This window comes from Myotis daubentonii, chromosome 3 (assembly GCF_963259705.1).
Source record: "Myotis daubentonii chromosome 3, mMyoDau2.1, whole genome shotgun sequence".
Taxonomy (NCBI): domain Eukaryota; kingdom Metazoa; phylum Chordata; class Mammalia; order Chiroptera; family Vespertilionidae; genus Myotis; species Myotis daubentonii.
The window spans coordinates 55619775-55741670 of record NC_081842.1 but is presented as its reverse complement, the minus strand read 5'-3'; the positions used below and the strand labels follow the sequence as shown (position 1 = coordinate 55741670).

At 42.4% G+C, this 121896-nt stretch overlaps 1 protein-coding gene, 1 non-coding gene and 2 pseudogenes across 4 annotated transcripts; 2 read left to right on the top strand and 2 right to left on the bottom strand.

Moving 5' to 3' along the window:
• Positions 1-8846: 8846 nt before the first annotated feature.
• LOC132232101 (U6 spliceosomal RNA) lies at positions 8847-8949 on the top strand. The gene has a single exon (XR_009452258.1). It is a non-coding gene; the product is annotated as a U6 spliceosomal RNA (small nuclear RNA).
• A 404-nt stretch (positions 8950-9353) lies between these two features.
• On the bottom strand, positions 9354-10573 carry LOC132230315 (serpin B6-like; annotated as a pseudogene).
• A 3466-nt stretch (positions 10574-14039) lies between these two features.
• Positions 14040-105152, bottom strand: SNX4 (sorting nexin 4). Of its 3 annotated transcripts, XM_059687588.1 has the most exons (14): positions 104963-105151; positions 98475-98596; positions 78486-78621; positions 78255-78404; positions 77414-77461; positions 68468-68523; positions 58158-58230; positions 39646-39707; positions 38260-38325; positions 30377-30466; positions 28027-28126; positions 24566-24711; positions 21399-21513; positions 14040-15206 (listed from the first exon to the last, which is right to left on the bottom strand). In XM_059687588.1, exons 1-14 carry the CDS (start codon positions 105104-105106, stop codon positions 15159-15161), a joined length of 1356 nt encoding a protein of 451 aa, XP_059543571.1. In that variant the 5' UTR covers positions 105107-105151; the 3' UTR covers positions 14040-15158. The 3 variants fall into 3 exon arrangements, with proteins under 3 accessions (XP_059543571.1, XP_059543573.1, XP_059543572.1); XM_059687590.1 differs by lacking the exon at positions 21399-21513 and having other exon boundaries at positions 104963-105152; XM_059687589.1 differs by lacking the exon at positions 30377-30466.
• LOC132231843 (dynactin subunit 6-like) lies at positions 59996-61769 on the top strand (annotated as a pseudogene).
• Positions 105153-121896: the final 16744 nt, after the last annotated feature.

Genomic DNA, 121896 nt, shown 5'->3' with positions numbered 1-121896 from the left:
GAAAATCAAGTGAATAATCTGATGAACAGAATGAACTGGTGATTATAGTAGAATCAGGGGCATAGAAAGGGAATGGACTGGCTATTCTTGGGGGGGGGAAGAGGTGGGGGGATCAGGGGATGGGGGAAGAGACTGGACAAAAATCGTGCACCTATGGATGAGGACAGTGGATGGGGAGTGAGGGAGGAGGGTGGGGTGGGAACTGGATGGAGGGAAGTTTTGGGGGAAAAAAAGAGGAACAAATGTAATAATCTGAACAATAAAGATTTAATTAATTAAAAAAAGAGGCTGCTATTCCAACCAACTGCCTATCTATACCTTAATCATTTCCCAAGCATAGACACACAGACATATGAAAACATAAATCCTCTTTTTTTAAATTAATATATTTTTTATTGATTAAGATATTACATATGTGTCCTTGTCCCCACATTACCCTCTACCCCCCTCCCCCCGCTCATGCCCTCACCCCCCCCCCCCGTTGTCCATGTCCATTGGTTAGGCCTATATGCCTGCATGTAAGTCCTTTGGTTGATCTTTCCCCCTTACCCCCACCCTCCCCTACCCTCCCTCCAAAGCCCGACAGTCCAATCAATGCCTCTCCGTCTCTGGATCAGTCCTTGTTCATCAGTTTATGTTGTTCATTATATTCCACAAATGAGTGAGATCATGTGGTATTTATCCGCTCTCCAGTTCCATCCATGCTGTGGCAAATGGTAAGAGTTCCTTTTTCTTCTTCCTCTTCTTAAAGAATACCTTTCAGCATTTCATATAATGCTGGTTTGATGGTGATGAACTCCTTTAGCTTTTTCTTATCCGTGAAGCTCTTTATCTGACCTTCTATTCTGAATGATAGCTTTGCTGGATAAAGTAATCTTGGTTGCAGGTTCTTGCTATTCATCACTTTGAATATTTCTTGCCACTCTCTTCTGGCCTGCATGGTTTCTGTTGAGAAATCAGCTGACAGTCGTATGGGTACTCCCTTGTAGGTAACTGACTGTCTTTCTCTTGCTGCTTTCAAGATTCTCTCTTTGTCCTTTGCTCTTGGCATTTTAATTATGATGTGTCTTGGTGTGGTCCTCTTTGGATTCCTTTTGTTTGGGGTTCTCTGTGCTTCCTGGACTTGTAAGTCCATTTCTTTCACCAGGTAGGGGAAGTGTTCTGTCATTATTTCTTCAAATAGGTTTTCAATATCTTGCCCTCTCTCTTCTTCTGGTACCCCTATAATTCTGATGTTGGTACGCTTGAAGTTGTCCCACAGGCTCCTTACACTATCTTCATATTTTTGGAATCTCTTTTCTTTTTTCTTTTTCGGTTGGGTATTTTTTGTTTCTTTGTATTTCAAATCTTTGACTTGATTCTTGGGATCCTCTTGTCTGCTGTTGGATCTCTGTAAATTATTCTTTATTTCAGTCAGTGTATGCTTAATTTCTAGTTGGTCCTTTTTCATGTCCTCCATGGTCTCACTATACTTATTGAGGGACTCATTAAATTTATTGGCGGTTTCCATAAAATTCTTGAAAAACCTTATAAACGTGGCCTTGAACTCTATATCCAGTCGTTTGCTTTCCTCCGTTTCTGCCATTTGTGATCTGTTTCTTTGTCTCCGCATTTTGGCTGCTTCCCTGTGTTGATAGAGTGGCTTTGTGTGCTAGGTGTCCTGTAGGGCCCAGTGGCTCAGCCTCCCCAGTTACCTGACGTGGACACTCTTGGTGCACCCCCTTGTGGGCTTTGTGCACAGTCATGTTGTAGCTATGCCTTGGTTGTTGTAGGATCACTGGGAGGAATTGACCTCCAGGCCAATTGGCAGTGAGAATCAGCTGTGTCTGCAGTGGGAGAACTTCTGTGCTGGAGACACCCTTCTGGGGCAAGACTTGCTTCATTGGGGCTTTGGTGCTCACTGAGACTGCACCCTGAGTGTGTCCCTTATGGATCTGAGGAGTTGTGATCTGGATCATCCCCCTCTGACCACTGGGTACAGTGGCTCTTGGATCTAAGGAGGTGCTAATTTAGCCTCTGCCTGAGGTTACACAGCAGGAACTACGAAGAGAACTGCAGATTCCCCTTCCTTTTTTTTTGGACTTTGGAAGTGCCCTGATGCTGCTCAGCTGTGTAGCAATGCAAGCCGCTGTGGGGCCTTGGACCTTCTCTTGGAAGCTCTGGGTCTATCTGGCCCTGCTGCAGTTAGGTAATTACAGGTTGCAAATGGCCGGGGCATTCATATGCAAAAGCCTCTGCAGCAGCCTGGGCAGGGCAGGGTCTCAAGGAATCAAAGGGCGGAGCAAGCAGCTATGGCGGAGCCTCAGCCCCGCTCTAGGAGTCGCAAGTCCCAGTGTCCCAGCAATGGCTGCAAGCACCTCTGAGGGAAAGCCGCCCTCAAGCTCGCCCGCTGCCAGACAGACCAGTTTCTCCCCGTATGAGTCCTGGGTCCCCAGAGACTTCCCGGAACCGGATTTCAGAGCCGTCGGGAGCTTGTGTCTCCCTCGGGATTCAAAAAGACAGCCGCGTCCTCAGGTGCCAGACCCTTTCCGCGCGCGCGAGCCCCCGTACCTCTGCACTCCACCTGGGCAGCTCCTCTGGCTCTCAGTGTGCTTTTCTTTCCTTCTAGTTGTAGAATTTACACTCAGCCAGCCTTCCTGAAGTTCTGGATTATGTCCGTTTTGTGTTTTTGATGTAATTTTCAATTGTTGTGGGAGGCAGCAATTTCCCGGTGTTTATCTATGCCGCCATCTTAGTTTCCTCCATAAGTCCTCTTTATGTAAAAAATGAAACTGGCTCATGATAGACATACTGTTCTATTTGTATTATTTGCTTTCTCTACAGGGGACATGTTTTAAAGTCGATTACTTTTAGCCCGTCCAGTGGTGCTCAGTGGTTGAGCATCAACCCAGGAACCAAGAGGTCACCAGTTCTATTCCTGGCCAGGGCCCATGCCCGGGTTGCTGGCTTGATCCACAGTCAGGGGCGTGCAGGAGGCAGCCAATCCATGTCTCTCTCTCTCATCGATGTTTCTATCTCTCCCTTCCTCTCTCTCTAAAATCAATAAAAACAAAACAAAACATCTCTCTAAAATCAATAAAAACAAAACATAAAATCAGCTACTAAAACTTTAAAATTAAATTACTTTTAAATTATTTTTTACTTTTTATCAGTTGTCTATAATTTAAAATTAAATAGTACTTAAAGATTTAATATAAATAGCAGCTCTTGATCCACTTCTACCTATTCCACATTCTTCAGTCCCTTTGTCCTTTTTGCTGTTTCTTTTGACATTTACCTTTCTAAGCAATGTTTCTAGTACGTTGTCTTGATTTATCAGGACATACAAGATGAGTATTTGGCTCTCTTAACCTCCCTCCCAAACCAACCAACCACTAGAGTTGTTAGCACCATGTTTGGATAAGCACCATGACTGTCATGTTTCCATTATTATAATTATGTAAATATTCTTTAAAATTTAGAGAGAGAGAGAGAGAGAGAGAGAGAGAGAGAGAGAGAGAGATTTGTTTCACTTATTTATGCATTCATTGATGGATTTTTGTATGTGCCCTGACTGGGGATCAAACCCAGAACCTTGGTGTATCAGGATGATGCTCTAACCAACTCAGCTACCTGGTCAAGGCAATTCTGTAAACATTTTTAACTGCAAAGCCATGTATTATGCTCTGATTATGATTCTCTTCTTGAAAAGCATTTCCTTTTCTCCTGAATATTATAATAATCTTGAGTTTTTATTGCTTATGATAGTGTGATGATAGTTTTCTTTCTATCATCGGCTAAACAACCCACTCCAATGGCCTCCAAATATATCATTCCACATTTGACAAACTTATACATAAGCCCACAATTCTAACTTTTCCCCACGGAATCTTGCTCCTGGAGCCCTCCATCTGTGGCTCTACTCTGGAAAGAGTCTTCCTGGGACTCCTCTCCTTATCTTGGGCATACCTTTCATCTCTCTCCTATGTTGGATCTATTTTCTGTATCCCATGACTTCCTAATTTTGTATCTATGCTCCCATACTTCCTTTATTCTGTTAATATGGTGGACTGTAGTAATTAACTTTTAATGTTAAACCCACCTGCATTCTGAGATAAACTCTACATGGTCATATTATTTTTACGCTCTTTATATATGCTGGATTCAATTAGCTAATAGGTTAATAATTTTTGCATCTATGTTCATAATGTATATTGATATCTTACTTTCTTTTCTTAGAATGTCTTTGGCCCATTTTGGTATTTTAGTAACACTGTTCTCATAAAAAATAAAAATAAAAATGGTACTACTACTTTGTTATAAAAAAAGTAAGTTAAATAAAAAGATGAGCCCTGCGGAGCAGAGAGAAACAGGGGGTGGGTGCGTTCCTCCATTCCTGTGGTGTCATGGAGACCTGGGCAACCACACTCACACCCTGGGGAGGAAACATGGAGGTGGAGGGCAAGGGGCAGAGCAGGATCTGTCCCCAGTGCTGGCGTCCCACCAGGTCAGCCCTGGCTCCTGGACTGTCCTGTCCTCCCTGCCTCGCGATCTGGGCCGGCAGGAGTCACTGGGTTGATTCCCAGAATTCCAGGGGCAGGACACTGAGGGCAGGACCGGCTGTTGGACACACAGATCAAAGGCTGCTGATCCTCCTGGGCCTGCTCGGGGGCTCGGCAGCCACCCCCGGGGGGCACACAGTGGCCACAGCCCGTGTTCGGGCACCTGGCGTCTCCTGGCTTCCCGGGGAAGTACCCCCCCCCCCAAAAAAAAGATGAGCCCTAGCTAGTGTGGCATCATTGGTTGAGCGTCGTCCCATGCACCAAGAGGTTGCTGGTTTGATTCCCCATCAGGGCACATGCTCACCACCTTCCACAACCACACCAAAATTACAACTAAAATACAGAACAACCATCATTTAGAACTGCCTGAAATCTGGCTGAATGGAAGTCCTACAACTAGAGAAGTAAAGAAAGTACATCGAGACTGGTAGGCCGGGTGGAGGCATAGAATGGGATGGCCCAACACCCACATGTGGTGTTTGTTTATTTTTTTCAATCCAAGGGATATCTCGGCTACAGAGGCCTCCTGTGAGAAGCAAGGGATCCCAGGATCACACCAGACCCCCAGCTCAGGGTTCCAGAGCTGGGAAGAGAAGTCCCTGTAACTTCAGGCTGTAAAATTCAGCAGGGATTATGGCTGAGTTACATGGAGGTGGCTGGAGTCTAGGCAGTTCTTACATGGTTCCCCTTCCTCTGAGCTCCAGCGCTGGGTGGCAACTTTGGGGGATCCAGGGACATACAGGGAGGAACTGGATTGTCTGGCATCAGGGCAGGAACTTAGGGGCAGCTTTCTCCCAGATGGAAGTGTTCACAGGGGTCATTGTTCCTGTGCTGGGGCCTCCACTGTTGCAGAGCTGACCGGCAGCCATATCTGAGTTTCCATCAGTGTGGCCCATACTGTTCCTCCACCCTGGTGATTCCCTGAGACCCCACCCCACCCAATTTGCAGCTCTATCCAAGCTGTTTGCAGATATGAATGGCCTGTCCTAGCTCAGGCTTCAGATTTTTCTAAAATCTCTCAAACAAGCAGCAGCTGGCATCAGCATACCCCATACCTATCAATAAGAAGCCCAAGACTGGCACTAGCACCAGCCTGCCTTGCTTCACAGCTTGGCCTCTCCTGGGCACTTCCACACCCAACATAAGTAACAGCCATCTTCAGATCACTCTGTAGCTCCTGCCGGGTGGTTCCAGGCAGTGGCTGAGTTTGCACCTCCCAGGAGGCCCCAGAGCCAGTGCACCCAGGGGATAGCTTCAGACCACACCAGATTACAACTCTACACATCTCAAGGGGCAGACTCAGACTCAGTGAGCAACAAAGCAAGTCCTGCTCCATAGCGGTGTCTCCTGCACAGCAGTTCTTCTACTGCAGTCTCAGCTGGTTCTCACAGCCAGTGGGCTAAAAGGTCAAGTCCTCCCAGTGATGCCAATAACAATCAGGGCTCAAATACAGGACTGTGCACACAGCCCACACAGGGGTGCACCTAGAGTGCGCAGTTCAGGTGACTGGAGAGGCTTGGCCACTGGGCCCAACAAGATACCTACTACACAAGGTATCTCTATCAATTCCAGGAGACACAGCCTATCTACCTAATATATAGAAACAAACACAGGGAAGCAGCCAAAATGCAGAGACAAAGAGGCATGTCACAAATGAAAGAAATGGAAGCAAGCAAGCTACTGGATACAGAGTTCAAAACCATGGTTATCAGGGTACTCAAGGCTCTTCATGAAAATTTCAAGGATCTTAATGAGAATGTCAAAGGCATGAAAAAGGACCAGTCAGAAATTAAGCATACACTAACTGAAATAAAGAATAGTTTACAGGGATTCTTTTGTAGAGTAGAGGATGCTGAGAATGAAATCAGCAATTTGGAATATAAGAAAGCAAAAAAACACCCAATTAGAAGAGCAAAAAGAAAATGGAATCCAAAAATCTGAAGAGAGTGTAAGGAGCTCTGGGACAACTTCAAGCGTACCAACATTCTCACTATGGGGGTGCCAGAAGAAGAGAGAGAGCAAGATATTAAAAACCTATTTGAGAAATAATGACAGAAAACTTCCCCTACCTGGTGAAAGAAATAGACTTATAAGTCCAGGAAGCCCAGAGAGACCCAAACAAGAGGAACCCAAAGAGGCCCACACCAAGACACATCATAATGAAAATGCCAAAGGTTAACGATAAAGAGAGAATCTTAACACATTGTTTGCGGGTAGTTTTTATCGTGCACTAACAGGTGGCGCGGGCCATTTTTGCTAATTTTTTGCGCAAATGGCAATGTTCAGTAAAATTACGATAACTTTAGTTTACGTATTTATACGTTACCCACATTCTACCGCTAGTCTATAAAGAACGTAATAATACGTGTCCCGTGCTCTACTACACTGGTAGAGCGTATAAATACATAAAACGTATAAATATGTTTCCCACATACAATGTGTTAAAAGCAGCAAGAGAAAAGCAGTTAGCTACCTACAAGGGTGCGCCCATCTGACTGTCAGCTGACTTCTCAACAGAAACTTCGTAGGCCAGAAGGAAGTGGCAAGAAATATTCAAAGTGATGAATAGCAAGGACCTACAAAACCAAGATTAGTCTACTTAGCAAAGCTATCTTTTAGAATTGAAAGTCAGATAAAGAGCTACACAGACAAGAAAAAGCTAAAGGAGTTCATCACCACAAAACCAGTATTACATGAAATGTTTAAGGGTATTCTTTAAAAAGAGGAAGAAAGAAGAAGGAGAAGGAGGAAGGAGGTAGAAGAGAAGGGAGAGGAGGAGTAAAAGGAACAGGAAAAGGAGGAGGAGGAGGGTAGCGAGGAGGAGAAAGAGAAGGAGTAGGATAAAAAATATGAACAATAAAATGGCAACACATATCCTATCAACAATTGAATCTAAAAATCAAAATAAATGAAGAAATCTAATGAACAAAATAAACTGAATAAATTAGAATTAGAGGCATGGAAACATGGAATAGACTGACAAATCTAAGAGGGAAGGGGGGCAGGAAGGGGTCGGGAAGAGATTAACCAAAGATCTTATATGTATACTAGGGGCCCGGTGCACGAAATTCATGCACTGGGTGTATGTGTGTGGGGGGGGAGTGTCCCTCAGCCCAGCCTGCACCCTCTCACATACTGGGAGCCCTCAGGCGTTGACCCCCATCACCCTCCAATCGCAGGATCGGCCCCTTGCCCAGGCCTGACGCCTCTGACAGAGGTGTCAGGCTTGGACAGGGGACCCCCATCTCGCCCTGATCACTGGCTCTGGCCCCCGCCCAGGCCTGAGGCCTCTGGCCCAGGAATCATGCCTGGGCAGGGGACCCCCATCTCCCTCTGATCGCTTGCTCCACCCCCCGCCCAAGCCTGATGCCTCTGACCCAGGCTTCAGGCCTGGGCAAGGGGACCATCATATCCCCCCAATCCCCGGCTCCGCCCCCCACCCAGGTCTGATGCCTCAGCCAGAGGAGTTGACCCTCATCACCCCCTGATCACCAATCACTGGATCGGCCCCTTGACCAGGCCTGAGGCCTCCAGCATAGGTGTCAGGCCTGGGCAGGGGACCCTCAGCTCCCCGTGGTTGCAGGCTCCGCCCCTGCCCAGGCCTAACGCCTCTGGCCTAGGCGTCCGGCCCGGGCAGCTGGGACCCGCAGCTGCAGCGGCCCAGCGATTGTGGGCTTCGCTTTAGGCCCAGGCAAGGGACCCCTAGCTCCCGGGACTGCCAGCTTCGACCGTGCCCAGCTCCCATCGCTGGCTCCACCCCTACTTCCTGCTACCACTGGCCAGGGCGGAAAAGGCACCTGATTCTCCGATCATGGCTGGGGGGCCGCCTTTGCCCTGTCCCCCAGCTCTTAGCTCCCCCCTGGGTTTCCGATCACTGTCAGTGGCAGGGGGCTTCTTCCTGCTTTCCCTTTCGCCTCCCTGCATTGTGCCTACATATGCAAATTAACCGCCATCTTGTTGGCAGTTAACTGTCAATCTTAGTTGGCAGTTAACTGCCAATCTTAGTTGGCAGTTAATTTGCATATAGCCCTGATTAGCCAATGAAAAGGGTATCGTCGTACGCCAATTACCATTTTTCTCTTTTATTAGATAGGATATGCATTACCTATGGACACAGCTAAAATGGTGGTGAAGGCCTGGGGCAGGGTGGGAGCCAGGTGGAGGGGGAAAAGAATAGGGGACATCTATAATACTCTCAACAATAAAGATTAAAAAATAATAATTTTTTAAAAAAGATGAAACACTGCCATTTGCAACAGGTGTTATGCTAAGTGAAATAAGTTAGATGGAAAAGGACAAAAATTAGCACTCGCTTCGGCAGCACATATACTAAAACTGGAACAGTACAGAGACTGGCATGGCCCTGTGCAAGGATGACACGCAAATTCGTGAAGTGTTTCATATTTAAAAGAGAGAAAAAGGCCCTAGCCGGTTTGGCTCGGTGGATAGAGCGTCAGCCTGCGGACTGAAGGGTCCCACGTTCGATTCTGGTCAAGGGCACATGCCCGGGTTGTGGGCTCGATCCCCATTGGGGGGCGTGCAGGAGGCAGCCAATCAATGATTCTCTCTCATCACTGATGTTTCTATCTCTCCCTCTTCCTTCCTCTCTGAAATTAATAAAAATATTTTTTTAAAAAAAAGAGAGAAAAAAGGACAAAAATCATATGTGGACTATTAAAAAAATAAACAAAAACCAAAAAGACCCTCATAGATATGGATAACTGATTGGTGGTTACCAGAGAAGAGGAAATGGGTAAAGGGAGCCAACTGTATGGTAACGGATGGACATGATACTTTTTTTCTTTTTTGAACTTCAAAACTAGGCCCTTTATTGTTGGGTTCAGGCACACTGTGAAGTGCCAGAGGAAAGTGGGTCAGCAGGAGACAGGAGAAGGGCTACAGGCAGTGTCGACCATTTTCCTAAGGGGAAGAGAATCATCCACAGAACAGAATACCGTTGGTTTTGCTGTGCTGAATAAAGAAAAGAAAGGGGTGGTCAGCACAGAACCTGGGCGTGATTCTCGCACATCGAAGGAGCATGATGCCGGCGGTGGCGGCCGCAGTCTCTGTGCCTTCCCCGTTGACCTCCACAAAGGACAGACACAGGTCTCTCCCTGACGACATTCCAGAGAAGCCTTGTCCTGCTCAAAGGCATCGGTCATCCCCATAGGGTAAAGGACATCCTTCATGTCGTAATTCTCATCCAGTTTGAAATCTAGGGAGGCACACTTCCACCTCTTCTTCATCCATCATATCTGGCCTGATCCATTCTATGAATTTCTCATAGGTGAGCTGCTTTTCCACCGTTTCCAGGTTGACATATTCGTCAGGAAGCATGATGATCATGTTTAGCTCTTTGCCGACATACGGCAGCACCAGAATTTTGGTGAATATTTCTCCGACATGGGTCATATTAAAGGTAGATTTTTTAAACATCATTTGCACAGGTTTCTGCTCATTCTTGCTAACTTTAAATGGTCTCTCCTGGGTTTGGTGCTTGCTAAACTGGCTGTCCCAGTTTCCTTTGGAGTAGATGGCATTCACAAGAACCAGAGGAGTACTTTGATTAACTGAATTTGGAGGCAGCAACTCTGTAATTTTACCTTCCGTCTTGTTAGCTACCCAGGTGTTGATGTTTTCTAGCCTCCTCTGCAGCTTTGAAGAAGTCAAGCTCTTCCATCTCTGCTTGGTAGAATTTGAGGCAGGAATCTTTGAAAGATAAGTTGAAATCAAAGGACTTTTCTCCGAAGAGCCTGTTGGCAGTTCTAAGCAAGTACTGCGTGCCAGCCGTTAACCTCGGCGAGGAGCGTCTAGAAGCCCTGGTGGACTTCACTTCCGCCACCACTTTTACTGAAATAAAGTGCCTGGACTATCTGGGCCGCAGTGTCTCCACCTGCCCCCATGGCCAGGGCAGAGGAGATGCTGAATGGCGAGAAAAATGTTTTTTGATTTGTCTTCACCCAGCTTTTTCAAAAGATTTATGGCAAAAGTGTCATTTCTTCGGACAGAGTATCCATGATGGTGAGTCGGCCTCCCGGGGGTTCTTGGACCGGAGGGTCGGCAGCAGCAGGAAGCGGAGCAGCCGCTGGGCCTCAAATAGCGGCAGCCGACACGATACTTTTTTTTAAAACTTATTTTATTGATTTTTTACAGAGAGGAAGAGAGGAATGGAGAGTTAGAAACATTGATCAGCTGCCTCCCGCACACCCCCCACTGGGAATGTGCCCGCAACTAAGGTACGTGCCCTTGACCAGAATCAAACCTGGGATCCTGCAGTCCACAGGCCGACGCTCTATCCACCGAGCCAAACCGGTTAGGGCGACGTGATACTTTTGATGGTGAGCATGCTATAGTATAGATATCGAGTATAATATTGTACACTTGAAACTTATATGTTATAAACCAATGTTATAAACCAATGTTACCTCAATTGTAAAAAAAGATTGAGAAGTATTCCCTTTTCCGTTTTCTAAAAGTCTGTGTAGAATTAAAGCTTTTTCTTCCTTAAATGTATGTTAGAACTCACCAATGAAGCCATCTGAACCTTAGAGTTTTCTTTTGTAGAAAGATTTTTGATAATACATTTCTTTGATATAAGCTATTCAGATTTTCTATTTCATCTATATCAGTTTTAGTAGGCTATATTTTTCAAGGAATTCATTGACTTCATGTAATTTATTGGTTTAAAGTTGTCCATAATATCCTGTATTATCCTTTTAATGTCTGTAAGATCTGTAACAACATCCCCCATTTCATTTCTGATAAGGATAATTTGTGTTTTCTCTTTTCATCCAGTTTTGCTAGAAGTTTAACTTAATCTTCTCAAAGAACCAACTTTTGGCTTTGTTAACACATGATGGACCAGTAGTTTTATTGCTAGCTTTACCTACTGGCCAGATAAGTTTCTATTGAATGAGTACAAAAAAAACATCCTATATCAGGGGTGGGCAAACTTTTTGACTCGAGGGCCACAATGGGTTCTTAAACTGGACTGGAGGGCCGGAACAAAAGCATGGATGGAGTGTTTGTGTGAACTAATATAAATTCAAAGTAAACATCATTACATAAAAGGGTACGGTCTTTTTTTTTTTTAGTTTTATTCATTTCAAATGGGCTGGATCTGGCCTGCGGGCCGTAGTTTGCCCACGGCTGTCCTATATAATAAAAGGGCAATATGCAAATTGGCCCTAACAGCAGAACAACTGGGAATGACTGGTCACTATAACACACACTGACCACGAGGGGGCAGATGCTCAATGCAGAAGCTGCCCCCTGGTGGTCAGTACACTCCCACAGGGGGAGCTCTGCTCAGCCACAACCAGGCTGATGGCTGCCAGCACAGCAGTGGTGGCAGGAGCCTCTCCCGCCTCCTCAGCAGCACTAAGGATGTCCGACTGCAGCTTAGGTCTGCTCCCTGCTGGTAAGTGGACATCCCCCGAGGGCTGCTGGGCTGCCAGAGGGATATCTGACTGCCAGCTTGGGCCCGATCCCCCACGGAGTGGGCCTAAGCCAGAAGGTGGACATCCTCCGAGAGGTCCCATGCTGCAAGAGGGCATAGATTGGGCTGAGGGACTCCCCCAAGTGCACAAATTTTTGTGCACCGGACCTCTAGTTTTACATAAATGTTAAAGGCACCCTTTAAAATTAAATACCCATTGCATTTTGAAGTTATTTATTACATGTTCTTACAAGCTAATATCTTTTTAAAGTATACTTTGTAAAACACTGTGTAATATGAAGCGAAAATTCTCGGGATCCATCCGCAATATGTTAACTCTGATTTTTGCTCTTTTAATATTTCCTTTCTTCTACTTACTTTGGATTTAATTTGTTTATATTTCCCTTGCTTCCTTTTCCTTTCAAATATATAAATATATTGGGGGGCCCCGGCTGGCACCCACCTTGGCTGGCCTGGGGCCTACAGGCGGGGGGCAGCTCCTGCATTGAGTGTCTGCCCCCTGGTGATCAGTGCATGTCATAGCGACAGTTTGATCAAGTGGCATATTAAGCTTTTATTTTATAGAATTTCTATGGTGCTTCAATCTTTACAGAAATTCCTAAATCTTTTTTAGTGAACATTTTTTAGGAGAATCAGTAAAGTTTACCCAGAAGGAAAGTATGCATATAAATCTAGAGAGTGATGATAAGGATGTTGAAAGCCTAACATTGCTGTTACATAACTCTTGGATTTTTCATTCCATCCCAAGCTGGGTGTGTGTTTATTCTAAGGTTGCTTGGATTTTAAAAATCCTCAGTTCCTGTTTTGGATACTATGTTATAATTACAAGTGACTCATTCATCCATACTCAAGTTTCTGGATGCAAATGAAAGTATGACTTCAGTTAATTTTAATGCTTTGACTGCATACACTGTCAAGATGGAATCTTCTTGTTACTAAGTATTTCAATTAATGTAATGAATAATTTTTCTTTAGTTACTGCTTACACTATCTTTTTATATTTACCTTTGGAAATCTAACACTCCCCCCCTTTGCATAATTCATTTTGAGTCCTAATTTTTGAATACTGAAAGTTACTGCATATGTATTTTATTTTCTTTATCCTTATTGTGAATAGTACCAAAAATCATATCCATCATAAAACTCCTTTAAGAGAGTTTTTTTAAAAAGGAATGATTGTGATATGAATTTTTCAAAATCAATCCAAGTCAAGATATACCTAGTTAAATATAATACAACCAAATGAATGTCTGTATATTTTAGAGAACATAATAAAATATTTTTCCTAATTCATCTTTGAAATCATAAGTAACAATGGCATTATCAAATTAAGTCAGCTAGCCCTGGCAGGTGTGGCTCTGTGGTTGGAGCGTCAGCCCATGCACCAAAGGGCCTCAATTCCTGGTGAAGGGCACATACCTGGTACCTGGGTTGCAGGTTAATCCCAGCTGGCTGTGGTCTGGGCACATTCCAGAGGCAACCACTCAATGTGTCTCCCACATAAATGTTTCTCTCTCTCTCTCTCTCTCTCTCTCTCTCTCTCTCTCTCTCTCTCTCCTCCTTCCCTCCCTCCCTCCCTCCCTCCCTTTAAAAAAAAAATCAATGGAAAAAAATATCTTTGAATGAAGATTAACAACACCAAAAAGAAACAAATTAAGTCAACTAGTAGGAAACAATTGAATACATTTTACATTAGCACCAGGTTAGTTGGGGGGCGGGGGAGGGGGTTGTGGGGAGTGGGGAGGCTTTTGATTTTTAAATGCCAAATGGAAAGCTACTTAAGTTCATGAGTCAAGAGATGATATAATTCAATGGAATGAAAGATAACTTTTGCTTCTAACAATTTTCTCTTTAAAAAATAAGTAAAATTTAAAAAAATCATCTCAATATATATTTTTTAAAACCCAACATTTTGCCATAAGACAAATTCATATAATTAAACACTTCAAAACATAATATGGCATGTATTATTTTTTCACAGGGCATCAGCTACTAATATATATAGATCACTTTATTAAAACAATAGAAATTGTATGAAAATCAGCACAATACTTCATTTATTTATTGTATAAGTTTGGCAAACAGCACAAAAATCCAGCAACATTTTGAACACATAAAAAAGTCAAATGTTGAACAGTACTGGGGAATTTTTTTTTTTTTTTTACATAATTACTAATGAGACATCGAAGATTCTGCAAAGCTAGCAAACTGAGGGTGCTTGGCTTCTGAACATATACCACAAAAACACATCAAAAAACAATATAATTTACCTTTACAAAAATTACAGCCAAGCAATAGGAAAGAAGGATGCTAATAATGAAGATACGAACACATATGTGCACTACATATATCTCATACACTGAAATGCTACATACATCTTGTACCCTGAAATGCCATGTGTAGAGAGCCAAGCAGAGTAAATTTAGGCTCATCACTGAGGTTAGGAATTATTTGAGAAGAATTTAATGCTTTTATGTAACATACACAATTCTATTATAGCAGTTCCTAGATCATAACAATGAATTCTGTTATATATCTGAGAAGTTCAGTCTTCTTTGTTGGCAGTATAAAATTTCTGACCAGTATCAAAATTCTGGTAAAACACAAATTAAAGGCATTTTCTAGTGTATGCAAATGTTATAGGGGGCATCAATGAATGGGAGAGAAAATCTTAGATTGCACACTAAGTTTCTGCTGAGCTTTGTCAAACCGAACAGCTCAACTATAAGGCAAGAAAAAATAACCCCCTACAACAGATCAGTGAGTCTTACCAGGTAAAGATAGGAATTCAATCTTAGGGAAAAACTCTCTACATAAACAGATCTAAAATAGCTGGAATTAAAATGAACATCCAGAAATTACCCAACATCGTGACACTCAGTTATTGGTTCAGAAGCCTGACAATCTGTTGGTATATTTTATCAAATTAACTTTTTGGAATCAGCACCAGTCCCCAAAACCTCAAATTATAATATTTAATCTTCATTAAAATACATCCTTTTGTGCTATATAAATACAACTACAATCAAATTAAAGACAGCTGAATTTAGTCAACTTATATATTTTTGTGTAGACTGGGTAGCAACTTAAATTATTATTTATTTACTTGTGCTTCTGTTTTGGGGCACTTTGATTGAAGAGAAATTCATTTCACAGGATTACATCTTGCTAAAGCATTCCTTAGCATTGGTCCAAACTTGAATTCCCTTAGAAGCAAACACAAAAAGAACTTTAAACTGTGAATTTGAAAGGATCCTGAAAGCCCACGTATTTGGCTTCCTGGTATGCTATGTTTTGCTTTTTGGAATAATTAACAAGTCCAGCAACTATGACACTTTCTGGTAATAGCTAATATAAGTGAATGTCTAAAAAAGTAGGAAAATCATTTGTATGAGCCTCTCTTCAAAATGTAGACAGAACTCCTACAACTTATTTTTCAAAACTGAGTTTTTAAGGTTCAAAACATAAACTCATTTACTCATATCACATATCCTTATCATTTCTATTTATAAACCAAACACGTTTTCATTCAGTTTTTCTATATAATATTTGAAAAAAAGACTAACATCTTATTAGTCTAACAATTAAATATAAATTAATGAATTATTGAATTATTACTGTATTAACTGATGTTTTGACAGAAACCGATTATGTACTAAATGACTGAATCTCTCTCAATGGTTCTGGCAAGCTACGAAGTACAAAGCTAATCTGTACTAATAATAGAGGAATGTGCAAATTGTCCGGGACGCCGTCACAATAACGACCGATCAGCAGGCTGCATGCACAGCGGTGCAGATGGGCGGGTACTTGCAGCATCGGGGACAGGACCTGATCAGCAGCCACAGCGGCTGCTGCGAGACCCAGAGAGAGAGAGGCAGGGCCTGATCAACAGCCCCCATGGCTGCTGCAAGGGCCAGAGAGAGAGGCAGGGCCTGATCAACAGCCCCCATGGCTGCTGCAAGGCCCAGAGAGAGAGGCAGGGCCTGATCAGCAGACCCTGCGGCTGCTGCACCGCAGGCCCAAATCAGGGCTCATGCAGGAGGCAACCAATCAATGTGTCCCTCTCACATTGATGCTTCTCTTTGTCTTTCCCTCTCTCTTCCATGCTCCCTAAAAATCAATCGGAAAATATTCTCAGGGAGGATAAAAAAGAAAGAAATGTCATATCCTATGAAAGACATCTTGAAAATGCCTAAAGAAAGTTGTTATTTTTTGTGGTGAAGGGACTGGAATCCATGTTGATGAAAACACCTTGGTGATGCGAGGGCCGAGGGCCAGCAGCTGCGGTGGCCAACAGTGGCAGTGGCAGCAGCAGCAGGGTGATGGGGCAGCACCTTCCCCTGATCAGCCTGGTGGCCTCCCGCAGAGGGAGGCCAGACTGCGGCTTAGGCCCACTCCCTCCGGGGAGCAGACTGAAGCTGTGAGTAGGACATCCCCCGAGGGCTCTCAGACTGTGAGAGGGGGCAGGCTGGGCTGAGGGACCCCCCCAGTGCATGAATTTTCATGCACTGGGCCTCTCGTCTATATCCTATCTAATAAAAGAGAAACATGGTAATTGGCATACGACCGCTACCCTTCCCATTGGCTAATCAGCGAGATATGCAAATTAACTGCCAGCCAAGATGGCGGCCGGGAGCCAGGCAGCTTGAAACCAACATGAGGCTTGCTTGCTTCAGTGATGGAGGAAACCAACGTTCCCCGCCTGCCTTGCCAGCCTCTGAGCCTGCAGTTTAAAAAACATTGTAACAAATATAGAAGCTAAACAAAACCCCAGAAACCTGCTTTCAGCGAGCCCGAGATCTCAGAGCTGGAATTGATACAGAGTTTCGATTATAGAACCGAAACAAACCAGATACCTGCTTTCAGCAGCGGATGCCTAAGAGCTGGAGCCTCAGAGCTAAAGCTGGCCCAGAATTAAAAAAAGAAAAGGAAAAAAAGGAGCAGTTGGGAGCTTCAGTCCCAGCCTGAAAACAGCCCTCAGCCCCTCACCCAGACTGGCCAGGCACCCCAGTGGGGACCCCCACCCTGAAGGGTGTGTGATCAGCTGCAAACAGCCATCATCCCCTCACCCAGGCTGGCCAGGCACCCCAGTGGGGACCCCCACCCTGATCCAGGACACCCTTCAGGGCAAACCAGCCGGCCCCCACACATGCATCAGGCCTCTATCCTATATAGTAAAAGGGTAATATGCCTCCCAGCACCGGGATCAGCGGAGCCGCGAGGCTTCCCAGCACCGGGATCAGCGTGACGGGGCAGCGCCCAAACCCCCTGATCGCCCTGCAGCTGTGTGTGTGACAGGAGGAGGGGCCACAACTCCCCTATCGGCCCTGCTCTGTGTGTGACAGGGGGCAGCGCCCCAACCCCCAGATTGGCCCTGCTCTGTGAGTGACAGGGGGTGGCACCGCAACCTCCCCATCGACCCTGCCTTGAGTGTGACAGGGGGCAGTGCCCCAACCCCCCAATCGGCCCTACCCTGAGCGTGACTGAGGGTGGCATCACAACCTCCAGATCCGCCCTGCTCTGTGCATGACAGGGGGCGGCGCCCCAACTCCCCAATTGGCCCTGCTCTGAGCCCGACCAGGGGCTTCACCTAGGGATTAGGCCTGCCCTCTGCCACCCGGGAGCAGGCCTAAGCCAGCAGGTCGTTATCTCCCGAGGGGTCCCAGACTGCGAGAGGGCACAGGCCGGGCTGAGGGACTCCCCCCTCCCCCCCGAGTGCACAAAATTTTGTGCACCGGGCCTCTAGTATATATATAAAAGCCTAAGTGACCAGACGACCAGACAGTAGCTATGACACACACTGACCACCAGGGGGTAGATGCTCAACACAAGAGCTGCCCCCTGGTGGTCAGTGTACTCCCACAGTGGGAGCGCCGCTCAGCTAACAGATGAATGCCAGACACCAGGCTCATGGCTGGCGAGCGGAGCTGCAACAGTGCAAGCCTCTCCCGCAGACACTCCCCCTTCATGCCCAAGCAGTGGCGGTGGCAGGCACAGGGGGACCGGGATGAGCAGAAGCAGCACGGCGACCAGCCCAGGCTCGGGCTTGTCCCCAGCCGCCTGCCACTTCACACACTATTCCGTGCTTTGTGGGATCAACGCAGACAGTAGGCTGGAGGCCAGTGAGCTGGCGGGTAAGGCCAGGCTGCAGGGGCTCAGAGGTTCACTGATTCCCGCAGGCCAGGCTGAGGGACCCCACTGGTGCATGAATCCATGCATCGGGCCTCTAGTAAGATACAGTATACCTAACATGCTTACATAAAAAGGCATGTTTGGCCGTAACCGGTTTGGCTCAGTGGATAGAGCATCGGCCTGCGGACTGAAGGGTCCCAGGTTCGATTCCGGTCAAGGGCATGTACCTTGGTTGCGGGCACATCCCCAGTGGGGAGTGTGCAGGAGGCAGCTGGTCGATGTTTCTCTCTCGTCGATGTTTCTAGCTCTCTGTCCCTCTCCCTTCCTCTCTGTGAAAAATCAATAAAATATATTTAAAAAAAAAAAAAAAAAAAAAAAAAAAAGGCATGTTTGTAGACATGTAACAGTAAAATCTAAAGAAGCGGTAGAAACAAAAGTATTTTTTAAACAAGATACATCGTCTCTAATAAACAACTAAATTATGAAAAAGAAATCCTATATAATAAAAACAAAAGCCTAATATGCTAAGTGCATGACCGTTTGACCGTTCAACCAGTCACTATGACATGCACTGACCACCAGCGAGCAGACACTCCAACCGTAGGTTAGCTTGCTGCTGGGGTCCAGCCGATCGGGACTGGGCAAGATGGGTTGGACACGCCCTGGAGCCCTCCCACAGTCCCTCCCCAGCCCCGATCATGCACTGGCGGGGTCCCGCGGCCTGGCCTGCGGGGATCTGGCTCAAACCTGCCCGGTGCACAGATTCTTTCACCAGTGGGGTCCTTCAGCCTGGCCTGCAAGGATCCAGCCGAAACCGGCAGTCCAACATCCCCTGAAGGGCCCCATATTGCGAGAGGGTGCAGGCCAGGCTGGGGGACCCCACTGGTGCAAGAATCCATGCACCAGGCCTCTAGTATTTTAATATTTAAATGTTAAAATGTGTCTATATTTATCAAAGTTTCAAATAACAGGGAAAAAACAAGAATCTTTTTAGTTTTTTCTTTCTTGATGGGATACAAAAAGCAAATAAAAATTTTAAAAACACACAAAAAACCTTTAAAATGCTCAGATTAGCTGGATAAAGTAGTATCTAAAACAGAGTACTTCTTGTTAGAAAGGATAAGAAAGAGCTTATGCACTATCAAAATAAGATATCCATGAGACATCAATTGGAAACTGCACACTGCACACTGCACACTAGCTCATATAACGCAACCTCGTTTTTGCTAGGGAAGAGGAAAATGTATATTTTCTAAATGACTGTATATATACGAAAACATATGAAAGGATACACGTGAGGTATAACACTGGTAAGTTTTCTAACAGGAATTTGGGGCAGGAGGCAAAGATGCTTCTGGATTATTTGAAATTTTTCGATGAACATTTTGATTTTATGGCAATTTTCAAAATTTTAAAAATAAACTTGAAAATCAATCAAGTGTTTCTTTAAAAAGCCTCAGCCCCCTTGATTCAACAAACTAGAAAATTCACTATCAAAAAGGCAGACCAACATGGAGAGAACCAACATGGCGAGAACCAACATGGCAGTGTAGGTAAATGCATGTACTCGCCGCTTCCCACAACCACATAAAAATTACAACTAAAATACAGCAGAACAATCATCACTCAGAATCAGCTGCATAGAAGTCCTACAATTAGAGAATTAAAAAGAAAGCACATTGAGACTACTAGGAGGGGTGGAGGTGGGGAACGGGCTGGTCTGACACCCATATGTGGCATTTTTTTAATTGGGAGTGATATCTCAGCTGCAGAGGCCTCCCATGAGGAACAAGAGCTCCATAACAAACCTCTCAGCCCAGGGTTCCAGTGCTGAAATGAGAAGTCCCCATAACTTCAGGCAGTAAAAACCAGTGGGGATTGTGGCTGAGTTGAAACGGAGGATGCTGGAGTCCCAGCAGTTCCTCTTAAAGGGCCGTGCCCAGACTTACTGGGACTAGCTCCCTCTGAGCTCCAGTGCTGGGGCAGTGGTTTGGGGGTATCCAAGGACATATGGGGAGTAACTGGATTGTCTGGCATCAGAGCAAGAACGTGGGGGTGGCTTTCTCCCACACAGGGATGCTCACAGGGTTCACTGTTTCTATGCCAAGCCCTCCTCTGTCACAGAGCCGACCAGCAGCTGTATCTGAATTTCCATCAATGTGGTCCACACTGTTTGCTCTACTCTGGTGATTCCCTGAGACCCCACCCAATTTGCATCTCTACCCAAGCTGTCTGCAGATATGAATGGCCTGTCCTGGCTCAGACTTCAGACTTTTCTAAACTCTCTCAAACAAGCAGCAGCTGGCATCAGCGTGCCCCATACCTATCAACAAGAGGCCAAGACCTGGTATTAGCACCAGCCTGCCTTGCTTCACAGCTTGGCCTTTCCTGGGCACTTCCAAGCCCCACATAAATAGCGGCCATCTGCAAATTGCTCTGTAGCTCCTGCGGGGTGGCTCCAGGACTGAAGGGTCCCGGGTTCGATTCCAGTCAAGGGTACGTATCTCAGTTGCAGGTTCCCCAGCCCTAGTCTGGGTGTATAGAGGAGGCAACCAATGGATGTGTCTCATATCAATATTTCTATCTCTCCCTCTCCCTTCCGCCACTCTCTATAAAAATCAACAGAAAAATATCCTCAGCTGAGGATTAACAAAAAAATAATAAAAGGAAATAATAAAATTAAGTTGATAAACTGGGAAATATTCTGGAAGGGAAGAAGAATAGACTTTAAAAATGAAAATGAGCCCTAACCCGTTTGGCTCAGTGGATAGAGCGTCGGCCTGCGGACTGAAGGGTCCCAGGTTCGATTCCGGTCAAGGGCGTGTACCTTGGTTGTGGGCACATCTCCAGTGGGGAGTGTGCAGAAGGCAGCTGGTTGATGTTTCTCTCTCATTGATGTTTCTAACTCTCTATCCCTCTCCCTTCCTCTCTGTAAAAAATCAATAAAATATATTTTTAAAAAAATGAAAATGACACTTTGATTCAAACAAGATTAGTTTAAATTTTGGTTTTTTTTTTTGTTTGTTTATTGATGAGAGAGAGAGAGAGAGAGAGAGAGAGAGAGAGAGACATCAATTTGTTGTCCCATTTATTTATACATTCATTGGGTGATTTGTGTATGTGCCCTAACCGGGGATCGAACCTGCAACCTTGGCATATTGGGATGACGCTCTAACCAAGTAAGCAACCCAGCCAGGGCCAGTTTTATAAAAATTTGTAAGCACTTCTGCATGCACTTTATCTTTATTGAAACCAAAACCCACCTTTTTGCACATACTAATCTGCATAACTGCATAGCTTATGAGAGCCTCCTTTAAATCACGGTTCTTTTGCTCCTTGAAGCGTTCAATATCGGCCCAAGCATTTTTCACAAATTCTCTGAAATAAAAGGCATAGTCATTGTTGTTATTATTTAAATTAAGTCAATTATCTATAAATTCAAATAAACAGTTCTCATTTGAGTTGGTTTTTGTCTATATAGAGGAAAAAGCTTTTCCTTGTGTAAGATCTATTTTTTAAAATGTATTTTTATTGATTTCAGAGAGGAAGGGAGGAGGAGGAGAGAGAGAGAGAGAAACGTCAATGATGAGAGGGAATCATTGATTGGCTGCCTCCTGGAGCACACCCCCCACTGGGGATCGAGCCTAACTGAGAATGAACTGTGACCTTCTGGTTCATAGGTCGATGCTCAACTACTAAGCCATGCCCAGCCAGGCAGATCTATTTTTCTCTCCCTAAAAATTACAGTGGGAGAAAAAGCAAATGTTCGTCTACATTTTAATAATCTATTTTTGCCACAAGAATTTCAGCTTCAAATCTATACTATACTAATAATAGGGTAATATGCAAATTGGTCGGGACACCATCACAGTAACGACCGATCAGCAGACTGTGTGCACAGAAGGCGCAAGTGGGCAGAGACTTGCAGGGTCAGGGATCCACAGGCACACACAGAGGGCCCTCCGCCGTAGGCCTGGCCCGGCCGGGGGTCCACAGGCACGTGGAGGTCCACAGGCCTCCCCCGGCTCCGGCCTACCTCTTTGGGGCGATGGACTGCAGGGCTCCCACACTGTGACAGGGCACAGGCCAGGCTGGGGGACACCACCCCAGCCCGAGTGCATGAAGTCTGTGCACCGGGACACTAGTGCTATATAATAATAGACAAACATGCAAATTAGCCATCCCTCTCCTATGCTAAAGCCACGCCCACCAGCCAATCCAACTGACTATGCAAATTATCCAAAAAGATGGCAGTTAATTTGCATACACAGGTGTCAAGCGCCCCGGGGGGCAATGGCGGCCGTGACCACAGGCTCCCAGGGCTTTCACCGGCCCAGGGAGACAAGGCTGTAGCCACACCCATGGGCTCCCAGGACTTTCGGGGAGGTGCAGCCACCCATGCCTAGCCATGCCCTCAGGCTCCAGGGACTTTCGTTAACCGTCACCCCGTGACAAAGATGGCAGCGCCCATAGTGGCCGGGATGGGACGCTGGTGGCGCTGCCCAGGCAACGCGAGCCCAGCATCTGGACCAGCTGTGTGGAGGGAGGGTAGGGGTGGGACCTCTGGCCAGAGTCCGCTTCAAGGAATGCCCAGGGTCTGCGTGCCGGGCGGAGGGAGGGGAGGGCAGGGGTCTTGGGCTGGAGTCTAAGCCGAAGGAGGGGAGGAGAGGGGCCTCAGGCCGGAGTCCGTGGCGAGGAACACTGGACTCATGGAGTCTGCCTCCAGGGATGCCCAGCGTCCGCTCCCCATATGGGCGGAGGGGGGGGAGGGCAGGCTGCAGTCCACACTGAAGGAAGGGAAGAGAGGGGCCTTGGGCCAGAGTCTGCGCCCCGAATGCGCGGAGGGAGGGGAGGGCAGGGGCCTCGGGCCGGAGTCCCTGGCGAGGGATGCTGGGCTCACGGCGACGCGTTCAGCTTTAGAAGTTATTTACTAACCATCAGTAAGTAAATAACTTCTAAAGCTGAACATGTGTGCTTGGCTGGGTGAAGAGAGGGGAGGGCAGGGGCCTCAGCCGGAATCCGCGCCCTGGGTGGGCAGAGGGAGAGGAGGGGAGGAGCCTCGGGCTGGAGTCCACGCTGAAGGGGAGGGACCTCGGCTGAAGGGGAGAGTCTGCGCCCCAGATGCGGGGAGGGAGGGGAGGCCAGGGGCCTCGGGCCGGAGTCCATGGCGAGGGATGCTAGCATCGTTGCAGGCCGGGATGAGGGACCCCCCTCTGCACGAATTTCATACATCGGGCTACTAGTGTATATATATAAAAGCCTAAGTGACCGTTACAATCGAAGGACCAGTGGAGTCGCTATACGCGCACTGACCACCAGGGGGCAGACGCTCAATGCAAGAGTTGCCCCCTGGTGGTCAGTACATTCCCATGGCCAACCTCCAGAGGCCCCTCCCCCCAGCTGGCCAGCCCCCCGATGGCCCCGATTTAGGGGGCCAGCCTGCCAATCTCCCGCAGCCCCTCCCCCGGGCCAGCCCCCCTTATAGCCTAGATTGCTGGCCAGGCCAAGAGACCCCACCCATGCATGAATTTGTGCACTGGGCCTCTAGTTATTCCTATAAAACAGATATAGATGCCAACTGAAGTTGCCTGCCTGGGTCACTGGAAAGTATATACTCTTTTTGCCAGGATGGAGTATATATTCACATTTATCATGTACTGCTTTAAATGACAACTACAGTTGCAAAAAATTCTTACAAGTTTTTGTTTATCTAACTCTATTCATGAAAGATTACTTTGACTTATTTGGTGCCAGAGGTTCTAAAAATTACTTTAAAAACCTCCAAACCAAAGATATACTCTTTGTCTGCTGTGGTCTACTCACTGACTAACAGATGAAAACAATAAGGAAAGTGAGCCAAACAGTGATGGCAGGTCTTTGAAAACTGAATTTCTAGAAATATTTATGGAGTAATTACATGGCAAGCCCTATGCAGGATGTTGAAATATAAAGAGAAAAAAGACATGATCACTGGCTTTGAAGGGCTCGTAATTTAGCCAGGGACACTCACTCAGAGCAACTAACCATCCAGTACAAAACCACCACATTGCAGTGGCAGGAACCAAGTGCCACATAGCCTGTGTGGATAGGAGAAGGCTTCACAAAGGAACAGAAGAGCTGGGCACTGAGGGCTGATCAGCATTTGTTAAATGACAGAAAAGGAAGGGCAGAGAGAATGTGCAAAGGATAGAACCATAAAAAGTGCAGGAAAATATTATGAAGCTGAAACTTTCTTCTTCCTTCCCCCCACATTAAAACAAATGTTTCTATAACATATTTTTGATAACTCAACTTTCTTAGTAATTCAGTAACTACATTTTAGAAAAATAGTCACATCCAGGGATGCTAATGAAGCCGGGAATTGTTATAAAGCAACAATCCACCATATAATCTACATGACTGGCTTTGTTAAACACCTCAGCATTTTTACCTGCCTTCCAGATTTTTAGACTTTAGCTGCTGTTCCCCTTCACTTATTTGTTCTTCAAGCACCTTTATTCTGGCTTCTCTCTGCTCTGGAGTTTCTTGACCGAAGAGCTTGGTAGTCATTCCCTTCAAAGAAAATGTTCTCACAGTCTAAAAGGATTTAGAAACAAATGAATGAATAAACAAAATGTGCTGTATACATACAATGAAATATTCAGTCATGAAAAGAAAGGAAATTCTGATACATGCTATAACATGGATGAACCTTGAGGACATTATGCTAAGAGAAAATAAGCAGTCACAAAAACAAATACTGTATAATTCTACTTATAGGAGGTATCTAGGATAGTCAGATTCAAAGACAGAAAGTAGAATGATGAGCCCTGGCTCCATAGCTTGATCGATTAGAGCAGTGGTTCTTAACCTTCCTAATGCCACGACCCTTTAATACAGTTCCTCATGTTGTGGTGACCCACAACCATAAAATTATTTTCATTGCTACTTCATAACTGTCATTTTGCTACTGTTATGAATCGTGATGTAAATATCTGATATGCAGGATGTATTTTCATTGTTACAAATTGAACATAATTAAAGCATAGTGATTAATCACAAAAACAATATGTAATTATATATGTGTTTTCTGATGGTCTTAGGCGACCCTGTGAAAGGGTCGTTTGACCCCCAAAGGGGTCGTGACCCACAGGTTGAGAACTGCTGGGTTAGAGTGTCATCCTGATATGCCAAAGTTGCGGGTTCGATCCCCAGTCAGGACACACACAAGAAGCAACCAATGAATACATAAATAAGTGGAACAACAAATTAATGTTGCTCTCTCTCTCTTGGAATCAATAAATAAATTTTAAAAATTAATGAAGAATGTAGAATGGTGGTTGCCAGGGGTTGGGGGAAGAGGGAAATTGACGGTTGATGTTTAATGGATATAGTTTCAATTTTGCAAGATGAAAAGTGTTCTAGAGGTTGGCAACATGTTCTTACTACTATACTACTGAATTGTACACTTAAAAAAATGGTTAACACATTGTCTGCGGGTAGTTTTTATCGCGCGCTAACAGGTGGCGCGGGCCATTTTTGCTAATTTTTTGCACAAATGGCAACGTTCAGTAAAATTACAATAACTTTAGTTTACGTATTTATACGTTACCCGCATTCTACCGTTAGTCTATAAAAAACGTATTAATACGTGTCCCGCGCTCTACTACCAGTCAACGTAAAACGTATAAGTAAAACGTATAAATACGTTTCCCGCATACAGTGTGTTAAGATGATAAATTTTATGTTATATATATTTTACTACAAGTAAAAACTTTTTAAAAAGGAAACTTTTGTCATTTTCCCCCTAGATCAGAGAGAAGCACCATAAGCCTACAAAACCAGGGGCTCCTAATATGATGACTAATACTGGAATAATAAGGAAAAGACAAAAAGAGTAAAATTCTAACTGAACTTCTTAATGAAATGGAAAACTTCTAGCTAAAGTATTTATTAGGCAAGTCATTTCTTTATATTAGTGGTCATATTTTTGAAACCAAAAACGAAAATAAACCAAACTAAAGAAACATTTAAAATCTGCATAACTCACAGTGAAATTTGGGTATCTATAATAATAAAAGCATAATATGCTAATTAGACCGGACAGCCAAATGACCTTCCAGACGTCATTACGGATGTCCTTCCGGACATCCTTCCAGACGAAGCCGCCAAAGCGGGGGCCGAGGCAGAGGCGGTTAGGGGCAATCAGGCAGGCAGGCGAGCAGTTAGGGGTGATCAGGTAGGCAGGAAGGTGAGTGGTTAGGGGCGATGAGGCAGGCAGGCAGGCAGAATGGTTAGGAGCCAACAGTCCTGGATTGCAAGAGGGATGTCTGACTGCCAGTTTACAGGATCAGGCCTAAAGTGGCAGTCGGACATCCCCTGAGGGGTCCTGGATTGCAAGAAGGTGCAGGCCGGGCTGAGGGGAAACCCCCTCCCCCCACCAGTGCACAAATTTCGTGCACTGGGCCTCTAGTCTATATATATAAAAGCCTAAGCAACTGTTACGACCCGACGGTAACTATGACACACATTGACCACCAGGGGGCAGACACTCAACGCAGGAGCTGCCCCCTGGTGATCAGTGCGCTCCCACAGACAACCTCCCACAGCCCCTCCCCCCAGCCAGCCAGGTGGTCAGTGTGCAGCAAACCTCTCCTACCGGCCAACCTTCCGTGGTCCCTCCTCCCGGCTGGCCAACCGTCCACAGTCCCTCCCCTGGCCAGCCCTGATCATCTCCGATTGGGACTGGGCAAGACAGGCCTGATCAGCTGGGAGGGAACCCACCCTTGCATGAATTTGTGCACCGGGCCTCTAGTCTTTAATAAAACAGGATGCCTAAATCCAAGCATTAAGCTTTACTGCTTGAACATTTCCTCAATCTCTGGAGTTTACACAAGGAAACGTTTTTCTCTTCACATGTAGGAGTAGAGAACCAAGCTCCCTGTAAAAGGACTGGGAATTTCCCTTGGGTTTTAAAAATAAATTAAGCCTACTATGTTACTGTTTGACAGTCAAAGGTCTTTCACCATATAGATTTTTGGCTTTTCATACACATAGCAAGTGGGTACCTATAAGTACCTTTGAACCTAAAGTACTTGTTAGTATAAAGTGACTTATAAATGGTAACATTGTCACTACTTCATTACTTATAGATTGTATGCGCTCACTATGACAGCCAATTTATGCCAATAAGATAGTAGTGGAGTAGAAAGCTGATTATAGACATGACCTAAGTCTAATACAATAAGATATGGAATTTTCTTCACAAGTGCTCACTGTACGCATTCAAGAATCAAATACACAAAAAGCTCCTTGTAAAGAGAGATATACTGATTCTGACTGGGTATGGCTTTTAAAAGTAAACTAAAATGTCTATAATATACCTTATAAAATTAAACCTGACAAAGGTCATTATTTCAATCCCAAAGAATAATGTTTTTTCACTTGGACTTAAGTAGAAATGAAATGATACTTATTACACAGAGCAAAATGTTGACAAAATATCTTATAATACTATAGCTTATCTTTTTATATCAAGATCACAACCCAGCCCTAGCCAGTTTGGCTCAGTGGATGGAGTGTCGGCCTATGGACTCAAGGGTCCCAGGTTTGATTCCGGTCAAGGGCATGTGCCTTGGTTGCGGGCACATCCCCAGTGGGGAGTGTACGGGAGGCAGCTGATCTATGTTGCTCTCTCATCGATGTTTCTGACTCTCTATCCCTCTCCCTTCCTCTCTGTAAAATATCAATAAAATATATTAAAAAAAAAAAATCACAACCCAAAGAATTGTAAAGTTGCCCACAAATTATTCCCCTGTAAAAGCTACAGGAATCCTGAGTAGTACAACGACAGCTCATGCCACATAAGGCTTGCTACACTAATACCAGAGTCCTAAATGGAAACTCACTCACCCCAGTTGACAGTTCCTCACATTGCTGCTTCTTAGATGCTAAGTCCTGAGCAGCCATCTCCAAGTCATATTGCATAAGTTCATGTTTCCTGCACACAGCCCTAGGGATAAAAAAGAACACTACCATTTAATTTTTATGGCTTCTCTTTTAGCATGTTAAAAATTTTTTTCAGGGGTAAAGGGGAAGCATCACAATGTCTTAGCAGGGTCAGAAATTGTGTGCCCAGAATTTTCAAGTTTAAATATAGTTGCCCAAAATTAAAAATTAAATCTAGCAAAACCCAAGCATAAAAACTTTATATGCCTTAAAACAAAAGGTTGTTTTCTAGATACTTGTAATTTTTTTCAATAAACACCTAAAATTGCCCTAGCCCGTTTTGCTCAGTGGATAGAGCATCAGCCTGCAGACTGAAGCATCCTGGGTTCGATTCTGGTCAAGGGCATATGCCTGGGTTGTGGGCTCAATCCCCAGTGTGTGGTATGCAGCAGGCAGCCAATCAATGATTCTCTCATTATTAATGTTTCTCTATCTCTCTCTCACTCTCCCTTCTTCTCTGAAATCAATAAAAATTTTTTTTTAAATAAACATCCAAAATTATCACATCATAAAATATTTTATATAACATAGAAACTAATGCTATAATCTCACATAGCAACTGAGTATTTTTTAAAACATATCTCAAAGCTTTATTCTGTTTTATTTAGAAATGTTTATTAGTTTTTAATATCATAAAAGTAATCCTTGCTCACTGTAAAAAAATTCTAACACAGGAATGCACAAAATTAAAAAAAGTTTCAAGAACCCTCTTTTCCCCAATCCCACTATCCAGACACAATCCATGTTAACAGATGGTGTATATCCTTTCAGACTTTAGCTAGGCATTTACAAATGTATATATCTACAAACCCCAAGTGATTCCACATCTTTTCTTACTTAACTACATACCATGAACGTATTTCCATATTAATACATGTTAATCTTTTCTATAATTTTTAAGAAAATTCCACTGTATTCAGCAACTTTCTATTCCCTGGTAATGTGGAAAAACCTTGGTGAAACTATACCACTCAAAGCTCCAGAAGGAAAAGACTAACAATGTTATGTTTTCATACCAGTTACTGAACAGGTAAAGAAATATTGCTCCACTGTTTTACTAACAAAAATTCTTTTTTTTTTTTTTTTAATATATTTTATTGATTTTTTACAGAGAGGAAGGGAGAGAGATAGAGAGTCAGAAACATCAATGAGAGAGAAACATCGATCAGCTGCCTCCTGCACATCTCCCACTGGGGATGTGTCCGCAACCCAGGTACATGCCCCCGACCGGAATCGAACCTGGGACCTTTCAGTCCGCAGGCCGACGCTCCATCCACTGAGCCAAACCGGTTCCGGCAAAAATTCTTTTTTCTAACAGAATTTTTAAACTACTTTTAAAAGTGACAAAAAATTACCAAAAGTGGTTATAACAAAAGCCATCTATTATAGGAAAATATTAATTTTTCTAAAATGAACAGAAAAAAATATAGTAACTTAATTACTATGACCACCTATCAGAGAAAGTCCTGATATTAAGAAGTTTTATAGCCCTTACTAAGGAGATAAGATATGCAGGTGTGAAAAAAATTACAGAATAAAAATGGCAGAATAAGAATAGATAGCCCTGGCTGAGTGGCTCAGTTGGTTGGAACATCATCTCATACACCAAAAAGATTGTGGGTTTGATTCCTGGTCAGAGCACATACCTAGGTTGCAGGTTTGATCCCCAGTTGGGGCATATACAGGAGGCAACTGATCCATGTTTCTATCACATTGATGTTTCTCTCTCTCTTTTTCTCAAATCAATAAACATATCAAGTAAGGATTTAAAAAATATACAACCTAGTAAAAGATAGTGTTACATACATACTCTATCTGTAATTTGCTTCCAATCTTCAAATTGAAAAAAGTACAAAGAACAACACACAGACACCTGATGCCTAAGACTGACGGGTTTTATCAGTATAACTAGAGGCCTATTGCACGAAATTTGTGCAAGGGGCTCAGCTCTTGCAGCCTCGGCTTCATCCAGAAGGTCGTCCAGAAGGGTGTCCGGAAGGCTGTTTGGCTGTTCGGTCTAATTAGCACATTAGCTCTTTATTATATAGGATGTTTCAAGGACAGGGATTATCTTAAATTTCTATATCTAGCACTGTGCAACACAGAGGACAACAAAGAGACCTCATTCAATATCTGGAGGAATTAATTCATTTAAAAATCTTACTATTCATTAAAAAACCTTATTATCTCTATGTTGGAGCAACATGTATATAGAGTGGTGACCAGCTACATCTCTAACACTTATTATACTTACCGTAGGGCTTCTGCATAAAAAAGATACTCCTTTAACTGATCTGCATAATGCTCTTCATCTTCCAAAATATCATCAATAGAAGATGCATACCTATTTAAAAAAATATTATAGAAGCAACTTTTATCAGGACATTCTAAGAAAGTGCTACTCAAAGTATAATCCACAGACCATTTACTACCCATCAGTGACAAAGATAAGTACAGAAAGTGAGAATAAGCATTTAGAAACATTTATAGCAATTTCTAATTACCATGACAATGTTATTACATTTTACTATGTTTCAATCAGCTTGGAAATAAAAATAAAACAAACAAAAAATGGCCCTTCTTACAGGTAGCTTAAGAAGCACTATAAGACTAGAATATATTTTGTTCAAAAATAATATAAAAGCTACAAAATCTATAGAAAGAATAATTATTAGTATAATTGATGCACAAGTGTTCTTGGTAGCAACTACATACAGTAATGCCAAAAACTATCAAAGGAAAAGTTAAGCAAATAAAGATTACAGAAAACTTTAGAAGCCTTATTTTATTAGAATTCTTAATAAATCTCTGTTTTGATTTGAACAAGCCCCTCATTGTTAGGCCATTCTTGGTCCTGGACCGGAGTCTTTCTTGTACAGAAATGTGATGGCTCTCCACAGTGCTTCTCCAAATCCTACAAGCACATATCGGAACACCTCTAGGAAATCTTCCCAGACTACTTTAGTCCTAATTCATCACTCTACTTCGTATCTTTATCAACAATTTAGGGCGTAAGTAGTTTCAAGTATTGGTTTTATTTCTCTGATCACATTATAAATTCTTTAAGCACACGGGCCATGTCATGTACTACTTTAATGTAGTATAACAGTCATGCTTTTTTCAAATTAATTCCAATTCCCTAGCATCAGAATAAAAGAAAAATATACTTTATGTTTCCAAGCCTGCTTCATATAGGCAAGCAAGCAAAGTTCACTGTAAACCTAAGGTTCACTGAAAAGTAAGGTATTTATAGGATTTATAAAAGTAGGCAAATTACAACTTCTATAATTACAAATTTACATTTGTACAGTGTGGAACATATTCTAAGAATCATTGCTTTGAGTAAGAAAAAATACATTTAGTTCATAAACCTATGATTCTGGAAAGTTAATGTTAAACAAACAACAACAAAAAAGAACTACAGGGCTAGTGGCTTGAAAATAGGAAACAGTGTAGGGATAAACGCATGTTCTTGGGTACAAAAGTATAAGTGGTAAAGGATTTCAGCTATCAGTACTAACAGTTTTATTTAATATTTTACAATCAATTGAAGAAATACTAAATTCCTGCAAACACTGAAATGTTAAGTCAAAACAATGTAGGAAGACTTCTTAATAACCTAGTTGAAAAGTAGCCAGTTAGCATAAATACAGCCCAAAGAAAAATAATACTTAGATAAAATTAATGTTTTAATTTTTATTATTTTTAGGTATGCTTATTTTATTTTATTTTTAATAATTAAATCTTTATTGTTCAGATTATTACAGTTGTTTCTCTTTTTTCCCCCATAGCTCCCCTCCACCCGGTTCCCACCCCACCCTCTGCCCTCACCCCCAACCCCACTGTCCTCATACATAGGTGCACGATTTTTGTCCAGTCTCTTCCCGCATCCCCCTCACCCCTTTCCCCGCCAAGAATAGTTAGTCCACTCCCTTTCTATGCCCCTGATCCTATCTAATAAAAGAGAAACATGGTAATTGGCGTACGACCTCTACCCTTCCCATTGGCTAATCAGGGCAATATGCAAATTAACTGCCAGCCAAGATGGCGGCCGGCAGCCAGGCAGCTTAAACTGAACATGAGGCTTGCTTGCTTCAGTGACGGAGAACTGCAACGTTCCCCGCCTGCCTTGCCGGCCTCTGAGCTTGCAGTTTAAGAAACATTGTAACAGCCAAAGCCGGTTTCGCTCACTGGGTAGAGTGTCAGCCTGTGGACTGAAGGGTCCCGGGTTCGATTCCGGTCAAGGGCATGTACCTTGGTTGCGGGCATACCCCCAATGGGAGATGTGCAGGAGGCAGCTGATCGATGTTTCTCTATCATCAATGTTTCTGACTATCTCTCTCCCTTCCTCTCTGTAAAAAATCAATAAAATATATTTTTTTAAAAAAAGAAACATTGTAACAAATATAGAAGCTAAACAAAACCCCAGAAACCAGCTTTGAGCCGGATGGGATCTCAGAGCTGGAGTTGATACAGAGTTTCGATTATAGAACCTAAAAAAACCAGATACCTGCTTTCAGGAGCTGAGGCCTCAGAGCTGGAGCCAAGCCTCAGAGATAAAGCTGGCCCAGAATAAAAAAAAAAAAAAAGGAGCAGTTGGGAGCTTCAGTCCTAGCCTGAAAACAGCCCTCAGCCCCTCACCCAGACTAGCCAGGCACCCCAGTGGGGACCCCCACCCTGATCCAGGACACCCTTCAGGGCAAACCAGCCAGCTCCCACCCATGCACCAGGCCTCTATTCTATATAGTAAACGGGTAATATGCCTCCCAGAACCTGGATCAGCGGAGCCGAGAGGCCTCCCGGCACTGGGATCAGTGTGACAGGGGGCAGCGCCCAAACCCCCTGATCGCCCTGCGGCTCTGTGTGTGACAGGGGGCGGGGCCACAACCTCCCTATCGGCTCTGCTCTGTTCGTGACAGGGGAAGGCGCCCCAACCCCCTGATCAGCCCTGCTCTGTGCCTGATAGGGGGGAGCTCCCCAACCCCCTGATCACCCTGCGGCTCTGTGTGTGACAGGGTGCGGCGCCCCAACCCCCCCACCCCACGGGCCCAGATCTGTGTGTGACGGGGTAGAGCCATAACCTCCCCATCAGCCCTGCCCTGAGTGTGAGAGTGGTGGCGCCCCAACCCCCTGATCGGCCCTGCTCTGTGGGTGATAGAGGGTGGCGCCCCAACCCCCTGATTTGCCCTGCTCTGTGTGTGACAGGGGGCGGTGTGCCACCTCCCCTATCAGCGCTACTCTGTGAGTGACAGGGGGGAGCTCCCCAACCCCCTGATTGGCCCTGCTCTGTGCGTGACAGGGGGTGGCGCCGCAACCTCCCCATCGACCCTGCCTTGAGTGTGACAGGGGGCGGTGCCCCAGCCCCCCAATCGGCCCTACCCTAAGCGTGACTGAGGGTGGCATCGCAACCTCCCGATCCACCCTGCTCTGTGCATGACAGGGGGCAGCGCCCCAACTCCCCAATCAGCCTTGCTCTGAGCCCGACCAGGGGCTGCACCTAGGGATTGGGACTTCCCTCTGCCACCTGGGAGCAGGCCTAAGCCAGCAGGTTGTTATCTCCCGAGGGGTCCCAGACTGCGAGAGGGCACAGGCCGGGCTGAGGGACCCCCCCCCCCCCCCACCCACCGCCCTAGTGCACAAATTTTTGTGCACCGGGCGTCTAGTTCTATTATAATAACCAGTTTATTCTGTTCATCAGATTATTTATTCACTTGATTTTTAGATTCACTTGTTGATAGATGTGTATTTGTTGTTCATAATTTGTATCTTTACCTTTTTCTTCTTCTTCCTCCTCTTCTTAAAGGATACCTTTCAGCATTTCATATAATACTGGTTTGGTAGTGATGAACCCCTTTAGCTTTTTCTTATCTGTGAAGCTCTTTATCTGACCTTCACTTCTGAATGATAGCTTTGCTGGATAAAGTAATCTTGGTTGTAGGTTCTTGGTATTCATCACTTTGAATATTTCTTGCCACTCCCTTCTGGCCTGCATAGTTTCTGTTGATAAATCAGCTGACAGTCGTATGGGTACTCCCTTATAGGTAATTGACTGTCTTGCTCTTGCTGCTTTTAAGATTCTCTCTTTGTCTTTTGCTCTTGGCATTTTAATTATGATGTGTCTTGGTGTGGTCCTCTTTGGATTCCTTTTGTTTGGGGTTCTCTGCACTTCCAGGACTTGTAAGTCTATTTCTTTCACCAGGTAGGGAAAGTTTTCTGTCATTATTTCTTCAAATAGGTTTTCAATATCTTGCTCTCTCTCTTCTTCTGGTACCCCTATAATTCTGATGTTGGTACGCTTGAAGCTATCCCAGAGGCTCCTTACACTATCTTCGTATTTTTGGATTCTTCTTTCGTTTTGCTTTTCTGGTTGGGTGTTTTTGCTTCTTCGTATTTTAAATCTTTGATTTGATTCTTGCGATCCTCTAGTCTGCTGTTGGAACTCTGCATAATATCCTTTATTTCAGTCAGTGTATGCTTAATTTCTAGTTGGTCCTTTTTCATACCCTTGATGGTCTCACTAGATTTCTTGAGGATCTTACTACATTTATCGGCGGTCTCACCCGTCTTTTTGAGGGTCTCACTAAATTTGTCGACGGTTTCTAGAAAATTCTTGAAAAACCTTAAAAGTGTGGTTTTGAACTCTATATCCAGTAGTTTGCTTTCCTCCATTTCTGTCATTTGTGTCCTGTTTCTTTGTCTCCGCATTTTGGCTGCTTCCCTGTGTCAATAGAGTGGCTTTCTGTGCTAAGTGTCCTATAGGGCCCAATGGCTCAGCCTCCCCAATTACCCGAGGTAGACACTCTTGGTGCACCCCCTTGTGGGCTTTGTGCATAGTTTTGTTGTAGTTAAGCCTTGATTGTTGTAGTTATCAATGGGAGGAATTGACCTCCAGGCCAATTGGCTGTGAGAATCGGCTGTTTCTGCAGTCGGAGAATTTCTGTGCTAGAGACACCCCTCCGGGAAAAGACTTGCTTCAGTGGGGCTTTGGTGCTCACTGAGTCTGCCCCCTGAGTGTCCCTATGGATCTGAGGAGTTGTATTCTGGATGGTCCCACTCTGACCACCGGGCACATTGGCTCCTGGATCTCTAAGGAGGTGCTAATCTAGCCTCTGCCTGAGGCTACCCAGCAGAAGCCAGCTGAGAAGCAATGCAAGTTGCCTAGGGGCCTTGGGCCAGCTGCAGTTTGTTAAGTAATGTTTAGATTGCAAAGGGCCGGGCCTTTCATATGCAAAAGCCTCTGTGCACGGCTTGGGCGGGGTGGTGTCCCAGGGGATCAACAGGGAGGGCAGAGCGAGCAGTTATGGCTGCTCTCAGTCCTGCCCTCAGAGGCCCCGTTCCTGGCAATTGCAATCACTGCGAGCACCTCCGAGAGAAAGCTGCCCTCGAGTTCCGACCAACGCCAGACAGTCCAGTTTCTCCCCGTATGAGTCTGGATCCCCAGAGACTCGCCCGGAATTGGAGCTCGGAGATTAAGACTCCCTCCCGATTGAAAAAGACAACCGTGTCCTCAGCCGCCAGCCCTCTCCACATGCACCTCCGCACCACACCTCCTCTGAGTCTCAGTGCGCTTTTCTCTTTCCTTCTAGTTGTAGAATTTCCACTCAGCCAGACTTCCTGTGGTTCTGGATGATGTCCGTTCCATCTTTTAGTTGTATTCTTGAAGTGGTTGTGCTAAACAGCAATCTCTGGTGTTTACCTATGCCGCCATCTTGTTTTCTCCTCTTAATTTTTATTATTGAGTTGTAACTCATAGTTAGAAATATTTACTCCAAGTCTATGACTTGCCTCTTCATTATCTTAATGGTGTCTTTTCTGTTTGTATACGTGGTAAAATATATGTATCATAAAAATTTACCTTTTTAGTAATTTTTAAGTGTACAGTATAATGGCATTAAGTACATTCACATTGTTGCAACCATCACCACCATCCATCTTCCCCACTAAAATGGTACCCACTGAACTGTAACTCCCACATTCTTCTCCCCCATAGGATCTTTTGCTAGGCAAAATTTTTAATTTGGATGAAGAACAATTTACCATTAACATGTTTTTCTTTTCATGTCCTCTTTAAGAAATCTTTGCTTACTCACAGGTTACAATATTTTCCTGTTCTGTATTAAAATACGTAATTTTATCTTTTACCTTATGTATATAGCCCAAACTGAATTAGTTTTTATATAAGGTATGAGATATGCCTCAAGGTTCATTTTTTCCCTCATGTAGATATGCAATAAATTTCCAGAATCATTTCTTGAAAAGGACTATATAACTGTAGGTCTATTTCTGAATTCTATTCTGTTCCATTGATCTGTTTATCTCAATACCTCACTATCTTTATATAGTAAGTCTTGAAATCAGGTAATATATTCCAGGTTTTGTGGGTTTTTTTCAAGATTATTCTGGCTACACTAGATCCTCTGAATTTCCATATACATCTTAGAATCAGCTTACCAATTTCTATTAAAAAGTCACTGGAATTTTGATTATGGCTACAATCCAGAAAGAATGGTCATATTAACACTACTGAGTTCTCCAATTCATAAACATGAGTTATCTATTTATTTAGGTCTTCTTCAATGTCTCTCAGCAATGTTTATATATAAAGTATTCAGTGCAGAGGTCTTTCATATCTTTCATTAAATTAATCTCTAAGTATTCTGGTATGCAAAAAATGCATAAATAAGTGGAACAACAAATCAATGTCTCTCTCTAAAAAAATCATTAAATTTTTTCTAAAGTATTCTGGTTTGATGCTATTATAAATAGCACTGTTTTAATATTTTTGTTTTCTAATTGCTGCTAGTATATAAAAACAATACTTTTTAATATATTAATCATATATCCTGCATTCTTTTTGTTTTTTTCTTTTGTTAATCCTCACCCGCAGATATTTTTCCACTGATTTCTTACAGAGAGGAAGGTAGAGGGATAGAGAGTTAGAAACTTCGATGGGAGAGAAACATCGATCAGCTGCCTTCTGCACACCTCCCACTGGGGATGTGCCCGCAACCAAGGTACATGCCCCTGCCCAGAACCGAACCTGGGACCCTTTAGCCCGCAGGCCAACGCTCTATCCACTGAGCCAAACCAGTCAGGGCTTTCCATTGATTTTTAGGAAGAGTATAAGAGACAGGGAAAGACAGAGGAAAACATCAATGTGAGAGAAACATCAATTAGTTGCTTCCTGCACAAGACCCCAACCAGGGCCTGGGCCAGGGATGAGCCTGCAACCAAGGTACACGCCCTTGACCGGAATCGAACCTGGGACCCTTTGGTCTCTAGGCCGATGCTCATCCATTGTGCCAAACTGGGTAGGGCTCTTGCATTCTTGTTAAATTCAGTTGTTAGTTCTATAATGTTTTTGGTTGATTCTTTATAATTTTTTTTTTTTTATGTAAAAGATCCAAGATCGCCGAAACCGGTTTGGCTCGGTGGATAGAGCGTGGGCCTACGGACTGAAAGGTCCCAGGTTCGATTCTGGTCAAGGGCATGTACCTGGGTTGCGGGCACATCCCCAGTGGGAGATGTGCAGGAGGCAGCTGATCGATGTTTCTCTCTCATCGATGTTTCTAACTCTCTATCTCTCTCCTTTCCTCTCTGTAAAAAAATCAATAAAATATATTTAAAAAAAAAAAAAAAAAGATCCATGATCCTGTTAACTCAAATAAAAATGGTTTTACTTCTTCCTTTCTAATACTTATTACTGTATAAGTTTGATTTTCTTGCCTCATGGCACCGCTAGGAACTCAAATACAACAGCAAACAACCTCGCCTTGTTTATCTTTTAGGAGAAAGTATCAATATTTCACTATTAAGTACAATATTAACTATAGGTTTTAGACTTGAGGTAGTACCTTTTATCCCTGGCTTGAGTATAATTTTTACTGTGAATGAATGTTGAAATGCTTTTCCTACATGTATTGAAATGAACATACAGACTTTCTTTTTTATTCTGCTAATTTATGAATTAGACTGATTGGTTTTTCAATGTTAAGTTAAACTTGCACTCCTGAGATAAACTTCTTTTAAGACAGATCTGTATACACAAAGCATAATGTAAATGCCAGCAAAACTGGTAAACAGAAGAATCACTAACACTTCACCTTAGGTTTTACCTCATATTAGCCAGGTACTTACACATCCATATGATGACCAGCACTCTGCAGTCCATCACCCATTTCTTTTTCTATGGCGCTCCATTCACTGGGAAGAAAAAGATAAAACCAACACCACTGTGTATTAGATATGGAATACTATTAAATGGAATTTTTTACAAGGTTTTTTCTGATAGCTTTTAAAAGTATATCTGTATTTGGATTTATTTTCTGTGACTCAAATATGCTGCTTTCACCTTAAGTTTACAACAAAATGCAAGTGAAGGTTTTGTTTAACAACAGATACTTAAAACTCAAGCTGTTTGTAAACCTAGTTTACTGAAAGTAGAGCAGCTGATCAGAGACAAAGGTGAGATTAGAATCAACTACCAAATAGTGTTCTATCTGCTAACCCCAGCAGCTTATGTTTTTTTGGTTTTCTTATTCAAAAGAGCTCTTTACTTCCACTCACCATGCATATGACCAATGAATAAAAAAAATAAAGCATAGAATAATTAAACAAAATATATCCGGTGTTTTTAAGCTGTGGGGCACATGAGTTTTGTGTATACCTAAAAATGTGCACAGGATTTTCTGGAAGAAATTTGCTTGTATATTTTCCTGGAATCCCTTGAAAGGAATTATACCAATTACATTACTACTATCCACACTTTTAAATCTCCCAGACCCCTATCCCATTCCTTAGCTTAGGATGGCATATAAGCCTCAAATGCCCAACTTGCCTTGAGTCTCATATCTTTGGGGCTTCCGTTAAACACGAAATTAAATGTTTTTTTCTCCTGTTAACCTGTTTTATGCCAATGTAATTTACACCAAATAACCAAAATATACAAGTAAATATTTTAAAAAGATAGCTTGCAAAAGTCTTTAAAATTATAAAGTGTCTGAGACGAAAGAGAAAATCACTAAATCTATAAAATAGTGATTTCCAATAAAATCTTCCTGGGCCTTCTGCTGAGAAAGTAAAAGGTAACACTCACTGCTTCAGAGTAGTTTCACTACTCTGCTCGATATATAAGACTTCTTCACTATTTTTATTTAAAACAGGACAACATTTTAAAAAAATAATCTTCTACTTTCCAGACTCACCAATTTTCAAAAATTAGCCCTACCCGATTTGGCTCAGTGGATAGAGCATCGGACTGCGGATTGAAGGGTCCCAGGTTTGATTCCAGTCAAGGGAACATACCCGGGTTGCTGGCTCGATCCCCAGTGCGGGGGCATGCAGGAGGCAGCCGATCGATGGTTCTCTCTCATCATTGATGTTTCTATCTCTCTCCCTCTTTCTTCCCCTCTGAAATTAATGGAGATACATTAAAAAAAATTTTTTCCCCAAAATTATAGTTTTCAGGCAAAAACCTAATTAGAGTTAATTGTTATTTATTTTAAGAGTTTATGTAATGCTTACCTGAAAACTCGCCCGTAATTCCCATGTACTTTATATACACCATAGAGTCGATCTGCTACTCTCTGGAATAAAAATGTAAAAGAAACTGCTATTATATGACCAAAGATATATACAACAATAAACCATGCTTAGTATAATAATCGTGGAAAATATGGAAAAGAAAACTTAAACATCCCCAAGTCTTATCACTCTTGATATAAGAAACGTATAGACAATAATTAAAACATATACAGAAAGAAGTATGAAAATGATTACATAAGTATAATGACCATACTATTTTCCCCATGATAATATTTTTTATCCAGCAGGTTAACAGACACCACTTTAAACTGTTGCATAAAATTCCACCTAGTGTACAGGCTGTGTAAGCATTCCTTGTTGGATATTTAGTTATCCCTAATTTTTTCCAATATTATAAATAATTCTGTAATAAACATCTGAGAGTTAAGGCTTTTTCTAAATTTCAGATTGTTTCCTTATGATAAAGTCCCCAAGTGGTATATAGGGGAAAGAATACAGACACTTTCAATTCTATTGATAGTTTTATACATAAATGCTCAACGCATACAACACACTTTTATGCTACTCTGTCAAGATAACTCCTTCTAACCAACAAAACATTAGATTTTTAATAACATAATTATAACTAACATCACAGGGTTGAAATATGTACTACCTAGCCATTCACGCATATTTCACACAAGACAAAACAAAACATTATGTGTGGTAATTTGCTTTACTTTTCCCCAATGTTATGGATAAGAAATGGAAGACCAAAGGTTAATCCCACATAAAACCCTAAAAAATTCCTAATATGCAGTTTCTAAATATAAACCCTAAGGATAAATTACATCCCCAATTCCTTACTCAAACAGGAGTAATTTGAGAAATTAGGCATTAACCATATAACAAATCTAACCTTTTCAATACTTCAGCTTAAAGTGAACAAACCACCATGGTAAATACTGGGAGTGGGCCTAAGAGGATCATAAAATGTTTTTCATCTTGCCTTGGCCTGCTCTGAAGGAACCCACTAGACAAGACAAATTAAATAGAGAAACGTGTCTGAAGTCTTAATCTAAACACCACGACCCTAGGAGGCACAGAAGCCCTGCTTGCCTAGAACGCCCTGGAGAGCAGCATCAAGAACACAGCAAAGAAAGTCCAGCCCATAGCATACCCCACAGAACCCCAACTCCAAATACAAAGGTCATCCATGAAATATTAAAGCAAAACACATCTTCATCTACTACCCATAAAGCACAACGGCTCAAGCAGGAATGTGAAAAAGAACTAGCATGGCTTTGTGGCCAATTTGACAAGGGCAATTTATGGATTGCAGAAAAAGGCAAAAACTCAAGAAGCAAACAACTAGAAGCCAAATAGGAATGTTTTGAAATATCAAAACATATAAAAAAAATATCAAATTGTTTCAAATACTCCATCACTTCCAGTAACAGAAAAGGAAAAGGTCACAAAAAATAAGATACCAGCAAAGCCTCCCAGTACAGAACCTATAGATTTCACTGAATGTGAAATTATGACTCTAGCCCTTTGAAAATAACATTGTTTTCAGAAGAGGAAAAGTCCTTAAAAGTAACATCAGACCCAAAGGTTTAGCAGCAGACAGAAGTGGCAGATGAAATTGAGATAAGCATGGAAAACGAAGATAATATCCATAGTTCAATAGTAATTAATGATAGCCCAGCCACGATGGCGATGGTTGAGCATCAACCTATGAACCAAGAAGTCACGCACGGTTCAATTCCCGGTCAGGGCACATACCTGAGTTGTGGACTCGATCCCCAATAGGGGGCGTGCAGGAGGCAGCCAATCAATGATTCTCTCTCATCAGTGACGTTTCTATCTATCTCTCCCTCTCCCTTCCTCTCTGAAATCAATTATATACATATTAGAGGCCCGATGCACATTGGAAGGAAATTAATTAGAAGGTGGCAGGCAGGACAGGACTGAGCAAGATGGCCGGACACACTTTGGAGCCAACCTCCCACAGTCACTCCCCAGCCGGCCACACCTGGGGCAGTGCCAGGGCTCAAAGGGCATCTGCGCAGTGAGTGGGGTCCTTCTGACAGGTGGGGTCCCTCGGCCTGGCCTGTGAGGATCGGGCCGAAAGCAGCAGTCCAACATCCCCCAAGGGATCCCGGAGTGCAAGAGGGCACTCTGCAAAGTTGCTGTTGCTTGGCAGCTCCTGTGTTTAGCGTCTGCCCCCTCGTGGTCAGTGTGCATCATAGTTACTGGCCAGTGGGCTGGTCACTTAGCCTTTTATATATATACTAGAGGCCCGGTGCACAAAAATTTGTGCACTCGGGGGGAAGGGGGGGCCCCTCAGCCCGGCCTGTGCCCTCTCGCAGTCTGGGACCCCTCAGGAGATAACGCCCTGCTGGCTTAGGCCTGCTCCCGGGTGGCAGAGGGCAGGCCCAATCCCTAGGTGCAGCCCTGGTCGGGCTCAGAGCAGGGCCGATTGGGGAGCTGGGGCGCCGCCCCCTGTCATGCACAGAGCAGGGCGGATCGGGAGGTTGCGATGCCACCCCCAGTCACGCTCAGGGTAGGGCCGATTGGGGGGTTGGGGCACCGTCCCCGTCACACTCAAGGCAGGGTCGATGGGGAGGTTGCGGCGCCACCCCGTTACACACAGAGCAGGGCCAATCCGAGGGTTGGGGCGCTGCCCCTGTCACGCACAGAGCAGGGCCCATCAGGGGGTTGAGGAGCTCCCCCCTGTCACTCAGAGAGTAGGGCCGATAGGGGAGTTGGGGCACTGCCCCCTGTCACACACAGAGCAGGGCCGATCAGGGGGTTGGGCTGCCACCACTCTCACACTCAGGGCAGGGTCAATGGGGAGGTTATGGCTCTACCCCATCACACACAGAGCAGGGCCCGTGGGAGGGGTGGGGGTTGTGGCGCTGCCCTCTATCACCCACAGAGCAGGGCCGATCGGGGTTGGGGCGCCGCCACTCTCACACTCAGGGCAGGGCCGATGGGGAGGTTATGGCTCTACCCTGTCACACACAGAGCAGGGCCCATGGGGGGGGTGGGGGTTGGGGCGCCGCACCCTGTCACACACAGAGCAGGGCCGATCAGGGGGTTGGGGCGCCACACCCTGTCACACACAGAGCCACAGGGCTATCAGAGGTTGGGGAGCTCCCCTATATCAGGCACAGAGCAGGGCTGATCAGGAGGTGGGGCCCCTTCCCCTGTCACGAACAGAGCAGGGCGGATAGGGAGTTTGTGGCCCCACCCCGTCACACACAGAGCCGCAGGGCAATCAGGGGGTTTGGGCGCTGCCCCCCGTCACACTGATCCCGGTGCCGGGAGGCCTCTCGGCTCCGCTGATCCAGGTTCTGGGAGGGATGTTACCCTTTTACTATATAGGATAGAGGCCTGGTGCATGGGTGGGGCTGGCTGGTTTGCCCTGAAGGGTGTTCTGGATCAGGGTGGGGGTCCCCACTGGGGTGCCTGGCCAGCCTGGGTGAGGGGATGATGGCTGTTTGCAGCTGGTCACACACCATTCCGGGTGGGGGTCCCCACTGGGGTGCCTGGCCAGCCTGGATGAGGGGATGAGGGCTATTTGCAGCTGGTCACACACCCTTCAGGGTTGGGGTCCCCACTGGGGTGCCTGGCCAGCCTGGGTGAGGGGCTGAGGGCTGTTTGCAGCTGGTCACACACCCTTCAGGGTGGGGGTCCCCACTGGGGTGCCTCGCCAGTCTGGGTGAGGGGCTGAGGGCTGTTTTCAGGCTGGTGGGTGACAGAAGCTCTCAACTGCTCCTTTTTTTCTTTCTTTTTTTAAATTCTGGGCCATCTTTAGCTCTGAGGCTCCAGCTCTTAGGCCTCCGCTGCTGAAAGTAGGTAATCGAAACAATGTATAACTCCAGCTCTGACTCCAGCTCTGAGATCCCAGCTCGCTGAAAGCTGGTTTCTGGGTGTTTTTTTTTAGCTTCTACATTTGTTAAAATGTTTCAAACTGCAGGCTCAGAGGCAGGCAAGGCAGGCAGGGAATGTTGGAATCCTCCATCACTGAAGCAAGCAAGCCTCATGTTAGTTTCAAGCTGCCTGGCTGCCGGCCGCCATCTTGGCTGACAGTTAATTTGCATATCTCCCTGATTTGCCAATGGGAAGGGTAGCGGTTGTATGCCAATTACCATGTTTCTCTTTTATTAGATTAGATAGATAAAAGCACAGGCATAAAAAAAAAAAAAAAAAGCAATTAATGGCATCATCAGTATCCTAGAGGTAGGTGAACTACATGTGGCAAAGAGCCAAGAGATGGATCAAGCAGAAGCAGAGAGCAACGAAGACTGGGAAGATGCACTAACTAGCTTCTCAAAGTCTTTGCTTGCTCTTTTAGCACAGACAGTGTGGTAAATCCAGAGAGTTTAGTTTCCCCACCTACACTGGAATTGAAAATAGTAGCATTTGTGATAAAAGTCCAAAACCAGGAAAATTACAAAGAACCCGTGTCTCCCAGGCCTTGGTGATAGCCTTGGTTCTAAAGATCATGATCATCTTTATATTACAGCATTGATGCATATGGATCTCAAAGAAACAGACTGGCATTCAAGAGAGCAGGTAATTGTTTGGAAGGAAGACGTTACTTCAAAATTGGAGGGGGGAAAGAATACTGAAGAAAAGAATGGCTTTCATTGTTAATAACTAAGAGAAAATGCAGGAACTCAACAATGAAATCAATCTGCAGCAGAGTGATCTATCAAGCCAGCCAGGCTCTGACCTGCTGTGTGGATGAGGAGCATGAAAAGGGTCCCTAGAAGAAGCTGAAGCAGAAAGCCTTCTGATTGCAACTGAGAACACACACATATATATGTTTTTGTTTAATGCTCACCTGAAGATATGTTTATTGATTCCAGAAAGAGCGAAATGGGGGTGGGGGGAGGAGGAGAGACATCTATGTGAGAGAGAAACATCAATCAGTTATCTTGTACGTGCCCTGACCAGGGATCAAACCAAAAACTTTTAGTGTACAGGACAGTACTCCAACCAACTGTGCCACCCAGCCAGGGAGAGAAGCGAACACTTTTGACTGATGAGCTGAATAAACTGAAGAATGAAAGGACTGAGAGGAAGAATAAGGTTGGTCCCATATCCCAAATAAACAAATCCCATCCAAAGGACCAGTTGTTGTCAGAAATCCACTTGCCTCTAAAAGTAGATTTTGTTGCCTGGCCAGTGTTGCTCAGTGGTTGAACATCAACCTAGGGAACCAAGAGGTCCTGGTTTGATTCCCAGTCAAGGCACATGTCTGGGAGTGCGGGGCCTCAATCCCCAGTGTAGACTTGCAGGAGGCAGCCAATCAATGATTCTTTCATCATTGATGTTTCTCTCTCTCCCTCTCCCTTCCACTCTAAAATCAATAAAAATGTATTTTAAAAAATAATATATAAATAAATAAAAGCAGATTTTCTCTGCAACACAGTTCAGAAATCAGATATAGCAATTTACTATTTCCTAATTATACCGAAAGCAGGAGCTGAAAATATGATAGCCATACCATTAGCAAGTACTTCAAATTCTCTGAATGGCAATCTCTAACATTCTCTACTACATATACTCTGGAAGATATGCCCAATGACTTTGAAATAAATATTGAAGTTCATAGCTTGGTGCCAAAGAAAGACCCCTCAATACCTGATAAGGAGAAAAAGGCTACAAATCCAAGGCTATTGCTCCAAAGTGACTTCTCACATTCATAACCACAAAAAGCACCCTTTATTCGTCAGTTATGGTGAGTCCAGGCGGTCTCAGTGCTGTGCGCAACAGCAACTTTATCCTTGTGGGATCTTACGCGCTGTCATTATCTTCAGTAGGAAACACTAAAGTTGCTCTGGACAGGTGCCCTTTTTATCTCCTTTGGAAGGTCTTATCTACACTAAGAAAAGACAAACACGCAAATTGACAATACCTTCGCTATGCCTTAAGCCACGCCCACCAGCCCATCAGAGCGACTATATGCAAATTAACCCAACCAAGATGTCAGCCAGCAGCCATGGAGCTGGAGCAAGCAGGAGGCTTGGTTGCCCCAATGATGGAGGAAGCCAAGCTTCCCGCTTGCTGCGTCCGGCACTGAGATCCACTCAAAGCAACAAAGTTTCAATTATAGAAGGTAAATAAACCCCAGATACCTGCTTTCAGCCGGCCGTGGCCACAAAGCTGGAGTGAGCAGGAGGCTTCCCTCCCACCCAACCTGGCCGGCTCTGAGCTCCTCTCAAGGCTACAAAGTTTCAATTATAGAAGGTAAATAAATCCCAGAATAAAAAAGATAAAAAGGAGAGGCTGGGAGCTTCCGTCACCGGGGGGCTTGGCCAGCCTGACAACGGCCCTCAGCCCCTCACCCAGACTGGCCAGGCACCCCAGTGGGGATCCCCAACCTGAAGGGGGTATGAACAGTTGCAAACAGCCATCAGCCCCTCACCCAGGCTAGCCAGGCACCCCAGTGGGGACCCTCACCCTGAAGGGGGTGTGACCAGCCTGCAAACAGCCATCAGCCCCTCACCCAGGCTGGCCAGGCACCCCAGCGGGACCCCCACCCTGATCTGGGACACCCTACAGGGCAAACCAGCCAGTCCCCACCCATGCACCAGGCCTCTATCTTATATAATAAAAGGGTAATATGCAAACTGACCCTAACAGCAGAACGACTGGGAATGACTGGTCACTATGACACACACTGACCACCAGGGGGCAGATGCTCAATGCAGGAGCTGCCCTCTGGTGCTCAGGCGCTCTCACATCGGGGAGCTCTGCTCATCCACAAGCCAGACTGATGGCTGCCAGTACAGCGGTGGTGGTGGGAGCCTCTCCTGCCTTCTCAGCAGCGCTAAGGATGTCCGACTGCAGTTTAGGCCTGCTCCCCACTGGCAAGTGGACATATCCCGAGAGCTGCCGGGCTGCCAGAGGGATGTCTGATTGCCATCTTAGGCCCAATCCCCCGGGAAGCGGGCCTAAGCCAGCAGGTGGTCATCCCCTGAGGGGTCCCAGATTGCGAGAGGGCACAGGCCAGGCTGAGGGACTCCCCCACCCCCGCGAGTGCACAAATTTTTGTGCACCGGGCCTCTAGTTTAAAAATAAAATGTCAAATGAATTTAAGTGTTGAAGAAAGAGGTTTTCTAACCATATTTGAAGACATTAATGGTTTTGGTGCCTGGAATTGAAAATGGTGTATTCTCTCTGGAAACTGTATCTCTGATTGAATTTATCCAGATGATGAGAAACAAAAGGATCCCATAGGGAGGATAAATCTGGCCAATTGTACAAGTTGTCAGAAATAGAACCAGCAACAGAGAATTCTATGCAAGACCTAACACTTTTGAATTAATTATTGTCTGATCAGAAAGAGAAGATGATGGAGAGACTCTTATCAACCAATGCAGGGACATACTGTGTCACCAAGCACTGGCTGTCTGCAGATACTAAGGAAGAGCAGGATCTCTGGATGCAAAAACTCAAACAAGTTCTTTTTTATACTCTCCTCTGGCAACCTGATGCTTGCTACAAATCTACTGGAAAGCCCTAAGTTGGGGACAGTTTCCATGCCACTGAAAAGTTATCAGGCATTGAGAGGTGTCTTTGAGTTATGTCATAAATGTATCTTAAGCCCTGACCGGTTTGGCTCAGTGAATAGAGCGTTGGCCTGCGGACTGAAGGGTCCCAGGTTCGATTCCGGTCAAGGGCATGTACCTTGTTTGCAGGCACATCCCCAGTGGGGGGTGTGCAGGAGGCAGCTGATCAATGTTTCTCTCTCATCGATGTTTCTAACTCTCTATCCCTCTCCCTTCCTCTCTGTAAAAGATCAATAAAATATAAAAAATAAATAAAAATAAATAAAAAATATGCCAAAACTGGTTTGGCTCAGTGGATAGAGCATCGGCTTGCGGACTGAAAGGTCCCAAGTTCGATTCCGGTCAAGGGCATGTACCTGGGTTGCGGGCACATCCCCAGTGGGAGATGTGCAGGAGGCAGCTGATCGATGTTTCTCTCTCATCGATGTTTCTAACTCTCTATCTCTCTCCCTTCCTCTCTGTAAAAAATCAATAAAAAATATATTTAAAAAAAAATAAAAAAATAAATGTATCTTAAGAACATCAGACGTGCTGATTACATTTTATACTTTAAAAACGAAAGAATATGTGCCAATATTTATTACATATTATGCAGTAATTATGTCTTTTGTATGTGAAACTTCAATTGATTTCTGGCATTCATAAATGATTGGAAGAAAATTCATTATAGTTGATTTTGCTAAATCTTAATTTAAAAATCTCATTTTCCATCCTGGCCAGCGTGGCTAGGTAGTTGGAGCATTGTCCCATAGGTTGCGGGTTTGATCCCCAATTGGATGGAAGGCAGCCTAACGATGGTTCTCTCACATCAATGTCTCTCACTCTCTCTGTTTCTCCCTTCCTCTTTCTAAAAATCAACAAAAACACATTTTTTAAGTCTCATTTTCCTAGAAATCTAATTATTGTTATTCATGATAAAAATGTTGTTTTTTAAGTAAGAAATTTAGAGTTGTCTTCTTGGAGCTACAGGTTTCAAAGTAGAGAGGTCTTCCAGGGGTTAGCCTCAGTACTTTTCTCTAGCCTCAGTACTTTTTTCCTTAGGTTGTGGTCTTTTATTGGATATATCTTGTTACTAAGGTACTGAAAAAATTTCTAAGGGACTTTACAGAAACATTTTTTAGTAATGGAGATAAGGACTTTTTCAAATAGCAAATGCGCATTAGTTTAAAGCTTGAGGCATTGAAGAGGAGATGAGGACTTAGGAGATACACTGTGAGATTTGGGGGTTAAATGTTTTATTTAGAAGACTGAATAATCACATGGTTTACATTTGCTCAGTTACTATAGATGGTGCACATTTTCATAGAATATAGGCTTTTAAAGTAATTATTTTTGCTGTATAGCTCACAAGCTCCTCAAATATATTTGGCATGTTAGTTTCTTTCTGTCCCTTTAACAAGAACAAATGTAAATTGAAGCATCTTTATATAAAAAAGTAAACTTTACAAGCTGCTGTGGACTAATACTTTGCTTGCCAAAGTTCTTGATTTTTTTACTTTTCATGTCCATCTACGACAGTGTCTAGAAATGTTATGAATTCATTTGGAAAAACTATTAAATAGTATATTTCTTTAAAAACCTAATACTTTATTTTTGCTATCAACACTAATAAAAGAGAAAAATGGTAATTGGCGTACGAGTTACCCTTTTCATTGGCTAATCAGGGCTATATGCAAATTAACTGCCAACTGAGATGGCAGTTAACTGCCAACAAGATGGCGGTTAATTTGCATATGTAGGCACAATGCAGGGAGGCGAAAGGGAAAGCAGGAAAAAGCCCCCTGCCACTGACAGTGATCGGAAACCCAGGGGGGAGCTAAGAGCTGGGGGGCAGGGCAAAGGCGGCCCTGGGGCCGCCTTTGCCCTGCCCCCCAGTCATGATCAGAGAATCAGGTGCCTTTTCCGCCCTGGCCAGTGATAGCAGGAAGTAGGGGTGGAGCCAGCGATGGGAGCTGGGCACGGTCGAAGCTGGCAGTCCCGGGAGCTAGGGGTCCCTTGCCTGGGCCTAAAGTGAAGCCCACGATCGTGGGGCCGCTGCAGCTGCGGGTCCCCGCTGCCCGGGCCGAACGCCTAGGCCAGAGGCATCAGGCCTGGGCAAGGGGCCGATCCTGCGATTGGAGGGTGATGGGGGTCAACGCCTGAGGGCTCCCAGTATGTGAGAGGGGCACTCCCCCCACACACACACCCAGTGCACGGGGATCAGCAGAGCCACGAGGCCTCCCGGCACCGGCATCAGTGTGACAGGGGGCAGTGCCCAAACCCCCTGAACCCCCTGATCGCCCTGCGGCTCTGTGTGCGACAGGGTGCAGTGCCCCAACCCCCTCCCCCCCCCCCACCCCCCCTCCCCAATGGGTCCTGCTCTGTGTGTGACGGGGTAGAGCCATAACCTCACCTTCGGCCCTGCCCTGAGTGTGAGAGTGGCGGCGCCCCAACCCCTCTGATGGGCTCTGCTCTGTGAGTGACAGGGGCCAGCGCCCCAACCCCCTGATTGGCCCTGCTCTGTGCGTGACAGGGGGTTGCACCGCAACCTCCCCATCAACCCTGCCTTGAGTGTGACAGGGGGCGGTGCCCCAATCCCCCAATCGGCCCTACCCTGAGCGTGACTGAGGGTGGCATCGCAACCTCCTGATCCTCCCTGCTCTGTGCATGACATGGGGCGGTGCCCCAACTCCCCAAATGGCCCTGCTCTGAGCCCGACCAGGGGCTGCACCTAGGGATTGGGCCTGCCCTCTGCCACCCGGGAGCAGGCCTAAGCCAGCAGGTCGTTATCTCCCGAGGGTTCCCAGACTGGGAGAGGGCACAGGCCGGGCTGAGGGACCCCCCCTCCCTCCCCGAGTGCACAAATTTTTGTGCACCGGGCCTCTAGTAAAATAAAAAACATGATCTCAAACTTTTAAGTACAGTTTGAATTTCTTCTCCGGATTATTAAAATTACTGATGATCTCATTTATAAATACTAGATTCTCTCACCTCCTGTCATTTTATCTCTTATTCATTTAAATGTTTTTTTATTATGTGTATTATAAAAATGTACCTAAATAAATACTTGATTTCATCCTCCAAAAAGGTGAGCAACCCTATGAGGAATTACTTCACTCATGAACTAGGCAACAAATCAACACTCAGCAGTTCTTATTAGACTAACAATGTTTCTGGTATGAACTATTCATGGAAACAAATTGTTCTAGCAAAAACACGGAGTGATTTGTATCTAGATCATCAGTGAGACCGAAGATGAAGCAAAGAAAAACTATAAAGTGTAGACCAAAAATTGCCATTTCTAAAGAAAAGGAATCACAAAAATGGGCAGAGAAATAAAACATAAATTATTAAAACCTGAAACTAGATTAATTTAATGGTTGGCAGTAATCAAGAATATTGGTGCCAGGTAGCGATGAAAAAAAATAAAATGGTCGTGGCCGGTTTGGCTCAGTGGATAGAGCGTTGGCCTGCGGTGCGGGCACATCCCCAGTGGGAAGTATGCAGGAGGCAGCTGATCAATGTTTCTAACTCTCTATTTCTCTCCCTTCCTCTCTGTAAAAAATCAATGAAATATGTTAAAAAAATAAAATAAAGTAAAAAATAAAAAAATAAAATGAAGAGGAAAAAAGAATATTGGTGTCAGAAAAAAAGGGGTGTACCCAATGATTTAGTTTAGACTACTTTTCAACTTCATATTTTTGCCAAGTCTTTCTTTTGAAACTTGATCATCTGATAATTGACAGAGAGCAGATTCTATACAGTGATGGCGAACCTTTTGAGCTCAGCGTGTCAGCATTTTGAAAAACCCTAACTTAACTCTGGTGCCGTGTAACATATAGAAATTTTTTGATATTTGCAACCATAGTAAAACAAAGACTTATATTTTTGATATTTTATATATTTAAATGCCACTTAACAAAGAAAAAACCAAAAAAATGAGTTCGCGTGTCACCTCTGACATGCGTGTCATAGGTTCGCCATCACTGTTCTATGACAACAGAAGAAATCTGACAAACTCATCCTAACATCTTCCCAGCCCTGAATCATTTGTATCTATGATAAGAATGTCTTCTCTAACCTCACTGAAGTAGTAGGTGACTAGATATTAAAAAGGACAAACTTTGCCCTAGCCGATTTGGCTCAGTGGATAGAGCGTCGGCCTGCGGACTCAAGGGTCCCAGGTTCGATTCCGGTCAAGGGCATGTATCTTGGTTGCGGGCATGTCCCCAGTGGGGAGTGTGCAGGAGGCAGCTGATTGATGTTTCTCTCTCATTGATGTTTCTAACTCTCTATCCCTCTCCCTTCCTCTCTGTAAAAAAATCAATAAAATATATATTTTTTAAAAAGGACAAACTTTTATGACATTCTATTAGATGATCTTATTTTCAAAATCTGAAAACACATAGTTTTTCTTTTCTTTTGAGTTATCTCCTAAGGAATCAAAGATTATAGGATTTAAAACTTGATAGTTACTAACAAAATGGTTCCCAAAGGAGCTATATACAATACTTTATACTGCCATCGTCACTAAATATTTCACAATGGATATTACACCTTTATAAATGACTACAAATTAAATGTTAAATAGTATCTCAATAATTATAATTTACATTTTTAGAGTACTTGCAAGTTAACATTCCTCCCTTTTAAATTTGATTTCCCCCCGAGAGGCAGCATACATGGTAGTAGGAAATAAAGGATTTGGAGACAAATGTGACTTCAAATTCCAGCTCCATCTTACTTTAGGGCTTGACTTTGGAGAATACAATAAACCACTCCAAGCCTTTCTATTATATCTTTCTCTTAGAAATATGGAAACAACCTTCATCATATGACTTTGTGAGGATTAAATAAGACGGCATCTGTAAAATTCCTGGCAATAAGCAAGATGGCTCAATAAAAATCAGTTCTCCCACAATCTACTTGAATTCATGTCCTTTGTCAATATATCATTTGTAGGTGGTCAAGAGCATGGGTTCTGGAGTCAGACAGACAAAGGTTTAAATTCTGGCTCCACATATCTATTTATAGTGTGATATTAGGCAAATTACTTAACTTCATTTGCCTCTGTTTCCTAATCTATAAAATAGGGACAATAACAGTACCTACCTTCAAAGGGCTGCTGTGGGAATTAGGTAAGAATAATATAATATGCTTGAACACCATGGCTAATATACAGTGGTCAATAAATGTTAGATATCAATAGTATTATTTTCCTTTTCTTTTAGTTTACAAAGCAAATGACCTCATCTGAGTTTCATAAACTTTATGAATAAGGCACCCATTCATATAATATTTATTTAGCACTTACTATGTGCCAGGCAGATATTCCCATTTCTAGCAAAAAAAAACCCAAACTCTCAAAAGTTACTGGATTTGCCAGAAGGACCTGGTAAATGACAGAGACAAGTCCCAAAACCAGCTCCCTTTCTGGTTGTTCTGATGTCTTAACCCTTTGCGGTGGTGTCGTACTGGTCGGAATTAATTTCCATTGAAAGAGCAGTGATACATAACATGCAAGATTATGAAGGATAAACAAGATTTATTAATTCTTTTTTGGAACTACGTCACTACTAGTAGAATCATTACAAACGTTATCACTTTCTACGTCAGAGTCAGTATTCAAGGTGCCAACATAAAACTCTTCATCGTTACTTTCAGATTCGCAGTACACTTCTTTCGGTAACTTTCTTTTTGCCATTTTGGAGTATTATTTTGAAATATCTTAACAAGCGAGAATGCCTAATTACAGTTAAACGTAACTTGTAAAGCTTTATTTGAAATTCTGCAAAGTATCTCCGAAGCTTGTCGATTTCTTCACTCTCAAAAGGCTACTGACTCGCCACGGTGTTTTGCATGGCGAGTGTGGAACGACCACGTTTGTTTATATTGAGTTTCAATATCTCTGATTTGTCGGGGCAATGTTTTGGTTCATGACAAGGTCGCTTAGACACTTAAGAGCTTTCAGAGAAATTATGAACTGATACATGAATGAATAGAGTTAAGATTCGTACGGTTCCTTGCTGTGGTGGCTGAGAGCAGACATACGACCGGAATGGTAAAAAAGCTTTGGTGGCTGAGAGTAGACAAACGACCGCAAAGGGTATAAAATATTTAACACTTTAACCTACCTGTAATTTATTTTTTGCATTCTCTACTTTTGAAAGAATTATCCTTGACAGAAAAGACAGCCTAATAGTTCTATTTTCACATGTGTTAACAATTCATCATCTCCTCTTCATGCTCTGAATGTTACAAAAAGGCTCTCTCTGGTGCTTTCTTCATGCTTTGCAGACTCTGTCGGTGTTCAATTTTAACCTTCCATTTTTACTTTTCTGTTACTGTCCATGACTAAATAGCATTTCTCCCAATTTAAAAACAATCAGAATTTTAGCTAATCAGAAAGCAGTCTGCATTTTTCATGGGTATTGCTCTCATTTATAGTCTAATTTCAATGTGACTCACAAATCAAGTGCCACCTTTCCTCTGAAGAGCTATCTTTCATGTCAATAAAGTTTCTGAAGCCTGTTTTCATTAAATTAAGGATAAGTATCTATACCCAGAATCCCCTCATTTGTATATTACAAACACTTTGATGACAAGGTCACTTTCTTTAAAGGTTCTTGTCATAGATACATTGGTTACCAGTTCTATTAGTTTATAATTAAATTCAAAAACCAATTTGTCTTACTGCTTTTTCAGATCTTTTGTTTGTTTTTAAATATGTTTTTATTGATTTCAGAGAGGAAGGGGAGAGGGAGAGAGATATAGAATGATGAGAATCATTGATGGGCTGCCTCTTAACATGTCCCCACTGAGGATGGAGCCAAAACCTGGGCATGTGCCTTGACTGGAATTGAACGGTGACCTCCTGGTTCATAGGTTGGTGCTCAACCACTGGGCCACACTGGACGGGCCATATCTTTTTAAACATAAAATTGTCAGCATATACATTAATTTATTCATCCATCCAGTGAATTTGCAATGAGTGCCTACTATGAGTCAGGCATTATTCTAGGGGATTAGCAGGAAGAGAACTAAGTGCCTGCTCTTGTAGAGCTCACATATACTAGTAGGGGAGATAATTAACAAATGGTACAGAATGCAATGTCAAATAGTGTCACTATAAAGACAACAGAGATGGCAGAAAATGACAGGGAAATGATAGAAAATTGCATCTTGCTCTGACCGGTTTCTCAATAGTTAGAGCATCGACTCTCGGATTAAAGGGTCAGAGGTTCAATTCCTGGTCAAGGACATGTACCTCAGTTGTGGGCTCGATCCTCACTGGGGACCCTGCGGGAGGCAACCAATCAAATTTGTCTCACACTGATGTTTCTCTCTAAAAAAGAAGAAAAAATAAATGAAAAAAATATCGAGTGAGGATTAAAAAAAAAGAAGCCCTAGATGGTTTGGCTCAGTGGATAGAGCATCAGTCCTCAAACTGAAGGGTCCCGGGATCGATTCCAGTCAAGGGCACGTACCTCGGTTGCAGGTTCAATCCCCAGCCCAGTCAGGGCGTAAGTGGGAGGCAACCAAACAATGTGTCTCTCTCAAATCAATGTTTCTCTGTCTCTCCCCCTCTCTTGCACTCTCTCTAAAATTCAATGGAAAAATATCCTCAGGTGAGGATTAACAACAAAAAAAGAAAATTATTTTGTATAATATACCCAGGAAAGATTTCTCTGGGGAGGCATTTGAGCCAAGGATGAATGACAAGAGAGCACAGGTGAGAGAGGATCTTTAGAATAATGGTACAGGCACGGGGAAGAACAAATAAAACTCCTAGGGCAGAAAAAAGTTTGGGATGGTTGAGAATAGTTGGAGGATGAAAGTGGAGTATAGAAAGAATATAGAAGAATATAAGGACAGTTACATGGAACCCTTAAAAATTTTCTTAACATAGTTAAATTTTGTTATAATCTTTAAAGGTTATTAAATATTCATCACACTTTTAAATATATTTTAAAATATTAGCAGAAATCCAAATATAATTACTCTCACATCTTACCTTGTGACAATTTTCTGACTTGTTTTATAAAATAATTCATCCATACTTTCCTTTAGGCTAAATGATTTGCAGCACACTCACAATGGCAATCATTTCTCCCTCCTTTAGATCTCACTTACATGTATTCCCTGTGCTTCATGAATTTTCTGAGTGTTTAACTGTTACAATTTATTCAATTCACCACTCTTCTCTGAGATTTCTGCTAAATCTGATTCTGGCTGGTTCTTCTGCTTTGTCTCTTAGTTTCTTCTGGGTGTGAAAGAACCTTTCAATACCTGGGGTTAGTCGTGTGCCTGCTTAATAGTGTACCTACCTCTGCCTACCAGAGACTCCCAGAACTGTTTAGCTTCCTGCTAAATGATGGTCTCTACATTGTCCCCCTTCCCTTCAGTTAAAGGCCTTTATAATCAGCCAGACTTCTTCTTTCTTTTCTTTTTTTAATTTTATTTTATTGCTTACAGTCTTACAAAGGGTATTACATAGGTGTCCTTTTTTTTCCCCCTCCCTTGACAATCCCCTGGCCTCCCCTACCCCCCAGTGTCTTATGTCCATTGGTTATGCTTATATGCATGCATACAAGTCCTTTGGTTGATCTCTTACACCCCTCCATCCTGCCCCTCACCCCTCCCCAGCCTTCCCGCTACAGTTTGACAACCTGTTTGAGGCTGCTCTGCCTCTGTATCTATTACTGTTCAAAAGTTTATAATGAAGACTTCTAATTTAAGTAGATTCTCCAAGTTTTCTGGCACAAAAGTCAAAGCAGTATAAACTGTTCTTCCATTCTTCTGGATTTTCTCTGTCCCCCACTTGTACTTTCCATAACAACTGCTGCCTAATATGCTTGGGTAATCTGAGAGCAACTAAAGAACTATAAATTTAATCTCATTAATCCAGAGTCCTTTCCAATACCGAGTTCTTGACTCTAGCCTAATAATTCTCACAGGCACCATTTCTTTTTTCTCTTCTTGGGGAGGTTAATTCTCACCCAAGGATATTTTTTCTATTGATTGTTTTAGAGAGTAGGAGGGATGAGGGCAGTGGTGGGGGAAGAGAGAGAGAGAGAGATAAGAGAGAAACATTGATGTGAGAGAGATTCCTTGATTGGTTGCCTCCCACACACGCCCCAACTGGGGCTAGGGATTGAACCTGCAATCAAGGTATGTGCCCTTGACTAGGAATCAATGCATTGGGTGACACTCTAACCATTGAGCACACCGGCCAGGACAAGTACCATTTCTTTTCCTAAAAAGTATCTTACAACTTATTTAAGGAGTCCAAAGGTACTCTGAATGGTTAAAAAGAAGGTTGGGCCAATATGAGAATCTTCAGAAGGATTTTTCCCCATATACTATTTCTTTAAATTTATTATAGAATCTTCAAACATACAAAAAATAGAGAATAGAATATTCTTTCATTTCCTAACACTCACCTTCAACAATTATATGGCCAATCTAGTTTCATCAAAAACTGCCCCTACTCTCCATCCTTTACCAGTAGACTCTTGTATTAAAACAAATCCTAGATAATATATTTCATTTCAAGAAGATTCCAATCAGTATCAGATATGATCCTAGACCTGGTAACTTAGCATCTTCCAAAGCCATTAAGGCAAGTTCTAAGTGTCCTCTAGGTTAGCCCAAAGGAACAGAGTGGATGACATAATTTCCCAGCTACATTAACCCCTTGAGTGCCGGGGAGAGCGATTGCGCTCCTCCTGTCTTTTGCCAAAAGTGCCGGGAACACTATCAAAGTTTCAAAATGGCGTCCAGTTCTAAGTCTGCTTTTATTAGTGATGATGATATTGCTAAATATGTCAATGTAGTAAAGGTTTCCTTAAGTTTTTGAATATGTAACTTAATTTACTTGCGATTCATAATTTTTTTCCTAAACTGCTGTAAAATCAGTAAAAATGCCTTGGCAATTTTAGCATAGTTCCTAGCATATTGGTTGGCACTCAAAGGGTTAATTTACCCAAAAGTATTTTTCTCCATGTCTGTTACAAGCGAAATTATACAGCTAAATATAATGATTATTCCTTGATTTCTAGTTACCTTTGTCATGGCAAACCATCAATTACCTCAAATAAGTTTGTTTAGCAGAATTTAACAGCACAGTCACTAGTTGGTCTAACAGAGTACTTTTCAAACTTTTTCATCTCCTGGCACACATAAGATAGTTACTAAAATTCTATAGCACACCCAAAAATGTATGTTTTGCCAATCTGACAAAAAAATAGGTATAATTTTGATTCATTCACACCAGATGGCTATTGTTGTGTTAACAGTTGTCACTGTTTTATTTCACAATCTAAAGGAAAAGAGGTCAGTGTCCCTGACTAAATAGTCAGGTATTGCATGTTTTAAAAATTCATGGGGGCCCAGCTGGTATGGCTCAGTGGGTTGAGTGTTATGCCATGCACCAAAAGACTGCTGGTTTGATTCCCCATCGGGTTGCATGCCCGGGTTGCAGACTCTGACTCCATAGGGGATGTGCAGGAGACAGACGACTAATGTTTCTCTCTAAAATCAATAAAACATATTTTTTAAAAATTTTGTACAACACTGGTTAAAAATCGCTGGCCTAACATATATAAACTATTTCACAACCTTAAAAAAAAACTTGAAAAAACCAGATATTATATGTAGACATAAAATCCCACTTATTTGTGTCCAACACTGAAACACATTTTTTCACGAGATGTCAAAACAACCATATACAAAATACAGAGAAAATGGGCTAAAATTCTTCAAGTTGTTTATGCCAGAAAACATTTTGCATTTCTTAAAAATGCAGTTTTTGATAAGCACACCAAATTTGAATGTAAAAATCAGTTATTCATTATAAATACTATCATTACTTAACAACATAATGATTACACGAGAAGCACTTTCTTACAGAAGTGTGCCAAAAAATTCTTGGGGACCACTTACAGCTCTGACTCGAAGAAGATGTGAGATGACTGACTGTAGTTCATCACTGTAGTGCTTCAGTTCAGTAAATCTCCTGAAGCAAGAAATGAATAAAACAATTTTTCTCATGAAAACACATAAAAAATTGAAAGACAAACCAGTACAGCTGACCCTTGAACAACACATGAATTTTTTTCCCCAATTAATACTATAAATGTGTTTTCTCTTCCTTATGATTTTCTTAGTATTTTCTTCTATCTAGCTTACTTTATTGTAAGAACACAGTATGTATTACATATAACATACAAAATATGGGTTAACTGACTGTTTATGTTATTGGCGAAGCTTCGGGTCAATAGTAGGCTATTAGTAATTAAGTTTTTGAGGAGTCAAAAGTTACATGTGGATTTCTGATTGTGCAGGGAGCAGTTGGCGCTACTAACTCCCACATTGTTGAAGGGTCAACTGTAGTTCTTGAGAATAATAAAACTGATTCTATTTAACCATATGTTATAGGTCTTGAACATTTATACACCAATACAAATTTTTAAAAATCCTATATAATAAAAGGGTATTATGCAAATTGACCCTAACAGCAGAGCGACTGGGAATCACTGGTCACTATGACACACACTGACCACCAGGGGGCAGGTGCTCAATGTAGGAGCTGCACCCTGGTGGTCAGTGTGCTCCCACAGGGGGAGCTCTGCTCAGCCACAAGCCAGGCTGATGGCTGCCAGTACAGCGGTGGTGGTGGGAGCCTCTCCCGCCTCCTCAGCAGCGCTAAGGATGTCCAACTGCAGCTAGGCCTGCTCCCACTGGCAAGTGGACATCCCCCGAGGGCTCCCGGGTTGCCAGAGGGATGTCTGACTGCCAGCTTAGGCCCAATCCCCCGGGGAGCGGGCCTAAGCCAGCAGGTGGTCATTCCCCGAGGGGTCCCAGACTCCAAGAGGGCACAGGCCGGGCTGAGGGACCCTCCCAAGTGCACAAATTTTTGTGCACCGGGCCTCTAGTTCTAAAATAAACACCAAACTTTCTTTTGATATTTTTAAAGCCAAGAAAAGATGTCATATTTCATAATTTGTACTGTGTGGGGGACTGAGATAGATTAACTATACTTGATCTTGGCCAAAAGGCCAAGAAGTGATAGGAACTGAGACAGAGATAAAATTACTTGAAAACGCCCTAACCGGTTTGGCTCAGTGGATAGAAGATTGGCCTGTGGACTGAAAGGTCCCAGGTTCGATTCCGGTCAAGGGCATGTACCTTGGTTGCGGGCACATCCCCAGTAGGGGGTGTGCAGGAGACGGCTGGTCAATTTTTCTCATTGATGTTTCTCTCTATCCCTCTCCCTTCCTCTCTGTTAGAAATCAATAAAATATATTTTTTTAAAAATTACTTGAAAACAAAAAACAGGAAAAAATTTAAGGGGTTAAAAATACCTTATGGGCCCTAACCAATAGTTCAGTGAGTTAGAGCATTGTCTCCATACACCAAGGTTGCAGGTTTGATCTCTGGTCAAGGTATATACAAGAATCAGCCAATGATGCCCTAGCTGGTTTGGCTCAGTGGATAGAGCATTGGACTGCGGACTGGAAGGTCCAGGGTTCGATTCCAGTCAAGGGCACATGCTTGGGTTGCAAGCTTGATCCCCAGTAGGGGCCATGCAGGAAGCAGCCAACCAATGATTCTATCTCATCATTGATGTTTCTATCTCTCTCTCCCTCTCCCTTCCTCTCTGAAATCAATAAAAGTTAAAATAAAAGAGAATCAGCCAATGAGAGCATGAACAACAAATCAAATCTCTCTCTCTCTCTCTAAAAAGCAATAAAAAAATCATATGGTATAGAAATAAACTCATGGTCTCTAACCTCAAGGTAATGCTGCTCAGTAATCGGTTTTCCTAATCTAATAACTACCACTCTCCAATACTTGAAACTTCTGATACCACCACCTGTCACTCTCTAGCCAAGCTTCACAGATTAAACAGAAGCCATCAGATAGGAACTATCTCCACCTCCACCTCCACCTCCACATCCTACTAGAAAACTTAGAAACATCCCAATATCACATCATTTCTTCCTTCCCTCTAGGATCCTTCTTCCCATCCAATACTTTAGATTCTATCCCAGCTAGACTCCATTTTCCTGTTTTCTAACTTCCTCTCTCTACAAGCTCCTTCTCATTAATATGTCAATAAATTTACGGTCTCTCCTAGATACACACACACACACACACACACACTCCCCTGATAACATTCTCAACTGTTAACACCTTCTCAAAACCCACTCCTTTCACAGTCACATTTTTATAAGGCATTATTTTTCTAGCAATAACTACTTCTTCCCTTTCTGTTCACTGCTCAGCCCCTAACTCCCACATTGGTGCCCCTAACTCCCACGTTGAGCTTTGGTTATGAGCAAGTCACCTACTATTTTCATGTTACTAAAATCCACTGATACATTTTAGTGCTCATCTTACTTGACCCTTCCAGCTATGTAACAGCTGACCTCACCCTCCTCAAAAACTTGTTCCCTTGACATCCGTTGTCATTTCCTCATGATTTTCCTTTTACTTTCTGGTTACTCCTAAAGTCTCCTTGGGTACTCACTTCCTTCACCCATCTCTTACACTCCAACTTTAGTTTGCAAAGAATGCCTAAAGTGTTTCTAAAAAACACTATTGAGGGCCTCTGAGCAAGAGAGACTTGTAAATAACCATACTGTACACAGAGGTTATGGGGGATTCAGGAACCTGAATTTATAAAAGCTTGCCCACAGGATTCAGAATTCTCAGATTACACTTTGGAAAATGCCTTTAAAGAGGTAGCTTCTGCTTTGCAGAGATGGAACCTGTTCTGATCGCCAATGTGTGAAGATTGCTCCTGGAGCAGTTGTGTGTGTAGAAAGTGAGATCAGGGGCAATGTAACTATAGGACCTAGGACAGTGATCCACCCTAAAGCACGAATCATTGCGGAGGCCAGACCCACAGTGATTGGTGAAGGTAACCTAATAGAAGAACAGGCGCTGATCATAAATGCTCACCCTGACAATATCAGCCCTGACACTGAAGGTGTGGAACCGAAGCCTATGATCATTGGCACCAATAACGTGTTTGAAGTTGGCTGTTATTCCCAAGCCATGAAAATGGGAGCTAATAATGTTATTGAATCAAAAGCATACGTAGGCAGAAGCATAATATTGACAAGTAGTTACATCACTGGGGCTTGTTGCAACCTAAATACATTTGCACCTAAATACATTTGAAGGTATCCCTGAGAATACAGTGATCTATGGTGTAGATTGCCTTCGTGGGTGCAGACTGAGCGACTGCAGCCCCAGACACTACAGCTGGGTTTTCTGATGAAAATCTTGCCAAACTATCACCACTTAAAGAAGACTATGAAAGGAAGCTCAACTCCAGTTAAAAACTAAGAACAAGCTGTGACATCAAGATAACATTTTGTCTTTGCCCATTGTCATTTGAAAGGGCCACAGTATTTATGCCCTCTTAGCAGGTCACAGCATAATACAGGTTGATTTTATTTTGTAAAACAAACTTAGAAAGGAAAGTGATGGATTTTCATTGTAACTGTCCTCTATAATTTAATTAAAATGTATTATTTTCCTATATCCCTGTTTCTTTTCTGATAATTTACAAATCTTGTTTCTTTTGTTATATAAAATGTTAGCTACAAATTTTAGTTACACAAAAGACTACCAGCAATAAGAAAAGACATATTGTTATGTATTTATATTCTGCCACATACTAAACAAAAAATGTTGATGACAGGACTTTGTGAGCATATTTTAGTCAATTTTTCTATTTACATTAGCTTTCCCAAAAATAACTCTTTTAATTTCTATTATGTACTGGCTGTATTAAAGCTAATGTGTTTGCCTTTTCAAAAAAAAAGAGTTGGCTTCTTTAGGGTTCAGTCCTAGATCCTCAGGCATCTTACAATCAATCAGTCATTCTACACACTCTATGGGACTCATCACTCACAAAGCTTCACAATTATGATCACATGCTGCTGAATTTCAAATGTCTACCTCTAGCCCAACTCTCTCTCCCCTAAATGCCAGATCTATAAAGCCAACTGACTAGCAGACATTTGTACTTGCTCATATCCAAAGCTCAACTTATCCCCCTCCCCCCAATCTCTCTTCCTATGTTCCATAGCATTTTAAAGATGGAAACCTGGGTGTCATCTGTATTTTCCTTGCCATGTTTCATCCCACACATCCTACTAATCACTCAGTCTACATACTAAATATTGTCCAAATATTGCCACATAAAAGTAGAAGACCCAACCAAGATCTCCCTCTTCACTGTTCTAAACAGTCTAGTTTTAAGAAAGATAAATATGCATGAACCAAGTATCATTTTGATAATCCCTCTGAAATAATATTTCTGGTTTTCTAGATTTTAAGAAAAGATAGAATAAAAGTATTTTAGTGATGTACACTATTTTAGTAATGGCAAGAAAAATAATTAATCTATTGGTCTAGCTATATATAGAACAAATATTCTATATATTAAGAATTTGTTACAATAATGACTGATGTAGACAATTTTCTTATCTAGAACTTAAGGCAAACAAATTCTATTACTAATTACACATTAATTATACACTTTAACAAGAACTTAGAAGTAAAAAACTGCCTTGGTTATGTTTATCATCAGATCACATTTAAAATTCTATACAGTCATGTGCCACTTAACAGAATTATGTTCTGAGAAATCTCTTGTTAGGCAATTTTATCATTGTGTGAACATCATAGAGTGCATTTACATAAATCTTAGTGGTATAGCCCAGAGATTTTCCACCTTTTTCAACTTATGGCACACATACACTAATTACTAAAATTCTGTGTTACAACAAAAAATATATTTTTGTCGATCTGACAAAAAAAGAGAAAGGTATAATTCTTATTCATTCACACTTGATAGTTATTGTTGTGTTGGCTGTTGTCATTTTTTTATTTGACAATCTAAGGGAAAAAAGGTCCATGCCCCTGACTAAATAGTCAGGTAGTGCATGTTTTAAAAATGTGTGGCACTCCAGTTGTACATCGCAAGTATAACACACTGCTCTTAAGCTACAAGCCTGTACAGCATGTCACTGTACAAAATGATGAGATTAAATCAAGCGCAAGAGAAAATGATGCAATCAAGAGATATTGTATTTTTCAAGAAACCAAGATGGAGGCATAGGTAAACACCGGAGTTTACTGCCTCGAACAACCACTTCAAAAATACAACTAAAAGATGAAACGGACATCATCAACAGGAAGGCTGGCTGAGTGGAAATTCTACAACTAGAAGGAAAGAGAAAAGCATACCGAGACTCAGAGGAGGCGCAGTGCAGAAGTAAAACAGTAAGGTGCGGAGGTGCATGTGGAGCGGGCTGGCGGCTGAGGGCGTGGTTGTCGTATTCAATCGGGAGGGAGTCTCAGGCTCTGAGCTCCAGTTCCGGGCGAGTCTCTAGGGACCCAGACTCATATGGGAGAAGCAGGACTGTCTGGCAGCGGTCGGAACTCGAGGGCAGCTTTCTCTCCAAGGGGCTTGCAGCGATAACCGGGACACTGAAAAGCAGAGCCTCTGAGGGCTGGACTGAGAGCAGCCATAACTGCTAGCCCGGCCCTGATGATCCCTTGGGACCCGCCCTGCCCAAGCCCTGCAGGGAGGCTTTTGCTGGATAGCCTCAGGCAAAGGCTAGATTAGCACCTCCCTAGAGATCCAGGAGCCAGGAAACCCAGAGGTCAGAGCGGGACCATCCAGTTTGCAGCTCCGTGGAACCATAAAGGACACACTCAGGGGGCAGACTCAGTGAGCACCAAAGCCCCACTGAAACAAATCTTGCCCCAGAGGGGTGTCTCCAGCACAGAAGTTCTCCCACTGCAGACACAGCTGATTCTCACAGCCAATTGGCCTGGAGGTCAATTCCTCCCATTGATAACTACAACAATCAAGGCTTAACTACAACAAGACTGCAAACAAAGACCACAAGGGGGTGCACCAAGAGTATCCTCCTCAGGTAATTGGGGAGGCTGAACCACTAGGCCCTAGAGGGCACTCAGCACAGAAAACCACTTTATCAACACAGGGAAGCATAAAAAATGCAGAGACAAAGAAAAAGGACACAAATGATAGAAATGGAGGAAAGCAAACTACTGGATATAGAGTTCAAAATCACACTTTTAAGGTTTTTCAAGAACTTTCTAGAAACTGCCAATAAACTTAATGAGATCTACAAGAAATCTAATGAGACCCTCGAGGTTGTGATAAAGGACCAACTAGAAATTAAGCATACACTGACTGAAATAAAGAATATTATACAGAATCCCAACAGCAGACTAGAGGATCCCAAGAATCAAGTCAACGTTTTGAAATACGAAGAAGCAAAAAACACCCGACCAGAAAAGCAGAATGAAAAAAGAATCCGAAAATAGGAAGATAGTGTAAGGAGCCTCTGGGACAGCTTCAAGCGTACCAACATCAGAATTATAGGGGTGCCAGAAGAAGAGAGAGAGCAAGATACTGAAAACCTATTTGAAGAAATAATGACAGAAAACTTGCCCTACCTGGTGAAAGAAATAGACTTACAGGTCCAGGAAGCACAGAGAACCCCAAACAAAAGGAATCCAAAGAGGACCACACCAAGACACATCATAATTAAAATGCCAAGAGCAAAAGACAAAGAGAGAATCTTAAAAGCAGCAAGAGAAAGAAAGTCAGTTACCTACAAGGGAGTACCCATACGACTGTCAGCTGATTTCTCAACAGAAACTTTTCAGGCCAGAAGGGAGTGGCAAGAAATATTCAAAGTGATGAATGCCAAGAACCTACAACCAAGATTACTTTACCCAGCAAAGCTATCATTCAAAATTGAAGGTCAGATAAAGAGCTTCACAGATAAGAAAAAGCTAAAGGAGTTCATCACTACCAAACCAGTATTACATGAAATGCTGAAAGGTATCCTTTAAGAAGGGGAAGAAGAAGAAAAAGGTAAAGATACAAATTATGAACAACAAATACACATCTATCAACAAGTGAATCTGAAAATCAAGTGAATAATCTGATGAACAGAATGAACTGGTGAATATAATAGAATGAGGGGCATAGAAAGGGAGTGGACTGGCTATTCTTGGGGGGGGAGGGAAGGGGGGAGGGGGATGCGGGAAGAGACTGGACAAAAATCGTGCACCTATGGATGAGGACAGTTGATTGGGAGTGAGGGAGGAGGGTGGGGTGGGAACTGGGTGGAGGGGAGTTATGGGGGGGAAAAAGAGGAACAAATGTAATAATCTGAACAATAAAGATTTAATTAATAAAAAATTTAAAAAAAAAGAGATGTTGTAAACATAAGGTGTATTAGACTGCTGTCAGTGTAACATGACAGTTTTACAGCAAACTGTTTTAACATAGAAAGAACACACCCTAAAAAAATGATAAGTATACTATATAAACATATAAACCAGTAATATATTTGTTTATCATCATCAAGAATTTTGTACTGTACATCATTTCCTATATTGTACTTCTATACAATGGACAACGCAGTAAGTTGGTTTACCCCAGAATCACCACATACAGGTAAGTAATGCATTTTCTTATGACATTTGAGATGGCTACATCACAAGGCAACAGAAATTTTTAGCTCCATTATATTCTTATGGGACCACCATCATATATGTAGTCTGTTGTTAACCAAAATGTTAAGTGGCATGCGACTGTATATAATATGGATATTAAATAAAATTTAGCAATCTAGCCCTGGCTGGAGTGGTTAGTGTGTCAGCCCCCAAACCAAAAGGTCATGGGTTCAATTCCTAGTCAAGGGCACACATTTGGGTTGAAGATTCGATCCCCAGCCCCAGTTGGAGCGTGTGCAGGAGGCAACCTATCGATGTGTCTCTCTCACATCAATGTTTCTCTTCCTCCTCCCTTCTTCCCCCTCCCTCCCACTCTCTAAAAATCAATGGAAAAAATAACCTTGGAGAGGAGTAACAACAAAAATTAGCAATCTAGAAAACCCAAGCGAGGTCAAAAAGGGAAGGCAAACATTCAATTTGCAAAATATTTTTTCATTAAGTCGGAAAACATTCAATTGAAAAAATGTTAATATTAAAATATTAATTTAAAAAGTCTTATCTACATGCTCCTCTAGTGAATGTACATCCATCACTGTCATAAATTTTGCTTATAAATTTTTCCAAAGCTCTTTTTATTTATTTATTTATTTATTTATTTATTTATCCTTACCCGAGGATATTTTTCCATTGATTATTAGGGAGAGTGGAAAAGAGAGGGAAAGACAGAGAGAAATATCGATGTGAGAGAAACACATCGATCAGGCTGGGGAGGAGCCTGCAACCAAATTACATGCCCTTGACCGGAATCGAACTCAGGACCCTTCAGTCCGTAGGCCAACACTCTATCCACTGAGCCAAACAGGCTAGTGCTCCAAAGCTCTTTTTAGAGGGTGACATAATTTTAGTTCTTAATCTAGAGAATATCTCTTATATACCATGGATGTCATTTTTAACCCTTAAAAAAACTTTGGTGGAACCTCAAATGCACATTACAAAGTGAAACAAGTCAATCTCAAAAGGCTGCATACTATATATTATGACATTCTAGAAAAACATAAAACTATGGAGACAGTAAAAAGCTCAGTGACTGCCAGGGCTGTAGGGAGGAAGGGATAAATAGGCAGGGCAAAGAGGATTTGTAGGACAGTGAAAATATTTTGTATTATACTATAATACCACCTACATGTGTCAAAACCCATATCATATGTAGGGATAGTGTTCATGTGTAGGGGCAGAGGGTATGTGGGAACTCTGTAATTTTTGCTCAAATTTTTTGTGAACCTAAAACTAAGATATAAAGTTGATTAAAAACAAACAAAAACAAACACCTTGCCCTGGCCAATGTGGCTTATTGGGTGGTGCCAACCCTTACACCAAAAGGTTGCCTGGGTGGCGGGTTTGATCCCCAGTACGGAGGCAGGAGGCAGGAGGCAGCCAATCGATGCTTCACTCCCTCTCTCTCTAAAAAAAAAAAATCAATAAAAATATTTTTTTATTTTAAAAAACATCTCAATGGTTACCATCACAATTTCCAAATTAACAAAACTTTAAAATATTTATTTATAAAAATATATATTTATTTATATTCAAAATTTAATTAAAAACCAAAGGCATCATGTTAATGTATTATGGTTTATAAAGTCAGGCATAATAGGCTATCCAACAATGCAAACTTGGCCTTTGTCTGCTACAAATATTTACATTATATAGAAATTAATGCTAAATTTAGCCTAACTAGAGAAATTCCAACAGACCTTATCATCTTAATTGCCAAAAATGGAAAAGCCTCATCTGTATAAGCAAATTTTTAAATAAAAAATTCAGCTGAACCAAATACCAGGTGAAAGTCCATGTAATGAAGAGCCTAATTTATCCACCAACTTCAGAGAATGAGCAAAATCAAAATCTTAAGAAATACCTAGGTATTATCCTAAGAAAAGTTATTTCTAAATACACTGGCTCAGTCCTAGCTGGTGCGGCTCAGTTGGTTAGAGCGGCATCCTGTACACAGAAAAGCTTTGGGTTCGATTGCTTATCAGGGTACATACCCAGGTTGCAAGTTCAATTCCTAGTCTGGGTGTGTAAGAGAAGGCAACCCATAGATGTTTCTCTGTCATATTGATGTTCTCTCTCTTCCCCACAGGCTTCCCGTCAATATCAATAAGCATGTCCTGGGGTGAGGATTAAAAAGAACAAACTTATATACTGGCTTCCTTTAACATAGAAATGCTCCCACAAACACCAAACTGACATTAATGAAGTCAAGTAACTAATACATCTCTATGACATTATATGCTTGTATGCATTTGTCTATCAAATTTTCATGGTATGCAAAGTAGAAAGTTTATTTTCAAAATATGCATGTAATATATAATGTTCCTCTCTTGACCTTTGTACATATTTGTCAAGCAAAGTCGTATAAGAAAAACTACTTTACATGAAATTAAAATTGTTTTTCTCATTTTTCTGATAACTTCCACAACATTTAAAAAATTATTCTAGGAAAAAGCAGTGGTTTAATTTTCTAAAACTTCAGACAGTTACAACCTTAAACCCAATAAAGTTAGCAAATTTTAAAATCAATTTTTGACTGTAAAAGGATTTCACTAAATGTGAATTACTATTTAAAATATTTAGTAAATGAAGTGCATACATTCAGAAATGAAAAATTAAATAGATTGATAGGCACCATTCAAAACAACATTGTAACTGTTATTAAAACAAAACCTTACTTGTCTGGGTTTTTCACTCTGAATGTTGCATTAAGCGCTTTTAACCTGGAGTCTGCCTGGAAAAAATAATTTATTCACTTAATATAATTACATTTCAGGGTATAAATCCAAACAGTTTTTATTTTCTCTTTAGAATTAAGATGCTTAAGAAGTATAGTTTTCTTCATATCATATGTGTCAAACACATTCAACATATCTAAAAAAAACAGCTTAGCAGTTATTTTTTAAAACAGGACAAAAATAATGCTGTAAATTAAGCTGAATACATGGCATTCGATGGCATCGAAGTAAAACAACTGTAAACACCAACACACTAACAGTCATATAGCTCTGCATTATTATAACTCAGAATAGATCATATAACAAAAGTAGTCGACTTTTCTCCAAATCAAGAAAAACAATAATCTGTTTATTTAAACTAAATAAAATGACTCCTTTGAAGCCTGTGCATTACTTAGGGTAGTTCTCGGGTGGAATCCAAACCAAATATACATTAGTTTTTCTCATTTTCATATTAAGTATTTTAGAAAATACAGAAATATGGAAATGCCTGTACTAAAGTAAAGTAAAACAAGCTAAATGACATCAAATTACTAGCTGGCAGAAAATGTGACAACACTTTCCTTATTTCCAGATAATTGCTTTCAAAAGAGGAGCAGAGGAATCAACATTAAGTAATAATTTCATTGAATCAATTTATACTTAATATATCCAAATCCTATCCTAAATTCTCATTTTAAGAAACGAAACACCAAATAACTTTTCTGACCAAGCACAGAAAATATAGGGCCTAATAAAACGTAGCTCAAACAGGAATCTATTTCATAATGTGGTTTGGGTTTTAAAATCCTAATCAGTTTAAAAATTTTACATTAGTCCAACTTCCAACCCATAATTACAAATATTCCCAAAATAATCAAACAAACAAAGAAAACAAAAATACTAGGGCTCCCCAGATTACATGGCTAAGAAAAAATTTTAAATGTAACAAATATGCTATTCAGCCTCCCAGAACTTCAGACCAAAAGAAATTCAAAGGGCTATCAAGAATATCTAAAGAAGCTCAATTTGTCACTGATTTCAGGGAACTCTCTTATTTCTAACATCAATATTTCACCAATTCTTGATCTTTCTTACATCTCTAGGACATACCAGCTAATAGCATATGTGAAAGTCCTCACAAATAAAAGCACTTTTAATTTAAGGCATATGTTACTCTTTCATGATCTTTAAGCTAATTAAAATCACTAAATAACAAAGTGTTAATGACATCATAGTCACATACAAATGTGACTTTATTAATGAATATGAAATTACATAAAACCATCAGTAAAGCCTTAGCCAGCACTCTCAGTGGTTAGAGCCCACACACAAAAGGATTGAGGGTTTGATCCTCAGCCCTAGTCTGGGAACACATAGGAGGCAACCAGTCCATGTGCCTCTGTCACATCAATGTTTCTCTTCTCTCTCTCTCTCCCTCCTTCCCTTCCCTCCCTCTCTCTCTCTCTCTCTCTCTCACCCCTCCCCCATCCCCCTTCCTTGGACTCTCTAAAAAAATCAATGGAAAAAGTATCCTCAGATGAAGATGATCAAAACAAATAAAAGGCCATCAGTAAAGAAGAAAATTTTCATTTGTACCTTTGTACCTTTTCCTGAATCTCATACTTCTTAATATTACCAATTTAATTTTTACTTTTAATACCATCAATTTACCAATTTGGAAGTCATAACAAATGTAAACCATCACCATCCTATTAACCTTTGCTTACCAAACTCTGTCAGGTCACATCCAGCTCAATCTGCTCATCATTTCACAAGATTCAAAAAAAAAAGTTGCCTAAAATGTCACTAAACTAGCCTAGCCAGTTTGGCTCAATGATGAACCCAGAGGTCAAGGCTCAATTCCCAGTAAGGGGCATGCAGGAGGCAGACAATCAATGATTCTCTCATCAACGATGCTTTCATCTCTCTCTCCTCCCTTCCTCTCTGAAATCAATATATCATATATACACTAGAGGCCCAATGCACGAAATTCATGCAAGAGAAGGCCTTCCTTCCCCCGGCTGCCGGCTTGCCTCTGGCACCTGGGACCCAGGCTTCCCTCGCAACCCCGGCTTTGTCTGGAAGGTTGTCCAGTAGGACGTCCAGTCTAATTAGCATATTATGCTTTTATTATTATAGAATTTTTTTTGTTGTTAAATGTCACCAAACCAGAAATTTCTCCCCAAAGCTAGATCTCTATGAAAACTACCTGGACTATAACAAATCTGATAGATACCATCCATCTTATCAGAAAAAAAGCCCTTATAGAATTACAAACTTCCAAATATAAAGTAAGTCATGGGACAGAACCTAGAGAGAGAACCTAGCAAGAGAACATGGCAAAAGATCCTGGACAGAACCTGCAGAACCTGACTGAAGAACCTAGACACAGAACCTGGCTGGAGAACCTAGCGAGGGAACATGGCTACAGAACCTGGCTAGAGGAACCTGGCCATGATGATCACCTGAACGCTGCCTCTGTGTCATTCCTTCTTCGCCGACTCGGTCCACACCTTTGGGGACCCCTGGACCTGCTGGGGTTGGACCCCAGCAGGCATGTACCTTGGTTAAGGGCACATCCCCAGTGGGAGATGTGCAGGAGGCAGCTGCTCGATTTTTCTCTCTCATCAATGTTTCTAACTCTCTATCCCTCTCCCTTCCTCTCTGTGAAAAATCAATAAAATATATTTTAAAAAAAATAAATAAAAATCAATGGAAAAAATATCCTCAAGTGAGGATTAAAAAAAGAAGCTGTTGTTACCCCTATTAAAAAAAAAATAAGTCATGGGACATAATATACAACATAGGAATAAAGTGAATAATACTGTAATAACTATGTAATTGACAGTGATACTAGACTTACTGTGGTAATCACTTTGTAAGGTATATAAATGTTGAATCACTGTGTTGTATACCTGAAACTAATATAATATTGTATGTCAAATATAATAAAAAATACATTAATGTGAAAAATAAAAAAATTTTTAAAGCCCTTACATAATTGCTTCATACCACCCTATTTTATTTCCCTTAACACACCACTATCTGAACTCATCTTAGTTGTTTGTTTATTAGCTATCCACTAGAATGAAAGACCTTTTTTTTAAAGCACAGTGTGAACAGTGTCCCCTGGAGTTGCATAACAGCTGCCATGGCAACACTTTAACCCAGCGGTTCTCAACTTGTGGGTCGAGACCCCTTTGGGGGTCAAACAACCCTTTCAAAGGGGTCGCCTAAGACCATCGGAAAACACATATATAATTACATATTGTTGTTGTGATTAATCACTATGCTTTAATTATGTTCAATTTGTAACAATGAAAATACATCCTGCATATCAGATATTTACATTACGATTCATAACAGTAGCAAAATTACAGTTATGAAGTAGCAACGAAAATAATTGTATGGTTGAGGGTCACCACAACATGAGGAACTGTATTAAAGGGTCGCGGCATTAGGAAGGTCTAGAACCACTGCTTTAACCTGTTTTCTCTTTTGTTCATTGCTATCTCCCAATGCCTTCAATGCCTGGCACAACACAAACATGCGATAAGCATTGGCTGAATGACAAAAAACAACTCGTGACTATTCTATAGCCCCAACTTACAACCTTTTCCATGTCCTCCTTTAAAACCCACCAGCTCACCACCCCTCCCTTTCCAATCCCTATAATATAATTTACTTTCCTTGTCCTAGACCTTCTCTTTCCTTTATTTCATTTCCTGATTCTCATGTTCCCCCCGAACCTTGCCTAGTAAACTACTATCCAACTTGGCATCTCTCTAACACTGGCCCCCAAGGTGACTCCACTGAAGATTTCTTATTATTTGGGTCTCAGCTCAAATGTTATTTCTTCAACCATGTGATCCAGTTTGCACAGGACAGTCCTGGTTTATACCTGTGTCCTAATCTAATTGTTAATAATGCCCCCTTTTACTCTCAAAAGTATCCCCATTTTGTCACCTATCTCAAAATAACCCCTGGGGAAAAAAATCTCTGCTGTCACACTCTTTCAGTGATAAATTATTTTATTTGTATCATTTATAACAACTTTAAAGTATCTTATTTAAATTCTCCAACTACTAAAATATATGCTCCATAAGAACATGGAGCTTATTTCCAGCTCTTTCACCACTGTATCAACAGCACCTACTAGATATACCTGACACTCAGGGCACCTAGCATTCAGAATCTCCACGCTGCCTCTCTCAGAGTTCCTGTGTAATACACCGATTAGCAGAGAACCTCAGAGCCCAGATCTTGTATCTGGCAGTCCCTGCTCCAAATAACAGACAGTGTTCCAGATTCTTCTGGGTCAGCCTAAATTCATTTAAGGTTTGGGCATATGAATGACACTTTCATATAAGTAACTTACTGAGTTAACTGAATTAAAATGATATTTTTTTATTTTTATTGATTTCACAGAGGAAGGGAGAGGGGAAAGAGAGATAGAAACATCGATGATGAGAGTGAGTCATTAATGGCTGCCTCTTGCACACCCCCCATTGGGGGTCAAGCACGCAACCCCGGGAATGTGCCCTTAACTGAAATCAAACCCAGGACCCTCCAGTCCGCAGGCCAATGCTCTATCCACTGAGCCAAACCAGCCAGGGCAAAATGATATTACTTTAGACTAATTAGTTTATACTGGTATGTTCATTATTCTAGAGATAAACTCTGAATTGAATTCACTGAATCAATTAATGAGTATTATATAAATACTATTCAAAAAAAGAAGGAACACCAATACATAGCAGCAATAAAAAGGTCTGTTTTTCATGTTTATATTAAATAAAGGACAGATAAAAAGAAACTACATTTTCATAATTATCTTGCTGGGTATAATAATTCCTCTAAAAAGATTTAAGAAAATATTAATCTTACAGGCCCAAACTAGAAATTAAATCAAAGATGTCTAAAAAGAAAGAAAATAAAAGTAAGCTGATATTTCAATTTCAGGATAACAATTTAATAGCCAAGGTCAAATATTCTTATAAAAATGTAAATATGTGGTCTGATTCAGAATGATTTCATTTTCATTGAAAAACAATTTCCAACACTTCCTCTACCAATCATCTTTACGTACATTACATAGCAAATAAGTGAAGAGAGGTAATATGGAATGGTAATTAAGAAGAGCTTTGGCCGAAACCGGTTTGGCTCAGTGGATAGAGCGTCGGCCTGCGGACTGAAAGGTCCCAGGTTCGATTCCGGTCAAGGGCATGTACCTGGGTTGCGGGCATATCCCCAATGGGGGATGTGCAGGAGGCAGCTAATCAATGTTTCTCTCTTATCGATGTTTCTAACTCTCTATCTCTCTCCCTTCCTCTCTGTAAAAAATCAATAAAATATATTTAAAAAAAAAAAAAAGAAGAGCTTTGAGTTAGGTCTAGACTTGGACTCAGACTCCATCACTTACAACTATGTGACCATGGGTAAGTTACTTCCTAGGGCTCCTCATCTGAAAAATGGGAATAGCCCTGGTTGGTGTGGCTCAATTAGCTGGAATGACATCTCCGAACTCAGTTTTGCTTAAATCCCAGCTTTCAACTATGATCAAGTTAGTTGTAACTGCCAAATACATGACCTCTGGATAAGTGAAAGGTAACTAACTATACATATGTAGACATAATCATATATATATGTTTTAGTACATATGTGTTTAAGGTGGTTAAAAAAGATCTCACTGGCCCTAACCGGTTTGGCTCAGTGAATACAGCGTCAGCCTGCCGACTCAGGGGTCCCAGGTTTAATTCCGGTCAAGGGCATGTACCTTGGTTGTGGGCACATCCCCAGTAGGGGGTGTGCAAGAGGCAGCTGATCAATGTTTCTAACTATCCCTCTCCCTTCCTCTCTGTAAAAAAAAAAAAAAATCAATAAAATATTGAAAAAAAAAAAAAAAAAGATCTCACTGCCTGACTGATATGGGTCAGTGGCTGAGCATCAACTTATGAACCAGGAGGGCACGGTTCCATCCCCAGTGGGGAGCATGCAGGAGGCAGCCGATAAATGATTCTCTTTCATCATTGGCATTTCTATCTCTCTCTCTCCCTCTTCCTTCCTCTCTAAAATCAATAAATATATATTTTTAAAGACACTAAAACACACACACACACACACACACAAAATAAAAACACCAAAAGGGTCTCATTTCCTTAATGAAACGAAGGGCTTAAAACAAGAAATAGCACACAGCAAAATAAGGAATGCAGCAAGATATACAGGTTTCCAAATTCTCTCCATACATTTTATTTCTCGTCCATTTCATTAAGTATGACTTTTCAAATTACTAATATTGTATATTAGATATTATTACCTTTTAGAGATTTTATAAAAGCAAAACCAAGGTTGTACCATAAGGCTAGGCAAATACTATATATCTGGACATTTAAACAGCACCTACACATAAGACTCAGCACCCTGTAAACAGTGTGGTCCAGGGGTGGGCAAACTTTTTGACTCGAGGGCCACAATGGGTTCTTAAACTGGACCAGAGGGCCGGAACAAAAGCATGGATGGAGTGTTTGTGTGAACTAATACATGTTAACACTGCTGCTGGTGAAGGAGCGGAGGGGAGAGCAAGAGAACCCTCTGCTCTTTCGGCTCCGCAGGCCGGATAGAACAGCCAAACGGGCCGAACCGGCCCGCGGGCCATAGTTTGCCCACGGCTGGTGTACTCTATATGGGTGGAGAAACTTAGGAGTTTCATCAAGGTTACCAAACTTATGGCCAGAACTGGGTTCAAGGACAAACAAGTAATAAGTAGATACTAAACTAATAACTAAATCAATGACTAAAAATTTTTAAATTTTTCATTATATCAAGAGATGTCACCAAAACAATTATATTTTAGTTTGCTCTTTTCCTTATTATTAGCTCCCAGCATACCTTGGAGTAATTTTCAGAAAAATCCTATCAAAATTACATAATTTATTAAAGGTTAGAGTTATTTCAACCATTTCTAAACTAAAATTCTAGTACTCTTCCTAAGTACCATAAAGTAATAAATTATTGCCAAGAAAATTTTAATTTTTTTCATATAATCTGCCAACAGAAATATTTCTAAAATTAGCCTGGCTGGTGTGACTCAGTGGTTAAGCACTGACCCATAAATCAAGAGGTCATAGTTTCTCTCTCTTTGATGTTTCTAACTCTCTATCCCTCTCTTCTTCTCTCTCTAAAATCAATAAAAACGTATTTTTAAAATATATATATTTATAAATTAGAATCAGTTATAACAGAAGTAAGCAGATTTACTTTATATTATCTGTGCAGAAAATAATTTTCTCTTCTAGTTTTTTTTGTGCTAAATTTCAAATACCTATGCACCAATACATATTTCTCTAGAGCAGAGGTTCTCAACCTGTAGGTCGCGACCCCTTTGGGGGTCGAACGACCCTTTCACAGGGGTTGCCTAAGACCATTGGAAAACACATATATAATTACATATTATTTTTGTGATTAATCACTATGCTTTAATTATGTTCAATTTGTAACAATGAAATTGGGGGTCACCACAACATGAGGAACTGTATTAAAGAGTCCGGCATTAGGAACGTTGAGAACCACTGCTCTAGAGAGTGTTTTCATAATTACTGCAAAGCCATTTTAATCTTGTTATTTAGACCAGTAAACTTTTGCTAATGTATTATCATCTGAATCATGTATCAATTTATGTAGTATAACAATTTATATATTTTTCTTTCTTTTTTATTTTTGGGTTTTTTAGGGTATGTTTTTTTTTTGGTTAAACCTCACCCGAGAATATTTTTCCATTGATTTTTCAAGAGTGGAAGGGAGGGGGAGAGACAGAGAGAGGGAAACATTGATGTGAGAGAGACACATTAACTGGTTGCCCTTCACACACCTTTGACTGGAATCAAACCTGGAAACCTTCAATCCCCAGGCTGACACTCTATCCACTGAGACCAACTAGGGCTATATATTTTTCTACTTACCTATTTAATTAACACAAGAGATGAAGACCTGAAAACCTACAAGAACCACTGTTATATTACTTTGGGGGATAATACAGAGAATATAGTGGAGTTAGGGTGAACATCTTACCATCACTATGCTCTTCAATTTTTAGATAACAATTTCACTCCCAAATACTAATTCTAATGACTAAATTTAAAAAGCTGTACAAAAACTAAATAAGCTTATTTCACTAACAAATGCGAATTCAAAATGACTCCTGTGCCTACCCAAAACTGGCCTCTGATTCCAGTCAAGGGCCTGTACCTTGGTTGCAGGCTCCTCCCCAGCCTGGGCTCTGGTCAGGGCACATGCAGGAGGCAATTAATCGATGTGTTTTTCTCACACCAATGTTTCTCTCTGTCTTTCCCTCTCTCTTCCACTCTCTCTAAAAGTCAATAGAAAAATATCCTCAGGTGAGGATTAAAACAAGCAAAACAAAAAAAAACCTGACCCCATGTCCTAGGAGGAAGGCTCCTAAGGCTCATCTTTTATTTTACTATGACCGGAAAACCCAAGTTTAATTCTTCAGAAACATCGTTCATACCTGATAAAGAGTGAGCAATTACCGGGGGCATCACTGCGAGTGGCAGTTGTAAGGATAGAGGGAAGAAAAAAAGATGCAGAGTATAATATGAGTATACTGCATGGAAAATCTACAACTTGTATCTAAAATACTGCTTCAAAATGTTCTTTTCCTAATAGAATTAATTCATAAATATGCCATTATAGTCTCACTAATAACTAAAATGACACAAATCAAAATTATATTACAGTGTTTCCTTGAACACCCTACCAATGATTTCAGATGCAAGACCTATTCCCAACACTCACTCATTCAGTATCAAGTACCCACTAAGTGCATGGTATTGTTCTGGCAACCATTAAAGGACACAGTAAATTATTTCATACAAATATTCTTACCTTCAGCTGAAACCCAGTTTCATTCACAATCTCCTTCCAGTTACCTTCCTAAAAATTAAAGTTAATTTTAGAAATCATTGCAAAATAAAGCATAAGGAACATTTCAAATTAGAGAAAATACCTATTGTTCTGTTGTTCTTTAAGGGGAAATGGGGGAAAGGGTAAAAAATAATTATTTTCACTTCAAAATTAAACATTCAATCCAGACTCCAAAAAAAATTACCAAAAGATGAACCCAAGATTTTACAATCTGGGCTTCAAAAAATTAAAGACTAATTAACTCTGATATCATTAAATGATACCAAAAAGCACTGTCTTTAGTATCTTCCAGTATAAAAATACTACCCAATAATGTAACCAATGATTTTGAAATTCAAAACAAACAAAATGCATACAGATCAACAAAGCTGCTCCAAAAATAACTTTAAGAATAAGCATTCTGCCCTGGCCGAGTAGCTCAGTTGGTTAGAGCATCATTCCAATACTCCAAGGTTTCAGGTTCGATTTCCAGTCAATGCTCATATAAGAATCAATGAGAGCATAGATGGGTGGAACAATAGGTCAATGTTTCTCTCTTTCTCTTATTCCCCCCGCCCACTCTCACTCTCTCTCTCAAATCAATCAATAATTTTTTTAAAAAAAGAATAAGCATTTCAATAGCCTTATCAGGGTTATATAAATGTCTAGTCACTATGTTGTCCACCTCAAAGTAATAATACTTTATGTCAATGGTAATTTAAAAAAATTTTTTAAGTTAAAAAAAAAAGAACAAGCATTCACAAAAGTTAAAAATGCCAAGCCAAATGATTTTTTTAAAAAAGACTAAATAAAAGAAAATTACCTGTGTTAAAAACAAATAGAAGATTCTGTCTCTACAAAGGATGGGATGTGAAGCAACTCTCAAGAGGAAGTTTTCTAAACCAATTCGACGTCTTTCCACAAAATCTGGGTCCATGTTGTCAGCAGAGAGTTTATGCCAAATAAATTCTGCCTAGGTAGGTAAACAAAATAATCATGAAGAATAGTCTCAATGCTAAATACTTCTTAAAGGTACTGCCATTTCACTTCTTACCCTTTTTTCTGGTAGAGGTGGCACAACAATATGTGGATAGTAAACTAAAAGGTAGTTTCTCAACAACTCAAATTCACTATACCGCCTCCATAGTGAGTCTGTTAAGACACTTGGACCATCATTATGTTCAACTGACCTGAAAAGAAATAGAATAAGACTGCTATTATTTTGTAAAAACACAAATACATGCATACAACATACTTTAAATTTTACAACTCCATTTACTGAATGCTTATGAAGCAGATACTGAGTAAATAAATTTTCATGTATTATTTTACTTAATCCTTACAACAAACTTGTGAAACAAGAATTATTGTCCCCATTTTACAGATGAGGAAGCAGCCGCACAGTATATGCTCTTCATACAATCTTAACGATCTGTGGGTACAGCACTCAGATCCATGTGCTTCCAAAGCCTTCACTCCTAACCACTTTCCTTCTGTTATATTCTTCTGTTATAGAAAACCATTGGACTCAAGAGAAATAATCATATTAGGAACACTCTAAAAGCCTCAAAGTATTCAGTTAATATATAACTCATTTTACAATATATGTAGCAAAATCTGGCTTAGCTGTTGTTTCATTAAATAAAAGTATGTGTAACTGCACTTCTGCCACAATGAGAGAGAACAACATTCATGCCATAGACTAAGACACTGTAAAAATATACATTCAGCCCTAGCCAGTTGCTCAGTGATGAGAGCATCAGCCCACAGGCTGAAGGGTCCCAAGTTCGATTCCAGTCAAGGACATGTACCCTCGGTTGCAGGTTCGATCCCTGGCCCTAGTCCAGGCCTGTGTGGGAGGCAACCAATCAATGTGTCTTTCTCAAATCGATGTTTTTCTCTCTCTGTCTCTCCCCCTCCCTTCCACTCTCTCTAAAAATCAATGGGAAAATATCCTCCAATAAGGAGTAACAAAACAAAATAAAAACAAGTAGGGCCATTTTTAAAAAATCGATTCATGGTTATGAATAAACTGGATGTATCCAACAAAAAATTTTTAATTAACTCTAAAAGGGTGGGACCCAACCGGTGTGGCTCAGTGGTTAAATATCAACCTATGAACCAGGCTTTCACGGTTTGATTCCTAGTCAGGGCACATGCCTGGGTTATGGGCTCAATCCCTAATGTGGGGAGTGCAGGAGGCAGCCGATCAATGATTCTCTCTCATCATTGATGTTTCTTATCTCTCTTCCCCTCTACATTCCTCTCTGAAATCAATAAAAATATTTTTTAAAAATAATAAACAAATAAATAAAGGGTGGGGGGAAAGGAATATAAAAATTCATCTCTAGTTCTACCTTTAATATAAACAGCTGCAGATAAAGCAGGTTTAATCCATATAAATGCTCAACTTATAGCTGGGGGAAGTTAGGGTAAAATCATATAAAAGATGGCTGAAATTATTTTGACTACTTAAAATTTCTGCTAGCATAATCACTGTTAGAAAGTGTCAGTGTTCTAAACATTATCAGGCCCTAGCTGGGTTTGCTCAGTGGTTAGAGTGTTGGCCCACAGACTGAAGGGTCGCAGGTTCAATTCCAGCCAAGGGCACATACCTAGGTTGCAGGCTTGATCCCCAGCCCCCTCTCTACACATCAGTGTTTCTCTCTGTGTGTCTCTCTCTTCCACTCTCTCTAAAAAAATCAATGGGTGGGGTAGGGGGGAAATGGGGGGATAAGGACACATATGTGGACACATATGTAATATCTTTTTTTAAAAATATATTTTATTGATTTTTTACAGAGAGGAAGGGAGAGAGATAGAGAGTTAGAAACATCGATGAGAGAGAAACATCGACCAGCTGCCTCCTGCACATCTCCCACTGGGGATGTGCCCGCAACCCAGGCACATGCCCTTGACCGGAATCGAACCTGGGACCTTTCAGTCCGCAGGCCAACACTCTATTCACTGAGCCAAACCGGTTTCGGCTAATATCTTAATCAATAAAGAAAAAAAGGAAAAATAAACAAATAGCCACCAAAAAAAAAAATCAATGGAAAATAATCCTCGGGTGAGGATTAACAAAAAACAAACAAAAAAATACATTATCAGGACCTTCCTAATTTATAATTTTGCATGACAATAACATGCATAGAACCACAATGTGCATTTGTACATTAGGGCATAAAGGTACAGAAACTAAATCAGTCTTGGAATAAAGCAAAATCCTAAGAAAGTACCAGTATATATACTAGTCCATGCTCAGCATAAGAGACGTTTAATGTTTTTATTATTTATAAATTATTTGCCAGAGTTTATTCATTGCATATTAATAAAAAGGAAACAAATTATGAAATTCAAAATGCAGAAATGGCTCCCATGGCAGAAATATAGGACCATTAAATCATAATTCATTTTAAAGAGCTGACCTAACCATTAGCTATGATTAATACTATTCCAATTCATACTCTCAACTTCAGTTGAAAAAATATCTAGGTTAATATCAAGTTTCAAATTATTCAAAATCATTACTAATAGAACCCACATATTGCTAATAATTAGATAAATATAGCCTATTAGTAATACACATATAAGGCTGCTAGAAGAACTACTGTTTATTTTTTTAAAAAAGGCCACCTACAATGTGTTTCTCTCAAATCGATGTTTTTCTGTCTCTGTCTCTCCCCCCGCTTCCACTTTCTCTAAAAATCAATGGGGAAATATCCTCCAATGAGAATTAACAAAACAATGAAGTAAAAATAAGTATGGCTGGGAGAAGAAAGATGGCTGCCGACAGGAAGGCAGACTGCAAGATAGTGTGAGAGTGAGAGAACGAAAGGAGAGTGTGTGGACATACCGAGAGTATAAATTTGTGGGTGAGCGATAGCTATACTCCAGGGGACTGCTGGAGACTGTGGATAGGGCTCCCCTAACCAGGCAGCCTCCACTGCTGCTGAAATTTCTCCCGGAGCGGCTGGCTCTGCCACAGAGACTGCGCCATCTTGAGTGGCTGTTATCGGAAGTGTATACATCAAGAGACCCTGCAACCACGGCACCCAGGGACCAGCTACGAACCCAGGAACACCGGATCTCAAGCAGCGCGAATATGTGGACTCAGACAAGCCCTGCTCCTCCTCACGGAAAGGAAAGCGAGAACTACATAACCAGACACCCAGAGAAGAGAGATCATGGGGAGACAAAGAAACAGCCCACATATGAAAGAAAAACAGGCATCACCAGAAAAGGAAGTAAACGAAGTGGAGCAAGCAACATGTCAGAGAAAGAATTCAGAGAAATGGTCATAAGGTTGGTGAAAAGAATGGAAGACAAATTCAACAATATGTGTAAGAACCAAGAGGAAATGAAGAATAACCAAGAAGAAATGAAAAATGACATCACTGCTATAAAGAACTCAATAGAAAGCATCAACAGTAGACTAGAAGAAGCAGAGGACCGCATCAGTGAGCTAGAAGACAAGGTAGGAAAAAAATACCCAAGCAGAGCAGCTTCTAGGAAAAAAAAAATTAAAAAGCAGGAGGAGAGCCTAAGAGAACTTTGAGACAACAGGAAACGAAATAACATCTGCATAATAGGGGTGCCAGAAGAAGAGGAAACTAAGCAAGGAATAGAAAAGCTGTTAGAAAAAATAATGACAGAAAACTTCCCTGATATAGGGAAGAAAATACTCACACAAATCCAAGAAGCTCACAGTGTCCCAAACAAAATGAACCGCAAAAGACAGACGCCAAGGCACATTATAATTAAATTGGCAAACACCAATGACAAAGTAAGAATCTTAAAAGCAGCCAGAGAGAGACAGAAAGTTACCTACAAAGGATCCCCCATCAGACTAGCAACTGATTTCTCAACAGAAACACATCAGGCAAGAAGGAAATGGAATGAAATATACAAAGTCATGCAAAGAAAGGGTCTGAATCCAAGAATACTGTACCCAGCAAGGCTATCAATCAAAATTGAGGGTGAAATCAGGAGCTTCACAGGCAAAAAAGGACTACGGGAGTTTATTACCACCAAACCAGCAATGCAAGAAATACTAAAAGGTCTGCTGTAAAAAGAAGAGATAGGAAACTAAGAAGGAACACAGGGGTAAAGAATAAAAATGGTGACAAACAAGTATCTATCAATAATAACTTTAAATGTTAATGGTTAAATGTTAACTCTATGTCAAAAGACATAGAGTAACTGAGTGGATAAGAAAATATGACCCATATATCTGCTGTCTACAGGAAACCCACCTCAGAAAAAAAGACGCAAACAGACTGATGGTGAAGGGATGGAAAAAGGTTGTTCAGGCGAATGGAAATGAAAAAAAAGCTGGGGTAGCAATACTTATATCTGACAAATTAGATCTCAAAGTGAAGGACATAAAAAGAGATAAGGCAGGCTACTTTATAATACTAAAGGGAGCAATCCAACAAGAAGAAATAACTCTGGTAAACATATACGCACCCAATATAGGAGCACCCAAATACATTAAAAAAAAAACAAAAAACAAAAAAACTTCTGGCCGAAACCGGTTTGGCTCAGTGGATAGAGCGTCAGCCTGCGGACTGAGAGGTCCCGGGTTCGATTCCGGTCAAGGGCATGTGCCTGGGTTGCGGGCACATCCCCGGTGGGGGATGTGCAAGAGGCAGCTGATCGATGTTTCTCTCTCATCGATGTTTCTAACTCTCTCTATCTCTCTCCCTTCCTCTCTGTGAAAAATCAATAAAATATATATTAAAAAAAAAAAAAAAACTTCTGGAGGATATTCAAGGGAGAGATTGACATCAATACAATCATAGTAGGGGATTTTAATATCCCACTATCACCATTGGACAAATCCTCTAAACAAAAAATCAGCAAAGAAACATCAATCCTAAATGACTCACTAGATCAGATGGAATTAATTGACATCTTCAGAACATTTCACCCCAAAGCCACAGAATATACATTCTTCTCAAGTGCACATGGGTCATTTTCAAAGATAGACCATATATTGGGTAACAGGCACAGTCTCTTCAAATTCAAGAAGATAGAAATCATATCAAGCATCTTCTCAGATCACAATGGCATAAAATTGAAAATCAACTACAATAAAAACAATCCAAAAAAATCAAACACACGGAGACTAAATAGCATGCTATTAATGACTGGGTTACCAGAGAGATCAAAGAAGAAATAAAAAAAAACATCATGGCAACAAATGACAATGAAAACACAACAATTCAAAACCTATGGGACACAGCGAAAGCAGTCTTGAGAGGGACGTTCACAGCCCTACATGCCTACTGCAAAAAAACAAGAAACAATGATAATAAATAACCTACCCCTACAACAAAAAGAGTTAGAAAGAGAGCAACAAGAAAAGCCCAGCCCTGACTGGTTTGGCTCAGTGGATAGAGCGTTGGCCTGAGGACTGAAGGGTCCCAGGTTCGATTCCGGCCAAGGGCATGTACCTTAGTTGTGGGCACATCCCCAGTAGGAGGTGTGCGGGGGGCAGCTGATCGATGTTTCTCTCTCATCGATGTTTCTAACTCTTTATCCTTCTCCCTTCCTCTCTGTAAAAAAATAAATAAAATATATATTTTTAAAAAAAAGAAAAAGAAAAGCCCAGTGTAAGCAGAAGGAAGGAAATAATAAAGATCAGAGTGGAGATAAATGACATAGAGACCAAAAAAACAATACAAAAGATCAACAAAACCAAGAGCTGGTTCTTTGAAAGGATAAGCAAGATTGATGAACCTCTAGCCAGGCTCACCAAGAAGCAAACAGAGAGGACCCAAATAAGCAAAATCAGAAATCAAAGAGGAGAAATAACAACAGATCCCACAGAAATACAAAGGATTGTTAAAAAATATTATGAACAACTCTATTCCAACAAACTGGACAACCTGGAGGAAATGGACATATTCCTAGAAAAATACAACCTTCCAAAACTCAATCAGGAAGAATCTAAAAACCTCAATAGGCCAATAACTATGGAAGAAATTGAAGGAGTAATCAAAAAGCTTCTACAAACAAACGCCCGGGCCAGATGGCTTCACAGGGGAATTTTACCAAACATTCAAGGAAGAACTAAAACCTATCCTCCTCAGACTATTCCAAAAAATTCAAGAGGAATGAACACTTCCAAGCACATTCTATGAAGCCAACATCACCCTAATACCAAAACCAGATAAAGACAACACAATGAAAGAGAATTGCAGGCCAATATCTCTCGTGAACATAGATGCCAAAATCCTCAACAAAATCCTAGCAAATCGGATCCAGCAGTACATCAGAAAGATCATACACCATGACCAAGTAGGATTTATCCCAGGGATGCAAGGATGGTACAATATCCGCAAATCAATAAACGAGATACATCACATAAACAAATTGAGAGATAAAAACCACATAGTCATACCAATTGATGCAGAAAAGGCATTTGACAAAATCCAACACCCATTTTTGATAAAAACTCTCAGCAAGGTGGGAATAGAAGGATCATACCTCAACATAATGAAAGCCATATATGACAAACCCAAGCCAACATCATACTCAATGGGCAAAAACTAAAACCATTTCCCCTGAGAACAGGAACAAGCCAGGGATGCCCACTCTCACCACTCCTGTTCGACACAGTATTGGAAGTATTAGCCATTGCAATTAGACAAGTAGAAGAAATAAAAGGCATCCAAATTGGAAAAGAAGAAGTAAAACTGTCCTTATTCGCAGATAACATGATATTGTACATAAAAAACCCTAAAGACTCCATCAAAAAACTATTAGACTTAATAAATGAATTCGGCAATGTAGCAGGATACAAAATTAACACCAAGAAATCTATGGCATTTCTATACACCAATAGTGAACTTACAGAAAGAGAGACTAAAAAAGCAATCCCATTTACCATCACACACAAAAAATTGAGAGAAACCAAGATGGCGGCATAGGTAACACTGGAAATTGCTGCCTCGCACAACCTTTTCAAAAATGTAACTAAAAGAGAAAACGGACATCATCCAGAACCACAGGAAGGCTGGCAGAGTGGAAATTCTACAACTAGAAGGAAAGAGAAAAGCACACTGAGACTCAGAGGAGGTGAGGAAGTGCAGAGGTACAGAGGCGCACGCCGAAAGGGCTGGCAACTGAGGACACGCGCACGTGGAAAGGGCTGGCAACTGAGGACGCGTTTGTCTTTTTCAATTGGGAGGGAGTCTCAAGCTCCTGACTGCTCTGAACTCCAGTTCCGTGCGAGTCTCTGGGGACCCAGACTCATACAGGAGAAACTGGACTGTCTGGCATCGGTCGGAACTCAAGGGCGGCTTTCTCTCAGAGGTACCTGCAGTGATTACCAGGACACTGAGAAGTGGGGCCTCTTAGGGTAGGACTGAGGAGCAGCCATAGCTGTTTGCTCCGGCCAGTTGATCCCCAGAGACCCCGACCCACCCAAGCTGTGCACAGAGGCTTTTGCATATGAAAGGTCTGGCCCTTTGCAATCTGAAAATTACCTAACAAACTGCAGCTGGGTCAGAGAAACCCAGAGCTTCCAAAAGAAAGCCCAAGGCCCCACAGCAGCTTGCATTGCTTCACAGCTGGGCTCCTGCTGGGTAGCCTCAGGCAGAGGCTAAATTAGCACCTCCCTAGAGAATCAAGAGCCAGTGTACCCAGCGGTCAGAGTGGGACCATCCAGACTACAACTCCTCAGATCCATAAGGGACACACTCAGGGGGCAGACTCAGTGAGCACCAAACCCCACTGAAGCAAGTCTTGCCCCAGAAGGGTGTCTTCAGCACAGAAGTTTTCCCACTGCAGACACAGCTGATTCTCACAGCCAATTGGCCTGGAGGTCAATTCCTCCCAGTGATATCTACGACAATCAAGGCTTAACTACAACAAGACTGTGCACAAAGCCCACAAAGGGGTGCACCAAGAGTGTCCACCTCAGGTAATTGGGAAGGCTGAGCCACTGGGCCCTATAGGACACCTAGCACACAAAACCACTCTACCAACACAGGGAAGTATAAAAAAATGCGGAGACAAAGAAACAGGTCACAAATGACAGAAATGGAGGAAAGCAAACGACTGGATATAGAGTTCAAAACCACGTTTATAAGGTTTTTCAAGAATTTTATGGAAACCGCCGATAAATTTAGTGAGACCCTCAAGGAATCTAGTGAGACCCTCGAGGATATGAAAAAGGACCAACTAGAAATTAAGCATACACTAACTGAAATAAAGAATAATATACAGAGATCCAACAGCAGACAAGAGGATCCCAAGAATCAAGCCAAAGATTTGAAATACAAAGAAACAAAAAACACCCAACCAGAAAAACAAAAAGAAAAAAGAATCCAAAAAAATGAAGATAGTGTAAGGAGCCTCTGGGACAGCTTCAAACATACCAACATCCGAATTATGGGGGTGCCAGAAGAAGAGAGAGAGAAAGATATTGAAAACCTATTTGAAGAAATAATGACAGAAAACTTCCCCCACCTGGTGAAAGAAAGACTTACAGGTCCAGGAAGCACAGAGAACCCCAAACAAAAGGAATACAAAGAGGACCACACCAAGACACATCATAACTAAAAGGCCAAGGGCAAAAGACAAAGAGAGAATCTTAAAAACAGCAAGAGAAAAACATTTGGTTACCTACAAGGGAGTACCTATACGACTATGAGCTGATTTCTCAACAGAAACTATGCAGGCCAGAAGGGAGTGGCAAGAAATATTCAAAATGATGAATAGCAACAACCTATAACCAAGATTACTTTACCCAGCAAAGCTATCATTCAAAATTGAAGGTCAGATAAAGAGCTTCAGGGAAAAGAAAAAGCTAAAGGAGTTCATCACCACCAAACCAGTATTATATGAAATGCTGAAAGGTATCCCTTAAGAAGAGGAAGAATAAGAAAAAGGTAAAGATACAAATTATGAACAACAAATACACATCTATCAACAAGTGAATCTCAAAATCAAGTGAATAAATAATCTGATGAACAGAGTAAACTGGTGAATATAATAGAATCAGGGGCATCGAAAGGGAGTGGACTGAGTATTCTCGGAGTGTGGAAAGGAGTGTGGGGGGTGCGGGAAGAGACTGGGCAAAAATCGTACACCTATGGATGAGGACGAGGGGTGGGGGTAAGGGCAGAGGGTGGGGTGGGAATTGGGTGGAGGGGAGCTATTGGGGGGAAAAAAGAGAAACAACTGTAATAATCTGAACAATAAAGATTTAATTTTAAAAAAAATTAAGATACCTAGGAATAAACTTAACTAAAGAGGTAAAAGACCTCTACTCAGAAAACTACAGGACGTTGAAAAAAGAGATAGAGGAAGACATGAACAGATGGAAGAACATACCATGTTCATGAATTGGTAGAATCAACATCATTAAAATGTCCATACTACCCAACGCAATCTATAAATTCAACGCACTCCCCATTAAAATACCAACAGCGTATTTTACAGACCTAGAACAAACTCTCCAAAAATTCATCTGGAATAAAAAAAGACCCCAAATAGCTGCAGCAATCCTGAGAAAGAAGAACAAAGTAGGTGGGATCTCAATACCAGATATCAAGCTGTATTCCAAAGCCACTGTTCTCAAAACTGCCTAGTACTGGAACAAGAACAGACATATAGATCAATGGAATAGAATAGACAACCCAGAAATGAACCCGAACCAATATGCTCAATTAATATTTGACAAAGGAGGCAAGAACATACAATGGAGTCAAGACAGTCTCTTCAATAAATGGTTTTGGGAGAATTGGACAGATACGTGCAAAAAAATGAAACTAGACCACCAACTTACACCATACACAAAAATAAACTCAAAATGGATAAAGAACCTAAATGTAAGACGGGAAACCATAAAAATACTAGAGGAATCCAAAAGCAACAAAATCTCAGACATATGCCGAAGCAATTTCTTCACCAATACAGCTCCTATGGCTGTGGTCAGCAAACTGCGGCTCCCAAGCCAAATGCGACTCTTTGGCCCCTTGAGTGTGGCTCTTCCTAGGCCTTAGGAGTACCCTAATTAAGTTAATAACAATGTACCTATATAGTTTAAGTTTAAAAAATTTGGCTCTCAAAAGAAATTTCAATCGTTGTACTGTTGATATTTGGCTTTGTTGATTAATGAGTTTGCCAACCACTGTCCTAGGGCATTGGAAACTAAAGTGAAAATAAACAAATGGGACTACATTAAAATAAAAAGCTTCTGCACAGCAAAAGAAACCATCAACAAAACAAGAAAGCCCACTGCATAGGAGAACATATTTGCCAATGTTATCACCAACATTTATAGGGAACTCATACAACTTAACAAAAGGAAGATAAACAATCCAATCAAAAAATGGGCAAAGGACCTAAATAGACACTTTTCAAAAGAGGACATTCAGAAAGCCAAGAGACATATGAAATCATGCTCAAAGTCACTAATCATCCAAGAGATGCAAATCAAAACAACAATGAGGTACCATCTCACACCTGTCAGAATGGCTATCATCAACAAATCAACAAATGACAAGTGCTGCAGAGGATGCGGAGAAAAGGGAACACTCGTGCACTGCTGGTGAGAATGCAGACTGGTGCAGCCACTATGGAAGACAATATGGAGTTTCCTCAAAAAGTTAAAAATGGAACTCCCATTTGACCCAGTGATCCCACTTCTAGGAATATATCCCAAGAAAACAGAAACACCAATCAGAAAGGATATATGTATCCCTATGTTCACAGCAGCACAATTTACCATAGCTAAGATTTGGAAACAGCCTAAGTGCCATCAGCAGATGAATGGATTAGAAAACTGTGGCACATCTACACAATGGAATACTTTGCTGCTGTAAAAAAGAAGGAATTCTTATAATTTGCAACAGCATGGATGGAACTGGAGAGCATTATGCTAAGTAAAATAAGCCAGTCAATGAAAGAAAAATATCACAAGATCTCACTCATTTATGGATAATAAAGGCCATTATAAACTGATGAACACAAATAGATACAGAGGAAGAGCAGCATTGAACAGACTCTCAAACTACAGCAGGAAGGCCGGGAGGGTTGGGGGGTAAGAGACCAACCGAAGGACTTGTATGCATGCATATAAGCATAACCAATGGACACAAGACACTGGTGGGCAGGGGAGGCCGGGGAAAGGTCAAGGGGGGGGGGGGAGAGACATATGCACTACTCTTTGTAATATTTTAAGCAATAAAACAAAATTTAAAAAAAATAAGTATGGCCATTTTTAAAAAATCGATTCACAGTTTTGAATAAACCATGAATGTATCCAAAAAAAATATTTTTAATTAACTCTAAAAGGGCAGGGTTTAGTCATTGGAAACTGACTAAAAACATAGAGAATACTTTCATTGGATCACAAAACTACCCCCATTTATCCAATCGTTTAACAAATATTTAATAACACATAATTGGTTTTACATGCAACATGTAATATAACACTCACAATAAAGCAGATAGCATCATTAACCCCATTTTACAAATTACGGGAAGAATTAAGTAATAGCATATTGCCTTCCAAGCCACAGAGGCATTCTTACCTATTCTAAAAGAGGCATATCCTTATCTAATTTAAAAGGGTTCATATTCCAAGAACAAGAAAACACAAAATGTCTGGAGAAATTAAAAACCAGTGACTTTAACCTTATTCAGTCTTAGCCTACTAAAGTATAATTTATTGGCAACTGTTAAATGGGCTTCCTATTTGTATCCAAAGAGCCTTGATAGGTAAGCCATATGACAAAAGTTCAACTTTTTGTTAATAAAAAGGCTTAATGATATTCATATTGTTTAAGACTATCTGCATAATACTGAATTATGGAAAGAATCGCAAATGATTAAATTAAGAAATTTGAGGATTCTGTGGTTGAAGGTAAGTTAACCTTAGAGGTACAGTAATTACATTCTATTCAAAACAGCAATTCTCAAAGTAGGTAACTATATAAGGATAAGCAAGAATTTCTTAAAATAGGAAAAACATAAATCATAAAGAAAAGACATAAATGTGACTATCTTAAAATTTAAAGCCTTTGGGAGAAACTAAGATGGCGGCATAGATAAACACCGGGAAATTGCCGCCTCCCACAAAAATTGAAAAATACCGCAAAGGACAGAACGGACATCATCCAGAACAACAGGAAGGCTGGCTGAGTGTAAATTCTACAACTAGAAGGAAAGAAAAGCACACTGAGAGCCAGAAGAGCTGCAGAGGTGAAGTGCAGAGGTATGGCGGCTCGCGCGCGGGAGGAAAGGGGGTGGCACCTGAGGACGCGGCTGTCTTTTTGAATCACAAGCTCCCGACTGCTCTGAACTCCGGTTCCGGGAAGTCTCTGGGGACCCAGGACTCATACGGGGAGAAGCTACACTGTCGGGCAGCGGGCGAACTTGAGAGCGGCTTTCCCTCAGAGGTGCTTGCAGCCGTTACCGGAACACTGAGACTCGCGACTCCTTAGGGCTGGGCGGAGAATCAGCCATAGCTGCTTGCTTAGCCCTTTGATTCCCTGAGACCCCGCCCCACCCAGGCTGCGGCAGAGGCTTTTGCATGTGAATGTACCTAACTGCAGCCAAGCCAGGCAGACCCGGAACTTCCAAGAGAAGGCCCAAGGCCCCGCAGTGGCTTGCATTGCTTCACAGCTGAGCCTCTTCGTGGCTCCTGCTGTGTGGCCTCAGGCAGAGGCTGAATTAGCACCCCCTTAGATCCAGGAGCCACTGTACCCAGTGGTCAGAGGGGGACCATCCAGACTAAAACTCCTCAGATCCATAAGGGACACCCTCAGGGAGCAGACTCAGTGAGCACCAAAGCCCCACTGAAGCAAGTCTTGCCCCAGAAGGGTGTCTTCAGCACAGAAGTCCTCCCACTTCAGACACAGCTGATTCTCACAGCCAATTGGCCTGGAGGTCAATTCCTCCCAGTGATCCTACAACAACCAAGGCACCAAGAGTGCACCAAGAGCGTCCACCTCAGGTAACTGGGGAGGCTGAGCCACTGGGCCCTACAGGACACCTGGCATGCAGGGCCACTCTATCAACACAGGGAAGCAGCCAAAATGCAGAGACAAAGAAACAGGTCACAAATGGCAGAAATGGAGGAAAGCAAACGACTGGATATAGAGTTCAAACCACACTTATAAGGTTTTTCAAGAATTTTATGGAAACCACAGAAAAATTTAATGAATCCCTCAATAAGTATAGTGAGACCATGGAGGGCATGAAAAAGGACCAACTAGAAATTAAGCATACACTGACTGAAATAAAGAATAATTTACAGAGCCCAAACCGGTTTGGCTCAGTGGATAGAGCGTCGGCCTGTGGACTGAAGGGTCCCAGGTTCGATTCCGGTTAGGGGCATGTACCTGGGTTGCGGGCACATCCCCGGTGGGAGATGTGCAGGAGGCGGCTGATCGATGTTTCTCTCTCATCGATGTTTCTAACTCTCTATCTCTCTCCCTTCCTCTCTGTAAAAAGTCAATAAAATATATTATAAAAAAAAAAGAATAATTTACAGAGATCCAACAGCAGACAAGAGGATCCCAAGAATCAAGTCAAAGATTTGAAATACAAAGAAACAAAAAATACCCAACCGAAAAAGAAAAATGAAAAGAGATTCCAAAAATATGAAGATAGTGTAAGGAACCTCTGGGACAACTTCAAGCGTACCAACATCAGAATTATAGGGGTACCAGAAGGAGAGAGAGGGCAAGATATTGAAAACCTTTTTGAAGAAATAATGACAGAAAACTTCCCCTACCTGGTGAAAGAAATGGACTTACAAGTCCAGGAAGCGCAGAGAACCCCAAACAAAAGGAATCCAAAGAGGACCACACCAAGACACATCATAATTAAAATTCCAAGAGCGAAAGATAAAGAGAGAATCTTAAAAGCAGCAAGAGAAAGACAGTCAGTTACCTACAAGGGAGTACCCATACGACTGTCAGCTGATTTCTCAACAGAAACTATGCAGGCCAGAAGAGAGTGGCAAGAAATATTCAAAGTGATGAATAGCAAGAACCTGCAACCAAGATTACTTTATCCAGCAAAGCTATCATTCAGAATAGAAGGTCAGATAAAGAGCTTCACGGATAAGAAAAAGCTAAAGGAGTTCATCACCACCAAACCAGCATTATATGAAATGCTGAAAGGGATTCTTTAAGAAGAGGAAGAAGAAAAAGGAACTCTTACCTTTTGCCACAGCATGGATGGAACTGGAGAGCGGATAAATACCACAGGATCTCACTCATTTGTGGAATATAATGAACAACATAAACTGATGAACAAGGACTGATCCAGAGACAGAGAGGCATTGATTGGACTGTTGGGCCTTGGAGGGAAGGTAGGGGAGGGAGGGGGTAAAGGGGAAAGATCAACCAAAGGACTTATATGCAAGCATATAGGCCTAACCAATGGACACGGACAACGGAGGGGTGAGGACATGAGCGGGGGGGGGGGGGGGGGGGGGTAGAGGGTAACGTGGGGACAAGGACACATATGTAATATCTTAATCAATAAAAAATTTATTAAAAAAAAAATTTAAAGCCTTTGTACTTTAAAAGGTAATCAAATATTTGCAGCTCTGGTAAAAAAAAATATATATATATATATGTGTGTGTGTGTATGTGTATATGTGTGTGTGTGTGTGTGTGTGTGTGTGTGTGTGTGTATATATATATATATATTAATTAATTTATTTCTGGGTCCCATCCATAACCCTGCAGCTTAACAAATTCTCCAACTGATCCCTATGTATTTTATTTGAGAACCACTGTTTTAAAAATATATTTTTTTTTATTGATTTTTTACAGAGAGGAAGGGAGAGAGATAGAGAGTTAGAAACATCGATGAGAGAGAAACATCGATCAGCTGCCTCCTACACATCTCCTACTGGGGATGTGCCCGCAACCCAGGTACATGCCCTTGACCGGAATCGAACCTGGGACCTTTCAGTCCACAAGCCGACGCTCTATCCACTGAGCCAAACCGGTTTCGGCAAGAGAACCACTGTTTTAAAATAAATTTACAATGAGGCCCTGGTCAGGTAGCTTAGTTGGTCAGAGTGTCATCCCCATAGGCCAAGGTTGTGGTTTTGATCCCCAGTCAGGGAACATACAAGAATCAACCAATGCATGTATAAAGGGGAACAACAAATCAGATTTCTCTCTCTCTCAAATCAATCAATCAATAAATCAAATTTATAATGAAATACAATCATGAAAGTCACTGTAATCCTTTGCTTTTTATGTACCACACAAGTACTGATTATCCACTCTTAAATACAGGCAGTTCTTGGGTTACGTTGGACTCAACATATGTCATTTCATGGTTATGTCACCATCTCCCATTTTAAGTCATTTCGACGTATGTACATATGTGCTTTATGTTTTTTATTATTTATTTACCACAAGTAAAGGTCAGGAATTGTTATCTTTCTTTTAAATTTTTCTTACTGTTTCACTTCACTGCTGCTGTGTATGTGCTCCATGTGAGTGACGTAGGTGCTTATGTAGGTGGGTTCCAACTTATGATGAAAATCACATTACGTCGTGCCATAGGAATGGATCTCTGATGTAACCCGAGGACCTACTCTATTGTATTCAGTGTCAAGCTATACTACGGCGGTATGGTCACTTCCAGTTTCAAATTATGACACTCTATTCATTTCAAAGTCAAGAGTAAACAACTATAAATTATGCCAGTGTACTCAAATCAAGACGCTCTTCCAACACCCAGCTGATGTGGCTCAGTGATTGAGTGTCAGCCTATGAACCAGGAGGTCACAATTCAATTCCCAATCAGGGCACATGTCCAGGTTGTGGGCTCAATGCCCAGTAGATGATATGCAGGAAGCAGCCAATCAATGATTCTCTCTCATCGTTGATGTTTCCATCTCTCTCACTCTCTAAAATCAATAAAAAAAGTTAATTTTTTAAAGTCTTCCAGCAATCTATCCTATATAATAAAAGCCTAATATGCTAAGTGTCCAGTCATCCAGTCATCCATTCAACCAATCAAAGCATAATATGCTAATGATATGCTAAGGCCGCTCAACTGCTCGCTATGACATGCACTGACCACAAGGGGGCAGACAATCAACCAGTTGCTATGATGTGCACTGACCACCAGGGGACAGGCACTCTAACCAATAAGTTAGCTTGCTGCTGGGGACTGAACGAGACGGACCAGACACACCCTGGAGCCCTCCTGCAGTACCTCCCCTGCTGGCCAACCTCCTGTGTCCCTCCCCAGCCCTGATCATGCACCAGTGGGGTCCTCAGTCTGGCCTACGCCCTCTCACAATCTGGGCTGAGGGACCTGCGCGCCACCCCCCCCCCCCCCGCACGAATTTCATGCACCGGGCCTCTAGTCTGTCTGTCTGTCTCTCTCTCTGTCTCTCTCTCTCTCTCTCTCTCTCTCTCTCTCTCTCTCTCTATATATATATATATATATATGCCTAATATGCAAAGTGTCCCCTTGGGAGTTCGACCGACTGGGAGTTCGATCACTTGCTATGACGTGCGCTGACCACGGGGGGGCAGCGCGGAACAAAGGAAGGCCCCAGACAGCAGCTGGCAGCCACTAGGGACCCTACCCATGCAGAATTTCATGCACTGGTCCTTAGCAAAAGTAATAAACAGCTAACTTCATTGCTTGATTGGTTAAAGAAATGGGCACCTACTAAAAACGTCCTTTTTAGTTTTAAATTTTAAAATGTACCTAAAAAGCTAGAGTTAACACTAACTTCTAAAGTATGATTTTTTTTAAGTGGCTAATTTAACTAAACAACACAGAGACCCTCTCATGGGGGACCATGTGGTTTGTTTGTTAGTTTTAAATAACTTTTAAATGCCTGTGCTGTGACCGGCTTTACTTGGTTGGTTGGGCATCATCCCGTGCCCCGAAAGGTTGCTGATTTGATTCCTGGTCAGGGCACATGTCCAGGTTGCCGGCTCAATCCCTGGTAGGGGGCAGCTGAACATATGCTTTCACATCAGTGTTTCTCTCTCTCTCTCTCTCTCTCTCTCTCTCTCTCTCTGAACATATGCTTTCACATCAGTGTTTCTCTCTCTCTCTCTCTCTCTCTCTCTCTCTCTCTCTCTCTCTCTCTTTTCTCCTCTTCTCTCTCTCTCCTTTCCTCTCTCTATAAAAATCAATTAACTATTTTTTAAAATCACCTTAAAAATCTGTTTTACATGTTACAAAATGACCTAATTATTAAAAGACCCACTCTACCTCTCTCTTTTCCTAAAATTCTTATTATACACAAATTTTTCTTAATTTTAGAAGATTCTTTTTTCCTTTTTTAGTTTTTATTTGTCTTAGTGGAGAAAAGAAACTATACATACAAAGAGGATTTTCAGAATTGTCTGCTGATTAGACAACTTTTACCAAGACTTTACTGGTATATTTCATTTTAGTTGAATCACAGATGTGGAGAAAGCCTTGAAAAGTTATAGGATTCAGCCTTAAGTTTTGTGACTTTCGGTAAAGCGTAAGAAAATGGGGAGTTTAAAACTTTATTCTTAAAAATGTATTCACATTAAAACATGGTTATAAGTCTTTATCAACTAGGTCTGATAGTTTTATCATTTTCTTTTACTGGCTATCAAAAAGTTCTCTCACATCTGTTTTGCTTCTAATGGGGTATTTTGTTTTTTTAAATAACTTTTTTTTCATTTGTTTATTGTGTTAATCCTCACCCAAGGATATTTTTCCATTGATTTTTAGAGAGAGTAGAAGGGCAGGGAAGAGACAAACATCAATGTGAGAGAGACACAAGGGTTGGTTGCCTTTCCCATGCACTCTGACCAGGGCCAAGAATTGGGCCTGCAACCGAGGTACCTGCCCTTGACGGAATCCAACCCCCTTTCAGTCGGAGGACCAACACTCTATCCACTGAGCCAAACTGGCTAGGGCTCTCATATCTGTTTTAATTGAAAATATTTCTGCTGTCTGCAGAAAGAAAAGAACTAGTCAGTATAGTCTTTTTTTTAAAAAAAAGTATTATCTCTATTGATTTCAGAGAGGAAGGGAGAGGGAGAGAGAGAGAGAAACATCAGTGATGAGAGAGAATCATTGATCTGCTGCCTCCTGCACATCCGCCATTGGGGATTGAACCCATAACCCAGGCATGTGCTGTGACCTCCTGGTTCATAGGTTGACACTCAACCACTGAGTCACACCGGCTGGGCTACTCAGTATAGTCTTTATATAAACTGTTTATAATAGGCAAAATAGAGTCTTCCCTTGCCCTTCTCTAGATAAAGCCATCTAATTCCTTTAACTTTTCCTTATGATATAAAACAGTGGTTCTCAACCTTCCTAATGCTGCGACCCTTTAATACAGTTCCTCATATTGTGGTGACCCCCAATTTCATTGTCACAAATTTAACATAATTAAAGCATAGTGATTAATCACAAAAACAATATGTAATTATATATGTGTTTTCTGATGGTCTTAGGTGACCCCTGTGAAAGGGTCGTTCGACCCCCCAAAGGGGTCGCGACCCACAGGTTGAGAACCGCTGATATAAAAGAACTTTCCTGCCCTAGCCTGTTTGGCTCAGTGGATAGAGCCTCGGCCTGTGGACTGAAAGGTCCGGGGTTCGATTCTGGTCAAGGGCACGTACCTCAGTTGCAGGCTCCTCTCCAGCCCGGGCCCTGGTCAGAGAGAGTGCCTGCAGGAGGCAACCAATCGATGTGTTTCACTTACATTGATGTTTCTCTCTGTCTTTCCCACTCTCCCACTCTCTCTAAAAATCAATGGGAAAATATCCTCGGGTAAATAAATATATAAATAAAAGAACTTGCCCTAACCAGTTTGGCTCAATGGATAGAGCATCAGCCTGCGGACTCAAGGGTCCCAGGTTCGATTCCGATCAAGGGCATGTACCTTGGTTGCAGGCACATACCCCGTAGGGAGTGTGCAGGAGGCAGCTGATGGATGTTTCTCTCTCATCGATGTTTCTAACTCTCTATCCCTCTCCCTTCCTCTCTGTAAGAAATCAATAAAATATATTAAAAATAAATAATAAATAAATAAATAAATAAATAAATAAAAGAACTTTTCTGGTGAGTTTTGATTTCTTACTCCATGACTTACTCTGTCTTTTCCATTTTACCCAAGGTCTAAAGCTCCAGTCTCCATGTTTTTTCTGTTAATTTCTCTGAAACTCCCAACTCTCCTAAAATGACTCAGATTGTTTTACCTTTCCTAAACTTTGTTAACATCTCCACTTACCTATGTCCACTTAAAATGCCCGTGAGAACCTGATACCTTTTCCCAAAATTACACTGGGATTCTATCAAGACCTCCATCAAATCATGTGTCAAATAATATTCCAGATACTGCCGAAACCGGTTTGGCTCAGTGGATAGAGCGTCGGCCTGCGGACTGAAAGGTCCCAGGTTCGATTCCGGTCAAGGGCATGTACCTGGGTTGCAGGCACATCCCCAGTGGGAGATGTGCAGGAGGCGGCTGATCGATGTTTCTCTCCCATCGATGTTTCTAACTCTCTATCTCTCTCTCCCTTCCTCTCTGTAAAAAATCAGTAAAATATATTTTAAAAAAACAATATTCCAGATACCAAAAGTATTTCACTAGTCTTCCTGCTCCCCCAAAACAAGTACATTAGAATATAGTTACCACGCCCTGGCCGGTTTGGCTCAGCGGATGGAGCGTCGGCCTGCAAACTGAAAGGTCCCGGGTTTGATTCCAGTCAAGGGCATGTACCTGGGTTGTGGGCACATCCCCAATAGGAGGTGTGCAGGAGGCAGCTGATTGATGATGTTTCTCTCTCATCGATGTTTCTTACTCTCTATCCCTCTCCCTTCCTCTCTGTAAAAACTCAATAAAATAAAGAAAAAGAAAGAAAAAAAAAGAATGCAAGAACACACCTGTTTACCTGTTAAAAAAGTAAGTACACAAAAACAATCCCTAAAAAGGCAATGACCTGTAAATAATTCTATTATACAACAGAATTTATGTCAATAGCTACCAAAGCCTTTCTATCTAAACCTAGGCCTAATTCTCATCACCTACCTTGTTTCAACGAGGTAAGCAGTATATGTTTCTTGCATGTTCATGGCATTTCTTCCAGTTCGCTTTTCTGCTTCTGAAACACTAATTTCTATCTTCTTCAACCAAAAATTATTTTCTGTCATCTGGACAAAAGCAAATGGAAGAACAATAACAACAAAAAAACTTTTAAGATGGTATTGAAAAAAACCCCAGCTATTATAATAGCTACTAGAGGCCTAGTGCATGAAATTCGTGCATGGGGGACGGGTTCCCCTCAGCCCAGCCTGCACCCTCTCCAATCCGGGACCCCTCTGGGGATGTCCGACTGCCGGTTCAGGCCCGATCACCAGGATTGGACCTGAACTGGCAGTTGGACATCCCTCTCAGAATCCTGGACCGCTGGTTCCTAATAGCTCACCTGCCTGCCTGCCTGGTTGCCCCTAACTGCTCCCCCCTTGCCAGCCTGGTCGCCCCTAACTGCCCTCCTCTGCCAGCTTAGTTGCACCTAACTGCCCCACCCCCCGCTGACCTGATGGCCCCTCACTGCCCCCCCACCGACCTGGTCGCCTCTTACTGCCCCCGCTGCCAGCCTGGTCGCCCCCAACTGCCCCCTGCCGGCCTGGTCGCCCCCAATTGACCCTCCCTACTGGCCTGGTCACTCCTAACTGCCCCCCCCTGCCGGCCTGGTTGCCCCTCACGGCCCCCCCGCTGGCCTGGTCGTCCCACACAACCTGCTTGCTCAGTCGTTTGGTCGTCCCTACTAACCCCCCTGCCAGCCTGGTCGCCCCACACAGCCTGCTTATTTAGTTGTTTGGTCATCCTTCACTAACCTCCCCGCTGGCCTGGTCGCCCCACGCAGCCTGCTTGTTCAGTCGTTTGGTCGTCCCTCACTAACCCCGCTGCCGGCCTGGTCATAGGCAGCCATCTTGTGAGGGCATGAGGGTTAACTTGAATATCACCTCTTTATTATATAACTAAAGGCCTGGTGCACAAAAATTTGTGCACTGGTCAGGGAGAGGGGTTGGGAGGGGTGTCCCTCAGCCCCACTTGTGCCCTCTCACAGTCTGGGACCCCTCGGGAGATAACCACCTGCTGGCTTAGGCCTGCTCCCGGGTGGAAGATGGCAGGCCTGATCCCTTGGTGCCTGCCCCGCCTCCCCAGGTCATGCACACGGCAGGGCCGATCCGGGGGTTGGGGTGCTGCCCCGGGTCGCGCACACGGCAGGGCAGGTCGCACACAGGACACCCAGGAGGGCCGGCCGATAGCTGCTGCCCCGCCCGGCTGCCCTGGGTCGGGTCGCACACAGGACGCCTGGATGGCGGCCGGCCGGGCCAGCTGATCGCTGCTGCACCGCCCAGCCACCCCGGGTCGGGTCACACACAGACGCCCGCCACCCCAGGTCACAGATAGCAGGCCCAGATGGCGGCAGGGCAGGCAGGATGGCGCTGTCTCACCCTGCCTGCAGTATGCAAATTAGCCACCATCTTTGTTGGCGGTTAAATTGTATATCATGCTGATTATCCCATGGGAGGAGTAGCGAAGGTATGGTCAATTACCATGTTTGTCTATTATTAGATAGGATATTATAATAAAACCCATTATTGGTATATATTTCAAACTAGTTTCTTATATTTCTTAAGTTACTTCGGGTTGACTAATGACAGCAGCAAATGATATGCCTGCCTATCTTTACCCGTACACTATAGCATATTAAATTTTTCCAGAAGCTATTTTAACAAGTATCACACATTTAAGTATTAAAACATCCTATATAATCCTATCCTATGTAATAAAAGGCTAATATGCAAATCGACCGAACAGCAGAACCAGTTGCTATGACATGCACTGACCACCAGGGGACAGATGCTCAATGCAGGAGCTGCTCCCCTGCTGGTCAGTGCGCTCCCGCAGGGGGAGCGCAGCTCAGCCAGAAGACAGGCTCATAGCTGGCAAGTGCAGCGGCAGTGGTGGGAGCCTCTCCCGCCTCCGCGGCAGCGCTAAGGATGTCCAACTGCCAGCTTAGGCCCACACCCCACAGGGAGCGGGCCTAAGCCATCAGTCGGACATCCCCCAAGGGCTCCCAGACTGCAAGAGGGTGCAAGCCAGGCTGAGGGACAGCCCCCGCCACCCCCCACCCCCACCCCAGTGCACGAATTTTGTGCACCAAGCCTCTAGTAGAAAGATAATAGAAAGAATAAAATGTAGACATTTCATAGAAGTGACCAAAAATAAAGCTATATAGAAATGCATAAGAAAAAAGTCTAAAAATGCATTGTACAAAGATGAATGATCCTCAATAGTGATACCTAATTTTTTATTTTATCAAACTCAAATCACTCTCAAAAATAAAATACCATATACTGTATATGCCAAAAGGCAAGATTTTCAGCAGGCAATTTCATTTAAAAATTACAAAAGCAGGAGTTATCTTAGTCAACTTTAAATTTGCCTAAATGCCCTAGCCAGTTTGGCTCAGTGGCTAAAGCATCAGCTTAAGGGTTGAAGGGTCCTGGGTTTGATCCTGGTCAAGGGCACATTTTTTTAAAAAATATAGTTTATTGATTTTTTACAGAGAGGAAGGGAGAGGAATAGAGAGTTAGAAACATCGATGATAGAGAAACATCAATCAGCTGCCTCCTGCACACCCCCTACTGGGGATGTGCCCACAACCAAGGTATATGCCCTTGACTGGAATCGAACCTGGGACCCTTCAGTCCGCAGGACTCTATCCACTGAGCCAAACCAGTTAGGGCAAGGGCACATATCTTGGTTGCAGGCTTGATCCCCAGCTCTGGCTCTGGCTCTGGCCCTGGCCCTGACACTGGTTCTGATCGGGGGCCCATGTGAGAGGCAACCAATCGATCAATGTGTCTCTCTCTCAGATCGATGTTTCTCTCTCTGGCTCTCCCCCTCCCTTTCCACTCTCTAAAAAATCAATGAAAAAATATCCTCAGGTGAGGATTAACCAAAACAAAACATTTCTTTTAATGAAAAAAATATATAAAAATATTAGAGGGCATAGCATGAAGTAGTAGTTAAGTAGTAGTCACACGAATCAATACTTATGTATGAAAGTGTATGCTGATTATGTTGTAAAAATGTATTTTGTACTATGAGTCGCCTTCAGAAATAGCTGAGCACTGCTGAGGTAGAAAAATGAGAAAAACGTTCTTGAGTATGATTTAAACACTTGCTGCTAAACTGATAAACTCTGTAACTATGCCTATACATTTTCCTTTCCTTTTTTATGTTACCCTCACCCACAAATAACCTCAAACCTTACAGTTCTGGCCTACTCCACTCAGTTCTCTGCTGCCAGGTCAGTGAAGATGCTAATTGTGTATAGGAATTTTTAAGTACCAGTTGCTCAAGCGCTCTTTGCCCCCACCAGCACTCCCTGGCCTAGAGTGCTCTCCCTAAAAAAAAAAAAAAAAAAAAATCACTCAGGCAGTGGCTCTCCTCCAGGCAAATACTGTTACTATCAACTCAATGGAATCTTCCAGCCTAAAAAAGAAGTATTCTTACTTCCATTCCTTTGCTATTCCTATCTTCTGCCAGGACTAATTACTACTTTCGTGGAGATTGGATCCCTCTCTTATATTTCCATTTTCTACATCACTTTAAATAGAACTGACAATACTTAAAAAAAGAATGTGGTCTTCCTTACATGGAAAAAGTACAAAAGGAATAGAAAGGAGACTTCTAATTAGACAATGGAAAACAAGAGGATTGCAGACTTACAGAAAGAAAAACAAGAGACTATAGAATATGAGCTTATAGCAGAATTTAGAATCTTGATTAGTGATATTTAAAACCAGAAGAAACCTGTGAATCTTAGGCAGTGCTTGTTTCCACTACCTCTAGGTGCAGAGAAACTCTGCCCCAAATCTGCAGAGTTAAAATTAAGGCTCATGAGGTGAGCTTTTTGCCATCTCTGCACACACACTGCATAAATATTTATGTGGTAAAAAACTACTTGATCAATGAATACACCATTTACACATTTCTTTTTGTTTTAAAATTTAAATTTAACTAACTAAAAAATCTGAAATATAGTATTGGAGCAATTTACAAAACTTTTAAACTTTTTTTTTATTTAATGAAGCTCCACGGCTTAATAGACAAACTAATTTCAAAGCCAGGCAGACCTGGTCTCAAGTCCCAGCCATGCCACTGACTGACTACCTAGTGACCTTGGCCAAATCACCTATCTCCGAGCCTCTGCGTCATCTGAATCTGCCTTTTGAGGGTAATCTTCAAAAGTAAGTAAAGAGTAGAGCCTACATGAATACACACACAAACAAAGCTAACTTCACTTTCCGCCCAGACCACATTCCTATGAATAACAGTAGCAATGTACCAATAGCTATAGCAATACTTCTCAAGTGGGGAGGAACTAGAGTGAAAGAGGGGATAGAAAGAGGGAAAAGGAGTATATGTCCCTATAAGGAGGGTTTGGGTAGATCTGGAAGAGGAGGCAACAGTATACAAAGTATATACAAATATATGTGTGTTTAAACTCCTGGTATTTCTGAAATATTTGTTCAAATGGCTTGTATCTCCAAATGAATTACTAAATTGGGGAGTTGTTTTAGGAAACCCTCTAAGTTTGGTCACTTACAGATGGTCTCTTGGAATACATATTTACATTTTCATAAAATGTCAGATAATACAATATAACTACAACCTCTACTGTATGATGGCATCTTTGGGTTTTCAAATATCTTAAACTGAGATTGTAGGGTAGTTAGCGTAAGCGGACACAATCCAGAACATACAGGCTTCAAAGAACTGATCATGACTTTGTGGGAACCTGCTCTGCATTAATTATACACCTCACCTTAATTTTTTTTTTAAGAGAGACCACAGAAAAACTAAGTCACATAGCTGCATAAAAAGCAAATGACACAAGCCCTGGCTGGGTGGCTCAGTTGGTTAGATGGTGTCCCATATGCCAAGATTACAGTCCAGGGCAGGGCACATACAAGAATCAACCAATGAAGACATAAATAGTGGAACTGCCCTGGCCAGTATCTCCCAGTGGTTAGAGCACCGGCCCTCACACCGAAAGGTCTCTGGTTCGATTCCGGAAAGGGGCACTTACCTGGGTTGCAGGTTTGCTCCCCCCCACCCCCCCCCCAGGGGTGTGTGCCAAAGGCAACCAGGCAATGTATCTCTCTCACATGAATGTTTCTCTCTTGCTGTCTCTTCCTCTTCCTCCTCTTCCCTCCCCTCCATCCCTTTCACTTTCTGAAAAGCAATGGAAAAAATATCCTCGGGTGAGAATTAAAATAAATAATACATCGGTGAGACAAATCGATCTCTCTCTCTTCCTCCCTATCTAAACTCAATCAATAAATAAAAATTAAAGAAAAAAAAAAGCAATCATCTAAGAGTCCAATTATGCACCACAGAAGTGCACACGCTTCTCGATCACGTTTCAGATGCTGACCTCTCCACAAGTAATTCTAGAATTTAGGAAAAAATTCAATGAAAAACTTAAAATTCACCCCAAAAGTCTTCATACGACCCTATCAACCTCGACATTTCCCCAAGCAGGCAAAACCTTCAACTCCTGTGTTGCAGTTCCTGGCTATCTGGTCTCCAGACTTAGAGTTAGGAGCCTTTCCAGTTACAGTCGGCAAACAATTTTAACTTTTCTTTATCCACCATAAGGCAGTTTCATATTAACACTAACACCAGGTTCCAGAAAGAAAAAAGCAGCGAAATGGATGAGCAATAGGCACACTGGGGAGGGCTTCCGAAACGTCTTTTTAACCCGGCCTCCCCATCCCGCCTTCTGAGCGCAAACCCTCTGGATCGGAAACAGTTGCAAACAGTGAACGAGATGGAAACCACCACGCAGACCGAGACATCGATGACAGGTCTCCCCTGGGAACCACAGCCCTGGCCCACGAAGGCAAGGGCTGCCGAAGGCGTTTAAAACGCTTTTTTTTTTTTTAACTTGTACCTTTTCTTGACTCTAACACGGTCTTCAATTTCCTCGCCGTGGCGACCGGCCAACCAGCCTTACCGCCCCCGCCCGGCTCCTCGAGCCCCCACTCCCTCCCTTCCCCAACTCCGCTGCCCACAGCCACGGCCTCTGTGAAGCCGTCTCCCCCGCACAGCCCTCGCCGGACGGACAGACAGACAGACAGACAGAACCCTCGCGTCCTCTCGGGCCCAAATCTCGGGGCTCCCGGACCACCGGAAGCCGCATCGGCTGCAGCCTGGCCGTCCCGAGCCAGACCCCACGCCCGCCGGACCGCACCCACAGCAACCCCGCGCTCCCCCCGCCGCCGCCTTCTCGGCCCTCCCGGGGCGCCGCAGCACCAGGCGCTCCCCCTGCCCAGGACCCCTTTTTTCACCGAGCCTTCCCCTCTCAGCACCTGTGGCCCAGCTTTTCCAGCGCGTCTCCCAGTCACCATCTACCCGCCCCCGCCAGCCGAGCCCCGCCCGGCCCGCTAGGCCCCGGCCCAGGCCGGGCAGCCTCCGCCGCCCCTTCTCACCGTGCGGTCCCCGGGGCCCTCCTCGTCCTGGGCCCCCTCCGCTTCCTCACCCACCGCCGCCTCCAGCCCAGCGTCGGGGTGGCCCAGAGGCTCGAGGGGCGCCGGCTGCAGTAGCCGCTCCAGGGCCGGGGCCGCCTGTTCCATGGCTGCAGCTTCGCGCGGCGGGTCCACTGTGCGCCTGCGCCGCCGCGCCCGGCACGCCCCGCCCCTCGCTCGTGGCCACGCCTCCCAATCCCGCCCCCTCGGCTCTGGGCAGCCAGGCCACGCCCCGACCTGCTTGCGAGGGCGGAGATCCAAAGGGCTCGCCGTCCCCGCAGGTATTGGGGCTGGAGCTGCTGTGAAAAGGCCCGCCTCCGAAGGAGACTCAGAAAGCCAGGAAAACTGATGGAGAGAGAAAAAGCGAGAAAGGCAAGGGGAAAGGAAAGTTCAGAGTAGGTATTGGACCCAATCAGGTTGGTGATCACCTAAAGAAAATTTAAAACTCACAAGAAATCGGAGCCCTTAATATTCTAACATTCTCCCTCTTGTCCTCTATCTTGCGTGCATTATTGGTTCCATTTTTTGCCCTGGAAAGACCAGAGGGGTATAAATTATTGACTTTCAGAAGGTTAAGTAACGCCCCAGCTGACTTGGCTCAGTGGATAGAGCGTCAGCCTGTGGACTGAAGGGTCCCAGGTTCGATTCCGGCCAAGGGCACATACCTAGGTTGCAGGCTCGATCCCCACTAGGGGGCATGCAGGAGGCAGCCGATCAATGATTCTCTCATCATTGATGTTTCTATCTCTCTCTCCTCCCTTCCTCTCTGAAATCAATAAAGAAATATATATTAAAAAATCATAAAAAAAATAAAAAGGTTAAGTAACAGAGTCAGCAAAAGGTAACACTTCCAAGTGTTTGAGAGAAGTGAAGTGCTTGGCTGAAGCAGTGCTTGACTTCGATTTTAAGTATTTCATGAAGCCCTGGAGATCTCTGATAATTTTCTACAAACACCTCCTTGAATTTTGAAACCTGATTCCATGGCAATCATTCACTATGGTAACCCGATGGAAAACACTCACTGGGTGTACCAGACTTCGGTACCTGGAGGTACCCTCTATGCAAAGTCTGGGTCATCTGACCAGAAACTGATCTTTCTGCCCAAATACTTAGTTTTTCAAGCTGTGACACAATTTCCCCTCCTCCTGGGACGCTTTCTCCCATTCACCGTAAAACCTTAAGTTATCACATCTATTTGCTAATATCACTTTGTTGATAAATTATGACCTTTCTCATATTATTTTAGTTATTTATGTATCTGTCTGCCCAACTAGGGTTTGGACTCCTTTAATACAATGACACCCCCCACCCCAACCACACCCCCCGCTGCTGTTGCTCAGTGGTTGAGCCTCAACCTATGAACCAGGTCGTGGGTCAATACCCGGTCAGGGCGCATGCCCTGGTTCCGAGCTCCATCCCCAATGTGGGGCATGCAGGAGGCAGCCAACCAATTATTCTCTCTTCTTGATGTTTCTATCTCTCTTCCTCTCCCTTCCTCTCTGAAATAAATAAAAATACATTAAAAGAAGAAGAGGAGGAGGAGGAGGAGGAGGAGGAGGAGGAGGAGGAGGAGGAGGAAGGGGAAGGGGAAGGGGAAGGGGAGGGGGAGGGGGAGGGGAAGGGAAGGGGAAGGGGAAGGGGAAGGGGAAGGGGAAGGGGAAGAAAAGAAACAGCCCTAACCGGTTTGGCTCAGTGGATAGAGCGTCTGCCTGTGGACTGAAAGGTCCCAGGTTCGATTCCGGTCAAGGGCATGTACCTTGGTTGCAGGCACATCCCCAGTAGGGGGTGTGCAGGAGGCAGCTGATCCATGTTTCTCTCCCATTGATGTTTCTAACTCTCTATTCATCTCTGTTAAAAAAAAAAAAAAAAAAAAAAAATCAATAAAATACATTTTTAAAAAAAGAGATAAGGACCTTATCTTATTTTTTTTCTCTTACCAAGCCTAGAACATTTACTCAATAAATGTTTAAAGGCATTTTATCAATTTATCAGGGACTATTCATGCTAGGCAAATTCTCAGGAAACACTTTTATTTATTTTTTTAATTTTACTTATTGACTTGAGAGAGAGAGAGAGAGAAATCAATTTGTTGTTCCACCCATCCATGCACTCATTGGTTGTTTTCTGTGTGTGCCCTGACCTAGATCAAACTGCAGCCAAAACCTTGGCCTATGGGGCTTAACAAAGCAGTCATGTGACGGGTGGCCACAGTGCTATCTGTAGTTCTGTTTTGCTTTGTTTTGTTAAGAAAAGGGGAAACAGTGCCCCTATTTTGTTTTACTTTTTTTCCTCTTCATGACTGTCTTTGATATCCATTTTAAGTTGTCAGCTGTATATAACTTTGTCCCTATATCTTCTTAAGAGATGGCCTTGAAGAAACAAAATCTGAAAAATCCAAAAGGGTGCTTGAAGAGTCTAAAATCAGGGCAAATAGGGTCACATGATCATTTTCTCCTATAACGTATAATATGTGTTTCTTGTGGTAAAATTAGACAACAGTTATGAGTAAAAATAAATTAAACCTATCTATACTCCCACACACAAAGAGAAGCACTGTTCACATTTAACGTATGTCCCTTTTATTTAATCACACTATAGTGCTATTTTATAACTTAGTCTTATTACAGCAAGAACACAGTTCCAAGTGGTTAAATATATTTTTACAGTCTCTTCTTAAAGGCTACATAGTGTTCTACTTCAAAAAACAATACTGCAATTTAGTTCATCTTACAATCCTCTATAGTTACTTTTATAAACAACACTGCAGTGACCACCCTTCTACATAATATCTTTGTGTATCTAACCAGTTAAAGTATTAGGCTAAGTAGGACTTGGAAGATTTTAAGAAAAAATTTTACTTTAAGCTCTGATAATACCTGAGAAATTATCTATATATATATATAAAAGGCTGCCCTAACGGTTTGGCTCAGTGGATAGAGTGTCGGCCTATGGACTGAAAGGTCCCAGGTTTGATTCCGGTCAAGGGCATGTACCTTGGTTGCAGGCACATCCCCAGTAGAGGGTGTGCAGGAGGCAGCTGATTGATGTTTCTCTCTCATTGATGTATCTAACTCTCTATCCTCTCCCTTCCTCTCAGTAAAAAAAATCAATAAAATACATTTTAAAAATAAATATATAAATAAATAAATAAAAGGCTAAGTGACCTACCATACATCCATCTGACCATATGACTGTCTGGTACATATGACGCGCACTAGCAATCCTATATAATCCTATATAATAAAAGCCTAATGTGCTAAGTGTCCGACCATTCGTGTTCAACCAGTTGCCATGACGCACACTGACCACCAGGGGGCAGACACTCCAACCGGTAGGTTAGCTTCCTGCTGGGGTCCAGACAATTGGGACTGGATGAGATGGGCCGGACACGCCCTGGAGCCCTCCTGTGGTCCCTCCCCAGCCCCAATCACGCACTGGTGGGGTCCCTCGGCCTGGCCCGCACCCTCTTGCAATCCAGGAACCCTTGGGGGATGTTGGAGAGCCAGTTTCAGCCCAATCCCCACTAGCCAGGCCGAGGGACCCCACTGGTGCACAAATCCATGCACTGGGCCTCTAGTTTAAAAATAAACGTTGACTCTCGCATGTGCGATACATATAAAGCTCTCACTGGTGCCAATTGCACGCGTGTGTTTTTTTTTTTTTTTTTTTTTTTTATTTAATTTTATTTTATTTTATTTTTTTTTTTAATTAAATCTTTATTGTTCAGATTATTACATTTGTTCCTCTTTTTTTTCCCCCCCATAACTCCCCTCCTCCCAGTTCCCACCCCACCCTCCGCCCTCACTCCCCACCCACTGTCCTCATCCATAGGTGCACGATTTTTGTCCAGTCTCTTCCCACATCTCCCACACCCCTTTCCCCCCCAAGAATAGTCAGTCCATTCCCTTTCTATGTCCCTGATTCTATTATAATCAACAGTTCATTCTGTTCATCAGATTATTAATTCACTTGATTCTTAGATTCACTTGTTGATAGATGCATATTTGTTGTTCATAATGTGTATCTTTACCTTTTTCTTCCTCTTCCTCTTCTTAAAGGATACCTTTCAGCATTTCATATAATCCTGGTTTGGTGGTGATGAACTCCTTTAGCTTTTCCTTATCTGTGAAGCTCTTTATCTGACCTTCAATTCTGAATGATAGCTTTGCTGGATAAAGTAATCTTGGTTGTAGGTTCTTGGTATTCATCACTTTGAATATTTCTTGCCACTCCCTTCTGGCCTGCAAAGTTTCTGTTGAGAAATCAGCTGACAGTCGTATGGGTATTCCCTTGTAGGTAACTGAGTTTCTTTCTCTTGCTGTTTTTAAGATTCTCTCTTTATCTTTTGCTCTTGGCATTTTAATTATGATGTGTCTTGGTGTGGTCCTCTTTGGATTCCTTTTGTTTGGGGTTCTCCGCGCTTCTTGGACCTGTAAGTCCATTTCTTTCACCAGGTGGGGGAAGTTTTCTGTCATTATTTCTTCAAATAGGTTTTCAATATCTTGCTCTCTCTCATCTTCTGGCACCCCTATAATTCTGATGTTGGTACGCTTGAAGCTGTCCCAGAGGCTCCTTACACTATCCTCGCATTTTTGGATTCTTTTTTCATTCCGCCCCTCCGGTTGGGTGTTTTTTGCTTCCTCGCATTTCAAATCATTGACTTGATTCTTGCGCTCCTCTGGTCTGCTGTCGGGCGTCTGTATAATATTCGTTATTTCAGTCCGTGTATGCTTAATTTCTAGTTGGTTCCCCAATATAAGATCGAGGGTCTTATTAGTTTTCGTGTAGAGCTCATTAAGTTTATCGGCAGCTTCTAAACAGTTCTTGAGAGACCTTAAAAGTGTGGTTCTGAACTCTATTTCTTCCATTGACAATTTTGTCCTGTTTCTTTGTCTCTGCATTTTGTTATGCTTCCTTGGTGTACCCCCTAGTGGTCTTTGTTCAAAGTCTTATAGTTAAATCTTGATTGTTGTAGCTAATTCCAGGGAGGGTTTGACCTCCAGGCCAAGTGGCTATGAGAATCAGCTGTGTCAGCAGTGAGAGAACTTCTGTCCTCTAGGGAGGTGCTAATCTAGCCTTTGCCTGAGGCTATCCAGCAAATGCCTCTGTGCAGGGCTTGGGCGGGGCGGGTCGCACAGGATCAACAGGGTGGGCCGGAGAGAGCAGTTATGGCGGCTCTCAGTCCTGTCCCCAGGGGCTCTGCCTCTCTGAGTCCCAGCACCCGCTGCAAAGCTCGGAGAGAAAGCTGCCCTCGCTCTGACCGAAGCCAGACAGTCCCGCTTCTCCCGTTTGAGTCTGGGTTCCTAAAGACTCGCCCGGATCTGGAGCTCAGAGTCTGCGACTCCCTCCCGATTGAAAACAACAACCGCGACCTCCACCGCCAGCCCGCTCGGCGCACTCCGCACCTCAGAATTTGACTTCACCACTGCGCCTCCTCTGAGTGTCCGTGTGCATTTCTCTTTCCTCCTAGTTGTAGGACTTCCACTCAGCCAACGTTCCTGTGGTTCTGGGTGATGTCCGTTCCGTGTTTTAGTTTCACTTTTGAAGTAGTTGTTCAAAGCAGCAAACTCCGGCGTTAACCTATGCCGCCATCTTGGTTCTCCCCCACGCGTGTGTTTTGATCTGTCATTGTTGAGCCTGAATTTGGTTGTTTTTGTTGACATTCTGAAGCTGAAAGAAAGCAGCATCATAGACAGAATATGTCTGAAGACCAACTATTGGCACAACGTACCTCTGTTGTTATAGCACGTTGTTATTGTATATTTATGAATCAATTTATATCTTATTTTCATATACATTTTACTAATTTTCTTTCATCTCTGACACTTCTATTATAGAGAAAGGGCAAATAGCGATATTAAAAAATTTCTTCTAATTAAATTTTTTTCAATGTGCACGAATCCATGCACCAGGCCACTAGTTGTAAAATAATATAACTGGTTTATTGCAAAATAATGTAATTCTCAAAATTGATATTTGTACCAACTAGATAATGTCTTACCCTTGGGGCTGCCTACAAGCTAATAAATTCGTTTTAAGAGAGAGACAATAACTAATGTTTATTTAAAAAGCCTGAGTTCGCCCAGCCAGCGTGGCTCAGTGGTTGAGTGTCGACCTATGAACCTGGAGGTCACAGGTTCAATTCCTGGTCAGGGCATATGCCCGGGTTGCAGGCTCAATCCTCAGTGTGGGGTGTGCAGGAGTCAGCCGATCAGTGATTCTCTTTCATCATTGATGTTTCTCTCTCTCTCTCCCTCTCCCTTCCTGTCTGAAATAAACTGAAAAACAATATTAAAAAATAAATAAATATAATAAAATAAAAATAAAAAGCCTGAGTTAGAGAGAAGACATGGTATTTTGAAAATTTTAGACAGAACTTAGAAGACAGAACCTACACACAGAACCTATACACAGAACCTACACAGAACCTAGAGACAGAAGAACTTCGCTGGAGAGAACATGGCAAAAGATCCTGGACAGAAACTGGCCACAGAACCTAGAGACAGAACCTAGCAAGAGAACCTGGCTGAAGAACCTAGAGACAGAACCTGGCTACAGAACCTGGATAGAACATGGCAAGAGAACCTGACTAGAACCTGGTGACTGAACCTGGCTGGAGAACCTGGACAGAACCTGGCTGGAGAACCTAGCGAGGGAACATGGCTACAAAACCTGGCTGGAGAACCTGGAGAACCTGGCTGGAGATCCTAACCAGAACTTTGCTGGAGATCCTGACCAGAACTTGGCTAGAGATCCTGGCTAGGCTGTTGATCAACTGAATGCTGTCTCCGTGTCATTCCTTCTTCGCCGACTCCGTCCACACCTTTGGGGACCCCTGGACCTGCTGGGGTTGGACCCCAGCACTGGAGACCTGGCAAGTTTTGCTCAGTGGTTAGACTGTCAGTTCTTGGACTGAAAGGTTACAGATTGGATTCCGGTCAAGGACACATACCTTGGTTGCAGGCTCAATCCCTGGCCCCCATGGGCACTGGAGCAGGAGGCAACCAATCAATGTGTCTCTCTCACATTAATGTTCCTCTATCTCTCTCTTTCTCTCTCTCTTTCTCTCCCTTCCCTTCCATTCTTTCTAAAAATCAATGGAAAAAATGTCCTCACTCCTCAGGTAAAGATTTTAAAAAAATTTCTTTTTAAAGCAGCTGGAAACTATCAAGAAGGGTCACTAAAATGCTCAAAGGGAAGGGCTGCCAGTGTCAAGAAATAGACTAAACATTATAGAATCCTGAAAACTGATACCAGGAAAGCCAAGAAGGCAAAGCAATGGGGTAAAATATATAGATATAGATATAGATATAGATATAGATATAGATATAGATATAGATGATATAGATATAGATATAGATATAGATATAGATAGAGATAGATATAGATATAGATATAGATGATATAGATATAGATATAGATAGATAGATTCATAGAATACTACAGTGTGTAGAAAACCGTCAAAGCATGCAGCAAGTGATTTTAGAATTAAAAGGGAAATTAAGTTTTGTGCAAGAAGAAGTATAAATTGGAAAATGCTTAATCTGGGAGGCTGTATAAGAAAAGGCTCAGGAAGCAGCATATGGGAGGAAACGGTGGGCTTTCGAGGCAGGCAGGCCCAGCTTCCAACTCCAGTTTGGCTCAGTCTTTTGTCCTATGTGAGCCTCAGCCCGGCACCTGCAAGGCGAATTTCCCTTGTACAGGACAGAGAGAGAGGGTCGAGGTCCTCTGTCATGCACTTTGAACAGGGCACTGTCAAGCACACAATAAACACAACATCAAGAACAGCTTTTAAAAAAATGGAGAGTCATAAGGAATGAATAACATTCATGGATGGAACTGAGCATGTTATTCAAGGAAGCTCAAACGCAGCGAGCTCCTGGTTAGATGACTGAAGCCCCCTTAGAGCAGTGGTTCTCAACCTTCTGGCCCTTTAAATACAGTTCCTCAGGTTGTGACCCAACCATAAAATTATTTTCGTTGCTACTTCATAACTGTAATGTTACCACTGTTATGAATCGTAATGTAAATATCTGATATGCAGGATGGTCTTAGGCGACCCCTGTGAAAGGGTCGTTCGACCGCCAAAGGGGTCGCGACCCACAGGTTGAGAACCGCTGCCTTAGAGAATGCAACTTCCACCATCCGTGACCTCCACGGGGCCCACTCCAATGGCCTTTCTTTTACTGTTTACAAAGTACATGCATACATGACCTCCTTCCAGCACTAGAAGGTGTACTCAGACGGTGGAATCTGCCTAAGGCCTGATGTTTAGGTGGTAAGTATTGTACCCATGGTAAGTTTTAGTTTCGATCATTATTTCAAGGAAATGGGAGCTGAATGAAGGGCATAGGGGAATTCAGCCCTATCTTTGCAACTCCTCTACAAAACTAAATTATCCCCCCCCCTCAATATACTCAAGATGAATAGCCCAATTTATACATTTTTTGAACAGTAAGTTAAGTGTCCCCTTTCTGTGTTCCCATAAAATCATTACTATTCCATTTAGTTGAATGCATTTTATCTTTAAAGTTGTTTCACCATAGTGACAGAAGATTCCTTTAAATAAGGGGCTTTTTTCTTCTAATTCATATTTTACCCTAGTAACTAGCACAAAACTCAATAGTATTTTGTGAATGAATAGAGGAATAAAGTCAACCTGTGATTCAAATACTCCTTATCAAGTGAGCCAATAGCTTTTCCCTAATACACAAGGTTTATATGAAAAACATATTGGCTTTGTCAGAGTTATCACTGCCTTTCTTTCTCATATAATATTAACCTATTATATGATCTTTTCTTTGACAAACACACTAAAATATTCTACATTGAAAAAACCTTGTTCTGGAATCCAACTAATTTCCAGATTCTGCCTCATTCATAGAAATAATGGGCTTTTATTCTCTTAGCTACTTCTTGATTTCCATTCTTCCTAAAAAATATCATTGTGTCTATTAAATACCACTGTATTAAGTACTCATGAAATAGACATGAATAAAAAAAAACCCCACAAGATTCCCTGGCTCTCCTGGAGCTTACATTTCCGGCGAAGCAGAAGTAGAGGAAGAATATATTAATTGATTAAACTATACTATGATTTGTGAAATGAATTCTTTATTTTTACAATCTAAAAACATTAAAATTGATGAGGCAGCTATGAAGCCTTTCTACTACCTTCTTTTCTTTTCTTTTTTTCCCCTGTTTATTCTATAGTGCATTTAATTTTATAGACTTACTAGAATTTATTCATTTCCCAGTTGATGAAAATTTAGGCCATTTTTAACTTTTAAATGTTTTAAATATTTTAGATGTATATTATTGTCCACGAATCTTTATGTTCATAGCTAATTATTTTCTTTTGATGAATTACTAGACATGGAATTAGGTTTGCCTTTGACAAAGTAGCTTATAGCTCTAGGTTTCAAAATTACCAAGAAAACAGTTTTATTTAAATTGAGATGCTAAGAATCAATAAGTATACATAACCAGCAAATATTAATCAGTTAAACATTGTTCAATTGGTAAAGAGGCATTTTAAAAGCTCGTATTCATGGTAACACATTATTTTTTCTTATTAAAAACAACTAGCTATTAGTTAGCTTTCTATGCATAAATTATATTCTCAATACTTCACTATTCTATGTTACACTTTTACCACTTTGTGCGTAGATATAAGTAGTGAAGTACAATGATTAAAAGCCTGAGTCAGACATGCCTAACTTCAAGTCATATTCTGCCATATATTAATGAGGCAACCTGGGGCAAATTATAAAACTTCTCTAGGCCTTGGTTTCCTGAAATATAAAATGAGAGTATAATAGGACCTACCTAGATTATAATAGAACCTCATAGGGCTCTTAAAAGAAGTAAACAAGATTGTTCATTTAACGCACTAAGCAGTCAGTGTGTGTCATATTGCAAGCAGACAATAAAAGTTGGTAGCTACTAGTAAAAAAAAAAAAAAAATTTTAATGGGGCCATCTTTTGGATGCCCCACCCTGTGTTTAGTATGTACTTGTCACTTTATCTACATTTTCATGACATGCCCCTGCAAAACAGGCATTTTTTTTCCCCTTTTTAGAGGAAGAAGCAGGTTAGGGTAATATTTGACAAGGTTACACAGTCAGCAAATAAGAACCAGACCTTAGATTTAAACCAGATATATAAGATAGTCAGAATCCAAGCTCTTCGGCTGTGATGCTCTGTATGAAGGAGAGGGCAAAAGAGAGATTCTTCTGGAAAAGGAGGCAAATAATTGATGGAAATCAAGGGTCGGTTTCTCACCTGAACACCCGGAGAGAGAAGCACATTTCTGTAGAATACGAGGGCAAAGTCGCTCGAGTCTGGCTACAGCATGGGAACAACCAAGGCTAATTCCATGGAGATTCCAGATACAAGTGCTCCCCGTTCTTCTGATTCAGACAGGGGAAGGGTACACGTGACCCAGCCTCTCTCTAGGGTAGGGGCTGAGGTTACCTGCTCTGGAATAAGTGGGAAAAGTCTCAGGAGCAAGGATGACTAACCAGGCTGGCTCTAAGGATGAGTCACTTTCTGTGGAGAAACACTCCCCACCTCATCCAGCCAGAGGAACTTCAGTCTCATATCTGAATAGCATGATTTAGGTTTCTTTTTTTTTTTTTTTTAATATATTTTATTGATTTTTTACAGAGGAAGGGAGAGGAATAGAGAGTTAGAAACATCGATAAGAGAGAAAAATTGACCAGCTGCCTCCTGCACACCCACTACTGGGGATGTGCCCACAACCAAGGTACATGCCCTTGACTGGTATCGAACCTGGGACCCTTCAGTCCACAGGCCGACGCTCTATCCACTGAGCCAAATCAGTTAGGCTAGGTTTCTTTTTTAAATATAATATACTAGTGGCCCGGTGCACGAAATTCGTACACGGGAGGGGGGGGAGTGTCCCTCAGCCAGGCCTGTAACCTCTCCAATCTGGGACCCCTCAGGGTATGCCCATCTCACAATCCAGGACCACTGGCTCCTAACTGCTTGCCTGCCTGCCTGCCTGCCTGATCGGCCCCTAACTGCTTCTGCCTGCCAGCCTGATTGCCCCCTAACTGCTCCCCTGCTGGCCCAATCGACACCTAACTGCTCCCCTGCCGGCCTGATCGCCTCCAACTGCCCTTCCCTGCTGGCCTGATTGCCCCCAACTGCCCTTCCCTGCTGGCCTGATTGCCCCCAACTGCCCTCCCCTGCCGCAACCTGCTTCCTCTGCTGGGAATCGACCTCCTTCACGCCGCATGGAGCCATGGGACCCCCAGGCATAACTGTGCGGAGCGGCTGCCAGGCCCTGCCTCCACTGTGTGCATGGTCATCTTGTGACAGCCATCTTGTGGTGGCCATCTTGTGACGATGTTGCATGCAAGTGCCACCCAGGCTTTTATTAGTATAGATATTTTTATTGATTTCAGAAAAGAAGGGAGAGGGAGAGATAGAAACATCAATGATGAAAGAGAATCATTGATTGGCTGCCTCTTGCATGCCTCCCACTGGGGATCGAGCTCCCAACCCGGGTATGCCCTGACTGGGAATCGAACCGTGACCTCCTGATTCATAGGTCGACACTCAACCATTGAGCCACACCGGCCGAACTAGCTTTCCATTTTGTCATTAATTTAACAAATAATTGAGCTCCTGGGCTAGCCTAGGAGCACCATGAAACCCCAATTCTCTGATCCTCACCATTCTGGCTCTGTTCTCCCCTCCAGGATTCTCCTCCTGCCGTCTGGCTGCCCACCCAGCCTCTGTGAAGTCGTGTTTTCCTTCTGTGTGTGCCTTCTATTGCACCCTCCAATTACAACTTAGAATTCAAATCCTGCCCTACCTGGTTTGGCTCGGTGGATAGAGCGCAACCTGAGGACTGAAGGGTCGCGGGTTCGATTCCAGTCAAGGGCACATGCCGGGGTTGCAGGCTCGATCCCCAGTGTGGGGCATGCAGGAGGCAGCCAATCAATGATTTTCTCTCATCATTGATGTTTCTATCTCTCTCCCTCTCCTTTCCTCTCTGAAATCTATAATATATATATATATGAAAAAAGAATTCAAATCCTTCTTTTACTACCTCTAGGCTAATTATTTCAACTCAGCCACTCAGACCCTGAAACTACCAGGACTTTGAATCTTGGGTGAGAGGGGATGCTGGTGATTGGAGCCATCATTGGGCCAATGGTGGTGCTAGGGCCAGATGTTTCTAAGTCATGAATTTCCTGTGGGTTCTATGCCAAGTCTCCATTATTACCTTGATTCTATGACTTTCTACTCTCCAATAATCAGATCCTTAATTTCAGGAGCTCCTGATACTCTTTCAGGATTTCTCTATTGATTGGCTTCATATGGCTAGAGTTGGTTCTGTTCTAAGCAGTACAGAGCTGCATCTGAAGCTCCCATCTATTCAACTAAACATGCAACAAATATTTATTAAACACCTGTCCTATCTCAGGAAGTCTCATTGTCTGTCAAAGTGGTTATCCAAACTGATTCATGGCTGTATGCCCTGGAGAAGTCTGAACCATAGAAGTCCAAAATCAGCAGAACCATACCCTAAAGCCCTATTGCTTGAGAAACTTCCCCAAAGTCCTACAACCAAGCCAGTAACTGGAATCTGCAGCAGCTAAAAATCATGAAAGCCACCTCCCAGATGACTTAAATATACTTTGATAGAGGTCTTCTGAAACAAATAGTTTTTTTTACTTTACACTAGGAAACAAACCAGATAGGTTGGGAGGAAGCACTGTGGCCAGGGTATTTTGGGACAAGTGAGTCTGTGGCACTTTTCAAATAATATCGTACATATGAGTAATAGCTTACCTGTAAGGTTACTTTGCAAACAATGCTTGGCAATTGAGTTTCTAGAAATGGAGAATTTTCTTTGATATTCATAAGCTGTCAGACTACTGATCTTTGTTTGAAAACTAGGACTGTCTAAAAGTTACTGAGGACTTATTACATAACTAGAGGCCCGGTACATGAAAATTCATGCATTGGAGGGGGGGGTCCCTCAGCTAGGCCTGCCCCCCTCACAGTCTGGGAGCCCTCAGGGGCGGGAGGTGACCCGGCGATCAGGGGAAGGTGATGTCCCATCACACCTCTGCTGCTCCCACTGCTGGCAGCACAAGCCTTGGCTGGCCCTGGTTATCTGAGCCTCAGGCAGCCCTGGGCGGCTGGGGGACTGAGGGGACTGGGGGTCTCCGGAGGCAGGCATGCAGAGCAGCTGGGCCTGCCTAGGGGTGGGCCTGGCCTTGCCGCGCACCTGCCACCCTGTGGGGCTGAGGGGACTGGACACTGCCATCTTGTGGCTGTGGGTGCCACCATCTTTGAGGGCATGGCAGTCAATTAGCATATTCCCTCCTTATTGGCTGTGGGTGCTGCCATCTTTAAGGGCAGGGAAGTCAATTTGCATATTCCTTCCTTATTGGCTGTGGGCGCTGCCATCTTTGTGATGGCATGAGGGTCAATTAGCATATTCCCTCTTTATTAGATAGGATTCTGATTGGGGGGAGTTGAGAGTTTGAGGTCTGGATTGATTGTAATGTGGGTTTTTTTGTTTTGTTATTTTTCTTTCTTCTCCAAAATTGTATTAAACCCGTTTGGGTGTTTCTTTTTGGGAGTTTTTTTTTTTTTAGGAGTTCAAAGTCAGGTCATACTATTCCTCTCCTCTTCCTACCCCAAACAAATATGTAAAGAATGCTCTGAGAGGAATAAAATAGATCCCAATTTGGGGAAACACTATAGGTTATAGTTTTGCTGCCAGAACAAAATCACATTCAAATGTGTTTATGCTGAATGAAATTAGTAGTAGATCTAGGCACATCACATATATTCCCTGTTGTAAGGGTCCTCAGGATTTGTTTCCATCAGGAATGGTAAGACACACAGTCACAGAAATGGCTGTCATGAAGGAAGAAGATCCCTAGAAGCAAGAGGCACAGAGTGCCGTGATGGGGACCACACAGGGAAGCAGAGTGAAAGGGGAAATCATGGGCACAAGCCTCTAGTGTGGTTTCAGTGGGAAGAATGGGTGAGGCAGGGAAAACAGATTTAAGATTGGTTAGTTTGAATAATCTCAGCAACTCCGGTGTATGGGCTGTCCCTAGTTTTCTGGTAGCTGGCCATAGGGTAGTTTGGAAAAGGGAATTTTGGCCCAGAGAGTAAGAGCTCATAAAAGAGGTGGTTGAGAGTTTAGAGTCTGGATTGGATGGCTTACATATGAAAGGTGCCCATGTAGGCAGTCATTTACTATCTCTAAGAATTGACTAGCTCTGAGAGGGCTAGTGTGTTCAGCAGGCAGCTGATTGATGATTCTCTCTTGCCAGAAGCCAATTCCAACATGTCAGCAGGGCTGAATCATCTGGAGATGGCTGAGGGCATTTCCCCAAACCTTTCTGAAAAGGATGCATAAAATGATTGCTTGCTGCCAGATAGCTAAGGGCATCTTAATTTACATGTTATTGCCTTCTACTGGCCAAATTCCTGAATAGCTGTAGGCAAATTCCCCAATCTGACAATGGATTGTGTATACGAAACCCTACCCTTTGATGTGTATATCTCCATCTTGCCTTAGGACAAATTGTATTAATAAAAAGCAAGGGGTCCTGAGACAAGAAGAACTTAGTTCCTTCGGCTAAGTCTTCTCTGACTCCCCATAATTATGTTTGGGCTTGGTTGGTTGGAGTATCATCCCTTACAGGTTCATTTCCTGGTCAGAGCACATAAATAGGTTGTGGGTTTGATCCCACATTGGGGTGCTTAAGGAGGCAACCAATCTTTCTCTCTAAAGTCAATAAACATATCCTCAGCTGAGAATCTATATATATAAAAGCCTAAGCGACCATTACAACTGAACAACCGGAAGGACCGTTGACCAGTTGCTATAAAGCTCACTGACCACCAGGGGGCAGACGCTTAATTCAGGAGCTGCCCCCTGGTGGTCGGTGTGCTCCCACAGCGGGAGCACCGCTCAGCCAGAAGCCAGGCTCATGGCTGGCGAGTGCAGTGGTGGTGGCGGGAGCCTCTCCCGCCTCCACGGCAGCACTAAGGAGCACCAAGTGGCCGAGTGATGAGTGGCGAGCATCGAGTGCCTGCGCCGGGCCCAACTCAGGCTCCTCCCCGGCCGGCTGCTGCTTTGCACACTGTGGGAATCGGGTTGAAACTGGCAGTTTGACATCCCCCGAGGGGTCCTGGTTTGCGAGAGGGCGCAGTCCAGGCTGAGGGATCCCAACAGGTGCATGAATCCGTGCACTTGGCCTCTAGTTAAAATATAATAAAACAAATTTATTGAGACCTGTTTTATGGTCCAGCAAGTGACTAAGTTGGTGAATATATCATGCATACCTGAAAAGACTATATTCTGTAGTTACAGGATACTAGAGGCCCAGTGCATGAAAATTCATGCACTGGAGGGGGGGAATCCCTCAAGCTGGCCTGTCCGCTCTCACAGTCTGGGAGCCCTCAGGGGTGGGAGGCGACCCGGCGATCAGGGGAAAGCGACACCCCCATCACACCTCTGCTGCTGCCACTGCTGGCAGTGCAAGCCTCTGCTGGCCTGGTTACCTGACCCTCAGGCGGCCCTGGGCGGCTGGGCAGCCACCATCTGAGGCGTGCCTGCATCTTGGGCTGGCCCTGGGCAGCTGGAGGGCTGAGGGAACTGTATACCTGCTGCCCCAGCGGGGCTGAGGGGACTGGGCACTGCCATCTTGTGGCTGTGGGCGCCGCCATCTTTGAGGGTGTGACAGTCAAATTAGCATATTTCCTCCTTATTGGCTGTGGGTGCCTCCATCTTTGTGATGGTGTGAGGGTCAATTAGCATATTCCCTCTTTATGAGATAGGATTAGTGTTCTATAAATAAGAATTAGGTCAAGGTGATTGATAGTGTTTAGATCATGTGGCTTTGCTGACTTTTTTGTCTAGTTGTCCAATCAGCTACTGTGAGAAGGGTGTTAAATTCCCAACTATAATTATGGAATTATCTATTTCTCCTTTTTTTTTAAATTTTATTTTTATTGCTTAAAGTATTACAAAGGGTATTACATATGTCTCCTTTTCCCCCCTGCCCTATTTCTCCTTTTAATTATGTCAATCAAAAGCCATAAGGTTGCTTCATGTATTTTGAAGCTATATATTAAACACATTTATGATTGTTGTCTTTCTTTTTTTTGGCTTTAAATTTTTATTTTTAATTGAATTAGGGTGATATTAATAAAATTATATGGGTTTCAGGTGTACAATTCTATACCTCATCTGTATGTTATATTGTGTTCACCCCAAGTCAAGTCTCTTTCCATCACCATTTATTTCCCATGCCCTCTTCTACCTCCCCTACTCCCTTTTTGTTATGTCTTTCTAATGTAATCAACATTTTTATCATTATGAAGTGTTTATGTCTGCTAATACTCTTTGTCTTCACAACTATTTTGCCTGATATTAATATGGCCACACCAGGTATAAATTGGTGTGATGATGACTTTTCTAACTATTTTACCTTTTCATTGACATCTATAGAACAACAAAGGACTTTCTAAATACTAGAAATAATTTTAAGTAAATAAATTTATATTGAATCTTCTTTGCACCGTGTTTATACTAGTTCTGTTTTCCCGACTTGGGTTTTTCCATGACCTCCTTCCCATGCTCTCAACCCCCTTCATTGAAGGCTGACTTTTCTCTGTTCTGGCAATTCTCATCTTGGTTACTAACTATGTATCTTTCCTCTTCTAGGCCACTGAACTCAGAGCAGAGTCCGTACCTTAGTCCTTTGTGGCTCCAGTGCTTGGCACATATAGGTGGTCAGCACAGGTCTGCTGACTTAATGAATGATTAGAGGGATGTGGCAAAACAAGCAAACAAATGATAACTGCATTTTTATTTCTTGAAGCCATTC

Coding starts and splice junctions, on each gene's coding strand:
- SNX4 (XM_059687588.1), bottom strand. CDS start 105,106: ATGGAACAGGCGGCCCCGGCCCTGGAGCGGCTACTGCAGCCGGCGCCC. Junction 58,231..68,467: donor AGAGTGAAAAACCCAGACAA/GTAAGGTTTTGT, acceptor TTCTTGCTTCAG/GAGATTTACTGAACTGAAGC. Junction 24,712..28,026: donor GTGAGGAACTGTCAACTGGG/GTGAGTGAGTTT, acceptor AAATCCTTTTAG/ACTGTGAGAACATTTTCTTT.